General features: G+C 48.9%; 2 protein-coding genes across 2 annotated transcripts in view; both read left to right on the forward strand.

Annotated features, from left to right (window-relative positions):
• Positions 1–23235: 23235 nt before the first annotated feature.
• Positions 23236–63332, forward strand: DDRGK1 (DDRGK domain containing 1). Its single transcript, XM_075148386.1, has 9 exons — positions 23236–23402; positions 29702–29860; positions 39580–39686; positions 41666–41767; positions 51943–52065; positions 54235–54273; positions 58879–58935; positions 60355–60403; positions 61724–63332. Exons 1-9 carry the CDS (start codon positions 23315–23317, stop codon positions 61894–61896), a joined length of 897 nt encoding a protein of 298 aa, XP_075004487.1. The 5' UTR covers positions 23236–23314; the 3' UTR covers positions 61897–63332.
• Positions 63333–103017: 39685 nt separating this feature from the next.
• The window catches only part of LZTS3 (leucine zipper tumor suppressor family member 3), a 46848-nt gene continuing 7014 nt past the window's right edge, over positions 103018–142851 (forward strand). Inside the window, exons 1-2 of the mRNA XM_075148405.1 lie at positions 103018–103235; positions 142415–142851. The exon at positions 142415–142851 is cut by the window's right edge and continues 52 nt beyond it. Of these exons, the coding sequence (XP_075004506.1) occupies positions 142454–142851 (398 nt within the window). The 5' untranslated portion in view covers positions 103018–103235; positions 142415–142453. The remainder of the gene's footprint in view (positions 103236–142414) is intronic.

Below are 142851 nucleotides of genomic sequence, written 5' to 3' on the forward strand. Positions count from 1 at the left end.
GATCCCATTAAAGCAATGACAAGCAACCACTTTGTGCTTCACTTAAAATTTAGCCAGGAGGGAAAATATTACTTCAGATGGCAAGAAGAGATTGCTTTTAATTGAAACTCTTTCTGCAGTGAACTGCTGTTGACACTTAGTTTTCAATTAACAGTTCCACGGGTTTTAGTTCAGTTCTGCGAGTCAAGGCTGTAAAGTGAGAAAAAAAAATCGAATCAAATTAAATCAGAACTTCTGGCTCATCTCAGAGAAATTCAAAGGGATTTAAATGCAAGTCTGCCTGTTTGTTTCCCTTCATATCCTCAGTGGTCTCCTTGCCACGTCCCAGCCCCACAAGATTACCTTCACAAATCATTGAAGAATTGAGGTTAGGAGGGTTGGACATCTGAGATCCCTCGTCCAACTCCTTTGCTCAAAGCAGGGTCACCTTGAAGGTCAGAGCTTGTTGTTCAAAGCCTTGTCCAGGTCAGATGAATATCTCCAGTAGTGGTGGTTGCACAGCCTTGGTGGGATAAAAGAAAATAAAAATCAGGAAGAAAAGCTAATAGGAAAGGACAGTGTCTTAGAGAAGAATATTTGGAAGAGATGTGGCCAGCAGGTCGAGGGAGGGGATTCTGCCCCTCTGCTCTGTTCTGGTGAGACCCCCCTGCAGTGCTGTGCCCAGCTCGGGGGTCCTCAGCACAGGACAGACATGGACCTGTTGGAGCGGGTCCAGAGGAGGCCACCAAAATGATCAGGGGGGTGGAACAGCTCTGCTGTGAGGAAAGGCTGAGAGAGTTGGGGTTGTTCAGCCTGGAGAAGAGAAGGCTCTGGGGAGACCTCATTGCGGCCTTTCAGTGCTTAACGGGGCTTATAAGAAAGATGGGGACAGACTTTTTAGCAGGGTCTGAAGCAATAGGACAAGGGCATCAGTTTTAAACTAAAAGAAGGTAGATCCAGACTAGGTAGAAGGAAGAAATTTTTTACGCTGAGGGTGGTGAAACACTGGCCCAGGTTGCCCAGAGAGGTGGTAGATGCCCCATCCCTGGGAACATTCAAGGTCAGGTTGGACGGGGCTCTGAGCAACCTGATCTAGTTGGAGATGTCCCTGCCCATGGCAGGGGGGTTGGAACTAGGTGATCTTTAAGGTCCCTTCCAACCCAAACCATTCTGTGACTCTATGTTAGGGACATTGGGGTTTGCCTGCAGCTGGGGTGTGCCCACCCCAGGTGTGGGAGGCACGGCCACGCAGCAGCCCAGCACGACAGCCTGGGTCCCACTCAAAATACTGTTCTGTACATAGATAGATAGATATAGGGCAAAGAGGAACCACTCCTTATCTCTGTGTGTATATCTATAAAGCCAAGAATATATTGTTGCTATAACTGAAATCACAGCAGTCTCATCATTACTAGCCCATATCTACTACAGAAAACATACATGCACTTAGTTTCTACCCTTTTACCTGAGGTTTTGCTCACCCTTCCCTGCCCCTCTGGGTCCTGGGTGGTTTCACTCTGGTGTTGGGGGTGTTATAGTGGTTCAGTTGTATTTGGAGTCCTTTGCCAGGAGGAATATGATGTTCATGTTATTGGTTTCTTCTTCCGTGCTCCAGGATCCACCTGAGATCATTTTTGCATCTTTGCTAACATGCTTTTACACAAGCTTATGGGCTGTTTTGGGATGAGGACGCAGCTTCAGGAGAGTTTTGAAAGCCTTGGAGCCCTAACTGAGCTCAGCTGGTCAGGGACATTGGGTCTGTGCCTCGTGTCAAGGACCAATGGCATGATAGGAAGGTAAAAATACAAGATAATTTTTCTACTATGCACAGAGATTTTGCAAGGAGGATATGCACAGCTCAGGCATTCAAGGCAGTAATTTGTTGGCTTTTACCCAGTGCAGACTAAGGCATTTCAAACTCGCCGTCCCTGACAAGACACACCAGGCTCTGCTGGCTCTGCTGCACCAGTCGGGTGGTGGCCTGAGCTCCTGGAAATTCATCTTCGATGTTGCTGAGCTGTCGCCTTCCAATTCTCTGCTTTTTTCTTTAGTATTTTATGCCTTTTTGCACAATTTTCCCCCCTGACTCCTCAAGCTGCTATCATCAACTCGGTGATCATGCTTCTGTCTTTGACTTCTAAACCAATGGTTTGGCTGGAGAGAAATTCCCTTCCTTGAAAGGTTTTATTCACCCCCATCCATCACAACATGCCAATTTGAACTATAACGTGTTGATAGTGTCCTAAAAAGTATGTTTTAGGTTTTCAGTGAAGCAACAAAACCTTTGTGGAGCTGATATAGGATCAGATATAGAGATTGAGACTTAGAAATAGAGGTTTAATGAATTTCCTCCAAGATGTCCCTACGAAAATTCACCAATGTACAAATGCACTTATACCCACCACATTCCCATGGGTCACGTCCAGCCCTGGGTACCCCAGTATGGCAAAACCCATGGTTCCCAGTCCCTCATTCAAGGAGCCTGTGCTTTTCCAGCCACCTGTGTGACGAGCTTGGACATTATATGCCAGACCCAGGGCAATGCCAGGCAGATGGCTGGCTTTGCCCCCATGCAGGCAGTGTGCAGGACTGGTCTCACCTTGAAGCCACCAACCGCCCAGTAAACGAGTTGCTTAGCTTTGCTGTCATCTCCCCATCTTTGTTCTCAAAAAAGATCAAAAAAATTTTAAAAAAATTAAATCAAAGTCACCTTCTGGGATTTTCTTCCAGCATTCTTAAACATGAAAAAAATCCGTTCACCCACCAGCATGGCCAGGGAGGTCATTTCAAGCATAACCTGTTGGGATTGCTCCAGCCAAGAGCAGGAGGTTGGCTGGAGAATGTTTGCTCCCCGCAAGCCCCACCACGGAAAAGCCAGATGGAGAAGAGCAGCCCCTGCAAAGCCAAGCCCTTAAACCGGAGCTCATGGCAGAGGGTGGTCCAAACTGCAGTCGGCAAGTCTTCCCAAAGGCATTAATCTTCTCATTACGGCTTGATTTAAGCGCTACAGCTTTTATTGTCTTTGGTCCCTAGAGGTCAATAGAAGGAACGGCCTGATTGTTGGGCAATTTATTTGACTCGATGTAATAACATTTAAATGGGCCGTGAAGACAAAACAAGATGCTCCATGCTTAAGTCTATCTGAAGGCTGCTTTTGTCCCTTTTTTTTTATCCCTGGTGATAAAAGTGTAACTCTCCCAGGTCCTTCAAGCTATTTGCTCTAATATATTACCAGCCACACTAGAGATAAGTGCAGCTCCATCTCTTAAATTTTGTGTGGGTTGTTCTTTATTATTTTGGTGAGGCTTTTTGGGAGGGGTGAAAAAGGGAAAAGTTGATTTTATTAGTGCACTTTTCCTTCCCTTTAGAGAAAAAGGATGATTTAGAGATTGTGCTGGGGAGACTTATGTACTACAGGCAGCTATGCAGGTTTAAAACTGGCTGTGCTTGATCTTGATAAATTGCCTACCTTACTGCACATCTGGGTGGCATCTCAGCCCTCTGGAAATCAGGATGCCTGGGTCCTGTTACCAGCCCTGCCAGCGACTCATCCCATGTCCCTGAGAAGGTCACCCAGGCTTAGATTTGGGTGGGCAAACTCGCTGTTGAGCCATGTCTTACTTTCCGAGCAATTTGATGTGAATAATCTGGGAAGAGGACCGATCCACTTGAAAAGCCACTGTCGTGCTTATCTGCATAGCAGTGCCGTTACGAGTCATTAAAATTGACTTGATGAATTAATTCTTCTCATGATTTAATGGGGAGAAAGAAGCCTGTTATCGAAGTGCTCGGTGGGCTGCAGGGTTGTGGATGTGCCTGGATGAGTCGTCTGGCACCTCTCAGCTACACCTGCAGGCTGAGGGGATCTCCTTTCCTCGGAGGGTTTTGGGAGGAGAAAGGCACTGAAGAGCACGAGGAGATCAGGTCCTCTGACAGGAAGGATCTGGATGGACCCCAGGGAAACGTGCCTCCATCTGCTGCATGTATCAGAATTGCAGAATAATTAAGGTGGGAAGGGGGCTTTGGAGGTCTCCAGTTCAACTTTCTGATCAAAGATAGGCCATCTTCTAATTTAGTAGGTTGCCCTTGGCCATGTCCAGCAGAGTTTTGAATATCTCCAAGGATGGAGAATCCACAGCCTCTCTGATCCCCTTTTCCTATGTTTGACCACTCTCACAGTGAAAAATTTTTCCTTGCATCTCACTGGAATTGTTTGTCACCTGCTGTCCTTCCCTGTGCACCTCTGAGAAGAGTCCAGCTCCAACTTCTCTATAACCCTCCTTTAGTGGTTGTTGACACAACTTAGATCCACCTTAGACCCTTACCTTTCCTCTACCAATTTGGGATCTCTCCTTTTGAGCGGGCTTGCAGCCAGCAAGGGGATGTCGGCTGGGCTTTGAGGCACAGCTGTATTTCATACGTGCACTCCACCACTTAGAGGACCTCGCAGGTTCCAGAGGACAGGCTTGTCTGCATGAGACACAGGAACCTGGGGCATCTCCTTCTGGCTCTTCTGGGCTGAAGCTTTTTTGGCAACTGTCAAAACTGGCTCTGCAGCATATGGTGAGGTTATGAAAAGCTGGAATTGGGCATGCGTCTGGAAATTGGTGGCCTTCCAAGTAATGAAGTCCAGTCCACCTGATTTATTCTTTGGATCAGGATGTGAAGCAAGTAGGAAAAAAAGGAAGAGAAAAAAAAAGGAAAGTAAGGGAGATGTGAATACGAGCATGGAAAGCTATGATGTGTGGTGTCTGCTCAGCTCTTATTTGGACTTCTTTCTTTTGAATTTGAATGGAGAAGGATAGCTTTCACTGTGATATCCTAGTTTTGGTGTCCAGCATGGGTGGGAGAAGATATGCAAGATTAGAGAACTTGGAAGCTAACAGCAAATTTTTGAAAGAAATTGAAAACTGCAATTAGAAATGGAGGTGGACTTGCAAGCCCTGGAGACAGGCTGTGGGGACAGGTGAGTAACCGAGGTGAGACATGGCCACGTGGCATGGTCAGAAGTTCCTCCTGTGGGTCTTCCAGAGCTGTCCCTCCACACGTCCTCAGCAGGACCAGACCACTGCTGCTCCGCTGCTCTCCAAGAGCATCTGCAATTTCTCCTTTCCTGACTTTGCTACTATTTAAAAAAAAGACAAACTTTTGTTTTGCTGATTTTTTTTTTTAACATGGCCTAACAAAACTCCAGATAATGACAAACAAGTGAGCAAGACTTCTGGCACAAGCAAACGAGATTTAATCTGTCAGCCCGTGGGCGGATGGAGCAGGATGGTGCTGGCTGTATTCTCTTAAGGTGGCTCCTTCCATCCCCGGAGCTGCTTAAAATAAAGCAGATGGGAATACAGAATTATCCTCCGTGCAGAAATACGGTGCTGCATCCAGAAGGTGTTGCTTTTTGTGGAGTCTCTGATCTGACACCCTATATCCACACCAGTCACTCAAGCACAGACTGGAAAGCAATTGCCCAGACACTTGAAGTGCCAATGCTGGAGCCAGTGAACCAGCCCCCCAGCGATGTTTGAGCTTGGTTTAGAGGTTGAGAGGGTTGAAATGTATGAAGGAGGCCAGTTGGACTTGAGACTAAAGAACAGGTCCTGGTTAGTTGGCTCATAGATACAACCGCAGTGCACAGACAGACCCAGAAAACACAGAAATAGCTCCCTTGACGTGGTTTGCACAAGGCTGTTTGGTGTGAGAGCTTCTAGCCCATGCTGGGGTCTAGCCAATGGACCTGAACCAAAATCAAGGAGCTGTTTAAGTCACCCCATGAGCCAGGAGGTGACAGTGGCTGCTCTTCTCCAGGTCCTGTTGAATTTTTTTGCTTCCCTCTAATCCAGACTGTTGGTAGATGAAGATCCAGCTTGATTCACACCAAAGACCTGTTGCATTAAAGCAATAGGTCACACCAGGGCAGGAGGACGGATGTTTGTCCTCTTTCCACAGGCAAAGGAAAAGTTGGGAGAGGTTGAGTGGCTTGCCCAGTGCCACACAGAGAAGCAGTGGGAGAAACAGGGATGAACAGGGATCTCCCAACTTCATCAATGGCAGGACCCTGAGAGGGGCTGGCTCTATCCGTCTGTGAAGGTGCAGAAATAGCTGTGATGTCTTTTAACGTGCTCCAACACTCCCCCATGCTCTGCCCCGAGGCTTGGCTGTTGAAGGTCATGCCATGGTGAACATTGGGACGTGCAAAATAACAGTCTAAGCACCATGTGGTGACTGTCTGATCCCATGCAGAAGGATGCTCCATCCCCAAAGAATACGTAGGGGGAGGAAAACACATCCACGGAGCAGGGACAGTCAGGGATCTGCAAGTGAGCCTGAGGAGCAAGGGGGACCTTGGGCTTTCCCAGGGTCTAGAAGAAGGACAAGCTGCTGCAGGGATGCTGCATAGGACGGGACTGGCTTTGACACCAGGCTGAGGGTGAAACCTCTCTGAGAAGGCAGAAAACAGGGGTGACGGTCAGAAGTGTAGGACCACCAGCAGCCCCAAGGGAGCAGAAGAAAGGTGGAAGCCACGACCACAGAGCCCAAGGCTTTGGCTGGCCGCAGGCAGGCTCCTTGAAGGACTTTGGCAGGAAAATGGCCAGTTTGGCCAGCACAGACCAAGCCTTAAACAGGGACTGCCTGGGTGCTAACCAACCTGGAGCACATGGGCTCTCGCAGCATCTTTCCACCCTTTATCAACCCCATTTTGCACATGGGGAAACTGAGGCACAGAGAGTTGAGACTGACTTCAGGCAAGCAGCAGCTGTCAGAGTGAGAGGAGCCCCTTCTCGTGCCACCCAGCCTTCATGCTTGAGTCCTTTAAAAATCTGGGGGTACCTACAGATGAAAATAGGGTCCCATGGGCATTCTCGTGTCTAATGGCGATTAACCACCTTTTCAGCATCTGCCCCTATACGTCCTGTCCTTGTGTTTCAGAAGGAAACACAAGAAGGAGCAACCAAGGAGGAGCAACCACCTTCCCTTTCCCTTTCTCTTGCCTTTCACTGCTCCGCGCTTGGTCGGTGGGAGTTTGTACAGCTCCAAGCACCTGGCGGGAAGACACTGCAAGACCTGCTGCAGGATGGAGATCATCAAACTGCTGCCTTCAGACCAATTCAGTGACTTCAAAAGGCAATGACCACAGGATGGCAGCAAAATCCATCTCTGGTGAAGTCTCCAAAACCAGTTTTCCCAGTCCTTCTTGGCTGGGTACCGCTGATGGCACCAGGAGACGCCGGTGCAGCCGCTGGCAGTGCCACTGCAAGGTGAGTGCAGAACCCAACCCAAGGCTGCAAAGGGACAGGGCTGAGGGGAGGTAAAATGGCCTTTTGATATTCCTGCAGCTGGGAATATGAGTCTGCTCTCAGCTCCACTTCTCAGGGTTATTTTTGCTTTTTTGTTGAAATGCAAATCCTAAAAAAAACCCCCAATATAACTGCAAAAACACAGCAGGGTATTTCCATTTCTTTTTGGCTGAATCCCCCAGGGTTGGATGTTTCCTGTGGATGGGGAAGAAGATGGACGGGAGGGCTGAAAAATAAAAATGTTTGCAAAAGCCGGCCTTTTTTTTTTGCATACACAAATATATATAAATATGGCAGGGCATGAGATGAAGCTGTAAGATTTAGCAGCGTTGAGGCTGCGGCTTTCCGAGGGTGTCTCCCTCCAAGCGCTAACCTCTGCGGATGGTAGGAGAGCAGAAGACGACCACGCCACGCGCGGGGCAGGGAGAACAGGCTGTTCTGCTGAGATGCGGAGATCTCTGGCTAATGAGTTGGCCTCGTTTCCAGAAGAACTGCCAGGATGAAATGGGGTCTCTCCTCCACTTATTCATTTGAATTGGCTGGTTAAAACCTTCCTGTCTGTGTCATTTCTGTGATGAAAAAAGGTTAAACGGGAAGAAAAGGAATGCATTTCCATTTATCTCTCGGTAGGAATTTTGGCTGAACCCCATTAAAACCAAGGTAAATCAGGGCTTTTTATCAGGGCTTTCTAAACCAACATCTACCTGGTATCCTTTCCCTTGCTTCTCTCACTTCCAGAGCAGATACAAATTGTAGGAGGGAGGAAAAAAACTAAAGGTGTCTTTTTTTTTTTTTAAGTGGGACATTTGGGGAATTAAATATTTTTTTAAAAAGTAAGCTAAACCTCTCCTGTTTGACCTTTTTTTCCCCCTTTTTAACCCCCATAAACCTACTGACTCCAACTGTAATTGCTGAGTGTTTCATTTGATTCAGGACATCTTCCAGAACAAGGCGAGGCAGAGAGCCCTCCTTAAGAGCCCCCATCTGCTCTCAAACATGATGGAGACATGGGTGTCCAGAAAGACACAGGCATGAAAAGGAGGCATATGCACGCTCACTACCTGTAATGAATAAACCCTACAGAAAGAGAAGAAGTCTTTCCATGGGCCTCTCAGCAAGACCTGTCCAGCAGCCAAGAGACTTGGAGCAAGAGCAGAGCAAGCCCCAAGCTCCAAAGTAGATGTTCTCCACCCAACATCCACATGGTCACTCCAGAAGATGATCTGTGCCTGGCCACTCTGCTCAGCATCAGTTTAGGTTTAAACTTCCTTCCCGAGATAATGCGTGCTTCTTTTCAAGGACCACATGGTTCTTCCAAACCCTGATGCATCAACTCTGATGCATTTAAAGACACCTCCAGAGTTTCACTCTGGCAATACTGGTATGTTCTTCTCCAAGGTGCTGCACAGCCAAGAACGAGTTTTAAACCAATCTGATGAAAACCGAAATGGAACGGCAGCAAAACCGCGCTACGTTGTTGAAAGGAAACGAGGGAAGGTGAAAGCTGTATGAAATTTCCCTTGCATCAACACGTCCTTAGCTCCAGCAAAACCGCCCTTCCCAGGAGGAGCAGTTTGGTCTCCTCTGACGATAGTCTCCTCTGCATGCCATTTTCTGATGTTGGGCTCTGCAGAGAGCAGGGGACACTTCAGCCTATAGGGTTTTTTTCCTATATCATCACCACAGTGCAACAGGGAAGCTATCGTTACAGGCTGCAGGAGGGGTTAGTAGTTTGCTAACCAGCCGTGGGGATTTAAAGGCTGTTCTCAGCCCGTAGATCAACAGATCCGCGTTTCTGTGTTTCCCCCATCCTTCGCATCCAGCTCAGAACAGGAGCGAAGCTCCCTCCTCCTCCTTCCATCCGCAGCAATTATTTAGCACCCCAGATCCATGTATCTGAGAGCACTCACGGAGGGGACACTTTCTCCCCACTCATCACAATTTCCAGAAAGGGATGGTAATTTCAATGTAATCGTCTTTACCAGAAGATTCAGCTTGAAAGCCACCCCACCGAGAGAGGATGGCTTCGCTGTATCACTTCAAGGGGTCAGTGCGCATACAAATCAAATTCCCGTGTCTCCAATGTAAAAAGATCTCTTAGGACTGTAGGGTTAGGATTGAAGAGTCTAATAAGGGGAAAGAATTAAGCCTGCAATCACTTGGACTGATTTAAATTAGGTTTTTTTCCTCTCACTTTGATTAAAATAAGCCGATTTCCTTTCCACCTGTGTTTCTTATGCAGGCAGAATATCCATTAACTTCAGTCGATGCTTTTTTTAACTTCTTGAAGCTACAACTTCATGGCATCTCTTCATCTGGTTGCCAGGAGTTTCCTTAGCACATTGCCACTCTTGTGATATTAATTATAATATCTCCTTGCTTTATATACCAGTCACCTCTGATATTAAATGGACCTCCTGCATGCCTTTCTTCTGTCTTATTAAAGAACACTGACCTTCGTTATGCATTACAGAATTATAATGAATATTCATTACAGAATAGTGATGATATTGGGCTTACATTGTCCCCAGGAAGATTTAGGTCAGACATAAAGGAAATCTTTATTGTGACAGGGACAGTGATGAACTGGAAGGGTTTGGGAGTGGGACAGGGCACGTGTCCCATCACTGGAGGCGTTCAAGACAAATACCAGGGGTGCAGTGGGTAGAGCTGATGCTGATTTGGGGCAGATAGGTGGGATCCTAGACAGCCCTTGCACTTCTGCACACTTTCTATGGAAGTAGGAGTATTGGAAATCTTCCAGTAACTTCTACTGTAGCCATCCAATAAAAGGAACAGCACAATGTTTAACAGCATAATTTTCAAGCTGTGGACTAATCATACAGTGATTAAATCAAAGAGAAGACAACGTAACCTGGGCAGTCATCACTGGCCATCGATTCGTTCTTCCAGCCCTGCGTTAACGGCACAAAAGACGCTATCTGTCCCCACCACCATCGACTTGATGTATTCATTAATCTCCATGCGATCCTCCAGCAGCTACACCGAGCTCAGCTCCTCACTTTGCGCTCAGCTTATAGCTGGAATAATGCCCAGCAAAGGGTTGGGAAGCGCCTGAGGAGCAGGCTGTGCTCTCAGCCATGGGGAAGGCTATGGGAGCCCCTGGGGCTCTGGCTGGGATGGCCACGTTCCTGCCTCCCATGGGTATTCACACCCTCCTGACTGACAGCAGGCTTTCCTTTAAATGGCTTCAAAAGCAAAGATGCAAACCCGGGGAGGAAAGGCCCATTGAAGGCTCTAATGCAGAGACAACCCCAGTCAGGAGAGTTCTAAGCTGCTGATTCCTAAATGCGAAGGAAAGATCTGCTGTTTCTTTTTCTCAAGGCATCTAGTTTTGGCCACCATTAGAGGAAGGAGCTGTTAGCAAGAAAGACAACACAGGCCAAATATGAGCTCTTGCATGGGTCTGGCCTCAAGAGGGGATGCAGTAGGAGCCCCTCATTTGAGCAGCAGGGTTATTTGCTTCTCCCCATGCTGATATCTGCATGGTCAAAAGCAGACCACAGTCAGCAAAAGCAGTTAACCCTAGCAGGGTACACAACGGAGCCTCAAAAACATGATATGGTACTGACCTCCATCCTGGGGGCCTCCCTCTCTCCCTGCCTGATCCAGCCACCGTGAGTCAACATCATTTGGGAATAAAGCTGGGAGGGGATAAAATCAAATGTGTTTTTTCTTGTGTTTCCACTGGGAAAAAGAAAAAAATTATTTTAGCATGGTTCCTGCCCATGGCAGGAGGGTTGGACTGAATGACCTTTAAAGGTCCCTTCCAACCCAAACTGTTCTATGATTCTATGATTCTATGACTTGCATGGTGGCGGGGCAGGAGCCTGGCTGTCAGACAGCTTTTTCCTGGGAGCGATATGAACCCAGGCAGGTGCTCTCCCTTTAAATGCAAGGGGGGTGTCTGCACAAGATTTTTTCTTTTTTTACCAAAGCAGCTACAACTGTCTCTTGCCAAGGGTCTGACGATGCTGACACAAGCCACGCTGACGACCTCTGATGAGCTCTGATAACACCGATCAGAGCAGGATCTCTACACCCGAACTGCTTACCGAGCGGGGCATTTCTGTGCATGCCGAGGCAGATCTGACAGCCCTGAGGGTCTAGGAAATCAAGCCTGAGGGGTCTGATGAGGTTCAGTGCCTGGTGGGTGGGATGGGTGGGAGCAGAGGAAGGAGAGGGCTGGACTATAGTTAAGACATAGACCTTTGCATTTCAGTCATAGGCTCTTTTTGATACCTCTTTTTCCCCCAGTGTTTGCTCAGAACGACTCTCCTCTTTCACCTTCCCTTGTCCTTTTCTTTAGAGGCTCCAGGCTTTCATGATTCAACACACACCGCACATGTCAAATACACAGAGGCAGCAAAAGACTCCTGGTAGCCCCTGGCAAAGGCCATGCATCAGTCCTGACCTCTCCCCACCTACCGTGGGATGCAAGCTGCCTTCCCCTGGCTGTCCCTGCAGCCCAGGGCGCTGCGTCAACCCCAACCACTCACCCCTACGACCCACTGTGGGTCTACACCACCATCAGCAACTCACAACCTTCAAGAGACTCTCAGAAATCCTCCTGACCCTGCAAGGAAGGCGGACAGGGCAATATTTTGGGAAAAGAGGGAGAAAAGTATTGATTCTTCCTCTGAAGCCTTCTGTACAGCTTTTAAAATGACCCCTGGAAACCCACCGTGTTGGTCATCGAAGAAAGCAAGGTACTAGATTACATGTGCCTTGAGTAATCCAGCCCGACAGTCCTCACAATCCTAGGTTTTCCCATTTATCCACAGATTAGGTACAACGGAGACGACCGCTCTGTTCCTTTCCCCACTGCCCAATTAACTCTAGCGAGGAGCACCACTTGTTGGAGAGAGAAGGCAATTCAGTGGAGACACAGAACACAGGAGATGAATGCAGTACCAGCAAGGATTGGTAACTCACGATCCTGCAGGACCCCCTACTAAGTGCTTTGATTTTAAGGATTTTTTAAAATTTATTTTTAAATAAAGATACTCTGTTTTCTCCTGCTGTCCCCTAACTTCCTCCAGCAAGGTAATCTATTTGGATTAGCTCCAGGGAGATGAAAGTAGCCTTGCTGCTCTCAGAGTTATCTGTGAACTCCACGCAGTTCAAGTAGAAAAGCAAATATTCCACGTCGGTGATGCAGCTCGCTTAGCTCTTGGCCAGCTGTCAGCGAGGAGCTGCTGAGATGGAGTAGTGTTATTTCAAGGCCAGATATGGAGACTGCGCACGCTGCATTCAAACTGACCTCTTCTTGTACATGCAGCTCCTTCTGTTTTATTTCACAGTCATTTGCAGAATTGCATAAAAATTTAGGCTGGAAGGTACCTTTTCCAGATGAGTGTTGAACACCTAAAAGCAAAGCAATGCTCCCACCTCTCTGGGCTTTCACCATCCTCACAGAGAAAACATTTTTCCTTATATCTCATTGGAATTTCCCTTGCTGCAGATTACGCCTCTGGCCTCTTCTCATCCTTTTGTCACATACCTCTGAGAGGAGTCAGGCTCTCCCTTCTCTAGAATCTTAGTTACGTAGTTGAAAAGAGCAATCAGATCTTACTCAGCCTTCTCTTCTCCAGGCTACACCAAGCCAGCTCCCTCAGCCTCTCCTCTTATGCCATGTGCTCCAGCCTCCTGACCACGTTCATTGGGACATTCATATGGTGCTACGGGCAAGGCAAGACCTCATCTGGCCAAGTGTTTCATAGTCAAGACAGACAGACAGACACATGCGGAAGCGCGGAGAAGTCCAGCATCACTAGGGTACGGAGCAAGAGGCCCTGGGCTTGTCCAGCCTCACTGAAGAAGTCTGCAAGGGAGATGAACTCAGGCGTAAGACAGTCCACTCTTGGGTTACACCAGAATTTGCTAATGCTGTTGTTCCACAGACAAGTCTGTTGGTGATAAAAAGGTTATTAGAAGCCAGGATCGGTTCCCTGGTCCATTCCACCACGTGCTCATGCACACAGAGGGAAGGCACAGGTGAAAGGGTGCTGAGAAGGGCAGGAAGAAGCCTTTGGAGGAAGGGAGGCTTTGCACCAGAGACAACGCCTGGGAGAACCACGGTTTAGCCTCTAGCCAAGACAAAGTAAAAATGCTTTCTTCTGTGTGGCATCCAGAAGGAGAAATGCAGGCTATGACTCAACCTGCTCATGCCGAAACCCAGACGTTAAATGGTGAGCAACATTCCCATTGAGTGGAATTTGCAATCCAGCTAAGCACACTTGATTTAAATAACTTGGCTGGAAACATGGATTTTTGCAGCTAAAGCCTTACCTCAAGCAGCAATCGCATTACAGTTGCAAATCCCCATCAGTCCCTGGGGACAACCTAAGGGAGGTATGGCTGGGTTACACCACCTGCACCCCTGTTTTCTCTACCTGCCCACGTGCAACAAAGAAAACAAATTGCATTTCGACATCTCTGGTTTTCTTTTCCCTTCGTGCTGGTGGGTATGTGGAGAGAGAAGAACAGTTCTTCATTAATTTGTGCTGGAAAGCCTGATCATCCAGGTCTTGGTCGCTACTCGCGTGTTGTCAGCTGAGTCACGGACTTTGCAGGACATTTATTTCAAATGGAGATGACTGCCCTGAGAACAAGATAGCCTTTTTAATTAAATGGGTTTTAATGGAAACAAGGGAAGGGACAGGTGAAATTAAACTGGAGCTGCTGTGACAGACTTCTTAACTAATGATTTCTAAATCGGTTAAAATTTACATTTTGAAAAGATACAGGAAGCTCATTAAGGCTTTAGACAAACAGCTCGGCGGGCCAGAGCGGAGAGGAAAGAGCTCTGCAGGCAGAGCAGCAGTGTATGAAAAAGATATCCAGAACGGTAGCGACTACTGAGCATTAACAACACCGCGACTTATATAATGGTTGTCCTCCCCAGGACCGACTTTGTGTAGAAGGCCAATATTTTTATCTCTGATTTTCAGCTACAAAATGCCAGGCACAGAAAAATAACCTGCCCGGTGCTGGGACTAAGCTCGGATGAGCTACAGGGAGTTAGTCAAGGATGATTTCCAGCAGAAAACGCAGGTCTAGAAGAACAGGTCTCTTCTGGGAATGTGTCCACTCCCAAGAAACGTTGGTTAGGAGCCATCTGCTATAATTTATAGCCAAAAGAGATGAAGAAAACAATGCAGATGAATCGTTGGAAAGACATCCACACACAGAGATGCTGCCAGAGCCACATGGTCTAAACCAGGTGGTCAGGGCATTAACCGGGGACAGCCCCTGCTTGAAATCAGAGACATCCAAATCCAGCACCCCGCACGGCTTCACTGTTCACCAAAGAGCCTTTGAAAGGTTTTGGGTTTGCTTCAGTGCACACCAGGAAATTTTTGAGAATCACTTCTCGCCCACGCTTGCTCTCGCAGCTTAAGCCAGCGCGGGTCTGCTGGGCTGCGCCGCGCGGGCTGAGTCACGCCGAAAAGGTAAGTCCCCACCTCTGTGGCTACGCGGGAGGAAAGCGTCTGAATTTCAATTTTAGGGATTTCACTTCGCCACTGTTTTTTTCTTTAATCCCCCATTAGCACAGCAGTCCCCATCTCCAACTGTTTTTGAAGACCTGCTCAGCGAAATCCTTGGATTTCTTTTAGGTTTATATTTTTACTGGCATTATTTGTTTCAATTCTTCCCCCAGCTTTTAAGGAGAAAGAGCCGTTATCTGACCACCAAGTCTCACTCCCTGCGTCACTCAGCCAGTAATACCTGCCCAGAAGAAGCTGTGGCTGAACTAGACCAGACACTCGAATCTTCAGAGCAGAAACAAACTGCCACGAAACACAACAAAGTGGGACAAACCTCGCAACGGTTTCAAGCCTTCAAACCTAGAGCACCTTCTGATGGAGCACCTTCTCACCCAGGGAGAACCAAGTTTATGGTACCTCAGTTGCAAACTACAGTACAGCTGATGACTGAGCTCCATAGAGAAAAGGAAAATAAGGGTGAGATAACCATGGGATCCCACCTAGCAGGGTCTTTCTCATATAACTTCCAACTAAGCTCAGTTAGCATTCTCACAGCCTAACCGGGGCAGGACCACAAAGCTTCACCTGCATTCAGCAGCAACCTGGGAGCATACAGGAGACAGAAATCCAGGGCTGCAGTTCTGCTCTTGAGGCAGAGCCCTGACAAATTGTCCCCTTTGCATAAAAATTTCATACACCAATGCAAGCAGAACCTCATTTTCCTCTGCCTGGTTTTCATCTTGGTTTTGTGCATGTCTTAATTTTGCAGTTTTGTTTTCAAGAACTAAGACTATTTTGACGGTGTATGCCTGTTACTTTTATTTAAATTTCTCTGTTTAAGGTAAATTTAAAAGTTATCTCAAGCAACAATAAGCCATGTTATTTCTCTTAAAACAAGCAATCCAAGCAGAGCAGTGAGAACAAAGCATCAGGGTCTCAGCAGCCCAAGACAGCTCTCACAAGCTTCTGTAGAGGCTTTGGGGAGGTGCTGAGCTACCACATGGTGCACCCCGGTCCTGGGTGGAGTTCACCCCACGTGTAGGGTTACCAGTTCATTGCCTTGCAACTATAAAATACATCTGCAGCTCCTTAACTCTGATTCCGACACCTCCCAGAGTCCTGCAATCCACCGAGTGCTTCCTTGAAGGTGCTGAAGACCTTTTTGTGCCCACCGGCACAAAGGAGCAGATCCAGAAACGCACATTCATTAACGCATTTATAGACGAGTATTTGGAAGAATACCAGAGGTCCATATCCACGTGGGAGGGAACAGGCAGGCAGCGCTTGCGTTATTTCTCCCTGTAAATATATTGTATTACACGAAGGTTACATCCACGCTGTAAATACAAGCATGCCCTGGAAAATAATCATCCATGTGAGAAAATCGTTCGAAAGTTCCCCAGCATAAATTTGGGTGCCAATTTGCATTTTCCTAGAGAATTCACAGCCATGGTTCAACGCACAGAACAGTCCAAGAACAACTCCCAGCAGGCGGGTTGCGGCCAGCCACCCTCTTCTGGAAAGCAAGACAGTTTACAAGCACGGAAGAGGGCATTTTGTGCCAGTTGGCCACAGGGCCCAGGATACATTTAGTTCCTGGATGCACTTAGTTTATTAGCAGAGATGAAGCTGAATTGCCTCTACTTAGAGTCTCATTACCCGACATCAATACGTGACGCCACCGTACACTTACTGAATCAAACACTCCGGGACTGTACTGCCAGCTGGATTAATGCTCGTTGCTGTTACAAAGAAGTGACGATCACTCACGCAAGCGTATATAATTCCTCTATACAATGAGGCATTTGAGGGGGGGAATGGGGCTATTTGACCTTTCGTCAAAATAAAGACTAATTTGAAAAGCCACATATTTTCCCCCAAAACTGCCTGCATCAGGATCAGGCACTGACCTCAAGCGGGCTGAGGAAATCGCGTAGGTTTGCAAGTTCTGCATTACTGTGATCCCACCGTAGTGCGGTATTTGCAAGACTTGAGTGGGACGTCATGGTCCAACGGGTGGTCCTTGAACTCGATTAACACCCACTGCTCATCACAGCCTTCACATATATTTTCCTAGTGTCTTGGTAGGAAGTCAACCTCAAAATCCTCTGAAATCTACATGGTTATCAAAGAAACCAGAGGGGCTTTTCTAGATCTAAACTAGGAAAAATATAAGATACAGTTCAAGGGACGTAAAATGTTTCTGAAGACGACCCCGGTGTCGTAACCAAACCAAACTGCGCATCCCATGCACTGTCGTTCATCTGTAGATTTGAAGCTCTGTTTCTGCACGGCAAAATGGTGACACCTACAGGAGAAACCTCATCTGCTACCTCTGCAGCCCAGAGGGGAGCGGGTGACATCACATCATTAATATTATCTCTTTATTAAAGGTCGTAGGGACCATGCAAGCAAATAAAATACATATCACTCGCACAAGTAAGTGCTGGCTGCAGGGCAAGGTCGTTAGCTGGGTGATGAGGAAACAGCATCTGGGAGCCACCAGCACCCTCCACATCTGCGGTAGCCACTGCTACCAAGCAAAGCACGATTGACGGCAGAGTTAAGCAAACTAAACAAAAAAGTAAAATTTCTGTGATAACGCTTCTTTCTGGATGCATCTTTCGAGGTTTGCTGGGTGTATGCCCGTGCGTGGCTCCGGGACACGGCTGGAGTTGTACCGAGACTATCTCTAAACACGGAGAGGTTTGTGAGGACGCCCCACCGCCTCCCGCTCCTTCAGCCGTGAGCTCGGTGCGGGGCAGAGCGCACGCTGGCGTCTCACCCTGGGCCTGTGCCCGTTCACTGTTTTCTCAGCTGTGTTACAGGACTTGATACAGGACTACAGAAGAATATTCGAACGTTTGAGCACATAATATTTCTTAGGAAATATTTGTGGGGTTTTGCTGGACTTACTGTAACCTGTTCCAAACTGGCCCTAACGGACCAAAAAGATGTTCAGTTCGACTGCATTTAGAGACAGAACAGAGATATTCTGAGTGGGAAAAGGGACTTTTGTCTTTAGTCCGAGCAGTTAAACAAGTTGAGCCACTGAGGTGTAACCTATCCGGAAAAACCCCACCGAGATTTGTATTGCTTTCCCTTTCCAAGAACGATACCGGGAATGATACCAGCACACCTCCCCTGGAGATCGGGTCAACCATCGAAGGATTGCTTCTCCTTCTCGCAGGAGCAATCATTGTCAGCATGGACCAAATTTGGTTTATACGCCAACAAGCCCGACACCCGGGGTGGAGACCCTCACTGCCTTTGTTCGTGCTATTCAGCGTGGGAACTACCCCACGTTCTGCACCATACGTGTTTCTCAGTTGTGGGTGCAATCTACTGCAACAGCAATTATACGGGAAGGTGGTGAGGGCACCTGGCCCACTGAAATCCGAAAGGTAATTTGGGATAATGCAACTACATTTGAAAGGGAATGCCAATCCTGGTGGCGTCCAGTCAATTTTACTTATGATCCCACTGACAAAGTCACAGTTTTTGTTTTGACGATACGCAACGCTTCGGTACACACCACGTACCCCATCATTGCGCTGGGATTAAATCACAACGGAACTGTCCTCTATGCGTTAGAACATAGAGTGTGGGCCCAACAAATGGGAACAAACGGCAAACGATTGATGTTGGCGCAGGTGTTGTACGGGAAGAAGAGGGGTTTATTTGTGAAAGCAATACCATCAAAGCCCAGGACATTTGTCTTAACAAATGTTTGTCATTTTGAAATACTTCCTGATGAAATCGTACTTGTAGATGTTGGAAATGGATGAGTTTGTATGAGAACTCTTACAGACACCACCACTGTGGAGACATAATCACTCAAATATCTATTTGTAACTTTACCAAAATTATGGGATGCTACTTTAACTGTTCAGCTCCTAATACAACCCATCAGCTGTTACAATCAAACTGTACATCCTGTCAAGATCTAGCACCTACCCCCATCGGAATGAATCTCACATTGGTAAGAAAACTGTTACAACATGGTGACCTGAGTCAATTACTAAAATGAACTCGAAACAGCAGGCAAAGAACTCTGATTATCATCCATCACGATGCAGAGAAGATACACCATGTCCTAGAAAGCGTAAAAAAGGACATCACTGGTGGGACACCTTATTTGGATGGTCACCAACAGCTACAGGAACTTTGAATCGGATATTACATCCCATTGTAATTTTACTAGTTTCTGTTGTATTGTGCTTGCTGTTGAACATTGTTCTGTATGCTGGAGTGTGGAAAACAGCTAGACGGGTGGCACTATTACCAAAACCTCCTCGCATATATAACATTGCTTAACCACATTTAACAAAACCTTAATAATTAAGTAGACCAACCAAAAATTTCCCTCAAACTACAACTGGAATACGGCATTACCCTCAGCAAGTTTGCAGATGACACCAAGCTGAGCGGTGCAGTCGACACGCCTGAGGGGCGGGATGCCATCCAGAGGGACCTGGACAAGCTCCAGAAGCGGGCCCATGTGAACCTCATGAGGTTCAACAAGGCCAAGTGCAAGGTCCTGCACCTGGGTCGGGGCAACCCCTGGTATCAACACAGCCTGGGGGATGAAGGGATGGAGAGCAGCCCTGCCGAGAAGTGGGGGTGCTGGTGGACGAAAAGCTGGACATGACCCAGCAATGTGCGCTCGCAGCCCAGAAGGCCAACCGTGTCCTGGGCTGCATCCAAAGCAGTGTGGCCAGCAGGGCGAGGGAGGGGATTCTGCCCCTCTGCTCCGCTCTGGTGAGACCCCCCCTGCAGTGCTGCGTCCAGCTCGGGGGTCCTCAGCACAGGACAGACATGGACCTGTTGGAGCGGGTCCAGAGGAGGCCACCAAAATGATCAGGAGGGTGGAACAGCTCTGCTGTGAGGAAAGGCTGAGAGAGTTGGGGTTGTTCAGCCTGGAGAAGAGAAGGCTCCGGGGAGACCTCATTGCGGCCTTTCAGTGCTTAAAGGGGGCCTATGAGAAAGATGGCAGCAAACTTTTTAGCAGGGCCTGTAGTGACAGGACAAGGGGGAATGGTTTTAAACTAAAAGAGGGTAGATTCAGACTAGATATAAGGAAGAAATTTTTTACAATGAGCGTGGTGAAACACTGGCACAGGTTGCCCAGAGAGGTGGTAGATGCCCCATCCCTGGGAACATTCCAGGTCAGGTTGGACGGGGCTCTGAGCAACCTGATCTGGTTGAAGATGTCCCTGCCCATGGCAGGGAGGTTGGACTAGATGACCTTTAAAGGTCCCTTCCAACCCAAACTATTCTATTCTGGTTCTACAATTGATCTGTTTATAGGCACAGAGGCAAGAGCCGACCACACTGCCACGCTGTGATCAAGATGGATTGACTCTAGTCTCGGGGTGGATTGTGGTGGTGCATTGCCACCCCCGGGCCGCTCCACGATCTCAGAAACTCCCGCTAAACCTTGGCCTTGGTGTAACGAGTCAGCGGTGAAGCCTCCCTTGGCCGTATCAGGAACTCTTGCGTAGCTGAGGTTGGGGAACGTACTGACCGTACCAGAAACTTCCGCTGCCTGGCCCAAGCGGAGGACAAGAGCCGGGATAATTCGTCATCCACTGATACCCTTATCTGAGTCATAGCTCAAGTGGAACGATACCATGAAACCTTGAAAATTTTTACGGATGACTAAAGCCAATCACCTTGCGACCCTATAAACAGCGGTCCCAAGTGAGGCCCTTTGAGCTCTCCTGGACAGCAGCTCCCCATCTAAGTGGGACGCCCCTCAGGGCTCGCGAACTCTCGAGTTTGCGGCATTTGGAGGACCGTCGCCGACTGACACAGGACCTGGGCTGAAACACTCTTGAAGGCTCAACCCCTCACCCGTTGAGAAATGCCAAGACATTTGATGTGAATATTTCACTGGACTTGAAGGGAATTTTTAACAGGTATGCCTTTGTATATTTATCTACCTTTGTGTCTCTGTGTGTGTGAACTGATTTAAATAACCGATAGTACACATAATCTGTAATTAAGTCACTGTATCTTAAAACTGTGAATGAAGCTTAGATTGCTGCTAAACATATCTAATCCCTTAGACATAAACCGTAGACAAAGTCTGGGACTAGGAGTGGATCCAGACCCACCTAGACTCCACCAGCAGTTTAGAAAGCAAGGGGGCCTGCTCTGAAAATCATGACTTAAGGGGAAGATTTTCTTATTCCTTATATTTCTCCCATTAGACATAAACCGTTGACCTAGTCTGGGACTAGGAGTCCATCCAGCCACACCTAAGCTCCATGAGGAGTTTAGAAAGCCAGGGGGTCTGCTCTGCATCTCATGACTCAACGGAGGGTCTCCCTTACCCTTTTTCATCCTCAGTCTCTGTATAAATCATTCTAGCTTAATTCTAATTCGATTTTCCCTTATGTGCTTCATCCATGTAGTAAGTGATAGAGTGAACCTTGCCATCGAACTCTGTTAAGTCGCGCTTTTATAAATTTCTATTACAATCACTTTCTGCTAACGCCTTTGACAGTGATTCTTTAAGCGGCCTCTAAACCCCTCATTCGCGACAAGAGTCACCATTTTTCAAATTTGCAGGCAAAGACATGGAAGAAAAACCCAGACATTTGTCATTCAATTTTTATTTTTACAAGCGATCCAACCATTACACATGATATAAAATAACCATTGTCTGAAGCGTATCCTGAAGATAACCACCAGGAAAGCTTCAGTTCATATTTATCTATTTGGGTATAGGTGCAATTTCCCTTGTGCCTCAAAAGTTACCAGGGGACACGTCCTTTCTGACCACGCAGTGAGTATTAGACTAACCTGGTAAGACAGAAACAGACCACAGACAACACAGTTTGAGCAGAGCATGAACCAAGAGGCATTGCCATTGATTTTCAAAATGAGATTTGAACGATTATTATTAAAACTTTGTAATAAAACATCCAGTCTGTAGTTCAGTTCCTTTTTGAGAACTTCCCACTGTGTCACTGGTTCTACATTGCTAGAAGAATGTAGAATTTCTTAGTAGAAGCTGTTTTTTCTGTGGTAGACAGATCTGAATTTGTCTCCAGCTCATGACGGTACGTGCACAGGCAGCTGTGCAGTCCCCAGAAATGACTAATTAGCTAACACAGTTCTTTTGATTATGTCTATATGTCCAATAGTTTCTAATTTCCATTTTCAATTTATTGAAACATTTCCCCCACCAACAAACAGTGCTTTAAAAGGTCACACTAAAGAGATCTCCGAAGCAAGAAAGGGCTAGATCAGTCAGAACTTTACAACCACAAAGCAAGTCAAAACGAGTAAAAACTAAAATACTTTCCTCCTCGCTCACAGAAGGACTGGGGCAGAGCCCGACAAACGGTTTCAGATCTAACGGTGGGCGACCATCCAAAGCAGGAGGGAACTTTGTTCTCCACCCCCAGCTGCAAGTTCCTGCAGCACCTTTTTGTGCTGATACGTTTTCTGATCTGGCTAAAAACCAAATCCAGGGAAAAAAAAAAAAAGAAAAAGAAAAAAATTAGTTCCCTGCTCTGGCCGATTGCACAGTCACCGAGCATTGCTACCAGCAAAAGGGAGGTGACAGGAGGCAGATCCTCCATTTGGCTGCACACTGCATCAGATCAGCCTAAAGCAATTATCCATCTCCAGCCAAAGCCCACCCACCTCACATAGACCAACGCAAACCTGATTTTTTAAAAATCAGCTTCATCTGGGCAGCTTGGTTTCCTACATTTTTACCAAATTAAGCCAGCTTACTACGCGAGGCAGCTAGTTTTGGGCCAGTGCAGGGTCAGCCTCTCCGATTCTCTCAGGGGCAAACCTGACTCGGTTCAGGCCGTGTCAGGACATCATTTCTTCAGCTGCCTGACGTGCTGCTGAGCCGGGCAGCTTCAGCTTCATGCCATGGCTACGTACCGCTGACTTAAAGACAGAAGATATAGATTACTCATAGGTGTAACTTAAGCTTCATTGCCAGGGACGCCCTGACAGCCGGCATGCCCAGCGTGGCCTGCCTGGGGTGGACCCACGTACTTAGGTGCAGGGTCACGGGTGACGGTATCTCCACGCGTGGGCCGACCTGCTGCACGTACAGACGCCTCACCCCGCGGTGCTGCTGAGGGAAACGCCTCAGCGGCCGCCCCACCGCCCCCAGCAGCCGTGCCCGACGGCCAGGCCCACCGGCGCCGCGCTCACGGGCGGTTTCGCCTCACAATTTTTAATTCTTCCGTTTAACTTCCCTTCCAGGAGCACCAGCGGCCGGCCCGGGCCCCGCGGCCTCCCTCACCGACCGCCCGGCACCGGCGCTCCCTCACGGCCGCGCCTCGCCGCCAGGCCCCCCTCCTCGCGCGGGCTGCCCTCCTCCACGCCGGCCCGGCCGCACCGCGCCCGCCTCAGTGCCACCCTGCTGCAGGCAGGTGGCGGGCAACCCCGAGCTCGGGGGCCTTGCAGCGGGGATGGGTGGGACGTACCAAGTGCCGCCCTCCTCCCCCCCTCATCCCGAGGCCGGTGTGGGCGGGGCCGGGCCGGAGGATGGACGCGGCGCTGCTCGCCGCCGCCGCCGTGCTCCTCGCCGTCCTCCTCTTCTTCGCCACCCGCCTCCGCGGCCAGGCGAGGGCAGGTGGGTCGCGGCCCGGCCGGGCCTCCCTCCCCCCCCCCCCCCCGCCCCGTGGTCGCTTCCCGCCCCGTCCCGGCGGGGCGCGCTCAGGCGGGCCCGCCCCTGCTCTCAACGGGGTCCGGCGCGCGGGGGAAGGGGCCTCCCGGGGCGGGGGGGGCGTCTCCATGGAAACCGCGGAGGGGGCGCCTCGCCTCAGGCCTTCCCCTGAGGGGGAGCCGCCATGGGGGGGTGTCTCGGTGGTTCCTCCGGGTTCCCTGGCGTCCTGCCCTTCCCTCCGCCCGTCTCAGGCCCCGGGGTGGCAACCCTGGGCGGCGGCGAGGCCTGCTGCTGCTGGCCGGTGGCCTGGGCGCGGGCCCGGGTGAGGGACACCGGGTTTGCCGTGGGGTTTGAAATCTGGCTGGATTCCCGCTCTCGGGCTTGGGCGGGCGGAGGGAAGGTGTCCCTAAGGCTCCTCCTGCAAACGGGGAGAGAAATCCACTGCCTGAGGTGACAGCCCAGCCGGGCTGACAGGCGGGTCTTCACCCCCGGTCCTCCCTGGCAGGTCCCGGGCAACGGCCGGGTAATACTCGTGGAATCGTAGAACCGTTTAGGTTGGGAAAGACCTTTAAGATCATCAAGTCCAACCATTAATTCCTGTCAGACGTGAGACCTGAAAGGCAGGCCGGCCCCTTTCTGGCCTCTGACAGCCTGCTTTACCTGCATTTCACAGAAATTGCCCATTTCTGCTTCTTTTCCACCTCGCCTGATGCTGCGAGGGCTTTAGGGCCAGGTTTAGGTGCGGTGCTGCGCAGTCCCGTTCTGGGAGCGGGTAGATGATACAGCACTTCCAGTCGTCCCTCAAACGGCGAGTGTTTTATTGCTGACCAGCAGTTGCGGCAGCGTGAAACCATGGTGGAAGCGACCTTGTGCGGGTGCGAGTTGAATGTTCTGGGAAGAAGTCAGATGCGGCTGTGAACTTATCAGCCTTGTTGTATTTTCGAAGTGGAAGAAGGAGACTGCAAGGTCTCAAATTCAGATGTTTAGCGAGGACAAACACTGAAGTCCTTGTCAAAATAACAAGACCAGTTTCTAGGTTTTGGGATGTTTTGGGGTTGGGTTGTTTTTGTTTTGTTTTTCTTTGGGGTGGGGTTAGCCCTAATAATTTTTTTAAGAGAAAAACCCCAAACACCTCTGGTTTAAACACAGTCCTGCCAGTGCAAGAGTATATGCTGATAAGGACTTTGTGTTAAAAGCAGGTTTTGCTGATAATAATTAAATTTTCCAACACATTTCTTTCACACCTTTTCTTGTATAGACCTAGTCTAAATCTTTCTTTCTCAACAGCTTGGAAACTGATGAAATTTCATCAGATTTCTAGTTAGTTAGAGCTGAGGTTTTGGTAAAAGTGACTGATGCATGTCCTAGAGAAATGAGACCGCTGGAAATACATAATTTCCTGAACTTGACTTGTATCATGACTTAGGTGAATCAGGGACTGTGGGGCTCGGGAGGATTTCTTTTCTTTTTAAGCGTACAAAGTTCTAACTAACTTGAAGCCCAAACATTTGTTTTAAATGGTCTGAATTCTCAAAAAGTTTTAATACTGTTTTTGAGCAGTTTGGTTAAAGTTAGCTAACATTCAGGATAACTTAATCATTTTGAAGCCTCTTTTTTGCTGGCATCTTTTTGACACTTCCACATTGGTCTTGCTTTTTTTATTGTGGTTTTAAGATAATTTCTACCTTAATACACTGATTTCTGTCATTATAAAGTCCTTTACAGAATCTCGGATTGTGGGGATGATGCTGTTTTCCTTACACAACAGAAATTATTTTTCAAAACCCTTGGGGCTGTGGTGTATTTAATATCTGCAAAATTTGGTCTTAAACAGGAATTTGCTTCCCTGTTCCTTATGTGGAAAATGGAAGCTGCTACAATTCTGGTAGTAAATCTGTGTTGTCTCATGGAAAGGATCTGGAACCTGGGAGTCTTGACCTGGAGAACTGGATGGTAGCTCTCACCTTTTCCATTTAATGCCTGGGGGTAGGTGCAGCAGCTTCTCTTTCTGCTCTTTCTTGGGGAATTGCCCTTTTGAAAACGTTCAAGGTTTGACTGCTTGAGATGATGAAGGGAGCTAAGGGTAAATCCTGTAACTTTGTATTTCCTTTGAAAGGTCATTTGGAGCAGCACAGTGTTTCCAGCAAGATCACGCCTGGACTTGTTCTGCTGAGAATAGGAAAAAAAAACCCGTAGCATTGCTGGCTTTTATACACGGTTGCCGTATCTATTTGTGAACAAGCCCTGATGTGATAAGCCGTACTGGGCAAACGCACCTCCTCAGGGGAGCCAACCATGCTTCCACCTGTTGCATTTTGAATCGCTTTCTCATTGAGTTTCCCAGGTGAGGTTGGCGTGAAGGTAGAAGATGCTGGATGCTGCCAGTGTGGTGGGAAGTGCCACTAATGTGTGAGGGTGCAGTAGGTGGAGCTCTCGCCGCGTTGGCGCAGAACGGAGGGAGCTCACGAACTAGTAGCTGTGTCTTGCTGGATTGCCTCGAAACTTGCCAGCCCAGGTGTTACCCTGATGGACTTGCTTATCTGATATCACTGAAGATAATGTGCTGTGAGAGGCAAAGGATTGCTTCTCCAGAAAAAATGTCTTTGCTCTGAGCGAGTGGAAATTTGCAAAGCTTTGTAAAGGAGCAGATTTCTACCTGGGGGATGTAAAATTAGGTCCTAAAAAGTCCGAACTTTGAAAGATTTCATAGTATTCTTTGTAATGATATAACAGTGGTGCTTCACATCCAGTTTAGGAAAGAAACTCTGAAAAGAGCTCTGAAAGCAGAGCTCTGCTCTGTTTCCCTTTGGGAGGGAGCTCTGACAGCACAACCAGGGTCTCACAGTCGCTGCTGTGTGCCGACTGACAAGTCAGACGAAATAATCTCCGTCACTGCCTCTTCGCTGACGTTTCTGAAAACGCAGAGGCAGACCTGCTTTCTCAGCTTGGCAGTAAACCTGCTGTCCCCAGAAAAGACGTATTGTCTGGTTTTTGAAAGGCTGAGTTGGAAACCGGAGAACATACAGCTTAAAATACAAACTAAACCCGTGTCCATTTTCCAGACATCTGTGTAATTTTTTGTTTGTATTGCCTGTTAATTTGAGGGATTTATCTAATTAATTTCTTCTGGCCTGCCATTCTGCAAACCATCGAGCAACTTGTGGATCAACTTGTCTCACCCATATAACGTTGGTCATTAAGTTTCACTCAGATGGCTCTATATCGAGTCTAATTAGTCCTTGTGTGACTCATCTCTGCATGAACTGGCTAGCCTGGGGTGCCACTTATGTCTGAGACCTCTGCAGCTACAGGAAAATGAAGAGATGTATTCAGATAAGTGCAGTAGCCAAACCACGCCCTGTGCTGCAGGAGGAGGTGAAAAAAACCACAGGGCCAGAGAAAATTATTCTTGACCTCAAATCTGACAGTCAATCCAGTTCCAAGAATAAGAGCAAGAGGGTTTTTAAGTGTATCCTCTGTATTCTTTGAAACCACCAGTCACACCCCTCCGTGTGCAGCTCTAGTCAATCTATGATACTTCCAGTTCAGAGGGAGAGAGAGCACGTCTGACTTTCTAGATACTGGAGTAAGTGACGTGTCTGGAGCCACGTAGACAATTCGTTGACCCCTGCAGAAGCAGCCAGGTGTAATTGTGTTACAGGCACAGTAAATGAGTCTTTTCTCCTCCCCCTCATGAAGGATGGGAAGAAATGCAAGGACTAACATTCACGTTTTTCAAACGATTGTCCAGCTGAATGCCTTGCAAACAGAAGCTATCGGAGAGGGGGGAAGAAAAAAGCTGTATTAAGGCATATCTTTTCCTACTAAATGACAGTCCACAGTGTCTAGGTGTCTTCTGTTGTTTGTCTGAATGCTTTGGAGATCTGACCAAAGTATCGTCCAACAACTGCCTTGTGTGCTTGAGCACGATATGGGTCGGGTTTGGTGGGGTTTTCACTACTTTCTGAGCCCTGTTAACACTGCTCAACTTTGAGGAATTACTGTGTCTCCTGTAGAGAATTAAATTGGGAAAACAGGATAGTTTGGTTCACACGTTTGTCTCTGTGAGGGTTAAGCACCTTGGTTTGAAATGAATACGTGGCTTATAATAGATTCCTCTTTCACAAAATGCAAAACAGTCTCTGTTTCGCAGGACAACGGGAACCAAAAACAAGCCCGAGAATGAATGAGCGCTAGAACTGCACGGCTGATATGCTGTGCAGAACCACCTTTGGAAGGTGCTGAGATAGACACACTGAAGCTTTCAGGTGAAAGGGTGCTAAGGTTTGAATTGCAGCCTATCTCAAGAACTTACTAAGAGAAATACTGCTTTGCATAGAAAGTCGTTTTGCAGACTAAGTATTTCTGGCATTTAGTAGTGTCCCAGTAAGTGATCTGCTGCTCTGCCTTTGCAGTATAATGCTTTCCTATAGCATGTTCTATAGCATTCAGAATAAGCATTATCATGCTATAAATAAGACTGGGCAAGTCTTGAAGCAAAATGATGGGATCCCTGGAGCCTACACTCTGTAATTTATTACAGACCTGTTTTGGTCCACAGATAAAAGGAGGGGATGAGAACAAGAGGGTGACAGCAGTGTGATAGCGCAGTGACTCAATTCAAAATGCCATGGTGCGTGTTAATGCTGGAGTTTGCTGGGGGACTGCTAACGTCATTGTTGCAGCAATCCTGAATTTCTCATGGCTTTGCTGGCCAAACGCTTCCCCAGATTACTCTGCTTTGCAGCCTGTGCTGAGCTTGGTGCTGCTGCAGCTATTTTGTTATCAGTACCAAACTTAGCTGCTTTGAAGCTAGTCGAGATATACTGAGATGAGCTGCAAGCACACCTTTGATCGTCGTGTAGATGTAGTCATAACGAATCTTATCTTCTGATCATAGATATGCTAATAGTAATTTTTTTAGGAAGGCATTGTTTGGATCAGAGAATGCTGGAGACTTGGCAGAGTATGGAGAGCATTTTGTGCTCCTGCTGGGACAGCATGTAACCCAGCAGCGCACAAAAAATATGTCCCAAGTAAATGAGTAGTTCTACAGCTTTCTATGAGACCATTTGAATGTTTACCTGAATTAAGGCATAGTAGTCAATACTTTGCAGGATTGAACAAGTAACAACATATACAAGTATCAGTTGCGCTTATCAACAGAATATGCAAAGCAGGTATGAAGGATGATGATATTTTACCATTATCTGATTGTTTCAGCATGACTACCATAGCTGATAGCAACAGAATCATGGAGGTCTCAAAGAAAAACCTGGCAGAAAGTTTTCTGTGGAGAACTTCTGAAATGAGCCCACTGGTCAGTCGCTTGCTCCTGTGCTGTCTCCCAGCTACTCCTCTGTTACGATATTCCTCATTTGTCAGATCTTAATTAGTAACTGCAGCACATGCAGAGAGGATGGCAGCGAGAGCTGCAGTGACCTTTGGTGTTCTGGATTCCCCTACATGTGTTTGTTGGGGGACCTGCAGTTTAAACCAGCGTGGTAGAATGAAGTTACCCTGTATGTACTACAGCTGTAATTTGTAATCCTTATTTGCTATGCAAGTTTTGTTTCAGGTATAACGATTTACATGTTCCACTCTGAAACATGCATGCTCTGAGGTTTGAATTCAGATGAATCTACTTCTAAGTTACACAAGTACAAAATAAAAATAATAATAAAAATATCAGAATACTTTAGAAGGGAAAAAGAGTACTTCTGGGTCCTTGCCTTTTGGTAACTCAGAAACGATTAGACTGCTAGCCCTGCCAGATGAAGGGAGTTGTTTTCTGCTGGAAGGGAAAAACAGATTATCATTAGATTAAATTATTAGATTAAGTAAGAATATTTTTTGAGCACTTTTGGAGGGGTCTTTGTTTTGTGGTGTGGTGATTTTCGGGTGGTTTTTTTTGTGTGGGCTCTGTCAGATCAAATCACATTAGCAGCACATAGCTGTAGCTTTTTCTTTATGATGATCTATACGCTATTGCAAAAGAGACTGGTGTCAGAGTAAAATTTCCTTTGCACAGAGCACTGTGCACAAATAAGAAAGTTCCAGTGCATGATCCAGCTTAATCATGGGAAAGCAACTTGCACATATGTCCTGCCATGCAGGAAAAAAACCACATGAGAGTGGGGAGGCATTCTTTCATTTGGAAAACAACACTGGTATTGCACTTCTGATTGCAAAAGTTGACTGGCAAAAGGACAACTGCAGCAAGCAGAGATGGCAAATCTCTCATTAATTACATTTCCCTTTCACAGCTGATGAGGAACACCAGCAAAATGTGGCGGCAGCAGCAGTGGCCAGGCCTCGGCCCCATGCTGAAGAGCGGGGAGATGGGATGCCACGGCGCCGGAGGAACATGGGAAACCGGATGATGGCCCAGAGGAGAGCGCAACAGGCAGAAGACTGGGTGGAAGGTAACGTTTGGTTCAATTCATTTTGCAAACATCGAAACAGACCTTAACAGCAGATGTTAAAGTTGGTAAAGGGGTGCGGTTGGCTCCTGAAGAAAGTTTTTCAGTTTTGCTGACTATGAATTATTTACAGCTTGACTATAATCTATTTGACTGTCCAGCTTGTCTCCGTGCTTTATCACTTATCTCTGGATACCACTTACCTTTAACTGAAGTGTCTATCTCCTTCTGTGGTGAATTCTGGCAGTTTGTTGTGCCAACAGTGCATCACAACATATTCTTCACTTACTTCCTAGAAACTGCCTTTTGTATTTCCTGCTTAGCCGTGCAGGTTAAATTTGGGTAAACAGAATCTGCACCTTGCACTAGAATAACGAGCTGTAGTCAAGTATTGCTTTCTTGCAAATCGGTGGGAAGCATTAATTCCCCAATGTAATCTCTGCAAAATCTGGAGTTTTCTTTCCGAGAAGCCATCCAGGTGGAGATCAGAATCAAGCCAATTAGCTGGAGATCACCACAGACTGCAGCATTTTGTCTTACTGCCAGCAGGTTGTTGACAACAAGTCCTCTGTTCCTGTGCTGGATCTGCAGTTAATGGCTGTACTTCTGTGGTGAGGTTGTAGACAAGAATATCGTGATAAATAACATCTTTCTACACCCTGCAAGCCTCACTCCCTTTGCTGGTGAAACTTCGCACATTATTACTAATGAGATTATATCACCATGATTCACCTAGTTGGATTCCTTCTACTTTCAGATTGTGGGTTAAGTGTTCAGGGTTTTCTGCTGAAGTATTGATAAAAGTGGGCTTTGCTTCACTTGAGTTTGCAGTGGAGATCAGGGTGTCTTTTTGGTCTGCAGTAGGTGAGAAACAGTGGGCAAACATCTGTGTGATGCCTTGATTAGGGGCTAGTTGCGCTTTCTTCAGCTTTTCTTGTCTTGCAGTTTGTAGAAAGCGTCTTGCGCTCACGTTGGCAGGTAAATGTGCTATTCAGGCTAATTACCTTCAACAGTTTCACAAATGGAAAATTGACGGGTCTGAACTTTTCAACTTCGGTTATTTCTTTTCATGTGATAACATCGTGGAAAGAAAATGGAATCTAAAAATCCTTCTTCGCCTTAAACTCCAGACATTAAAAGTTTGAATGCCGAAGGCCGACAGTGAAGCTTTCAAAGCAAACGGCTTATCTTACTTTGTTACTTTAGCAATAGAAGAATCTGTGTCGTTGGGCTTTATAAATAATTCTTTTGCAGCTTGCTGTACATCAGATGCAAGTGCTGCGGCTTTTGCGTGAAGTTTTCTTTGAAATGACATCCCTGTTTTATTTGTTTAATTTCTTTTTCAAATTAAAACAATTTCTTGCTCTTTGCTTCTGTTTTGTGCTTCTGTGTGTGTTTTTATTGATATTCTGGGATGGTCTTTCCAAGTGCCTAAGCACTGCTGCACAACAGTAACACCAAAGCCTTTCGAGACTGAGCACAGACTTCAGCAGTATAGCTGTGGAGAGAAGCATCTGTCCCTGGTTCCCCAGCGCTGAGGTGTGGAATGAGCTTGTGGAATGGCCATATTACTTGGGATTAGCCCCGCTCTGTCATGGACTGGCTGTGTCTGTGCTGCAAAGCCCTTAGCCTGATCCTGAGCTACCTGTGGGGTTTGGGTTTTTTTTTTTCCCCTTAGAGAAGGATGTGTTACGTGTTTTGAAGCCCATTCTGTGGGCATGTGGCATAGGCCTGGAATCACCTCTTGGATTTGTCTCCATGTGCGTTTTCTCTGTGTCATCGCAATATAGAGTAGTTTTGTCTAATTACTGTCTCCATTTGAACCTGTTGAAATAGCAAGTTATCCCCACAGCGGAGTTTTGTGTTATAAAAATTAGTTGACTCACTTGGAAAGAGAGCCCAGAATGCATGCAGTGATGTACAGTCCCAGGCAATGCAGGACCAGTTGGGGCACCCGGGGCTGAAGAGCAAAGTTATTTGGCAATGTAGACAGAAATGCTGAAAACAAGCCAGTCTGGTTTCTTCAGTCTTGACTTGTAAATGTTCTTGTTGCTTTAGCAGGCTTCTGAACATCTGCAACTGAAGTGGATTTTTTTTTCGTTGTTAAAATATTGTTAAATTTGTTGAAAAGTTTTACCAGTAAGTTTCTGTTCTGTGTGTGGAATTTCCACTCTCGGCCTATGTTTAGCTTTGGACAAAGCTACCTGTTTCTGCTCTGTGTCACTGACTTCTGCCACAGGTCAGTGCAGGCATAACAACGCTGCAAGATTTCTGGCACTGAACTTGGGAAGGGCATGCGGGTGCCCTGACCATATCTATGTTACCGTTACAGACATAAAAGTGGAGTCAGGTAGGAACTGCTGTTATCACCGAAGTGTTCTGCCTGTCGGGAACCAGTTCTGCTGACTCTAGGAAATGGTCTCAAAGCAATGCTTGCAGTCTTTGGAGCTGCGGTTAGCATGAGGGTTTTCTGTTTTCCATCTAACAATCAGATTTCAATTCCAGAATGAGAAAGAAAGCTTCAAGGGTAAAATAGCAGCCCACAGTTTCTGCTGCCTGTGCTAAGTTGTTGTATTGTGCCAGTACTCAAATCTCTCACAGAGGACAAGGTGGGAGGGGACCAACAAATTGTGGCACTAGGATCGGAACCTAGCTTTTACTTGTCCCTTCTGTAGTTGAAATCTTAATCTTCCTTACTTGCAAGTCTGGGTAAGGAGGAGTCATTTAATACAGACAAGGATAGTAAATGATTGTTTTGAATACTCAGATCTCCACCCATTACCAGTGGAGCTAAACCAAGTTATAACTCTTCCTTTAGCTCGGTGAGGTAGGGTAAGACACCTAAATTACTTGCAGATTGGCACAGACACAAAATAAAGGGCGAAGCACTAAATGCCTTGACTTTCCTACCAGAATTGCAACCCACGCCGCGTACATCGGTTCCTTATTCACGGGTTCCATGTGGGCTGCGCTGTACTGTGGGGGCAGGCCCGCTAGCCAGGTGCCTACGCTGGCTCGGTTTGCCTGAGTAATGTTTTTCAGTGGTTAGTTGAGTACTCAAAGGAGGTCATCTGTTATGAGAATATCAACATCTATTAATATCCTCAGATGACCAAAGATTGCTGGGGAGATATTTTTCATTGGTGACAAAGTAATTCTCAAAATGACTGAGACCCCTGAGCTGTGTTCCACCAGTGTGACTTCAAGGCTGGCTTTAGAAAAATGGGTTTGGTTGGCTTATATTGCCCAGCTTAATTCTAGTCATAACACTACTGTCTTTCATGCAGCGCAATCTAGGCGACCGTTGTTAAAGTCTATGCCTCAGAGGACATCTGCTCTGCACATTGTAGCAGGGTGCCTACGCCTTTCCCTGTGGAAAATAAGTCTGGAAGGAGAGTTCTGTATTCATGTGGTTAGGTTGCTTCTGATATCCCAGCTAGCAGACTTAATTAGCTCTGTTGCATCTTAATTTAAATTGAACCCAGACAGAAGTGGCTTTGTGGGGCTAGCTACAGCCGAGACGAAAATAAACTCACTGCAAGGCATAAATGTGTGTGGATTTCAGGCATTAATCATTTAGCGCAGGAGAGGCCAAGCTAAGCAGTGAAAGGAAGCGGGGGGAAGGGGATAAATTGGAGTCTGGTTGAGGGTTGTTTGGGGCATGGGGTAGTGTGAACAAATAGCATCAGCCATTTTTCAATTTCAGATCCCATCTATTTATTAACTGAGGAGGGTGTCTTTGGCTTTTGTTTTTGCCTGACTGATGCTCTGAGTGCATCCACTTGGACTTTGATCACCTTTGGGTACCTTTTGTTGAAAGTTTTTATTTGGTTGCTGGTCATGTGCGGAAAAAGCAGTCGTCCAATTCTCGAGTTGAGCTTGCGCTTCCAAAGCTGCTCATTGTGCCTTGAACACTGCAAAGAGCTCTGCAGTGAAGTAGGTACTTCTCTTGACACTATATTTTTTGCTTCTTGGAGCAGAAAGTGACCCAGCCAATCTGATGTTTGCATAGAAGTTTTAGTGCTGTAATTTCCTATCAAGTGACAAGAAACTTGTGGGGATGAATTTACAACGGCAAGTATGGTTGGATCATCTTGATCCCGCTGTGGTAAAAATAATGAGGAGGATGATCTGAGGCAAACGTCTGTTTGCTTGAAGGACTGTTATACATTATTTCCAACAGTGACTTTGTACAAACATGTAGTGAGAAAACCTGCCTGCCTCAGCACACGATACAAAGAGTTTGCAGAGAGGCAGAGGCATGCACAGGCAAACCGCCTTTTCCAGGGTGGTTCAGTCCGTCGGCGAGTAGGACACAGGTTTTGCAGTCCAGGTTTTCTGTCACTTGGAGTGGTGTCTTGGACCAGAACTTGCTACTGTTGATTGGGGGGGGGCCAGCATTTTTGTTGGCGAAAACTGGTGGGTGTCACCACGCCGTGATTTAGGGTAGTTACAAAGAAACAGACTTCTCTAAGAAATGATAGCGATCTCCAAACCACCAAGCAAAACGAAGACCACTGGGCAACCCTCTGGGTCAAAGGCTTTGGTGGATGTTGTGGGTGAGGCTGAGCTAGATCGAGAAAGAAACGAGGCAAAAGAGAAGGACGTGCCAGGAGACCCTAAGCAGCCCAGTACATTTCCAGGGAATATTTTCAAGAGTTTAATTTGGAAAGGTGCTCGCTTCCACATCCTACAAACAAATGACATCTCTGATTTGTTGCAAAAAGTGTTGCCAAAAATGGGATTTTGTGTGGATTATTACGTTTTGATTCTTTTTCTTAACAAACTGAAAGTAAGGACTGTATCAAAGAAATAATCTGGTTTTGTTAACGGCCTTTATTCCTAAATGGAACAAGCTACAGACTCTCTACTTTTGGCAGCAGCATGTAACTCCAAAAGGTTAAATACCCCAACATCTGCATGCCTTTTCTCTGAGTTTTTAGCCCAGTACATCTGAGCACAGGTGTAGGAATGTCCAGTACAGTGAACATTGGGTTAAATTTACTTTACTTCCACAGAATTGATAACGATAAAGCCAACAGCTTTTGACAGTCTGAGTGCTCTAGCTTGTAAAATAAAAAATGATAACAAGAACTTAATGGTTCCATCATAAATTAAATCATAAGTTCCTCTCCTCTTTTGCCTGGCAAGACTTGGAGATCAGAATCTCATGTTTTCCTTTGTAAGTGTTAATCGCTATTGAGGAAGAAAGCACAAAACAAACAAAAAAAGGTTTTAGAAGTTTAAAAAAAATGTATTTGGGCATTATAAAATGCCCACTATTGCTTTGTGTAGCATCTAAGTCCAGCATTCAAATCCTGCATCTAAAAAAATCTTACATGAGTGTTTTCTGATAGTTTTGGGGAAAAATAATATTAAAAATAATTATACTTTTATGTCCCCATTCAGTGATGGATACTGTGCATAACTTAGAGAAGAATGTGTTTGTGCTGAAATTTGCCAAAATAAGAAGCACTTTTTCTGAGCATACCATCTACGTCTTGTGTAACGTTGCATCTCCCATACTCTGGTGTGCCAAAAGAGCTGGAAAATTTATAAACTTAGAAACATTGCTGTGGTCCTGTGCTGTTCCTGTGAAACAGCTCGTAATAGAGCTATATTAATTGATGTAGTAGTTGAAATAATTTTAATGCTTAATCAGTAGGAAAACCTTTCTAGTACAGTTAAACTTTGACTACTAATATCCTAACTAGTGAATCAAAAGTTAATTTTGCCTTGCTACTATTCATATAGAAAGTGACTTTAGTGTTATCAAAGTATCCACGATGTGTGTCTGCCCTTGAGACGTTTCAAGCGCAGATGGTGTGTGGAAGAGGTAGGTGTGTGGTTTCTCAGTTATGCCATATGGCTTTATTCGAGAAAAAACTTCAAGTCATTTGACTTCTGCTCAAAAAGGCTAATGTCCTTTGTTTACTGTCCTTTTTCTGTCCTAAGTGTAGGCTGATTTTGTGCTTCAGATTAATAAACCAATGTCTCATTTGATTCCTAAACTGGATAGCTACCAAATTTAAAAAAAAAAAAAAAAAATTAAAAATTGTTATGACTGTACCACCGCAGGGCTGTGTTACTCATGAATGCCCACACCTTTCCATATGGTGGACCGATTCCTTTGCAGTGGCTGGTGTCATACATCTATTCAATGTTAATAACACGCATATGTCTTCTGCCTTCGGGATGAACTGTTTGTTTTGCCTGGCATCTTCCCCCACTTTCTCTTACTCCTTTTGTTAGGCGCTGCATAAATAGTAAATAAAGCAGCTAGCTGTGCCCAAAGGACTTTTTGTGAGTAGCCACATGTGCAGCTCGCATCCTTTTTCGTGGATGGGAATCCATTTGCTCCACTTCCAAAACTTAATAGGAAGCAAGACAGACCCTTTGATGTAGATGACAAGGGCAACTAAAATATATGATGCGGGTTGTTTTGTTTGGAGTTTTTGCATATTCTGTACACAGTAGCTGGTAAATTGCTGTCCTGAGAGAGAACATCAGCATCCCAGCACACTTTCTAATGGTATTGGGAAGTATTTTTAAAAAGTAGTCTGTAAATTTCAAGACATTCAAACACCTGTGTGACTGTTAACTGTTTCCTGTTGTCCTGCCTCTCGATATGTTCAAAACATTAAGGAAAAGCTAAGATTCCCTGAAGCTACCTCTCAGCTGGCTAGCTGAGCAAAACCCACGTTTGTGTAAAGCAGAATATGTAAAGTGGTTTGAAAGCGTCATTGTAAGTCAGACTATTTCTGCTTTCTGTCTTTTAGAGCTGGAAGCTGGTGGGGATGCTTCGCAAGCTCTGGAAATGTTGTTATAGTTATGTTGGACTCTGTAAAGATGGACCAGAACATGTTGGTAGGGTTGCAACTCTGGCTGAAAGTGGTCCCATTATGTTACATCCAAGCAGCTCAGGTGAAGAGGGTCCTGTGTGCCTTGAGGTTTGGTGTTCTTTATCAGCACTGTATCGTGAAGTGGGAACAGGACTTTTGTGTCCTGTGGTACTGTGAGCAGTTAGGGAAGGTCACTACTGAAAAACTGCTTGTGTCAAGTTTGGAGCACTAAACTTCTCTCCCTTTCTTGCCACAACCCTACGTACGTCCCAGAACTGCCACATTTTAAGACATCAGATAAACCGTAGAGAGCGCCACAGAAGATCAGCCTTCAAACAAAAATACATTTTCAGCTTCAACTATACGATGATGTCTGATGTTGTTAGGTTTCCCAACCGAGTATGTGCGCAGGCTGGCCAACCCTAGTGCTTTGGGTGATGATAAACTGCTTTCACAACAAGCGAGCACAATTAGCTGAACGTCTTGCATCGCATCGGAAGCACAGGGGCAGATGGAGTGCACGTTCACATGGACTGACCCCCCGTCAGGTCTACTAGTGTTAGCAACTATGAGTATGTGAAAAGTGATTGTTAAAAGCTGCTGAAACGATAGCTTCTTTATGTAAAAAAAAAAAAAAAAAAAAATCTTGCTGGCTGTGTGCAGCATCCACTCTGCTTTTGGTGCAGCTATTCTGCTATAATAACTGATTGATTCAGCAAATCCTTTTACCATGTGCTTATATTCTTGTCAGCGTGTTCAGGTTTATTTAGCACATACTAATTGCACCCAGGTTTAGTGCACTGTTGACCTTTAATGCTCTGCTGAATCATGGGCTGCGTCTGCATCACTGTCTCTGTCTTTTGTTGGATGTAACTCCATGCACTAAAACAAGCTTGGAGGAAGTGGAACTTAAGGGATCACATCAGATGCTTCAAACAGGAGGAAAGCAAGTGCTACTGAACAAAGGCATGTTTGATCCAGGGCTGGAAAAAGGCTTTAAAAGCCTTTCTAGACTTCTGCCTGACCTCTGGCTCAGGTACTCAATATAGATGAAATCTGAGAAGCACTCAGAGCCTCAGGTTGAATAGTGTCATAGATAGTGTTTTATACTTCTGGTGTTTTCCAGAAGTAATTTTCTAAAGAATAATACCAGTATTGAACTGTTAATTTTGGAGTAATAACTGCTAATGCTGGGTTGCTCACCCACTGTGTTTGGAACTCCCCTTGGCCCGGTATTTAAAAAAAAAAAGTTATTTTAAGCTTCAGCAAATTTGTAGAAGCAACTGTGTCAAGTCTGAGTGTCCCCTGTTGCTGTCTTTGTTTGTGGTGTAGGAAGGGGGAACCCTTTTGATCATCTCAGTAATCAGATACCAGTAATTCTCTGAAGCCCAATTCAGCAAGCCTGCCTCATATTAACTTCCATATCCTAAAAACAGCAAAGCTATCTGAGAGCCACCTACACAGCTCTCAATTACATTTGTTTCTGATGATGTGTCTCGGTGGCTTAACCATAGTACCATACTGTGTATTGGAATTAGTAAAACAAGAGTGTTTCAAACCTAATCGTACATATGAAAGGAGGGTGAGTCCTGTTCATCCATATGCTCTTTTAATAGCAGCTTTTTGGGTTCCCAAAAAAGGGGACCGAGTGCTCTGGAGAGAGCTCCTGACAGAAAACATCCTGGCACCAGCCCTACCAAACCAATTCTGGTGATTGCCACCGCTCCAGGTACAACTGCTGCAGGCTCTCATGAAACTGGTTATCAAACGTGATGGGCTTTTTCTTCTTGTTAGCCTGGTTTAGAAACCCAGGGGCTCAGGGTATGTGTGAGTGGGGAATTGTTTTTTTCCTGCAATGATGAGGGCTAAAACTTAACTGAGGAAGAACTTCCCCTGCACACTCTTCCCTTTCTCCCTCCCCAAATAAACACTGCATTTCAGGAAAATCGCAGGAGCTGGCAGTGCCGTTCTTTAGATTACCCAGCGGAATTCAAGTGGATCTGAAGTCAGCATTGAACAGGACAGCACTGTGGATGCTCAAAGTATAAATTACTTTACCCAAAAAAGGGATCCATGTGATAAATATCTTTCATTTTGATTCTGCCTTCTGATTCAGATGCATGAATCTCTATATATTGTGTAGTGTTTCATGAAGTGAGCTAATGATTTCTCTTTGGTGTTGAGGTCAATCCCCACTACTTATGTCATAGGATCAAGGAGTAATATAGATTAGCAAATAAAGTGGCCAAATGTTCATGAGACATTGGTCTGGGGAGGGAGGGAGGAAATGGCAGTCTTTAAAAGCTCTTTAGTCTCACCCCTGGGTGAGCAGAAATATAGCGCATTTGCACACCATTTGAGCATGTCGCTTTCATATTTCACAGTTGCAGAAATCATCTTTATAAACAACTGATTGTCGTACAACAGGGAACTATTTGTGTGTAGTTTTGTTGCAGTCAAGCCCACAATTTGCATTGCAGGGATTTTTTTTTTTTTCCCCTCCTCCCTTAAAGGTTAGTTATATCAGGCTAGAACTAGTGGATGAGTGGCATGCCTCTGAATCCCACTTTTGAATGGATGTAAGAGAAAGTATATCTTTTAATTGTGGAAAGCCGGAAATGTTTATGAAAAGCCTTCCTTCAAAAGATCAAGTAAATTTTTACTTCTGACTTCACTTGAATGTGTGTTTGCCCTGTTACTTGTACTCTGTGGCTTTGGCAGTCTCGTGTGATTTTTTTGCCTTTTTCCATCTAATAGGTCTTGTCTGAAATGTATGTGTGTCTCCTTTTCATCTGCTGCTGCTTTCCTAGGAAGCAGTGAAGTTTCTCAAAGGGACTTTTTACAGACGATTTAAAATTTGTCATTTACGCAATGTTGCAGAGGAAGATGATGCTGAGGAGGTGCCAGAATTTCAGGTGTCTGGGAAAATCGGAGCAAAGAAGCAGAGGAAATTAGAAGAGAAACAAGCCAGAAAAGCACAGAGAGAGGTAAGCATTTCCTGCCACGTATAGAGCCCAGAGCAGAGCCTGAATAGCAGTACTCGGCAAAGAACTGGTGCTTACAGACACCCCAGAAAGGCAAAGGCAGTGTCATCACTACAACGGTTGTGTTTTTGTTTTAGTAATGTAAATTCAGCTTTTTATGTCATATCCCAAGAGGGCCATGGAAAATGGTGTCTCATTTTCTTTCCATTAGGTTCTCTGGCATTCTCATGGGGAGGAGAGAGGAGTTAAACTTTCGAATGCTCTTTACTGGATGTTTCCACTGGCTTGCAGCTTAATGTCAGTACTGTCTCCCCTTAAAAATACACTCAAGCCCACATAGCATTGTTGTACACTGGGTCTGTGACCAAAACTGTGGGCAGTTCTGAGTAGAGTTTCATGCGCTCTCAGAGTGCAAAAACTTTGTATGTGTTTATCTATGTTTAGCCACGTTTATTGTTTTTATGGATTGGGGGAGATGAAAAGCAGACCCTGTAATCCACTGAAATCTGTGATGCAGTCAGATTTTGGTTGAAGTTTCGCCCTTAAACAGAGACCAAGTATACAGAGCGAAGACACTCTAGCTTTTCAGTTGTTCTTTTTTAAATCTGTATGTAAAAGTACTTACTTAAATACTGTTGCATTTCTTCAGTTTTGCCCAGCATGTTGCTGTTAATTCCAGGGAAGCAACAGGCTTTTTGAAACTTACTTTCTGAAGTGGGCTTGTGGATGGCAGCAGGTTATGCATTAATTCCTTTTAGATGTTCTACATATTTTTTTGCAAACTGTATTGTTCTGTAACTTGGAACGTGGCGTTGCAAGAAGTAGATAAAACTTAAACAGCCTTTGCATAACAGAGGCTGGAGTGCACGGTGAACTTCACACATTTTACAAAAAGACAGAGTTTATGAAACTACTAATGTTTCTAATGTGTAGAGGTCCAAACAAAGCCAGTGAAATCCCATCTTGAGAATTTTAGTGTCACCTGAGGTTTAAATCCAGTTTCTGCTTTACACTGTACTGGTGTGCCCTGTAGATAGGGCGGTTGGTAATAAACTTGATTATTGTGTTATATATAAACTTCCATTACGATCCTTTTCTCACTGTATGCTTTAACCATTTTGTCATTACTTTCCATATTCATTCTGTTTAGTTAGCCTGTTTTTTGTGGAAAAATTGAGCAACGTTGAATGAAGTTAGCTAAGCATCGGTTGGTGGAGTGAGGAATCTTTTGTTTCATTTTAAAACATGCCGATTTTTATTCTCCCATGTAGACAGATAAATTCCTCGGTTAGGTCTTTTTCTCTGAAACGTTCAATGCCACAAATTCTCCATTTGAATGTCTTCTGCTTGTTCTCTTAATATATTTCCAAATTTAAGTATAAGGAAGAGACTAAAGAACAACTTAAAAATCTCTAAACAATACACTAAATGCCCTTTTTATTTTTCCCCATTTTGCAACAATCTCTTTGCTAGGTTTGGTTTAAAAACAAATAATAAAATAATTTGAACAGAGCAGTACATATTTTTTCTTTAAGAGATTCTGCCCAGGTTAATGATAAATTTGAATGTACTTGGTTTTACAGAGTTTATATTCCCCTCTCCTTTTTTTCCTCTCCTTAGAGTCCATTCTAACTAAATTTTAAGCAAGGAGAAATGGAATGCCATGACACAATATTACTTAATATCGCTATAGTAATAAGCTTATATGCTTATATTCGAAACTTAAACCCTTATTGAGATACAGACCAGGCAAGTGAGAAGGGTAATTTCTAAACTTACCACAATGTTAAGTATGCTGAAGAGCGGTGGGGGGGAGGGGGAAGTTAAATGGTAATGACTTTTTATTATTATTCTCTTTACTGTTCCTTTCTGAACACGCATCTAGGAAGATAGTAAGAAACTCCCCCATGGTATCACAATACGAAATTTAAAAATGTATATTCAGGAAGAGTAAGGCTTGGCTTGCATAATTTTTTTTTTAGGCTGAAGAAGCAGAGCGAGAAGAACGGAAAAAACTTGAGTCAAAAAGAGAGGAGGAAAGGCGGAAAGAAGAGGAGAGAATACGTCTTGAGGAAGAACGACAGGTGGGATTGGTTGTATTTATAGATGGAAATTTTGAACCAGGTTTGTCTTTGAGATTGCTTCTATGTAAATTCTGTGATCAGCAGAACTCCCTTTGGCTTTCATTACTGTTGGATACATCTTTTATTTGGATTTTTTTTTGCTCCATTTTATTTGAATTACAGTAATACTCAGTTATTCCAGCTGTAGATCCCAGCTTTGTTCCCCTAAGTGCTTGGCAGAAGTGAAAACTGCTCCAAACATCAATATACATATGTAGCAGCAAGCACCCACCCACGGTCGAGTCTAGGGCAAAATGAAACCCAGTCTCCTGGTAGTGGATCTGCTATCACTGTATGCCATAGTGACAGACTGTTTGGTCAATTTGTTATGTTGACAAACACAGCTGATAAAGTTGGCCATTAGTTCATCTGGGAGCTGTTTAAGTGCAGGTATATGAAGGAAGGAGTTGTACCTAGTTGCAAGAGAAATTTTGGGGGTTGCTTGCTTGGTTTCTGACAGGAGAAGTTTGGTTATGACAGAATCATAGAATAATGTAGGTTGGAAGGGACCTCTGGAGACCATCTGGTCTGTCCTCCTGCTCAAACCCGTGTTCAGTTAGAGCAGGTTGCTCAGGACCTTGTCTAGCCAAGCTTTGAGTGTTTCTTAATGAAGGAGATCTTGCAACCTCACCGGGCTCCTGTTCCATTATGCTTGTTAGTGCTGCCTGCCTGCCTGCTGTAACCAGCAGGCAGGACAGAAAGTGAAAGACATCAGCAACCGATTTTGCAACTGTTGTGTAAAATTATACAATTTTATTCTAATTATACAAATTTACATGTGCTTCACAATTAAAGATTCTAAACTCTTCATACAAATGTGTGTGTTAGCAGGAGTGACCCAGAAAAACAGGTACTGTGCAATTGAAATGCTTTTGTTGAATACTTTCATCAGTGAGGGAGGCAAACTTATTTCAAAGCGGCTTTGTGTATTCTGGGCATCAGTGCTACTGGCTAAGAATTAGGAACGAGTTTCATGCTCTCTGGTGCTTGAGCAAGTTGTGTGGTAGCTTTGCAACGTGCTTCTGGAGGCAAGGACCAAAGTGTTCTGCACAATCCTATGCTGAGTAATTGCCGTCCCAGGGGAGCATAGCCCCCAGCTTTCAGTGTGAATTTTTTGGGATACTTAAATGTGCATGGAAGTTTGTGTCTCTGGTTTGCAGTGAGCAGATTTATTTTAACTTGTTCTAAGCGCTGGTTGTGTAAGTGGACTGCGTTGCTGATAACGTTTTAAAAGGGGAGAAGACAATTTTTCCTTTCCTCTGTGCAGGGCATGAAGGCAGGATAAAGCAGTTTTAAAAATTTTTTTCTGTACATTACACATGCAGATTGTATCTATGAGATCTTTTGTAGAATGTACATTTACCTCTGGGGTTATCCCCACCAAAAATCCTTTATCTTCTGAACTCTCTGTTGTTTCCTTCTCATCAACAGAAGGCTCCTGAATTTCAGAAATTGAAATGGATGAGGAGAATGTCAGTAGTACAGGATATGTAGCATGGTCTGAGACTTTGACTTGTAAAGCAACTTGAACAAACTTCCAAGGGACCAATTATTCCACAGCTGTCCTTCTGAGAAAGATGTACAAATTTAGAAGTACCTGGTAGTGATCAAAGCGTGAACCCTGAGGCTGGATAACTGATCTCAGCTAGTCCGAGCCACTCCTGTGCTTAGCCAAGCTGTTTCCTAACAGCAGAACTATCAGCCGTGGCTTCCTGTGGATCCGTATCTACGGCTTTTCCCCTGTCCACACACTTCAGTAGCACCATCTTCTGCCTTCTGGTCCCTGCAACCACTCTGCTTTTCTCCGAAGTATTGCTGATTCCTCCCTCTCATGCTTCCAGTTCAGAAAGAGGTAAGACAAGCTCTGCTGCCTCTAAAGCACACGTCTGTTGCCCATCCTGCTTGCCATGGGCCTTGGCGTAACAGATAACTCAGATGGCAGTTTCCCTCCAGTGGCATATTCTTCTAAGTGTTTTGTCTCCACCCAGTTCTCTAATATTTTTTCCCTAAGATTCTGGGAATTCAATATCCTTGAAACCCTGAAGAGTTGGTTGAAATGAACCAAATGACTCCAGTACTCTGGGGGAAATTAGGAGGGCACACTGGCTGGACGCTAGCATCGTTTAAAAAGCATCGTCACTTCCTTTAGAGGAGACTAACGAATAGAATTTCAATTCCTTCCAGAGTGGTAGCCAGCACGGCAGGTGAATTGCTAAGCAAATTGCAGTTGAGCTTGGCCAACCTGCTCTAAAGAAGCTGCAGCCCAGGACAAAGATATTGTCCTGTTGTCTGCCTATGGGTTTGACCTGGTGTTTAGCAGTGCAGCTGGCTAATCAGGACCAGTCAGGCATGGTTGAAAAGTTGAGTAGAAAATAAGGGTGAAATTCTAACTATAGATCTCTTCACACAGAAAGTGCTTATTAACATGTTTAACTTCTTTTTAATCCTCTTCTGTTCAGTTTAGGGCTGAGTAATTTATTTTGGTTGAATGAGGAATATCTTATTTGTTTTTATTTTCAGTATTCCTAGTAAAGATTGCACTAAAACACTTCCACCTCTCTTTCGCAAGGCTCAGTGAAAAAGAGGAATATAAACTAAGGCTTTGGGGTTTTTATTCTATTTTTTAAATTTTGTGCTCAACAGTCCAAAGGAGTACTTATTAGAATTTTGAAAATTGCTCAGATGCCTGAATATAGCTTGCTATTCACTTTAGGCAGTAACTTCCTTGGCTACTTAAATTCTGTAATTTTAGCCTTTTTTTGTTTGGTTCGTTTGTTTCTTTTCTCCAGTAGTCTTTATCAGGGCAGCAAGCCAACCCACCGGGCTACATCATACATCACAAACATTATTCTGCTACTCGGGGGAAGTGTTTCCAATATTTTATTTTTTGCTTGGGTCTAAGACAGGTTGATAGTCCATTAACCACTGAACGTTTTGAGCGTGGATCAAAGTAAACGTGTCTGACAATATTTAATGTCCATCCTCAACTGTTTTCTGGTAATTTTAAGTCTCTGACTTCATCAGAGTCTTTAACAGGAAACAGAACAATTCAAGACTTGTCCATGTTTCGGTGGTGTTGCTCGAGTTCCTGCTTCAGTCAGCAGAGGAAGCAGTATTACAGGGAGGATGGTAATAACAAGACTTCAGTGTTTTAGTCTTGACTGGGTGATAGGAGGGGAAACAAATTGAATGAATAGATTCTTGATTACTGTGCATGTAAGCATAGCCTGTCTTTACGATCATAACATCTATCTTTCAAATCTTGTTACAGGCTGATAGTATGACATAAAAGATGCTGCCTCTCTCTTCTAGGCCCCTGTAAGCGATAAAGAGATCATTGAATTTATTGTGTTTTTATAGAATACATAGGATAAAATGTCTTTTATACGTTCCTCCAGAGACAGGATTCTTCATTTCCACAAGTAACATTTTGTCACGAATGGACTTACACATGTGATGATACTATTCCCCCATATCAGTGAGGAAATGGAGGGGCAAAATTATGAAAGGTAGCTCAAGTAGTGATTGATAGTGATGAGTTAAAAACCAGAGGGTAACTGGTTGTATGATTTTTGGAGGCAGTTTGATTACTGACATTTCTGTAGTTTATATAATCCCATAAGGCAGAAGAAATTTAGAGTTTATCACTAAAGTTTGTCTGAGAAATGTTACAGTTGTCAGCTTCATTTTTTCCCTTCCTTTTCCAGTACATAAGAGTATTTCTTCAGGCATAGTGACAGTGGCAAGTCTGTTAGTTTTTATTTCTTTCTTATGCAGTACAGGAAAGGTATTAAGACATTGATGAAGCCTCACTGCCTCCAGGAAAAGTAGTGACATAACTGCATGAATTGTTTATTGTTTCACTTGTTGCACATTCAAAGATTTGAACTCATAAATTTGGTGGCTATGCTTTATTTAATTTAATTTCAAATAAATTTAATTAGTATATTTACAAGAGAATTTAAGTGATGAGCAGCTGTCTCCAAAAAAGTGCGATCAGCTTTGTTAGCTAACTTTCAGTTGAACCTTTTTTTTTTTCCGATCTCTCTCCCAAGAATTGCTACCAAAATTGTGCTAACTTCTGTGAACATTGAGATTTGCTTTGTGTAAAGGAGAGTTTTGTTTCAGTGTTTCAGCTACAGCCTTAAACTAATAGCTGAATCCTAGTCAACAGCAGTAGGTGATTCCTGCCATTAAATACCATCTAAAACTTTGTCAGATGATGAGGGGAAGCCAAATAGATTCAGGAGGGTAGAAAATCATGTTGCAGCCTGCAGATCATCTAGAAATTCCCCAGGGTTGATCTTTGATAAAGTCATGGGGGCTGTTAAGCCTTTCACACACCCCCCCACTCAAGTCGTTTGAGATACGGAGTCTAGTGGAAATAATGAATTCTTGAGTCAGATGAAAACCCACTTTGTTTTGTAGGCAAACTGGTATCTCTCTCCAATTATTTTTGGGCAACTCTACACAGTGCTGTACCACAAGTGGGAACTGTGCCTTCAGAGGAGTTATGGCGGCTAAAATCTTGCATATTCTTGAGAAAAATAAGCCCCTGGTTCTATTTAAATATATTTGTATGCGCATATAAATAAAATGCGGTTGCCCCTCGGCTCCAGTGTTGCAAACCAGATAATATATTTTAAAATTCAAGTTTCCTTTCCAGTGTTCTGATGACCTGATTGGCTATGCATGTGAGGAAGGTCCTTTATAATTGGCATTTGCTTCAGCTCTGCTTTACCCTGGGGATTTCCCTTTCACTCTTGGAGTTTTTTAGTGGTAAGATGGTTTACCAACTGCCACCTTATCAATGAGAGCGAACTTCCTCTGATGTTGCAAAACAGTGTCTTCATACAAAGCCTTGCAGATTGCTCGCACAAGAGCTTTTTTTTTTTCCTGTGCACAGGGATTTTTGTAGATTTTACTCCCTCAGCCTAGCGTTGCCGTGCTAAGGAAACTGCTTGTACAGATGCAGGGCTCACAGTCATCACTCCTCTATACCGAAATGTAGTGTTGAACAGGGCGTGTTGCCTGCAAATCCATTATAGAGTGGACTGCTCTCGAAACATAGCTTGATACAGGAGAGAAACTAGTCTTCCAGCGAGCAGGCTTTTAACCGTTGTGAAATAAAAGGCCACCGCAGGAGTGAGGACTGGTGTTTGTTCACTGTTACATTAAAACAAGATCTGTATTGCTCAAGCACAGCTGTGCCCGAAATTTCCAAACTGGGGCAATTTCATTTAGGCTTTCACTTTTGCATTTAAGTGCCTAAATAATAATGGTCTGGATCTTCAGAGCTACAGGAATAGAGAATCGGCTAGTGATCCCAAGGGTCCTGTTGAAGCTTTTGTGAACTAAGACCCTAAAGTTTTGGCTCTTTGATTTGATAGTTGATCATGTAAGAATAGGCACCAAGTTTTAAAATGTTGATTGTTGAGTTATTTTATTATGTGTAGCATTATGTGAACTCTGAGATTTGTGTGCCCCTCAGCAGAGATTTTCATTATCTGTTTGGCATTTATATCCAGTGCATTTCTGGAGGCTGATGGAGACTACTGCATAGTTTCAGTTTAAGCATCAGTTTTCAAGTGTGTATGTTTTCCTGAAAATTAATTTGTCCTAAGGAAGTACAAGTTGAAAAGCTTGCAGAAAACTCATTCTACTGTGATTTTGAGGAGATGAGGACTGGTAAGAACACTTATTCTGTCTTTCTAAAGGTATTTTTTTATTTTGAGTCTAAACAGTGAGGGGGGGAGGAATCCTAGAGATCCACCTGCTCTATGCCAAATTATTTACTGTGAAATCCCTTTTCACTTCCTGTAGAACCTGCACTAACAGCACGAAAACTGGATGTTATACAAGGAGGGTTTGTTTGGTCCATGAACCTCAAAGCGTTTGGCGTAGGAACCAATATGCTTTTCCTTATTCTGCATGTTAAGGAAACAGCCACAAACAAGGAACGACTGGTAGCAGGTGGTGGTTGAAGAGACTCCAGTGTTTGCTCTACCTTCCTCACTAGCAATGAGATCTCTTCCACTTATTAGTTGAATAAGCTGCCTGCAAATGATTTGTTTATCAGCAAGTTGGTCCTTTATATGATTTGGAGGAGAGATGGCACAGTGCGCAACTAGCAGTTTCCTCTCCGGGAAAGCTGCTTAGGCAAAGCTCTCAGAAAAGCTACTTACTCTATAGGCCAATATCGCTTAGTCGCAGTGTCACCTTAAAGGGGTTACTGCAATGAAAGCTAGAAACGGTGGTTCAGTATCTTCTTGCTGGACAGTACTGTAAGGGTCCTCACCCTTTGCTAAAAATAGTAACGCATGGTAAACCTTCACAGGCTGTAATCTGTCAACCAGCCAGAACAGTGCAGTTATTCAAGCAGCATCCCAGGACTCCAGAGGGATTTGTGATCCCAAGGTCTGCTTCCAGCTGTAAGTCTAAAAGAGTTTTCAAGATGCTGTGGGTTTCACCTGGTAAAAGATTGGGCTCTTGTGCAGTTGGCATAATTAATGTTTTTGATGTCAGGAAAATAATCCTTGTGATCAAGATAAGAGGTGAACAGAAGATAATGATCTGAAAGGAGCCTCAAAGCAAATCCAGGTCCTTGGTGGGCAGGTGGGATGGAGGGAGCCTGGAAAGCAATGGAAGGACTGGGACTGGGTGCAGTGGGAAGTCGGTGCTGACCAGATCCGGTATAGGAAGGGGTAAGAGTGTTGAAAAGTGTCTCCCAGAGTGCTAGACATCCCCAGGATCTCTGGAAGCTGTGGGATCTCTGCCACGCAAAGTGGCACATGAGAGTCATAGCAAGCATGCAGAGGTAGAATCGATCCAACAGTGATAATGTGGACATTTTTTTCAGAAAAAGGAGAGAAGGAAGAAGGGTTTGAGTGATTAATTTTTTTCTTTTCTTTTTTTTTTCAATAAAGACATGATCAAAGTGGGAGAGTTTGTTCTTCACATACAGTATAGTAAACTGATCAAAAAGAAATCTTTACACTGTAGCAAGCCCCCAGTTTGGGTAACATTTAGGTGGGTGAAGAGAGAAGTGAACCTGCTTTTTTTTTTTAAAAAAAAAAAGGCAGCTGAAGGTGAGCATCTGCAGTTACCAAATTTCCATGATGTTGGGATTTCCCCACCACCCCACCCATCGTTGAAGGGAGGTGGCCCAGCTATTATCTCTCCTCTGAGCCACATGCTTTACCACTTAACTCCACAGCAGTTAATGAGATCAGAATGGGGAGGGGCAAAGAAACCTGACTAACAAAGATGTGGGTTTTTGAAATTTATATTTGAGCTGAGTGCCCTCTGTATGACTTGCATGAAGCAAGAGCTGGTCTCTGTTTCATTAGTAGACCCTGGGGTGCTGAGAGCTTCCGTGTGTGGGTTATGCATACAGACTGGTTTTTGTGGGAATGCAACCTGCCTAAATTTGACCCTGCACCTACCATGCAACTGCTGCATGACTTCAGCATGTGAAAGAAGAGTGCTAGCATGATAGTGAAAAAAATAGCTGAGAATAAGTGTTAACAGACAGCCTGACTTCACTAGGGTTCCTCCTGCTCAGCTTCCACTGCTGTTGCTGGTTGCTTCTCCCAGTGCAGTTATGCAAAGTCATCTCTCCTCTTGGCTTTGAACCAGTTTACAGTTTGGCTAAATCCTGCTTTTTCTACAGATTGAATCATAGGTGAATTTAGGTAGTAAAGCATGTGAGACTGTGCAGGAAGTGGCTGGGATTTTTAGTTATTAGATGAAAAAGCTTCTGGAAATACTTAGTGTTATGGAGGAGGCTACAACCACCAGAAACATGAGGCTTTGAGGGCTGACACGCTTTAGCTACCAAAGCAGTGGCTCAGACCACCTGGAAACGCTCTGCTGATCATAGCATCAAAATTTAGGATCTGGAAAACAAACCCATGTTGGCTTTTAGGGAGACAGCAAAAGAGGGACTGGTAGGTGAGTGCTTTGCTAGTCTCACAGCAGAGATGCTTTTCTGATATGTTGGAAATGGAAGTACTGATATTAATGTGCTGGTATGCTTTAATAAAATGGAAGGTACTGTTCTTCAAGTAGGTAAGGAAGACAGGAACAAGTCTTGCTCATTTGTTGTTAGATATTCCAGAAAGAGGAGAACATTTCTCAGTTATTGTTGCTCTCAGTTGTAAATGGGACACTGTCTTCTGATTTATTTTTTTAAGAACAATCTAGAAATTATTTGCCAAAGCAAATTTTAGTTTTCATTATTTTTATTTTTTTTCCTCATTTCAAATCCTGTTGAATTACAACCTCTGTAATAGACCAGGGGCAGAACCTTATTCTTGTATTTCCAGGATCAAGATTAAGTTTAATGCACTTACAAGAAAAGAACAATTGCTCTTACTTCCAAATGAAATATGGTTATGTCGTTCTTGGCACCTATAGCGCTTATAAAGAAAAAATCTACTGTTGGGTTTTTGCTAATAATTGTTACGGTGATGAATGACCCAGAAAGTGGTCTTGTTTTGTCTCAAGAACTTCCTCAGATCTGTAGTTTTTTCATGAGATAGCAGTTAAAAAAATGGTTTTGACTTTGCACACACAGTAAGATCCTTTCAGTCCTGTTTTTCTCATACCTGTACGTTGGTAGCATTCCTTCTTGTGACTTTCTGGTAGTTTGATTAAATACAATTGGGACCAAATACACTTTCTCTTCAGTTTTTATTGAAGGGCAACTCTCCCATGACCATTTCTGGTATCTTGCTGGTTTTGGCCTTACATGGCATCTTTTTTAATATGGATGTTTTTCAATATACTTAATTACCTGTTCCTGTCTCTTTCTGTTTTAATGGAACAAGTGTTTGCTTTCCAGCCATTTAAGGAAGCAATTACAGTATTAGTGTCAAAGATGTAGCATGGCAAGCATTTAGAAATCAATATAATTGTTCTTTAAGAGATCAATTCCTGTGCTAATAGTAAAAGAATGCCCAGAGATTGTCACTGAAATTTGAAGAACTCATCTTTCTAAGTTTTAATCAAGCCTTTGCAATGTGATAACAAGCAGAGGCCAGTCAAATTGGAATCTCATTGTACCAGGTGCCGTACAAACATAAATTTCTCTGCGGAAGAAACTGTTGTGTAAGGAAACATTTTTCTTCTGCCTGAAGTTACATGTGTAAAGTGTTTTGGAGAAGAGCAAAACAAATTTTAAAAGAAAATCATGGAAAGCTGCAAACTGATGCATTCCCAGTAAAAACCTGTTCTTATTTGAAACATTTTTTAAGTAATCCATCACATTTCAAAAATTTTAATCACAATTTTGCTGTGTGAATGTGTGACTATTCTGCATTACCTAGTATGTATCACCATTTCACTGATGTCAGGCTTGGAGTTTTCTGGGATGGCATTATTTTTTTTTTTTTTTAAAGACTTCAACATTTCTTTCAGGGTAGGTAACTGAAAGTATTTTTATTGCAAATAACTACAGGCAGAGCCTGTAGGTTTTGGTTAACAATCAAACATGTAAAAAAACCATTCTTTAATGCACTCATACCTTGCCTCCTATGCCTAAAATACTTTATCACATTCTTTACATTCCATGTAGATATAGTTTGCTTGTATGTTATAAGAAAGAGGTTTTACTTGAAACTCTTTTACAGGACAGCTTCTTCTCACACACAGATGGACACCAGTGTAACTCCACTATTCTTTGTGATCACTCCCAATGTACATTAGTGTATGTCAGAGCAGAATTGGGGCCAGTTACTGAAAATGTGGATGTTGCATCAAAGTACAGTTAGGGGCAGGGACTTCCTGTCACGGGATCTGCAGAAGAAATATATTCACGCAAATTAAGAAAGCAGGTTGCTATAAAAGAGTGGTTTTCTCCACTGTGTCAGATCTGTTAAGAACCAGCCTAGGTGGTTCTTAGGTTCTCTAGCCTATTATATGGAAGCTTGCACTACCATGAGATGGTTACTACCTTAAGGCTGTCTTGTGGAATTAATGATGCCATCAAGGGAGAACTTGGACTCATTTTAGAAATTTTGTTTGCTGTCTGTCCTAGTAAAACCAGACTGCAGATAAAGAAGATGCTACTTTACTTAAAACTAAACCTGATTTGGGGAGGAGCAAACTGATTACTTGTCATCTTTTCTGTTCAGGAAGAGGAAAAAAGGAAGGCAAAGGAAGAAGAGGAGAAGAGAGAGTATGAAGAGTACCTGAAGCTGAAAGAGAGTTTTGTAGTTGAAGAGGAAGGGGTTGAAGAATCAATGACAGAGGAAGAGGTATGTATGTTACTGCAGTTTCCTTTATCTTTGCTAGACTCAGGTTGCCCTTACTGTATTCTGTCTCATATAAAATGAACTTGAAAGTAGGAGTCGTCCAAATGTTTTTGCTTGTAAAAGCTAAATTTTGTATATGGCACATGTTAACCCAGAGTATTTCCTGGGGAATGCCACAGTCCCTCATTCCAGACTCCTACAAGTTAGTTTAGAGTACTAAGGCAAATCCATATCGCTGGAAACGAGTTCTCTCCTTCCTTAATGTAAGGACTGAAATAAAACTCATCCTGGAAGTCAGATACTCTTTTATTGTCGTCAGCTTTGCTCTACCCATATACAGTGAGCCAGACGAAAGCAAGGCTAAATATGGAGTTCGGTAGTGCCCACATATCTTGGGAGGAATTGCTGGGGTTTGGTTTTTTTCCTAGACCAATGGAGCTGCTGTGAAATCAAATGGAAAACAAAGCTGTTGTCTTAAAAGGCTTCATTTAAGAGAATTCACAGGACGCAACCTAGGTGCTTGTGGGTTGTATGCTGGAAAACTGTACATTCAGTGTTGCAAATGATTGCTATGGTTGATAGTATCTCAAACTCTGCATAACATTCTAGCATGCTCCTCCTGTGGCTGCCTGCAGACGTGCTGCTGGGGATGGTGGTTGAAATGTGATACTTGACATAATATCACAGCAAACTTGAAAAAGTTCCACTGTTGTGGGAGGCGGTGTTCTTATTCTGTCTGCTGAAAACCTGTTAGACTAATTTTAATTGCTATCAAATGCTGAAGTTGCTCTTGGGTTGTAGCTGCCAAATTTGAGCTGTCCAATGCATTTCATGATAAGTGTTTTTTTCAGGGCCATATGTGCATTTGCTCCTCTGCTAAAGCGATCCTGTTGAATTGAATGGATTTGCCCTTAGCGTGACTGAGAGTGGCTTTGGGCTGAGGAGCTTGTAGTGAATAAATACTGCTTGACATTAGTCATAAGTTCTCGCTATGGACTGCATCCCATTGAGATAAATTCCTCCATCATGTTGGGATTAACACCAAAAGAAGTTGTATCTGGTGATGGGGAATTTCCTAAGACGCAGAGAACAGCAAAATGCATACTTTCTATTGAAATTTCCTTCAAAAATGTGTGCCTATGCTGTTAGAAGATCAGATTATACCTAAATACTAAATTGTTCCACTTTAGATACCCTTTAAAGCTAGAATGTGTTTATTGTCTGTGTTCCTAGAGCTGCCTGTCAAGGAGAAATTAATCTTTCTATATGTGGGAACAGAGAAGGTTGTTCCTCACTCAAAAGAGCTTGGCAGGCAGTTGGTGATGCCTGGATCTCAACATAAGATGTTTTTGGTAGGAGTGAGGAGATAGAACTTTAATAGTAGGCGATTTGAAAGTCTTCTTCAGAAACAATCACAGGTACATAGTTATTTGGAGACAGCCAGCCTTCTGCCTTGTGGTGGATAATGTACTGAAGCATTTTAGTATCCTGTTACAATAGATGACTCTGCCATGTGTTGTTGAGGCTAGCGTGCTGAAACTCATGCTGAAAATTAAGGTCCTGAATCCAGAGCTAAGCAGTTAATTAAGGCTGATTGATTTCCAGGGTTGCAGAGTAACTTGATCTCCTGTTAACTTAAATGCACATTGTTTGTGTTGACTTTAAAAATCGAGCCGCTTATATTAAAATGCCGGATTTCAGGTGCATGGCTTTGAAAACGGCTTGAGCTTCCACATGTGTTGCACAGCTGTGTGCTACACTTGACCATCTGCATGAGCTGTCTCCTGAATCACTCTGTTCTTTACCTCTGTACAAAATGTCCTCAGTGTATATATGTAACTTAATACACGACGCACAGACTCACCCAGATGTGGTTCTTTCAGGGTATGTATGATGTGAGAATAAAAGGTTCAAAGATGTCCTTTCAGAAAACACTTAAACACAAATTGTGCTTGAGCCATATTCTGTCTTAGAAAATACCTATTATAAATTCCTAGTTAAGATTAAATCTAGATTTTTTTTTTCCCAGTTCAAAATCTCCCTCAGAGTGTATATTTAAAACTTCAGAAGTATGCAAGCTAAACACTTTTATAATATTTCTACTCAGCAAGTTTGCTATGCATTTAATGTTCATGAGTTTCAAATAACAATTGTTTTCCTTGCTGTATCCAGTCTCGCAGCTTTCTAATGGAATTTCTCGAATACGTTAAGGTAAGCTACCATTGGTCTTTCTCCTGCTTCCATACTTGTTAGATTGCGTAAAATATCTTTGCCAAAGAGCTGAGTTGCAGAAAGAAGGGAAATCTTTACTTGCTCTTTGATTTGCTTAAATATTCAACAAGTAACAAAAGTGATACCTTAGATAAAGTCTGCATTATTTACTTAACCATGCACGAGCATGTCCATCGTTGTTAAAATGCTTTGTAATTACAGCTGTGTCTTGGCTTTTGGGGGCAGGATTGTAGCTCTTATCCTCTTTCATAAGGTTAGGTGTTATAAACTCTGTGCCTGGTGGATAACCCTCAGAGTTTATGAACAGCAATGTTTGCTGTTGAGTGGGATTTGGGACATTCAGGCTTTTTGTGTGGGAACATCAGCTATTGATTTAGAAAACGGTCCCTACATCTCAGCTCAGCATGAATGAGAATTGCTGTACCAGCATGTGGCCTGCCGTGCAGGATGTGTTTGTGTCTGAAACACTGGCATTGTAAAGGTCAATCCAACTTTTCATGCGATTTCTTTTCTTGTTTTCATCTGTGCAATTTGCAATGTTGTCTTAGTGTTTGGAAGGGATATTTAAGGAGAAGATCACTTGTTTTTAACAGGGTGTGTTTAGTCTCCTTTTCATCGTATTGTGTGGTCAGTTATTTAAAACCTGTGGTGTGTTCATGAGGATTTCCACTTTTAATCTATAAGGACAAATGCTTCTTTCTCCACCATTGGTATATCAAAGGTCAAATGCATTTTTCTACTTTTACTCTAACAATGTTATGCAAATCTTTTGTCCTAATTAATCTTCCTCCCTTACTGGAAACTGGACTCTTATCTGACAATATATGGCATCTATGTGAAAGGCTTCATTAGTAAGCACATCACTCGTATACTTAGTGGCGTCCTAATCATTTTGTTAATCCAGAATCTCTGGACTCTGGGCCAGGTTTGCATGTCCATTACCCCAGCAAAAACCTGGACTTACACACAGATTTGTCTCATGGGTAATTCTCCGCAAGGAGTCAATCTGAGTGATTGCCATGCAAGTCTGAACAATGGCTCGATTGTTCTAGAGTCTGCAAAGCTACGGTGCATCGTTTGCTGTGCTGCTCTCTGCCTCCTGTGTCACTGGGACTTGTGGTGGTGCGTCCCATTGCCATCAGGCCACAGTGAGAGAGGCTGCTAGGTTTGCATCTGTCAAGTGCTTTCTGATCAACGTGATCTCTGGAGGTAGTCTGGAAATGTGTAAGCTAGCAGCACTCAGACTTAGGACGTATCTTCTTTACTGCAGCCCAAATGAAAATAGCCCCTGTTCACTAACCACGTCCCCAGCCTAAGCCAGTCAACTCAGAGCAGAAGCACCGCGAAAAGCAGATGAGACAGCTGAGAATAGATTGGAAAAGCTATAGGTAACATGTTTAAAGAGCCAAAGTAAAACCATGGAACGACCACGAACCATCAGATGGCACATCTCATTTTGCAGCCATGCAGGGATTTCAATATTTGTTTTCCACAGAAGCCAGAGAGTTTTCTTTGAAAGGGAGGGGAACTTTGAAATGGCCATCTCTGTTAAGACCACCCTCTGTTTCAATTACTGTCATCTATGGAAATGGACTACGTGGTACGGTGTGATCCCGGTTCACCTGTTCCCATCTAAGGCTTTCAAGATACTGCCAAGCTGTGGATTAAGGAAGATGTGCTGTTCTTTATTGATAAACAAGCTGCCCTAGGATAACAGTAGGTAGAACAATAGGATATTCCAATGTCCCTTGGGATCTTCCCACAAAAATTGGGAGGGTTTCCAAGGGATAATGCAGTAGGGTCTGATTCTGCACGTTGCCCTGGTGGTTGTGGTGGATGGAACAGATTAGTCACAAACTCTCAGTTCAGTGTTTAAGCACATATGTATAGTTTTATATTAGTCATTCTACTTGACGTCAGAGAAATTAAGCACGGGCTGAAAACCTAATTCAGAAGCACTTCGACACCTGATTTCCTATGTAGAGATGAGTTGCAGAACTGGGGCATTGCTTTCTTTTACAAGTTTTAGGGTTTTTTTTAAATCTTGAAAGTATGCTTAACATACAGATTATGTATTGCCCTCATCTTTCTGTTCAACAGAAACCATTGACTTATATCAAGAAGCAGTGCTAAGCTGCTAGTAACTGTCTGAAAAACGTATTAATTAAAAGATCAATTGGCATTTTTAAAAAATAAAATTTAATTTAGCTCTTCTGTTGAATAACTTATTTTACTGGTGTAACTGACTGGAGATAGCTCACCCCATGCTCCATTCCTAAGGGTCTTCGAAGTAAAATGCAGCCTCTTTTCTCCGGCTCTGCCTCGTGGGATTGTTTTAAATGGGATTTTTCTTAAAGACACAAAAAGGATTGATGCCCCCCAATTCTGCTTTTCTGAAAGCTGAGCATCTCCCTTTGCATCTCCCTTTCTTTGGGGCTTTCATAGTAGCCCCGCAACCAGTTTAACCCATCTGCTGCAATGTCACCACGTTACACCTCAGGCTGTGGCATTGTCTCTGCTTCAGTCGCCGTCCTGTGTGTTTGCTGCTTACAGCGGCCGCTCCTCAAGTTACAGACTTGACTGCTCTGCTCTCAGAGGAGCAGAATAACCAATTTGTAAGGGGAGCCTTATGGTTTTACTTAGCAGTGCTGTAGATGCACAGCACACCTTACAAACCAGCTCTGAGGCTCTCTGAGCTCTTCAGAAGAAAAATTAGTAATGAAGCGGGCAGAGGTTAAAGAGTGGCTGAGCCGTTCCCTTGCTGTGGAGCACTAGCTCTGTTGGCCCAGGGAAATACGAGCCTGCGCTTTGTCCGGCAAACTGTTCTCACCCGGCTTGATGGTGTATCATTGAATGCAACTGAACTGTGAATTGAAACAGCAAACTCCATTTGAAAGGGATAGCGAAGGACTCGGAGGCTTTGCCCCTTCCTGTTTTTTCTTTAAGAAAAATGACGCTTACAAGATATGGAAAAAAAGTCCTACTCATCTTAATCCTGAGAGCTCTTGTTCCGTTTCATCCCTTGCTGAGGACAGCAGCAGAATCATACCTAAAATTAAATGAATTCAGTAAAATGCGGATATGTATACGTTGCTCTATAAAGTTAAGCCTGTCTCTAAAACGTGAAGCATGTGGTGAAGTGTTTTGTTCGCTTGGGACCTCACAATGTCATTATATTTAGAGTGTGTGTGGGGAATGCATCCTAATTCCACCCCACCCTCTGGGCTCTCATTCACAGCAGGATCTATCTTGGAAAGCTTCCACTAAACTTGGTCATTGAGGGTGAATATCTTTAAGTGAAGGTTTAAATCCTGTTTTTCTTGTTTATGTGGCTTTGCATCCCCCCTCAATCCTTTTAAAAGAAGATGTGACGAATCTTGGCAGTTCCCAGCTCTGAGAACTGAATTCCATGGACTGGTTCCAATTCCATGCGTTCAGTCCATGGTATTCAGTTCTCTAGCTTGGCTGCATCGAACTTCACAACTACTAAGTCTGTGTGTGGCTTTTTGTCTGATTTTATTAATGAAAAAGATTCATCTATTTCAGCCTCTCTTGATTTCTTCAGTGTCCTTCCAGTGTACTCTCAAGATCAGAACCAAATGCATTTATTGTTTGAAGTATTGCATCTGATAATGTAAATGTAGCTCTTGTGGCCGTATGTATATGGCTCTTAGGAATGTAGTCCAGAATGTTAACTGAACTGTTTTCAAAAGTTTTATATTTTCCAAATTCCGTATAAACAGTGCGTCCTTTTACTGCATCTGAACAGATGAGTTTCTAAAACTTTTGCAGATAGGAACCAAGCAGCTCCAGATGAGTGCACCAGGTGTTTTCTCTGTAATTCTCTGGAGCTAGAGAAGCATAAAACCAGATGTAAGCAGTGGTGACTGAGTCCTGACTGAGAAAGGCTGCAGTAAGAATCTCTTTCAAAAGCAAAACGAAAATTTGCAGTTCCTGCTTCTGCCTTTGCTCTCAGAGATCATCGCACTGCCTGCGCAGGAGTGCGCCAGCAGTACGCTTCCAGCACTGACAATTTTAATAAGGTGTTCACTTGCTTAGGAAGATTATTATGGCATTAATACACATGACATGAGTAAAACAGTCTAAAGCACTTAATGCTGCCAGTCTTGTCTGGATTTTTATGTATGCGTTGATATGTACCAGTGATCATTTTAAAATGTACTTTGAAACATCTTTCAAACAAAAAGGGATCTTGCTAAAGCATACTGGAAATTAAAGGTAGCAGTTGAGCAACTCAGGTGGCAGGGAGAACAGAGCCATGGCTGTTTACTGTGCTTGTGCTCATCCTGTCCTCCTAACGTAAGGAAAGGTTAAGGATGAATGCTGGCAAATGTATTTGAGTCTTCGCCTAAGTGGGTCAGAGCAACCAGTCTTTCCACAGAGCAGAGTGGTTTAAGTAACTTAAGTTAGAGTTTTCCGTCAGAGAAGAGTGCTTACTAGGAAAAGTTAGTTAGAATGGCAGGTTCTACTTTGTCTATTAAATGCATTTTTTATTTGAAAGGAAAAGAAATATGCTAACCCTCTAATTCATCAGCTGCATTTAACTCTTGTTTGTTTCTATAGAAAACAAAGGTAATCCAGCTGGAGGACTTGGCTTCACATTTGGGTTTAAGAACACAGGTAAGTACTACCTTTTGGGGTGTAAGTACAAGCAATGAGTTTAAAAGGATAGGAGAGAAAGTGGGTAAATAAGGGTAACATCTATGCAAGTGTCTCAGCGTTACTGAAAATGCTTGGATTTTGGTGAAGTTCAGCAAAATCAGCCCTAAAAATGTGGCCATTCATCAAAGCACCAGCCAGCCAGTGAAGGATTGTTGGCTTACAAGATTGTTTCAGTGAAAAGTGCTCAGCCTGCCTCTTGCACAGCTTCCTGTTGGCTAATGGATCCTATAGTGTTTGCAAGTCTAGTCATAGAGCAATTCAGGGTACTGGGGAATCAAAAGCAGAGCTAGAAGCAAATTCAGACACTGCCTGCATAATTGGACAATGTTGTTATGTTTGCAGACAACCAATAGATGAGGTGTTTTGCTCCAGTTGCTTGTGTATTCTTAGAACATGTAAGAATTTTTATCTTCTGGTGCATTACTTAAGAAAATTGTCCCTCTCAGCACCGTATAAGCCTGTCAAAGTGAGCTCATGATGTGATATCTGTACTTCCCCCCCTGCCCCCCCCTGTCCTTTTTCTGTTCTCTAAACATTTTGTTTTGACTCTGAAGAATAGTTGTGGCTTGGTTTATTTTAATTTGAGCACATTTGACATATATTTCTAAGTGACCAATGTTTTCTGTTGTTCTGTACCTAATCTGATCTTGGGGTGCCCCTTCACAGCAGCTTACACTGCTGTAAGTCCATGCTGCTGTGCCCCTGCCTCTCTCGTAAACCAGAACTTCAGTTAAGCATGCAGTGAGTCAGTTAAGGGAATTCATTTGGTTGAAATCTAAACTATAATTTGCTTCTGCAGTCACATAAATACAAGAAAGGGAGAGAGGCAGAACTCTGGAAACCAAAGCTTAGATACTAGCTTAAGGTGTGCTGGAACTGCGTGCTTGGAGTAACTATAGAGTTAACCCAGCAATAAATTCAACAAGTTGTTCTTTGGATTGGTAAAAGAGGTTTCCTCTTAAATGGAGCAGGGAAAAATATAAAAAGCTCTGAAATGTATTGCGTGTAGCCAGGTTCTTGGAGAAGTACCTCAGTGTACTTCATGGCACTTGCGTGTTGCATTGGCACTACACAGCCTTTGCCTGGGAAGATGTGTATAATCACCCCCCTTCCATAAAACTGACGGCTAACTTAGCAATTAACTCTTTTGGGGATGGGGAAGTTACTTGAACACCCCAAAATGCAGAAGCTCACTTCATCCTTCTAAGACCAAAGGGCTTACTGCATCTGTCTGGAAATACTGATGTATATCCTTCACTGAAGTCTTTAACACTGAGGAATTAAATGTAAGCCTCCATCTGGAGTTTATCTGAACATGTGAAATGTTTTTTGCCTTCCTCTTGACCAGTTTGTTATTCCTTTTTCCCTTCTGAACAGGATGCAATTAACAGAATCCAGGACCTGATGGCAGATGGCACTCTAACAGGTGACAGCCAAAACACAAAGGGGACTTTATTTTAGCTGGTGAATAGGTGGTGCAGAAAATGCCTTAACTATGGTAGAGAGAGACGTCCAGTGTAATTTCTGTTTTAAACTGTAGAAGATCCTAGTAGGACTTGATAAATAGATACTTTTATTATCTCTGCTTCAGCTGCCGTGCAACTGCTGTTTAAAGCACTATGGGATGCGATTGCTCCTACGATACATTAGACAGAGGTGGGGGTGAATGTCCCCAACAGTTCAGGAACGAGCACAAGGCTTCTGCATGTTGATGGAGCCCTGCTGAAGGCCTTTAGGGGTTGCTGAGCAGCCAGCTGCAAATGATGTCTTCTGAAATCTGAATTTGAAAGAATTACTTGGATGTTTTGGGGTAGTTTGCAAGCCTGTTCTAAAGGTGCCGTGGCTAAAGCCAGGACTGGGGTACGGCATGCTGTGGGACAAGCAAACATCCCAGAGCACTCCAGGATGCTGCAGTAAGTGAAGTGCTTGTTCCTAGCCACGTACCCACGCAATCAAAGCTGGAATGTAAGCAGAGACTGAGCGTGTGGGTAGCTCCCTGTCTGAACAAGTCTGTTTTATTGCTGGGCAGTCTTTTTCCTTCCGAGGATGAAGTAGGGGACGGTGCCAATGCAAACATTTACTGACCTGATATTGTGGTCGTGGCAGGGAAACAACTATCTTGGTGGGTGCATGTGGATACCCATTCGAGTGACCTAAAAGTGCTCTGAATCAAAGCGTAAGGATGTGTAGTGTCCTGGCTGTGTCTGTGGCCTAAAAGGCACGCCAGTGAGGCTCTCTGCCTTGCATTTGATCCTGTAATGCATTAAGAACAGAGGGGTCTACTCTTGCTCTTGATGGAGCAACTGAAATATGGAAATGGAGCTTCATTCCCTTTTAGAGGGTAAATTGGAATGGCTGAGCTGGGCGCCACAGGGGCTCTGAATCACCTCCTGGGCCCTCCTGCTGCTCTGCCTTTCTCCACCAGCTGCCTGGGCCCAGAACACGGGCACCAAAAACTGAAGTAGCTGCTGTGAAACTCCCAGCTAGCTGCGCACAATGAAAAGAATGTGTTACTTTGAACAAAATTAGTCTTACCAAGGCATTCGGGTATTGCCAGAGCCCTGCTCAAAGACCCAACAGTAGAGAGGAGATAAAAGCCTGACTGCTAGCACGTTGTTCTGCCTGCCCTAGATATGAAATGCAGCCTCAGCAGTTTGGATGTCCCTTCCAAAAGAAGTGACTGATGTCTGTCGGGAGGTGAGAGGAGCCAAAGTGCTGACTTCAAGGTCCTTTCTTTCCCCTGTAGGTGTGATTGATGACAGAGGAAAGTTCATCTACATCACTCCAGAGGAGATGGCTGCCGTGGCTCAGTATATCAAACAGAGAGGGCGAGTTTCCATCGCAGAGCTGGCCCAAGCAAGCAATTCCCTGATCAACCTCCAGCCTGACAGCCGAGCTGTTGCTCCAACTGTGGCATGAAATTGTGGCGGGAGAAAAATACAGCAGGAGTTTAACCTTTTAATGAATAAGCCACGTAATTGAAAACAAATGAGAACCCCTCTAGTCCGTTCATGGTGCTTGAAGATAGGATGCTCTTTTTCAGCATCCGCTGCAAGACTTGATCAGAAGTTTTGCTTTTCATTCTGTTAGAGCTGGTAGAAAATAGGACAGTTAGTTGGACAACAGAGGCTAGCCAAGAACCTGGGGCTAAAACATTCTGATGCACCTGTATCCCAGGAATATCAGTAATTTTTACATGGTTACTTTATCTTGGCAGCCAGTCTCATGTGACTATACCCAAACTTTTTATTGTTTCCAGATTCTGATGTCTGTATCAAATATACTTGGTTTTGATTGCATTCAGAATTCTCCATGCTTGCTCTGCACTTATGGAGCTGTATAACTTTGTGGCAATGATGTATGCAGCCCAGAATAATAGGTGTGTAGGGGTGAGGCTTGCAGATTGTCTTCTGTATCAACACTGGAAGGACAGAGTAAAAAGAAAATACTGCAAGTGTGTCTCTGTTCTTACTGAAATATATACGGAAACTCTAGAAAGAGTGCTTGCTGTGTTGCGAGAACTTCGAGAGGTTATTTCAGAAAACCTTTGCTATATAAATATGTTTTGCTTGGTTTATAGAATATAAAAAGTTTGCTCGCAGCCAAGCTGCGTTATTTTTCTGTAGCCAAGAGACAGAAACACCTCCAGGGAAAGGCTAAGTCACCTCGTTTATTGTGCAGGCCAATTCTACTGATACCAGCCAGATTCTGATGATTCATCCTTTGAAGTAAGAGCCAGCTCAGTGTGTCTGAAGGCCTCAGACACCCCTGCCCCATGGCCTTTGTGTTCTGGATGTTTGGGTTTTTTTTTTTTAAATAAAAAATTCAGGCACTATGAGTCATGCAATTAAACAAGTAAATTATTATTAATATTAATTGTAGGGGTCAGTATATTTCCTGCATAAGAATATTTATTTTTTTAATAGCCTAATTGATGCTTTGTTAATTCTGCTTTCTGAAACCAACAGAATCTGTGTGGATATACAGTAATGGGGGAGGGCAAGAGGGCCTGTTTTGTCTCTGCCAAACTTAGAGATAACTTGAGTAGACTAAAAGCTGCGTTATCGGTGAGATGAGATAGCAATAAAGCAATGGACGGGAGCATATTTCCTTCTTAATCGCTGCACTACTGCTGAATGTGATACTCTGCAGGAGTGCTGAGTTACAGTGCAGCACCGCAGGTTGACGTGAAAGATCGGTACGTCGTTACTGTGTTGCACAACGATAACCAGCAAAAAGATTGCTTGAGATTTGAGGCTTGTAAAGTCTCTTAATTATTCAAAATTTGATTTTGCCATGGTTTTTTGTTCTGTCTTAACCTATTCTTCTAATAAAATAATAGTGAAAGAATTGCAGAGATTTGTATTAGGGATATTTTTTCAATGTGCTAAAGGATTTTAAGAGATAAAGGAGCCAGCTAGCAATGCCATAGCCTCCAGTGTGCCAGTCAAAGACCAGAGGTATTCCATTAAATCCACAGAAACCACTCCGAAGTACACTCAATTTCTGTGAACGTAACAAATAACACCACGTCCACTGTGCGGTGCAAGCTTGCTTCTGCTCTGCTAGTACAACTGCACCAGCAAAACTGCCCCGCCACTTCAGCACGGGCCGGCTGTCTGCCGAGAAGGGTGTGTGCAACCTCCCGTTGTACACCGCTGTATCTTAGCTCGGACAAGAGTTGTGTCTTGTAATACAGAAATAATTCAAACCATTTCATTGTTGGAGTTTCACAGGGCTGTGCCAACGCCAAAAGGGTTGTTTGTGATTCATTGACAGGTCGCAGAAAGACTGATTACAAGCTGCAGTTCAGAGGAGGTGCTAGGCAGAAGAAGATGATGGCAAAGTATTTATTATGAGCCAAATTCATGCTCTCTAACAATAACAGGCGCCTCGGAAGTGCCACTTGCCTAAGCTCCTGATTTGAGCTCTGGAGGAGTGTTTCAACCTCAGGCCGTTTGTTTGGATGGTTTATAAATGAAGCAATTCAAACCTACGCTGCTTCTCAAACCTGTGTTCGTGTCTTCCGTGACAGTGGAGGGGGAAGAAATTAAGGGCTATGCCGCAGAAGTTATTTCACTGTCAGAATTCATCAATCGTGATAACTCACATTTCATATATCCCATGAGAAGAGATGCCTAACGGGAAGGCAGGCACTAGATTAGGGGACACCCCTGGGTGTCGTGGCCATGGCCGAGATGGGGGTGTCCCCAATGTCCTGGGTGAGGATGGAGGCTGAGGATGCTGGCAGAGAGGTGGAACGGTCCATCTGGTGCTCTCCTCTCCTCCTTCCTTGGTGTTTACAACTGGCCCTGACCCTCTGTTGCAGGGAACCGCGGTCCTGCAGGACGGTACCAGACTTGCACGACTCGTCCGGAGCACCGATCCTCCCCGCGTGCTTATGGAAAATTTTACGGGGTCGAGCACAAAACCCAGCCACTGCATCCACCTGTGTCAGCGTGGTGCCTTCCCTCTGGCACAGTGAGTGGTAAAATACTTCTGGAGAAGCTGGGGGCTCACGGCTCAGACAGGTGCACTCTTCGCTGGGTAAAAAACTGGCTGGACGGCCGAGCCCAGAGAGTTGTGGTCAACGGAGTTAAATCCAGTTGGCGGCTGGTCACGAGCGGTGTTCCCCAGGGCTCAGTACTGGGGCCGGTCCTGTTCAATATCTTTATCAACGATCTGGACGAGGGGATCGAGTGCTCCCTCAGTCAGTTTGCAGATGACACCAAGCTGGGCGGGAGTGTTGATCTGCTGGAGGGTGGGAAGGCTCTGCAGAGGGACCTGGACAGGCTGGATCGATGGGCCGAGGCCAACTGTATGAGGTTCAACAACGCCTCTACAACTACCTGGAAGGAGGTTGTAGCGAGGTGGGGGTTGGTCTCCTCTCCCAAGTAACCAGCGATAGGACGAGAGGAAATGGCCTCAAGTTGTGCCAAGGGAGGTTTAGATTGGACATTAGGAGAAATGTCTTTACTGAAAGAGTGGTCAGGCCTTGGAACAGGCTGCCCAGGGAAGTGGTGGAGTCACCATCCCTGGAGGTATTTAAAAGACGTGTAGATGAGGCGCTTAGGGACATGGTTTAGTGGGCATGGTGGTGTTGGGTTGACGGTTGGACACGATGATCTTAGGGGTCTTTTCCAACCTTAATGATTCTATGATTCTATAAATACAGTAAAATGGCAAAATACTGGGATGCACTGTAAATTTGGGGTGTTTTTGAATTCATAAAAACTTAAAAGTCTTCAGTGACTGTTTTCTTGGATCTACTGTTTTAAAAATGTAAACACATACCGAAGTTTCTTATAGATATTTTGGCAAGCGAGCGTTAGCTGTTTGCAGCTCACAAGTAAGAACCAGTACGGTGCTCAGCTAAGCTCTACCCGGGCTCTTGGCTCAGGGAAGATCTGTATGCAAATCCCTCATCAAAATTAGCTTTGGGAAAGGACACCTACTCCCAGGCAGGATGGTTTCGATGTTTTGCTTCCTGCTGCTTTGTCCAATCTACTTTTATCCTTTTTAAAAAGCTGGAACATCCCCCTATTATTTGGCTTTTTTTAAAAAAAAAAAAAAAGAAAATCCCTATTTTCTGTTAAACTTTGCCTATGCATTATGCAGCATCTATCACCGTGTTCTTCCTTTCTGAAGCAGTACAAGAGCTCCCAGGTACTCTGCTTGTACATGGAAGGAATAATAATAATAATTACTTGCTCATCTGAGCGAGCTTGTCCTAATTTTGCCATTCCACCTGAAGGCAAAGGCCCAAAAACTTAGATTGAAAACCTTGTCTTCATATCACACAAGGTGAGATCTAATCAAGGAAAACTCCAGCTTCTTCTTCAATGAAAGAATAGATAGTCTATGTGAAGAATTTTCGGAATATAAAAATGTAAAAGCAACAAATATCCCAACTTTTCATTTTATTTGTTTGTGATACGAGTTTTAGAGCCCATCAGCCTCATGGTTTCCAGCTTTTCTCTGTAACTATGGATGCTAGGAACAGATTTGGTGGGTGGTTTTTTTTTTGTTTGGGTTTTTTTGTTGTTGTTTGGGGGTTTTTTTTAATTGATATTGTGTGTTGATCCTTTTAGGAAAAGGCTAAATATCACAAGATGGCAGTGAATCACAAAGCTGCAATCTTGTCCTCTGCACTGGAACGGCCACTTTCTGCATTCACAGATTTACTTTTTTTAACCCCAAAATTGAATTCAGAGCATTAATACCAATCTGTGGCTTGAATGCAGGGATCCCCACAAAAGAGCTGATATCCAGGGAAGTTTTGTGCCCGAAGCACTGTAGGGATGGGACCTTAATTCTTTTCATCTTCTCTGATACTAAAAAAAAAGTGGAAGTCAAGTAAAGCAATGGAGGAAAAAAAAAATCCCCCTTCCTTTCCTAAAAATAAAGGAGTATTTTATGATCTCTGTGGATACATGTGCATTCATCAAATGTGACATTTTCTGTCCCTGGGGACGAGCCATTCCTGTCTGTTTATATGGTGAAACAAAGGGTGGCAGCAGCTAAACTGCTTTTTGAGAACCATTTTCTGGAGGGTCCTCAGCTGGCCTGGGACATGGCCCCGCAGCAGTGGTAGCCCAGCCGGTCCAGGTTTATCTTTGCCTTCTTCACCCTTCAGGCTGGTTTGGTGGTGAGATAGAAGAACAACTCCAGATTTATTTGTGGACCAGTAACCCAATTCATTTCCCTTTTGAGTCAAAGATCTGCACCGCGATGTAGCTTATCTCCTTCTGAAAGTGCCTGCACAGCTGTTTGATGTTCACAAAAGTGCTGAGCTTGCACGTAACATCAGGACAAACAAGCTTCTGCTGACTGCATCCAAAATTGTTGAACGGCTGGCCTGACCTGCCCTGTCAACAGCCCCTGAGAAGAGAAGCTCCAGGGAAGAGTCTGGTTTGGAGACGGATCGTTACTTGGAAGCCAGCTAGGCTGTGTTCAGGGCGGCTCAGCCAAGGATCTGGCCCAGAAACCTAATCAGATGCCGTGTTAATTGGGTCCAGCAGGAACGTGTCTTCTTCAAGACAATGGACTTTGCTGTGCAGCTGTACAGATGAACTAAAATTGTGAGATTTAAGAGTGAAGTGATGATGTACTCATTGGTCCTATGAACGACTGGCACTGTCCTCGCTGCAGGTGGGATCTCGTGCAGGTCTTGGATGGCAGCATTCACACTGCAGTAGAAACATCTCTTCAGCATTCATCCTGCATTTGGCTTTCCCTCCAGGACCTTCACTGGCAGCTCACCGTGGTTTGAGGAATCACCTAATACCTCCGATATCCTCAGCCAAAGTCCTGCTCGGCCATTTCCAGCTGATGAAACCCAGTTTACCCCAACTTCTGATTACCCTGAAGTCTACAGAGAAGAACAGAATCAGGTGGAGGCTTTGGGAGCCCATCCACAGAGGATGAGGGGGAGCTGGTACGGGGGGGCGATTCCAGGCATGTTTGATTCGCCTTTAGGTGAGAACTTCTAATACTGCACCGCAGGGACAGAGAAGGGTCAAGAAAATAACAGGAGCTGGATCTAGGCACTATTTCTGTGCATTAGCTCTAACGGAAGGATCAGAGGCACCAAATGCAGGGAATCCTGTGCATCTCTCCAGGAAAACCAGGCATTGAGCTTGATGCATGTGCTGCACAGGGCATCTGTACAGCTGGCCACGTATGCACAAGAAGTCTGAAATGTTGTTTGCATATGCAAGTCATCCCTGCCAAGCACTTCTGCAGTCTGCAGCCTCGCAGCTCCTATATATGAGTGCCCTGGAAATATCCCGTATGTTAAATGCATGTATATGTCTATGTATGTGCAATTGTCTTATTGATTCTTCCAGAGGTCCAACAAGTTTTCAGGGGCTGCTGGATATCCCTGAATCTCTGGTAAATGAAGAGTTTTCATCATTTTCTAGCCAGACAAAAGGTATGATGCAGGGTTGTATGTTAATGCTGAACGTACGTGCTAGAGTTTATAAAAGAGAAGATCCATGGAATGGGAGCTGCAGGCTGCAAATTGAAGTGAAGACGATGTTAATGAGGTTTTGAGGAAACAGGACACTGAAGAACTCTGCAAGAGAGGTTTTGAGGGCGTGGTGGAGGATACTAGAAGCTGCAGGTATCTGCTGAGCAGGAGGTCTGAAGAAGAACAGTGAACCCAGAAGAACATATTTGTGGGGAAAAAAGAGAAGAAAAGGCCAGATGGGGGAGGAGAAACAAGGCTGAGAAGATGAAGTAAGATGAAGCGAGCAGCAGGTCCCACTGGAAGAGAAGATAGCATGAGACCAGAGGCCAGAAAGGAACCAGAGGATGCACAGAAAATGGTGAGAAACCACAGCCCAGTTAATGCAGAGATGAGAGAAAGGAGCAGACATCTACACCAGTGCCAGGTGGAGGATCTGTGTGACAGTAGACTTATTTGAGAAGACGCCATTGGTCTGTCAATGGGAGAGATCCAAACAGAGACTGAAGTGCTGCCTGCTAGGAGCAAACGCAGAGGTCATGGCCATGAGGCTTGGAGGGAACTAGGAGAGCCTGGGCAGAAAATGGCACAACGAGAGCTGCCAGAGCCTTGCATGAAAGACGGAGTGAAGGAACTGCAGAAACCACGGTGGGGTGGGGTGTGAACAAGCTGAGATGGGATGGATGCAGGCTAGAGAAATCAATAAATTCAGAATAAAGTGTTGAGTGCAGGCTCTGGAGGCAGGATACCTCCCCAGCCCTGTGCAAAGCACGGACCACCCAGATCAGATGTTCTACAAAGTGCTGGACAACAGCACCATGGTATTTTGGAAAGGAGGGACCCAAGAAGCAAGGAGAAGATCTCTCTGGGACCTGTTCTCCTTCATTCAGGCACTTGAAGCAATCCTGGTTTGCATTGCCTGTTGTATTTTTTCCACCTTATGTTCTCTTCTCTTTCTTTTCTCCTTTGATAGCACAAGGCGTTGCCTTGCACCCAAAGGATTTCAGCTTAGTGCACTTGCTGCGGTTTCCTTGGCACCCTCGCTGGCTCCACTGCTGTCCTCCTTGCCTTCATAAAAATCAAGCGACTGGCACGAATACGTGCGATAGTCACCACTGTCCTGCGTATTTTGGCAGGTAACTTTGGACATAGGAAAGGTTTTTTTTTCCTCTTTTTCTTTTATCACCTACACAAAAGGGACATTTTCTCTCCTAAGGAGGGTTTTGCCCTTGTTGTGTGTTTTAATTCCCATCCGCCCTGATGAAACCCCAGCGCTGGTTTTCTTCGGGGAGGGGTGGAAATCGCAGCTGCAGCTGGCGAACCACAGGGTGAAAGTGAGCGCGGTTCAAAAGCCAAAGGTGCCGGATGGGTTCGTGCTGTGCAGCCGGGTGTGAATCCTTGCCCTCTCCCAAGGCACTGCACGGTTTCTCAGCGGTGGAGACAAACCCAAAACTCATCAATCCAGAGAGGAAAATTAATTAAACGATGTAACTCAGGATGCAGTGGGCTGTGGAGCATCTTGGCTAGGTGCCATCATCCCCAAGCACTTTCAGGGCATTGAAATTGTCTCATCGGTGGCAATGGAAGAGCCTGAACTGCTCCCCAGCCACTGTCTCTGCTTTAGGGCAGCCTTCTTGTGACCCGCGGAGTCATGTCCACCCATCACGGGGGCCCTGGACCTCACTGAGCCCCAGTGCCTCCAGTGGCTGCTGCACCTGGAGATAGCTCAGACCCTGAAGCACATCTCAGCCTGTACTCTGAGGTTTTTTTTTTGGCCTTGGGCAGCCATGGAAGGGTCCCCAGCGCAGTGGGATGCTGTGGGAAGAGGGTCTCCAGCTCAAATGATCCATTAGAGAAACTGGTGGTGGGAATCCCCCTGTTTCCCAGGTGGCATCTGATCTTGACAGCTGGTAGATGATCCCATGCAGATCCAGGGCTCAGACCCTCTTTCTGCTGCATGGCTCCATGTGGATAAGAGTCGTGCTCCCAACCTTTCAAAGGTTGGACCCAGCTGGGCCCATGCCCTGGTCTCCTGATGCATCCCACGGAGAGAAATGGACAATTGAAGTGCACAGAGGATGGGGTCCAAACCCTCCTCCCCGGGCCAGGGACACCCAGCTCAGCTGCACATTGTGCTCCCAGCCAGCTGATGTTGAGGTGGACAATCTCTCCTTGACACTTGTATCAATGTAAACGGGGGACCAGGTGAATTCAGGGGCTTCTTCAGGCAAAGGGTGGATGCAGAGATGGCAGCCAAGATGCATGACTGCCTGCTCTGGAGGACAGAGAACGGGCACAGCAGGACTTTTATGGCTATAACCCCATCTTTGGGACTTTTACAGCTATAATGCGATTTTTGGGCATCTTCAGCAGAGCAATTTACCCAGCTGATATGGTTGTCTCTAAAACCTATAGGTCCTAATCAGACCTGCATGGTAGGATGCAGTCTGATGCAGCAGAGAGGCACAATTCCCTTTGGTCTTTCTTTCAGACCATTTTAGTGGCCTGATATTTAGTTAAGATGATCTAAAAGCAGGACCAAAATGGTTACAAAGAGGATCACACTGTATGCTCAGAGACGAATCGGACATGAACTGTAGGAGGGACTGGCATCTCCTCCTAAAACACCTCCTGGTCAGGTGAATCCAGGGTCACCGCAGATGACAGAGATTTCTGGTTTGTCTCAAAGGAAAATTTCCGCCAGCATCAAATTAAGGTCAGGGGACGGAGCAGAACGATGGCCTCGTTTCAGCCTGGCAAGGGAATCTGTAATCAGGAGCGTGGGTACCGCAGTCACGTTTGCACTGCACGGTGCAGGACACGGGTGTCCTGGTTGTGCTGGTACCTTTGGACAGTCTCCCACACCAGAAGAGCTGAGGAACCTTTGTGTGACTTGTTTTATTCCTCCGTCCTCCTGCTAGGAAGATGCTCCTCAGGGCTGTCATGTGTGAGCTTCTCACACTTTGCATGAGCAGGGCGGGATTCAGGTGGTGGAGGGGCAGCAGCGGGACTCATGGAGGGAAGGTTCCGAGCAAGGAGAGAGGCTGCGATGGGGCAACCATTGCAGAAAGGACTTCAGGAGGTGCTGCTGAAGCTGAGCTGGCAGTAGGGATGATCCAAGCGTTTCTCATCCATTCCAGTGCAAAGGCAACCCAGCTAGGGGTGGGGTGAGGACATCCCAAGGGGGCATAGCAGCTCCTGAGAACACCTTTCCCTGGGTGATGATGACCCAGCACAGAGTCAGGTTTCCCCCATTTAAAATCATTTAATACTGCAGTGATTTTGGCCATTTTGGCTACAGGAATCCAGGCTGGGTGTTCCATCAGCCGCCCCACAGTGGGACCCACATTGGGTCCCTGCCATCTAACAGCCCATGGCTCAGCTCACCTTCACTACAAGGGAACCACCCGCAGCCCGAGGTTTCCATCCGGATGGAAGCAACCGCTCTGCCCTACGGACTGGGGCCTCTGATCTCTGTGGGCTGCCTGCCTACAAGAAAGGTGAGAATAAATAGCAATCTGCAGAAAAGCTACAGCTCTTGGTCGTAACACTGAGAAACAACGATCAGCTGCAGCTTCTAACACGTCCCACGTTCATTGTCTGTGTTGCCTCCACGCACGCAGCTAAACCTCACGCCCATCCCCTCCCATCTGCCCGATCTATACATCACCCTGTACTGCTGCATGTATTTCCTTGCTGCCACTTCCATTAGTGCATTAAGGACAGGACTAACTTGTTCAGGGCTTTCTCTTCCAAGAGCAGTTACCTCCAAGCCCTTCTCCATCCTTGAGTTGACCTCACCAACCCTTCATGATCCTTCCAGAAAGCCCGCAGGAGACATGCCCAAAGCTCCCTAGGGTGAAGATAATCAAGGACAAACCCAGGGCCAAAATACTACTTGGCCATGATTCATGGCCATTTGAATCGTTACTGGTTTGTTTGGCAGAGAGTCCACTGGTTTTGGGTGATGCTCTGCAAGCTTCTGGCCATAAGAGGTGGCAACAGGTGAGTGCTGCTGGGGTTCCAAAGGGCATGATACCAACGTACCTGAGCCTGGCATGCCTGGATTTGGGCTGAGCCCTGCCTGAAACATCTCCCCAGCTGCCTGTGCTCTTCCTAAGCCACCCCACGCGATCCACGCCTCTTCCAGGAGATGGCAGCAGCAGATCTCGCATCCCCCCCCACCCCGGGCAGCATTTCTATGGCAACGGGAGGGAAGCATCCCGCAGAGCTTGGAGGGCGACCACAAGGTTAGGGAAAGCCATTGCTTCCCAGCAAACAGCCCACCTCTCCCAGCTTCCCAAAGGTTGAAAGAGGCCGCCTGCTGCTTTGCTCCTTGCCCAGCATCGCAGCGAAATAATTGAGGTGACAACCAGGGTGTTGCAGTTGAATTTGCCAAGGTTACTGAGGTTTTTTTTTTTTACTTCTTTTAGCAGGAGGGAAAAGCTACCGCAAAACTTGCACAGCTCCTGGATGTACCGAGGAGGGAAAATGGCAGCGTCGACAGCAAAATGTTTATAGCAGCGTCAACTGAGTCTAACGGCCGTCGGCGGGGAGCAGCCAGAGCAGGGGAACATTTGTGAGCTTAGATCCCTTCCTGCTGCTCAGAAACAGTTGATCTTCAGTGTTTGGAAAGCCGGCTGCTCCCTCTCGGCTCCCTGCTTTCCAGTGTGCTACCACCCAAAATAAGCTGCTTAGCACATGTGGTATAATCCATCTTCAGGCTTGTGGCAGGAGCAGCAGTGGGAGCTAATTAGCATGCACTAATATGCATGTTAACAAAATCTAGCTCCTACAGCAGGAAAATCATTACGGTTGTTGCCGTTTATTTGCACGCTGAATTTTTTCAATTAGGCACCACATAACGTTGAGTCGCCGCTGGGGACCTGTCCCTCCATCTGTGGCTAATGCCACTCACATGTGGGGTGAATTCTGGGCAGGTCAGGCAGCAGAGCTCTTGGGACCCAGCTCAAAAAACCCAAAAAAGGGTTTTTTTGGCACGAACACACCGTCGTTCCCTGGAGTCAGGGCATAGCTCAAAGAGTTGTTCAAGGAGGGTGAGGGAGGTGTTTGGAAAGGGATTTGTAGGAAGGTTCCAAGGCTGCTTTGCTGTCTTAATACTTTACATTTGGCCACTCAATCTGACACTTTCAAAACTCCTTCTCAAACGTTAGTCCCCGCAGCGCTGGTGAGGATAAGCCAGCAACCGTAACTTGTTCTCCACACAGTTTGTAGACTCGTAAGCTGAGCCCTGGAGCTGGTTCGTTCTCCTTCCAGCAGAGAGCAGGAGTGAAGCTGCTCCTGTCCCAGGGCTGCTCTCTGGTTGCTAGATCTTTCCCTTTGGGACTGTGGCTCCAGCAAGAGGTGCTGACCGTGCTGGTGTCACCCTGCTAGGACCTGACACAGCATAACCAGACATTTCTCTTGTGTTGGTCCAGCCCTGACTCTGGCTGATGAACTGCTGTGGTTTCAAGCCCCAGCTATGGACTGACACAGCAGATATGGCTCTGTAGAAAAAAAACCCACGTTGTTGGGCCATGGGGATCCTTAGGTCTCTGCCAGATGGCTCCTACTCTTCCATAGTTTCAGTTTCCTTCACTGTAAGGATTACATCCACTTTTTCTCCTCTTCAAGCATCAGGCAGATCCCACCTGATTTAATTTTATAATTTTAACAGCTTGATGGGCTACAGCTTTTATCAGCTCAAAAGTGTGTGATGTGCACTGTCCCAGGCTGCATCCCCAAGGGATGCAGAGCCAGGAGCTGAGTGGGATGGCACGGCAGCAGGGCAGGGACTCTGCAGGGCAGGGACCTCGCCACTTGGTGCCCAGCACCACAGGACCCAGGCAAGGCGAGCAGGAAAGGCCCATGGATGTCAGCCATGCTCAACCAAGAGCCAGATCATCAGGCAAGTTGGTGGTGATGAGGCAGGTCCGAAGCCTAAGGGTCCATGGCCAGGTATGGGCATGGCTATGGCTGAGCTGGAGACCAGCACTCCTCCAATGAAGCTTGGGCAGGCAGTGAGAGCCTGGGGCTGAGCTGAAATGGGAGGGTGCCTGTCAAACACAGCCCTTTGGAAAACTAGTCCTCATCACCCACGGGACCCACCGTCCCACCAGAAAACATTGTGTCATCCTCTGTCTTGGGGAATGGATGAGCTAAGAACTCAAACCAGTTCCCACATCTCTGTCTGACCTCAGGAGCACGTCTCATCTCAGAGACCTCATGAAATGGCAAGCACTTGGCATAGGTCAGGTCTCCTGGCCTCTCTGGTCATTCCCTAGAGATGCTGCATGTCTTTGTTCTTTTTTCCTTTCCTAATTTTCCCCGCCGTAATTATTTGCCTGACTGGCAGAAGGGATTCACACTGAGTTAGCAGAAGTTTATTCACGTACAGAGTCATCCTAGAGAACTGCCACTCACCAGCATACCAAGATATTTTGGGTACATATAAATAAAACAGAATAGAAGAAAGCTAGAATACAAAGTAAACTGCTTATGCAGACAGCAGAAAGCACCAGCGATCTTTGCAAAGTACCTTGATATCCTCTGCTAGAAGGTTGCTTATGCGAGGAAAAGTAATAGTCCACACTGCTGTCCAAAGCAGCATAAGTGGCTGAGCTTCATTTCTAAGCTGTGATGAGCAGCAAACAACCTCCAAGCCAGCTTCCAAGGAACAAGATCCTGTTCTTGAAACCCAGGCATTGCTCCACCCAGAGATAACCCCAGCCATTCAGAACAAAGAAGCCTTGGACATTGTTTGTGAAGTGTTCCCTCAGCCTGTCAGGTCTCCTCTTTCTGTGGAAGAGTAGAAAAGGAAACATCTCAACACAGAAACACACACCTAAAAAATCTTATAAAGTTCTCTAATGAGAATGTGGTGGGTCACTCCACATGTCACGTACCAAGGGATCAGCTACAGCAAGGACCAAGGGCTCCCTCCATTGTAGACCATAGGAACTAGGGTTCACCACCAACCTGCACTTTTCAAACCTTCCTTTCAAGCCCAGACCCCAGCCTAGTCCAGACACTGATCTTGGACATGGCAGAAACATGCAACCAAGGCAGACAGACCTTTTCTGGGGGACTTTACCCATGCAAGGAGTCCTTTCACTCTCCCAACCAGTAGGCAGCGTTACCTGCAGCTCAGCAGGGAACATTAGATCTTGAGTTTGATGACATCTGTGCTGAGCCCAGACCAGAAGAAGGGAGCACAAGTAGTTTTTCTTCCTCTGCAGGACTTAACAATGGCTGCTGGAAAATGGATCCCTCCGCTCCAGTTCTGGGTGTTGAGGCTTGCATATACAACTTATATGAGAAAAAAAACCTACACTGCGTGGAATAGTTGCAGTTGGGCTCCCATGGCTCTTTCCTCTGCCCACAGCTCATAGCTTTATATAGAAACTTTATTCTTTAACATATAGAGGAGAGAAACCCTGAAAAATGATGTCCTGTCAGGATGGGAATGACCTGTGCCACCACAGAGTCTAAGAGATCATTCAGAGGAGGGATCCTTCAATGTCTCTGGCAGCAGGTCAAGACGGGACGCCGGCAGGGCAGATCCAAGGGAGGCCAAAGGGGAAGGAGGAAGACCTCAGAAGAAACCAGGCGCATTCAAAACGAAGGCTGTGCTGGAACCTGAAATTGTCTCTGCTTCACTCTTCCTCCCTCTCCACCTTCCCGGGAGAGCGTCTGGGTTCGTTAGCAGCTAGGAAAACATTTTGGCCCAGATTCAGGCAGCCTATTAAAAGCCGCAGTCCCAGTGGGAGCTGGAGGCTCCTCGAGGCTGTGTGAATCTATGAGCCGGAGCCGACGCTGGGGAAAGGCCGTATGGTCCCACCAGGTCCCGGGAAGCAACGGGGTCTTCCCAGTGTGAAGGACACTGTTAGCGCATCTCCCCGTGCCCGTCCGGCTCCGTCCGCCCAGCCCTGCCGGCTGCTGTCACACCATCTCCTTAGGTTTCAGGAGACGTGAGCTCACTTGCTCGGATCGGCCAAACAAAACAAGCTGTGTAAGAGTATTCCCAGCTTCGCTTTGACATTTGCCAGAGGAGATTGCAAGCGCGAGATCTGCCGTCTCCCCCCCTGCACCGCAAAACGCAAATCCGCGGCAAGGCAGCGTCCCCATCCCCCGGTCCCCTGCCCCAGGAGGCATCCCCACTCGCATCCCCTCCACCAGCGACACCTGAACTGGTTGTCATAGAAACCGGTGGTCTGCCTGTCTCCCCCGTGTCCTGCCTGCCAGGGTACGACGCTCTGCTCCCTCCGGCAGCGGCTATTTGCAGTCCGAGGGACTCGGGGCGGCTGCGGTTTCCCCGTGCATCCGGGAAGGGAGCAGCCCACGTGGCCGGGAGCGTGCTCCCAGCTGGTGATGCCGCTACACTTAATGGGAAGCGAGGGCAGACTGGGGTCACGGTGAACCCCCCCTGAGTATTTCGCCGGTCACAAGATGCTGTCTTCCGAGTGGGCTGCAGCGGTTCCCGTCTCTGCCGAATCGAGACGGGTTTGTTCGCATCTGCGTATTTTGGAAGCCAGTGGGGATGTGAATGAACAGAGCCAGCTGCAACGCCTGCTGAACATTGCAGGGAAGGCTTTCATTCAAAAAAAAAAAAAAAAAAAAGAAAGAATCCACACCCTGCCCCCCCAAAATATCAAAATATTTAGGTTTTTTTAAAAAAGGCTGCAGAGGGTATTAACTACAATTAATTTTAGGATGGGGTGATGCTGTTGGACAAAGCCCCATAGCCTCACATTTATTTCATGACCACAATTTTAGTTTTCAACCTAAATTGTTTTTCTGGAAAACCTTGTTCTGCAATGATCGTAACTGTGAAGACGAGGCCAAGGCGCCTGTTGGAAGACAGCGATCACCCATCACTCAGCACCTCAGCTTTTCTCCCTCATCCCCAGCCAAGACCCCAGGGAAAGGGCACCCAACCCCAGCCGTGGCCAGGCAGCAATGCCATGGAGAGCAAAACCTGGTTTCCTGAGGGAACCGGGCTAAAAATAACCGAAAGCAAAACACTGTCTTCAGCCAGCTGAACAACCCCTGAACAACTTCACTCTTTGGTTTCTGGCAGGGAACCAGGGTCCAGCAACACCCAGGGCATGAATAAATGAGCTCCCTGAGCCCCTCCTGGCTGCAGCCAAACCCCCCGGGTGGGGTGGGATGGGATGGGAAGAAAAGGAGATGAATGAGGTTGCACATGAAAGGCATGGAAATGAGGCCAGGAGAAGTGTCAGACGTCCCAGTGGATTTGATGGTCCATGCCTGCTGCTACCCAGGTCCACGCCTGGTGCTACCCAGGTTCAGCCACACCATCCAGGGTGGTTTTGGCCCCGCTGGCAAGGAGGGCTGGGGACTTTCCTCTGCCTCCATCCGTCGTTCCTCCGTGGGCCGCTAACCAGCTGAGTGTTTTCTCCCAAACACGAGTGCTAATCAGACAGCATGTTGTGTCTAATTAGGACTCGTGACAAAGTGAATCAGCCTTCCCCCCGCCCCCCGCGGCAGGACGATGATTTCATCCGAGGCCAGGTGTTAGCAGACGGGTGCCAGCTCCACACGCAGGCAGCCAAGCTGCTCTTAGCGTTAATAAAAACCCTCCTCAATAGGTTCTGGGAAGGATGAAACTGGCCACGGGAGCGTCCGCTCCTCAACCTGCCTGCCTGGACCCTCTCCCCCATCTCCTCTCATCACCCAAGACTACCTGACTCGCTCCTCTGAGGTCCTTTTTTTGGAGGATAAGTCTGTGTTCCACCAAGCAGGACCCGATTCCCACTCCTGATCCTTCCTCCATCCAGGAAACAAAAGGCAGGAGCCATTTGACTCATCCCCACCAGGCACTGAGGCCAAGAACATGCATGGGAGCATCCAGCAGGTCATGAGAAACCTCCACGTGAAAATGGGATCCGGTAACAAAGCAGCAAAAGGGGATGAGGAATGAGACCAGATTTCACGGGACGCTCCAAAGCAGCTGGTGGCTTGGAAATGGAACAAATCTGGATGTCTTAAAGAGGCCTGGGACACTGCAGAGGAGGCAGAGATCCACCCTTTTCAAATGAGCTGAAGCTGATACTTAACCAAAAGTGGTTCAACAATAGTTTTTTGATAGTATCATCCCATTTTTTTCTAGGGGATGGTGCAGCCTGGGAGTGGATGGGAAAGGGTAGCTGGATCAGGAGTTTTATGGCTTTGGATGAGGACTCTATTTCCAGCTTTTCAGGGAAAAACTGATGCTGAAGAATGCCCTGTGTCCATTCCCCCCACCCAGCAATCAGGCAGGTGACAATTTATCAGCTTGCTTCCAAAAAGGCACTCCCAAGCAGAGAGCGGACGTGACGGCAGCACGGATACGACTCATCTTCTCCACGGGAAGAAAACAGCAGTGTGAGGACATGAACATGAGCAAAGGGTAGAAGCTGGGCAGCATTATACGACAAGACAGGAGCAGCCTCTGAAGGCAAAGTGGCCGCCTGGAGAACATAATTAGCCTAGCAGGTCTTTTAGCATCATTAAGGGATTATTGTCCCATTATTCATAGAATCATAGAATCATAGAATAGTTTGGGTTGGAAGGGACCTTAAAGATCACCTAGTTCCAACCCCCCTGCTGTGGGCAGGGACATCTCCAACTAGATCAGGTTGCTCAGAGCCCCGTCCAACGCGACCTTGAATGTTCCCAGGGATGGGGCATCTACCACCTCTCTGGGCAACCTGGGCCAGTGTTTCACCACCCTCAGCGTAAAAAATTTCTTCCTTATATCTAGTCTGGATCTACCTTCTTTTAGTTTAAAACCACTCCCCCTTGTCCTGTCGCTACAGGCCCTGCTAAAAAGTCTGTCCCCATCTTTCTTATAAGCCCCTTTAAGCACTGAAAGGCCGCAATAAGGTCTCCCCGGAGCCTTCTCTTCTCCAGGCTGAACAACCCCAACCCTCTCAACCTTTCCTCACAGCAGAGCTGTTCCACCCCCCTGATCATTTTGGTGGCCTCCTCTGGACCCGCTCCAACAGGTCCATGTCTGTCCTGTGCTGAGGACCCAGAGCTGGACGCAGCACTGCAGGGGGGTCTCACCAGAGCAGAGCAGAGGGGCAGAATCCCCTCCCTCGACCTGCTGGCCACATCTCTTCCACATCTGTCCCATTGTTAAGGGACAATTTGTTTTGCTCGTTCTGGTCAGACAAGGCTCTCAGTGACCTCCTGGGCACGGCTGGATCGCCTCTGGAAGCAGACGTTGTTGGGGAGGTGGTGAGGTGGTCAAAGACGTCCTCTCCTCCATAGAGACCATAAGCAGTAATGGGACGTCTTCGAAAGCTTTAGGACACAAACCTTCCTGTTTAGCTGGAGAAGTGGAAATCTTTCTTTGTGGCCTTGTCTGAAAGAGGCTTTTTTGGCTCTGCTTTGATGAAAAGCTGAAATTCCACGCAGAAAGCAAACGTCTCCTCCCAAGGATTTATTTTTCTTCTTGTGGAGCAAACTCCATCACTTTCCATCAAAACTGTTTTTGCAGTTTTTTCAGCACACACTGAGTATGTCTCTGCCCTACTCCGGAGCAGGGGAAACTGAGGCACAGAGCAGAGCACGTCAGGATCTGACAAATGCTTACACTGACGCGGTGGAGAGACCTTCCTGGGACAACCTGCCCTGTGCTGAGATGGCCCCAAAGGGGAAATTAAGGTAATCTCTTACATCTAAAATATGGCAATTGTTTTTCTATCCTTGTGGCCCTACAGGCTCTCTACTGACCACGCATGGTCAAGTCTTTGCTCTCCATCCCCTATAAAAGGTGCTGGCCGCTTGATTTCTTGATTCTAGACCTCCTGGGGTTGTGTTTCCCTTTTAGGAAGGAAGATTTCTGAGCCAGAGGGCAAAAAAAACCCCAGCTCTTATTTATCACCTCCCTTTATAATTAACCACTCTCTGAATGAGAAGCAGCACTCGCAGCCCAAGGGTGGACCCGGCACAAGGAAGCCAGAGGTGTTTTCTGGTCCAGCTGTGCTGGATTTCCACGCAGATCTCCCCACCCCTCTCCAATCCACTTCTATTTATGGGTGTCACTGCGAGGCAAGCGATCCAGATGAAGTCAGGATGCTTATTGCTCTTCTGCTTTGCTGGCCAAATCAAACAGCGGTGTGATGCAACGGCCGTGGCTGAGGGTTGCACAAACTTTCCAGCCGGAGGAATTAATCTTTTAAATAGAACTACGGAAAAAAAGCAGTAAGCACAGAGGGCAGGCACAGGGCGTCTTTCTTGGAGCAGGTCTCTGCGAGACAGGCTGCAGCACATGTTGTTCTGGCTCCCTTCGGTGAACTTTGCTAACATCTCATCCATATTTGCTGTGGGTGTGCTTGGGTTGACCTGCTGCTTGTCTCCAGGCTCCAGCCTTGGAGGACCTGGGGCCTCGTGGGTGCATTGCTAAGGAGGGACAGCGCTGCCCCAAGCCCTGCAACCAGTCTCTGGGATGACCTTGAGCCAGTCCTCTCCCAGGACTGTCTCCCTATTCCTCCGCCAGATCCAGCAGATCCATGGTTCATGCTCTTGGCTGGGAGGAGCAGGTGAGGATCACCCAGGTGGGCAGCTCTCCTGCACACTGGAATGGGGAAGATCCTGGGGGAACTTTAGCCAAAAAAGGACTCAAATCTCAATACAGCAGCTAGATATGTGACCACGTGCCCTCTGTGTCCTACAACACAAGAGTGGACAAACTGGGGCAGACCGATGGCCTGTTCATCCTGTAGACCATCGATCCTATGGACCATCCAGCTAATGGTCCGTCTAGCACAGTATCCTACCTCTGAGAGCAGGGAAGAGGGAAAAAAGAAGAGATCAAGCCAACGTGGAATGATTCTCTCCCAGCCTCCAACAACTTCAAACAATTCCTAAGGCAGAGGTGGGACCTTTGGCTGGAAGAGGTTTTTGGGATGATCAGGTACTGAAGTTTGGGGATCCGTGTGAACTTTTTGTATTTGCAACATCCTGCAGCAATAATCCCCCCGTTTAACTGTACATGTGATGGGGAGCAGCTCCCTTTTCTGTCTGAACCTGCCCTACGTTAGTGTCACTTGGTAGCTCATTTGATCCCTAGCTCTGGTGTCCTGATAGAGGGGCCAGTGAGGAGCTGTCCCTTGTCCAGCCACTCTTAATTTTGCAGCTCCATTCAAATCCTCCTCTGTCGTCCCTCCAACAGGAGCTATCCCGTGTCTTTGAGCCTTCTTTCACTCCTCTCCAAATCCTCCCCCAAAATTTTTAATAAGATGTGATAAGGATGAACCAAAAGACCATCTGTGCGTTATCGGGGCACTGGAAGACCCCGGGGAGGACGCGGCAGCCGGCTGGCACTTCGGCGACTCTCTGATCCCCTATATAACCACTGACACTGTTTGGTTTTCATTCCTGACTTTTTTGTGTGTACGATTCCTGTGTTCGCTGCTCCTAAAGCCGCTTATAATTGTGCTAAACCCCCAGCTTAGCCAAACACCGCTCTGGGTCCTGGAGGACTCATTGAGCCATTTCCTTCACTCCCCTTGCAAGAAAAAGCCTCCTCCCTCCCCCCGTCTGCTGGTTTTGGCTGGGATAGAGTTAATTTTCTTCACAGTAGCTACTGTGGGGCTATGGTTTGGATTTGTGCTGGAAACAGGGTTGATAACACAGGGATGTGTTAGTTCCTGCTGAGCAGGGCTTACACGCAGTCAAGGGCTTTTCTGCTCCTCACCCCACCAGCGAGGAGGCTGGGGGTGCACAAGGAGTTGGGAGGGGACACGGCTGGGACAGCTGACCCCAACTGACCAAAGGGATATTCCATACCATATGACGTCATGCTCAGCATATAAAGCTGGGGGAAGAAGAAGGAAGGCGGGGAATGTTCGGCGTTTGTCTTCCCAAGTCACCGTTACGTGTGACGGAGCCCTGCTTTCCTGGAGATGGCTGAACACCTGCCTGCCGATGGGAAGCAGTGAATGAATTCCTTGTTTTGCTTTGCTTGCGTGCGCGGCTTTTGCTTTCGCTATGAAACTGTCTTTATCTCAGCCCACGAGTTTTCTCACTTTTACCCTTCTGATTCTCTCACTTACCCCACTGAGGGGGAGTGAGCGAGCGGCTGGGTGGGGCTTAGTTGCCAGCTGGGGTTAAACCACGACACCCCAGCAGCCCAGAAGGATGCGGCTGGCTTCGGCACCCCCTTCTCCATGTGTGCACCCAACCAGCTCCAACACTGAAGGGCTTTTTTTCCCTCTTGCTAGGTCCAGATTTAACGTTTGCATGGCTTCTCTGCACAGTGACTCTGATTTGGGACCTGCTGCCCAGGAGGTGGCCTCCTCAGAGGGTTGGCCAAGGTCTTCCTCATCCTTATAAACACCAGCCTGCAAAATCCAAAAGCCCAAACTTGCAGACAGAGGCACGTGGCAGCTCAGGCTGAGTGTGAAAATGGGTGCACAGGAGACAGTGATGAAGTCCTTTACAAGGTAATGGTTGTTTTCTAATGTATAGCACCCAAATATTCTCATCTTGCTAGTGTTACTTTGATGAAGAATAACGTATGCTGTTCTTGCTTTGTGCAATGTTGTCCTCTAAAACCTCTGTTGCCTTATACACGTGCAAACACACTCAACAGAGGCACACACACGTCTACTATCAAATTTTCTCTTGAAATCCCCATCTGCTAAAATCCCAGCTATCGCTCATGATTTGCTCTTTTTAAGCCAGATCAGGAGTTTTGGGGTCTTGCTGAAACCTCTTCATTTGATGAATTTGTAGCCCTGGCAGAAGATTCTCCTGGTCTTTTTTGTTGATGCCTGTGTCTTTGCTGGAAAGTAAATGATTTTCCATGTGCCCTGGGGCAAAAGCAGTATCTGGGCTTTGCGTCTACTCCAGAAAGGCCCAACCTATTTGCTGCTGGGATAATATTTCACATCCAGGCAATGCCAATTAAACTAATGGAGTGCCCCACACTCCTCCTCACGGGCTTGTGGGAACAGAGGGAGCCTTTGCACACCCGCACGGTGGTTCAGGTTGATCCTCAGATCTGGAAACACTGTGCCAGGAGGTGCCCAAGTCTTTGCATGTACAGTGTCTCCCTGTTTGAGAAGGCATGGGGTGAACCAAGGGGACCTCCAGGATCTCAGCCCAAGGCAAGTGAGTCCTTCAAAGGAAATTTTAAAAAGGTTTTGCGATCTTTGTGACGCCTGGACCGTGGCAAGGAAACACAGGACCTCTCACGTGCACTTGGCAGTCTGATTTACTCCTGACACAGGCACAGCCAGGAGCTGGAGAGCCAGCAATGGTCTGAGACAGGATATTTTTAATGCCACCAACCATGCTGCAGCCTCCCCAGCCCAGTTTCTGACCCTTCTTCCCCCAGACCACTCTCATAGCGATGGCTCCAAGGGCTCAGCTTGGAGGCGGCTTTTCCCTTTGTGATGCTAAACATCTAGGAAGGAATAATCAAATTATATCCACACAATTACATGAACAAGTGCATGAAGCATCCCATAGAGATTTGTCCCTTGGTGAGGGCCACTGGATCAAATCAGGCTGGCAAAACGCCCCTCTGGGTTTTGAACAGGGAGATGAGAGGACTGGTTTGGCCAACTTTGGTTGCCTTTCTTGGGTGCTTCTGGATCTGCTTACCTCGTTCCCACCACCCATAGCATGACGGTGCTGTCTTTTCCAGGTCCTTCACCTCTTGCTGCTGTGGTTTCTAGGTGCTGCACCCCCACCCCGAGCCCTCTGCCCTGGTCCACGTTGTAGCCTGAGCATCGGGTGGTCCTTCTCCCCCCCCTATGGAGGGTGGTCCCTCCATGCAGCCCCCGTGCCCGTGCACAACAAGTAGGAAACAGATGCTTCCCCGCGCAGCTTCTGCTGGAGCGAGCGGCTGAGAGCGCATCCCGCTCCCGGGGCTTACGCAATTAACGGATGAATCAGCAGCACATCTGGGCGCCTGACGAGGCTGCACAGTCACATTTTCCCCTCCATCCCATGCCGATGAGCTCTTAAGCCCCGGGAAGGCAGCGGGCCAGCCCAGTCTGGCTGCTTGGCCGAGAAGCGGGAGGGAGAGGAAGCTGGGTTGGCTTGCCTTGCAGGGGAAATATTAAATGCTGCCATCAAAAACTAGGTCACGTCCCTTGCCCTGTGCCTTCTTGATCCAGGGGTGAGAAATCAGGTCTGGTTTCTGCAGACAGCGTTTTCAGGTTCCCCCCACCCTGAGCTTGGGTGTGAAGGGGAGACATGGAGACTTCCCTCTTTTTCCTCCTGGCTCCAGGCTTCGAAGTAGAAGGTTGCTCCTGAGCTAAGCCCCATAGCGCAGAGCTCGGTGTCCTGTAGGGCTGGGTTGGGTTTTATGGAGCCAAGTCAAACCCATGGCAGCACAGCGTGTAACAGCCAACAGCAAGCTCTTCCCGAGCACAGGGCGAGCAGAAGGAGCCAGGAGTCTGGGGATGGAGAAGGGGAGGCTGGGGATCATAGAAACATAGAATCATAGAATAGTTTGGGTTGGAAGGGACCTTTAAAGGCCATCTAGTCCAACCCCCTGCCATGGGCAGGGACACCTCCAACTAGATCAGGTTGCCCAGAGCCCCGTCCAACACGACCTTGAATGTTCCCAGGGATGGGGCATCTACCACCTCTCTGGGCAACCTGGGCCAGTGTCTCACCACCCTCAGCGTAAAACATTTCTTCCTTAAATCTAGTCTGAATCTCCCCTCTTTTAGTTTAAAACCATTCCCCCTTGTCCTGTCGCTACAGGCCCTGCTAAAAAGTCTGTCCCCATCTTTCTTACAAGCCCCTTTAAGCACTGAAAGGCCGCAATAAGGTCTCCCCGGAGCCTTCTCTTCTCCAGGCTGAACAACCCCAACTCTCTCAGCCTTTCCTCATGGCAGAGCTGTTCCATCCCCCTGATCATTTTGGTGGCCTCCTCTGGACCCGCTCCAACAGGTCCATGTCTGTCCTGTGCTGAGGACCCCCGAGCTGGACGCAGCACTGCAGGGGGGGTCTCACCAGAGCAGAGCAGAGGGGCAGAATCCCCTCCCTCGACCTGCTGGCCACGCTGCTGGTGATGCAGCCCAGGACACGGTTGGCCTTCTGGGCTGCAAGCGCACATTGCCGGCTCATGCCCAGCTTTTCATCCACCAGTACCCCAATTCCTTCTCGGCAGGGCTGCTCTCCATCCCTTCATCCCCCAGCCTGTTCTGATACCAGGGGTTGCCCCGACCCAGGTGCAGGACCTTGCACTTGGCCTTGTTGAACCTCATGAGGTCCACAGGGGCCCACTTCTGGAGCTTGTCCAGGTCCCTCTGGATGGCATCCTGTCCCTCAGGTGGGTCAACCGCACCGCTCAGCTTGGTGTCATCTGCAAACTTGCACTCGATCCCACTGTCTATGACATTGATGAAGGTATTAAATAGTACCGGTCCCGATATCGATCCCTGTGGGACACCACTTGTCACCGATCTCCATCTGGACGTTGAGCTGTTAATGGGGATGGAGAAAGGGAGGCTGGAGATGGAGAAGGGGAGGCTGGGGATGGAGAAGGGGAGACTGGGGATAAAGAAAGAGAGGCTGGGGATGGAGAAGGAGAGGCTGGTGATGGAGAAGGAACAGCCTTGCTTGCATTTTAGCCATGAGGAGGTGAAGCCAGGCTTTCACCCTCAGCTATTGGATATATTTCCCCCAGATCATCACCCAAATCTCCAAGCCATTCGAGTCCCTGTCCCAGAAATGCTCCTGCCCTCCAACACCGCACAGCCCCATCCAAGGGATGATTCTTCACCAGCAAGAAGCTGGAGGCTTTTTTCTAGCCCTGCCGCACCAGGTCCCATGTACCACCTCCTCCATCACACCCCAGATCTCCGGGACCCCTCAAACAGCCTCATCCCAAGCTGGAGGGCTGGCCATGGGGAGCAGGGTGCTGATGGGCACCATGGGAGCAGCTCCCCGGGTGATGTCGGCTCGGCCCCAGCGCTGCGGGAGGGGGAGCGGCTGGCGGGGGGCTGCCGTCTCCCCGCTCCGCACAGTCAAGTGTCGCTCCACATCACCATCACCCTGCGCGGCGAAGGGATCGGCCACAAGCAGACAGGACTGGAGGCAGGAGAGGCGGTGCGGGGAGAGCATCCCTTCCCCCACCGCCCCGCTCCTTCCCCCAGCGCTTTCCCTCGGCCAAAATTCAGAGCTTTCCCAGGATGCAAAAAGAAAGGCTAACAGGGCAGGGGGGAGGAAGGCGTTTGCCAGCTGAAACAAAGCCTGGGGGGGCTCCTCGGTTAGCAATTCCCCTCCTGGGGTATGTCATTTCCTCTCCTACCCCCTCGTTTCCCCTCCAAAAGAATGGGGAGATCAGCCTGTAAAATCAGGAGAAGGAAGAAGGAGCGCATGGATCCCACGCTACGACAGCACAACCAGCCCCTTCCGCAGCAAAAACTGCTTTTCTGCAAAAAAAATGGGAAGCTGGGGCAGGCTGGGAAGATGTGTCTGCAAATGGAGAGCTGGTTCCTTCGGGCTGTGCATCCCGGAGGTGAATATCTGGTCCTTTCCTCTGCCGAGAGGAATCAGCAAGCCCAAATTGGGCCCTCGGACCTCCCCCAGCAGGATGTGACCCCCGTGAAGCATTGCACATGGGCTGCCATGTGCATCCTTCACCTTCAGTCATGTCCCGGGGCCACCGTGCCCATGGGTGATGGAGGGAAGGGGACATCAGTGGGACATCTCCATGATCCCATTTGATTTCATCATGAATAAATAATAAATGGTTGATCCAACATGACTCAGCCACCACCATCCTCCTCGCCCTCAGACTAGGTCCTGGGAGGGGGAAGGAGGCAGAGAAGGAGGGAGAATTTCTCCAGCCAACCTAGGTCCTGGGCTGTCCTCATTTTTCCATGCACAGCAGCCGATGCCATTTCCAGATTATTATCTTTGAAGTGTTACACACCAAATGTAGCAGCAGGCAAAAAGGGAGCAGACCTTACGCACAGAGCAGGGAGTTTAGCGTTAGTCTCATTAACGATCGAATCACAATAAAGCAAGTCATTTTTGTTAGCCTTGTTGCAATGAGACCAACACGTAGCGTCCAAATTATCCAATTACTGCTAATTCCCATTAATAATGCAATCACGATCGTTATACATAGACTTCCGACCATCTCTGGTGCTGTCCTCACCCCTCCTCAGGGTCATCACGGCAAGTCACCAGCACCCCAGATTTTTGGCTGGAGGTGCTGAGGGTGGGAGTGTGGCCCTGGTTGGTGTTGGGGGTCACTGGTGCTATTTTCATACCTCATCAAGCCGCCTGCTGCTGGCACTTCTGTCTTACCAGTCGGCAGATCGGGTTATAGAATGATCCCTTATATTTTTTTAGACCTTTACTGACTGGTAGAATGTTTTTAGGGTGAAACCATGCAATTGCAAAAAACTCAGCTAAAGCTTGATGCTCATCGCCTGACCGCTGGGCAGATTGGCTGTCACAGCCGGCAACGCTCATCTGACCGTTGGGCAATACGCTGTTACGTCTAAAACCGGCTAAAAAAAGCTCCAGCCAAGACAAGTCCACCAAGGCCTCACAAGACCTCAGCCCCTGTCTTGCTAAGCTAAATAAGGCTCCTGACCTAAAGGCAACGGCCAGACCTTATTTTCTGCGCTACCAGGCCATAAAAGCAGCGTTGAAAAGTTTTATCCCTGGGTCCTCCCGGGAGTGATGCTTGCACCCACATGCGGCATCGGCAGAGCCAGCTACACCCAGCCTCGGTGGAGCTGAGACCGGTCACAGGTTGTCCTCTCCTGCGTGGAGCAGCCCTAGCAGGCGTCAGAGCCGATGCAGAGACAGCCTGTGTGATGCCCAGGGAAGAGCAGCATCTCCGCAGGTCCTGCGTTGCGTCTGCAATGCCCGTGGGTCCATCCCACCCTCCATGTTCTCCAACCGAGAAGAAGCTGCACTTGGAGGCCACTAGACCTCCTCCTTCTTTTTGGCCCCAGAAGGATACAGGCAACAAAACATTAATATTTATTTACCGTGTTGCTGCAGGATTTTTGCTAGTCTGAGCCAAGCATGAATGATCAACAACAAAGCTCTGGATTTCTTCCTTTTTCAACAACTCCCTTTGATTTTTATTATAGTATTTCTTTAATTACTATCACCAAATCTTTTGCACAGTGGGGTAAGTGCCCACCCATTTTCCAGGTAACAGAGCTCAGATGTGATGTGCGCCTTCAGACACCCCTGCCTAAGAAGAGCCTCGGGCTCCTGGTTCAAAGGATGGCCAGAGCAGGGACGGCTGGGGAGGAGGAGCAGGACGGTTTGCTCTCAGAGCTGGGTTGGAGGAGGATAAAACACCACTTGCAGTGTGAGCTCATGGCAAGGAGAGACTTTTTTGAGCTTGTCAGTAGGAAGCATATGGCTGCTACTGAGCTCTCAGGCTTATTTAGGATTTAGTGCCTATTTGATCTATTTTAATCCAGATGTTCAGCTCATCAGATAATAAGATCCCACCAGAGGAAGTGTATTGTGATGCCTCCCAGACAGCCAAGGCCCCCAAAATGTACTGAGGAGGAGGAGCAGCTTCATCAGGGCCATGCGTGGCTGAACACCCTGGGAGGGTGAAGGTGAGGACCGCTGAGCTGGGGGAGCTCACGGCCCTCCGCCTGGGCAAGATCAACACACTGGTGTTGGGAGTCCAGTCAACTTCCCAGGTCCTTCTGGCATCCTACCCAAGCAGCTTCTAAAATCTGAAATTTTTATCTCAAACCCTTCAAAATTTTGAAGGGTTTCACCAAAGCTTGGACATGCTTCTCTCCAGTCTCCTTTTCCCTGTGTCATGTCCAGATAGAGGCACCGTTCTCCTTATTTCAGTGCAGGGACTGACCACTCCACCGTTCTCCTGCCTTCTGCATCACTCCATTACAGGCACCAAAACCCCGGAGCTGTGATGCAATATGGAGAATGAGCCCATTGCTATACACAACAGATAGTCCAGGATCTCCCATCCTCGGGTTCACGCTGGGATCGTTGGGCCATGCTTGGAGTTCTGGGGTGGATGGGGTGGGATCTGGTGGTCTGAGATCATCTCACCTGAACTCACATGGAGTGCGTCACTCCCACTGTAGCCTAGGGAGATGGAGGAGAGTCTAGGGCTGGAGTCAGTTGCCTGTTCATATTGCCACCTGAGAAGCCCTGCTAAAGTGCTTTCCAGGAGAAACTATGGTTATTTTGGAACACTACATTTCTCTGTCTTCCAAGTTGGCTTGTGTTGTGGGGTCCCCAGAAGCTGACAAAAATCCAACGCATCACATCCTACCAGGCCAACTCCAAAATCCCACTGTCATCACTGCAAGATTTATGTTGAGATTTGAAAGTTTATCAAGATTAAAAAAGGCTTTTCCCAGGTGCAACCCTGACTCTGACCAGGTCTAAGGCTGAAGCAACGAGCCAGAGAGCAGGTGAAGCTGACCCAAGGCGGTGGCCTGGGGCAGGAGCTGCGTGCATTTAGGGTTGGCACTGGACCATGGGAAGACGGAGGCGATGAACGTGTCCTGCCTCCAGCCCTCCATCTTGCCTGCTGCTTCCCGCTGTGCTGCCCCGTCTCCTGCTTCACCTCCAAGTCTCCTTGGGAGGACAAATTGTACTGAAACATCCGAACGCCTCCTTTGGGAGCACCAGCACTCGGCATCCAGCCCTCCATCAGCTGCAAGAAAACACATCTCTCCACGTCGGTCACCGCGTCTTTTACAGGGTATCTTTAATGGGGAGGCACCCAGGAAAGGAGGTGGCTTCAGAGGACTCAGTTCGGAGAAGCAACAAAGGATGGTAGCATCTACCCAAACCTTTGAAGGGTTGTGCCAGGCAGACCTCTGCTGCATGAAAACAGTTTTGGTCCTTCAGGACAGCCCATGCTGACGCAGGACGGGTCTGGCATCTCCTTGGGTGATGCCCCAGGACTGACCATCGTTTTGGAGATGAAGGAGCTGCACCTTAAGCATGGAGGTGGCCAGTTTTAGTAGATCTTTGCAAATAAACAACCCAAAGTATTTCCACCAGACACAGGCTGGCCGTCAGCGTTTATCAATTTATTATTTCGTCAGCATTTATCAGTTTTAATTGCACTGCTTTCCGAGCTCATCTAGGGGGCTTAACGGTTTCATTGCATGAAAAATCTTGCAGATAGGTTTTCTTCTGCATTCAGGAGACATCAGGGCATTCATCGGCTTTCACAGTCGGTGAGGTGGGAAGCACAGCACAAGTCTGGACACAGCCAAGGCAAATTTAAGGCAGTGCCCTGATCCCTTGTGTCTGGAATCCCCATTTTCACAGCAATTTTCCTACCCGAAGCTTTCCCTCCTCCCCACCTTCTCACCACACGGTAATTGAGCTCTCCATTAATCTTTCCGAGCACAGGGCTCTTAAAAAAAAACCCTGCATATCTTGACATTTAATTAAAGGGATGTGTGCAGTTCATCGGGGATGCAGAGTGCACAGCACCGGGCCAGGAGAGCCGTTAGCCGGGCGCCCTTGACGGAGCCTGAACGAGTTGGTGGTCACGGGGGAGGGGGGAGGACGGGAAACCCATTTCAATTAAGATGCTGAGGCATGAAAGCCCTCTTGGCCTCATTGCTCTTTGCACTAATGACCTCGGTCTCCCCGCCTCCATCCCAGGTGGTCCCTGGGAGGTTTACCCAGGGCACGTCACGGCGCGTCCTTGCAGAGAGAGGGAGGAAAAGCATCTCTACTCTCATATGAGAAGAGGCTGTAGCAAACTAGCCCTTGAAGTGAATATATTTTCAAGGCTTTCTTGCTGGGTTCAAGAGAGCCTGGTGGGGTGAGGCTGGCAGGTCCTTCAGCGTCCTTCCTCCAGCTCCTAGTGCTGCAAGGCTGAGAGGAGAAAGGAGGAGCACCTCCCAGAGCCATCGAGCCATGGCACTGGACCTGCCCCATCCCTCTGACATCAGGGCTCCCGGTTTCTGCACGAGCTGGGATGGGTTTTGTGGGTGCCGGGAGTGTGCATGGTCATTGTCTTCTGAGCTGTGTCTTCCAGGGGAGGTTCACGTGCTCAGATGGGCTCCTGGTCCCACATCCCACAGTCCTGCTGCAGCACATCCTTTGGCCCTGCTGGGCACGTGTTAATTCCTGATGGCCGCTCAGCCCTCACATCTCAGCCCTTCCTGCTCCAGCCCAGCTAGCAAGCACCCGCGGGATGCTGAGAGGAGCTGCAGCTAGCTGGGATGGTAAAGTACGTTTGAGTTCCAACAGGATGGACCAAACTAACCCACAGGGGAAGGTCTCAGTCCCTGCAATAACGAGGACAAAGAGGTCCATTCCCTGTGCAAGCACAGGCTTGTACCAAAACTTCCCCACTGCAAACAGATGTGGTTGACCCCAGAGCACAGCTGAGCCTGGAACCCCAAAGGTTGTGAGCGTTGGCCACACGTCTCCATCCATGCATTTGAATGCCTGGCAGCCCACAGCAGCAGGACCCATGGGACACCCAGCACTGTTTTGTCTCCATCCTCCCCCAGGGCAAGGAAGAGATGCCCTTGCTGAGTCCTCCCCTGTGTTAACAAGCCGGGAAGTGCCCTTTGCTACAGGAGATCTATCCACCTTAATTACTGCAGATAGAGCCTTCCCCAGAGCAGGGGATGTTTAACGGAGGCAGAAATGGAGAAGGAAGGAGATGGATTACCCCGTGCTGATTCACATCGCTGTCAGGTGCTGGCCACGTCTGGAGGGATGAGAAGCATAAAGGGAATGGATTCAGGGCCCAGATTGCCGTTAATCCCAATGTTCCTTGGTGTTTCAGACTGCACCCTGCGCAGGAGTGGGTGAATCTGCACATCTCTACCCTCTCCAGACCCTCCCTCCCTTTAGCACAGCCATTTCCCACCTTTTCCCTGCCTGTCCTGGCAGAAGATGCTCAGGGCAGGATCTCTGGGCACGTTTGAAATCCTGGGTAATCCTTCAAAGGACCCAGTTTCTCAGGAATCGCTGGTGTTTCCCATCAGTGCTGGGTGCTCGCAGGCTGCACCCCTGGAAGAAAAGAAGACGACCTGTCATGGAGTTGTCTCTGATCTGGCCAAGGTCAGAAAAGGTGACACCAGGGGTGGGATCCTGCTGGATCAGGCCTTCCGCAGCCTTCAGCAGGATTCGGTAAAGATGCTGTAAGGCTTCTAATAGTGGACTCCTTCCCCCAACCGCCCCCAAATATGGCACGTGCAGATCATCAGCTAAAAGCCTGATGTGGGCAGACAGCCCACGGTTGTTTCTCTAAATAAACCTTCCCCTCCCTGGCTGACTCTCCATCTCTCTGCAGCGGGATGGATTTATTTCTTGGGTTCATATCAGGGCCTGGGTGTCTCCTGGAGCTTTCTCAGCACCAGCCCCGCTCCCTGGAAGGAACCTACAACTCCTCGCTCCCTTTGGACCTCTCTTGCTCTAGCAAAGACATTTTCTGCCTTCTCCCTCCTGCCATGGAAATGCGGGTCCCGGTGTGCCCCGTACTACGTTGCAAAGCCTTTGGCAGCAGAAATAACTCATATATCAAGCAAGCATGTTGCCATGGCCCCTTGTAAAGTGGGAAATGCCCCCAGGCCAGGAGTTACAAGCATGGTGCTGCTCTCAAAGCCTCTTTTGCTTGTGGCCGGGCCCCCCAGTTCCCCGACAACCCGAGGCATTGCTCCTGCAGAAAGGGTAGGTCTGAGCAGCCGGGCGATGCCGGGGGAACCTCATTTGCCAGAGCCTCTCAGCACAGCGATCTCCGTGCCAGCAGCATTAAGGCAATTTACCGCCTGACCCCAGCTCGAAAATGAAATCTATCATGCTTGACTTGACCTGTTGGCCGAATCATCATTATGTGGGGAACATTTTTTTTTTTCCACCGTGTAAAAACAAGAAAGAGGGGGAGGGAGAGAGGAAGAAAGAGGCAGGGGGGAGGAAAGGCACGGTGCCTGGCCGTCTCCTCTTCTCACGTGTCCCTCGTCGCGGTCAGTCCACAGAGAGGACGTGGGATCCGGTGGAGCATCAGTAAGTGCTTTATGGAGGAGATTGCCTGCTGCCCCTCGTGCCCTGGCCCTGGTCAGCAGCAAGCTGGGCTGGGTGGGAGGCTGACCCACCTGCTCGTGCTCTATGTCTGCCCCTTTCCCGTTGTTTGCCCCCCCCCCAGCATCGCACGCACCCCCGCTCCCCACGGCGTCTCTTACAGCCTCTTGACCCTTCCCATCGCTGCAGCCTGGCAGAAGCTCTGGATGGGTCCCTGTGCTCTGCAGGGACCATGCTTTGCTTCTCTACCCCGGCACCATCTGGGGCTGAGTTTCCTTAAGAAAGCACAATCCAAAAATGATCCCCTCTTAGCCTCCCTGGCATGCATTTATTACAGTTCTTTTTGCCAAAATCATGCAGTTTCATGAATTCAAAGGCCAGATTCAGCACACAAAATGACTAGCTTCAGTGAAGGAACAGGAGAGTCATCTTTGCCTTCTTGTCTTAACCATCTGCCCATGTACCAGTTTCGGCGTTAGCGAGAGCAGACATGGGAACAGCACAGGGCTGAACGCCACTAGCAACGCCCCATCCCAGTGTGGCTCTTCCAGGAAGGGTTGGATTAAGGAATGAGATAACTCAGCCCTGCTAAGAAAACACCTGCAAAAACATTTAGTGAGCCCCAGTCATCTGGCTTAAACCAAACCTCTCCCAAGCATCCTCCAGAGGAGAGGGACAGAGAAACACCACCAGCCGCTTTCCCAGGAGTCCTTTGTTCAGGATTTCTGGCACAGCTGGGAATGTCAGGAGTTATTTATGGGTTGTTTCTTTTTTAGCCTGCTGTGATCAATAGGTGTGACACATCGCACAATCCAATACCATATCAGCAATCATAGCAGGAGAGCAAAGATTTTCCTCTCTGCAGTTATAATGCCACGCGCCAAGTCGTCCTTTGAGGAGGGGAAGAAAGAGTCATTCCCTTCACACTGCAGAGAAGTGCTGGCACCCTCCTCCTTTTATTCCTATGGGTTTCCAACAGGCCACTGCTACGTGCTTCAATGTGTCATGAGGCTTACAGACCCCATCCTGGTCACCTGCTAAAAATAACCCCAGGGACAAATAATAAATGAACCCAGCAAGCCTGTATTGCAATGAGAGAAGCAAGACCCAGCTGGGAGCACATCTAGCCCTACCTGTGCTGCTGAAGCTCCTGATTACCCAGCCGTGGCTGTGGCATCCCTCACCTCCAGGTCTTCCTTAGGATGCCACCTGGATCAGCAAGTTCCTTCAAGACGGCAGTAGCAGGTAATAGTTATTTGGGGAGTTATCCACACTTTCCTGCTCAAACTGGTGCAGGCAACCTGTATCTTGTAAAAGGGATGTGTTAGGGGGCAGGGTGCTGCTCCTGGTCCGTACTCATGGTGCGGACAGACCTCCCAAGGGTGGGATCATGGAGAAGGAGGAGGAGGCAGCATTGAGCAGCTGTCAGAGGACCTGCTCCTAAGCGAGGGTCAGGTCTCCAAAGAAAGGGTCCTCACCAAGCACACACAGCTCTCTGGTCCCTAACCCAGTCCTGGGTCTCACTGGGGTTCACCCCATCATGGGACAGGATGTGACACTGTTCCCTTCATCGGTGAAGCAGATACCCCCATTAGATGAACTGGGACCTCGCACAGACACAGCTGAGAGACTCTTTGGCTCTCATCCAGCAATGACGTCTGAAGATTTACAGCCTGTGTCCCTCTCAAATTGCTTTCCTTAAGTAAATACCATGAGTACCATGAGTTATCATCTTCAACGCCAAGCGATAAATGTGAAGGTCTCATCTTCTCTCCACAGCTACCTCGACCCTTTGCTTCAGGAGCAGCAGCAATTGCAGTGCACTGCACCACCAAAGACCTCCACCGGCCGTTCAGCCAGGTTCCTCTGATCAAGCTCCTGCATCTCAGTGTTTCATCCCCTCTGGTTTTGCTAAACGATTTTGACGTTTCCTCCCCCATGGCTCCCCGTGCTCCCCTTCTTTCAGGACATCCATAGGTTGTTGCTGGAGTGATCATTACCCGTTGTTGCAGGCAACCTCCCGAAGCTGTTGTTCTGGCATGGACCAAGGGTGCAGCATCCACTGCTCCAGACCTTGAAGACTTTATCACCTAAATACACAGGGGAGGCAAATGCCTGGGTGCAGGGAGCTGATGGATGGCACAGAGAAATTGCATGCAGCAGGGTTTGGCCATCTCCAGAAAAAAAGTCTTTGATAGCACATTGTCAGACCCTGGTATAAAGTCCTACCAGCACATGCTAAAGGACATCAGAGAGCCCCAGTCACCCCTACTAACGGAGACACTGAGGTACCCAAATTAGAAGCACGGTCATTATAAACCACACTCCAGCAGATAGAAAACGCTCTTCATGGGTGAAAACCTTCCCTCTCTCTGCTGGGGTATGTGATTTAATCCCCACAACAGACCAGTTTGCATTCCAAAGGTCACCATCACACGGCTGATTTTTCTCAAGAATTGGTAAAATTAGGAGCAAAGTTACAACCTCATCGCTGCCCTCCCTCCCACGGTATCGTCTTACGCTCCTTGCAAGGACAAGGATCTCTTTTTTCTTTATTATAGTGGGAACGCACAGGCTCCTGCTCCCGTCCCAGATGGCATACCCAAGAGCACGGCTCCGGATGGACACGTCACAATAAAATCTCCTTTCTATTTATACAGTGCCTATGACCTTCAGCTGTTGCTACATCACGCTAGGCGTAGCACAAACATATTTTAAAACGTCCTGGAGTTTGTTCCTGAAAGGTGCATAGGTTCGTTATGTTTTCCAAGGGGTCGTTCTGTGCATCTACTCTGAACCTTTTCAGAATGTGGCTAACAACTTAATTTTTTCTGCCCGGATCATAATTTCTGGGGTTAAACTTAGTGCTTAAAACCACAGATGGGCTCAGTTTAAAGACTGGGAGAGGATCCAATTGTAAGTTGTCCAGCTGGTAAAACTGTTGAAAAATGGGTGAACTTGGGAATTCAGGCAGCTACATCTTCCCATCATTGCCTTTCACTGTGCCTTTTCCCAGCTATGCTGATGAGCTATGAACCCCCCAAAAGGTCTTCACAGTGCAAATGGTGTCGGTCCATGACCCGCTCACCTCTTAGCCTCCTCTTGCACAAACCCGACCGACCTCTTTATATCTCTGGCCACGAATCAGGTTTCTCAGGCCATTATAAATGCAGTGTTTTCCTGAACTTCCTTCAATTTTTCTTTGTTCCCTTTGAACCGTAGGCACACGAACAGGATGCAGGATTGACCCTTGGTGGGACGTGGAGCTCTTTGGCTGATGCATCTTTCAGCCTCTCAGCTACCTTCCCTCATAAAGCATATTACATAAAATTATGTATGAATTTATCACATGAATGGACATTAGGCATCTTCTCTGTTAAGCTGGGCTCAAAACCCAGCTCCTAACCATGGGGAGGAGCACAGAGCAGCCTTAGCTTTGACTACGTGGTGCTCCAGCATCAGAAGGGACCCTTGGTGGGCTTTACATGGCTCGACAGTGAGCTGTGCTGGGAGGAGGCATTACAGCAGGGTGTCCTCAGCCCACCTCCCCTAAGAGCCAGGAGAGTTGCTGGTTTATGGCATCTTCCTTCAGGAGAGATGCAGGATGAGGATGAGGCAGGAGGGATTGTAAGGGGAACAAGGCCTTCCTGGAGGGTTCAAAGTCCATTAATCTAAGCTTGGGGGACTTGTAGTCCAGATACATAGAGAGAGCAACGTCTGCTGGGAGAGGAATTAGTATAAAAACAAGCTGTGTTTGCTATTTTGGATGTTTTGGGGAGGAAGAAGATAGATGAGGGAAGGGGCTGGGGGCTGGGGTGTTTATTGGGATGCGTGTGAAATAAGGATCCTTTCGGGTGATGTTGTCAGGAAAGAAATCCTGGCTTTAAAGGGAATGAGGGAGAATATCTGAAGATGAAATGAGTTTGGGGGCTGACCTCTATGCGAGAGAAGAAGGGATTGACTCTCCCTGTTTCAGCGGAGCCTCAGGGTGGCATTTCCACTTAAAAAACCAGAGGTATTTTCAGTCAAAACCTGCTTTGGCTCCCTTTGCCTGGCTTTGTGTAGGAGAGAGCTGGCCAGTCCGGTGGCCAGAAGGACGGGAACACAGGCGTGTCCAGCGAGCATCAAGCCATCCCCTTGCGATGGGACAGAGGGTCAGGGCTGATCCTCTTCAAGCTGCCCGAGTCCAGGGCTCTCATTTAGGGCCCCTTGTTTGCTTTCAGCAGAGTGAAATCACTGAAGAAGAGTGGTTTAGATCAAGCCAAAGTCCTGCTGACTTTCAAAAGAACCAAGTTATTGATTTCTGGGGACTGTGCTTCTCCCTGGAGGACTGGAAAAAGCCCAAGGCGGTTGCCTAGGATGCCTGTAAACTCTGGCTCTGAGAACAGCCTTGTTTAACGAGGACCTTTCTTAGTGCAATTTGAGTCCAAGGTCATTCCCCCAGGCTGCTCTCCGGCAAGCAGACAGCGAGGGGCTGGAGGATCTGCTAGCCAAGGCTACCCTCCCCGAAAGGGGATCTGAAAAGCGAGTTAGAAAGCGAGTTCATGATAATTTCTCCCAAAAGCCTTTCTGTGGCAAAGAGCCAGAGATTTCCACCTTGCTGAAGTGGCTGATCTGGTGAGCCCAGGGTGAAGCAAATGCAACGCGGAGATGGAAGACGTTTGTTTACGTCTGGTGGAGTGGGAGAAGGGACAGCTGCTAAAATCACCCCAGAAATCAGTCCTCTGTGTAGTGGGTTTGATATGAAAGCCGGCTGCAGACATCTGAAACAAGTGTGGATATGGCCATGAACAGTACAGATGTCTCCAGCACAGGCAGCTGAGATGGCCAAAACTCCTCATTTTCCCACCTCGAATAGCTGGACGTAAACACTTGTCAACACAGATGTCGGCTCATATGGCCTGATATCTTAGTTGCAAGAGAAAACAGCATTTGGTCTCCGCCAAGGACCACCACTATAGGTGATGCTAACAGAGACCCTATGCCACATCTACCTGCTCTGTGTAGGTGCCTCAAATACTCCGGGACACCTACAGTGCTATTACACATGGGCATGGGCAGCTGAACCGAGCTCCAACCAATACCGCCAATGCAGCTTGGAGAGCTGCTCACCTGGCGTTGATGTAGACACCAAGGTACGGTCAGCTGAATGACACCCAGACACCATTGACAAAGAGCAAGTGCATTCACCCATCTGAAGCTGGGTGCCTTAACGCAGCTCAAGCCCAGGCCAGCAAAGTCCTTGCAACATCAGCTGTTATTCTCTTTGATGTTGTATCAAGGTCTACAGGCTATTTTTACTGCAGAAACCCAGTGACCCCTCCTTGGGGAATGACACAGCTTTGGGGAGCAGGTAGTCTCCATCCATCCTTGCCCCCTTGAATACTGAACACTGTAGCAGGCGGTCTGAAAATAGCCCTCGATACACAGGTCTTCACTCTCTTTAATGACTCCAAGCCTCCCACTGATTTCAGCATGATTTCAAGGATGGCCCCGTAGCCTCCTCGACTGCACGTTCCTTGCAACACATTCACAAAAAAAAGGTCCCCACTCTTTCCCTGCTAAACGTGAAAGGTGTAGAAAGGTGTAGAAAGCTGCCAAAACTGAGCTCTGCCTGCCGGTTGGCATGACGGATGGCAGAGCTCAGCTGAGAGCTGCTTAATTTGGGTGAAAGACACTGCGTGGGAAGCAACCCTGCCTGAGCTCCCAAGGTGTGTAGGAGCCAGCTCGGTTTCATCTCAGCTGATTCTCGCGGTTGCGTGTTGCTTCGGAGAAAAAGAAATGGCAGGAGCCGTGGAGGAGGATGGAGGTTAGGACAAATCTCTCCATTCATTTCTGCAAGGATGAGAGGCAGCAGTGAAGCTTTCAATGGGAGCCTGGGTGTTTCTCCATCGAAGGACTGCGGCAGATCTTGTGTGGCACTCAAAGAGGAGATCATCTGGATCATGCCTGTCTTGGCCAGCTCTCCGGGCTTGCACCCTTGGATTCTCACTTGGAGAAAGCCCTGAGACTTTTTCCTAGCAAAACCAGCATGGCTTCTCTCAGTGTCCCTTCAGCATCAGTGCTTCAAATTTCCTGGGACTTGGGGAGGGAAGATTTGACATAGAATCCCATACTTCGCATGATACCCCAAAGATCTCCACTTCTACTCCTTCTCTTCAAAATCCAAGCAAAAGCTGAAACCACCAATATCTCCAAGAGTTGCTCACAGCCTCCTGCGTCCCCCCTTCCTTGGAGAGACCTCTTTGGTCTTGAGCATGTTCAGCATGCCATGAAGCTCTAGCTGGTGATGAGACAGCCCTTGGCATTGGTATTTCTGAGCACCCCCAAACCATCTGCTCTAGTTTCATCCCTCTTCTAGGTCCCTGTGAGGAGGAGGAGACTCCAGCTGAGAGAAAGGGACAGGCCGCCCACTTGTGCTGAGTAACCATTGCCAAATTGGATGCCAGCACATACACACACACACACATACACACACAAAAATATTTCCACTGAGGTTGCTATGAACAATGGTCTCTTGATTATTTGCTGTCTTAAACACATATGCCTTTGGCAGTCCGCCACCAAGAACAGGCAGTTCAAGTGCTGACCCTCCCGCTCTTGGATCGACTCGTCGACGTTTCCACATCCAACGCTACCAGCTGACGGGGTGTTTCATCAGCGAAGAACAAGATGTGATCCTGCCCTGGGAGTTTGCAAGCTGAAGGCAGACACGTGGGCAAGGGCAGAGCCGCATCCTAATGGATGATGGTGAGAAAACACCTCTTGCCCATCTCCTTAGACACCACCCTAAACCCACCTTGTTACCATCTTCCAACCCTTCCTTAAAACGTTGCTATGGTGTCTGCAAATCCATGGGAAGAAGTTAGGGAGAGTCCAGCTACCAGCCGAGGTGTTTCAGTCCTGTCTTCAAGGACGTGCTGGAGCTGAGGCACCCCGTCTGGCTCTGTGCCAGGCAGCCTTAGGTCCAGGCGCACTAGAGTCACGTCCCAATGATGTCCTACCTGAACGATGAGCGCCGCTGATGGGGGAAGCAGTGGAGGATGTTTGAAGCAGGAGATGTGAGTAGCTGAGCAAAGTTCTGCTTCCGCAAGGTGAGAATGCGTTCGTGGTTCATGTGGTAGAGGAAGAAAGTGACTGGCCAGTGCTGGTCACTTCCTAAAGCAAAGAGAAAAAGGACTGAGGTTCTTGGAGGCAAAGTGTTTCATCTGAACATGATTTGTGATACTCATGGAGGTCTTCACTCAGCCCTAGGTTGTCTTCCCTGCTAGTTCCTCCAAGCCTGGAGAGAGACTTCCAGAGCGTCCATCAGTCCCCAGCTATCCAAGATTTTGCACTGTCTACAAATAGTTGGTACTTGCTGAAAAGAGCAGATCTGAAACCACAGTTGGCAAATTGCATCAACAAGCATATTCTCAGCGAGGCATTGTTCCAGTTTGTATATGTCTGAAAAGAACTGTTCAGGCATATGTTAAAGTTGGCACCTTCTCCCTGGGACTCGCTACAATCTGACGGCTGGAGCATGATAACCACATCAAGACGCACAAAACACTCAGCAAATAGGGGAAAACAAAGTCCACTCGAGGTGTTAGCAGGGCCGTGATGAGGACAAGGAGCAGAGGTAGAGGAATGTCCCCTGGAGAGAGCATTCATCCTGGCCTGACGTAGAAAACGACGACATCTGCGAGCACTTCTTGGAAAGGGATCAACAGCAGCGTAGAAGGGGAGAGCAGAAAACCTGTTGCCCCAGTGCTAGTCCCAGGATAATCCTTGTAAAAAGACTCCGCAATTGAAAGGGGAGAGGAGGATAGTGCTGCATGAACCCAAACCATGTGAAGTGTCCTACAGGCTCTGGGCTTCAACCCCTGCTGAAGCATGGACTCAGTGGGGACGTGCAGACCCTCACGGAGGTCTGGACCCTGCAAAAACCTGTCCTTTGCATCAGTGGGGAAGAGGAGCTGGGACACGCAGCTGCTCCAGCCATCAAGGGTACATCCATCGGGCCCTCGGTCTGCCTGGGTGTCTTTGTAGACAGCTCATCTTCTGGAAACCCCCTGAACTGAAAATGGTTGGAGAGAGTTAGGGGGAAATATTGTCCTGTTTTTGCTTTTCCTTGGGTGTCCACGTACAGCTGCTGCTGGGGGTAGGATGCTGGGCTGACCTGGTGGAGCTGCAACATCATGGGAGCATCCTCTCAGCTACAAAACTGGCCTTGCCCCAGCCTAGGCATGTCCCATCGTTGTGGGGGGGGATACATGCAGATTCCCTCTTCATCTCCTCAGGGTGTCCAGGAGCACCCCAGTGTCCCTTGGGGGGTTGGAGAGGGGAGATGGAGCCCATCTCCCCTTGGGTGCATCTGTCTCAGCGTTGGTGCTCAACCCTGGAGACGTGTGGCCAGGTGACGATCAGAGAGGGGTTCATCTGAGGTTGGCAGCAGTGTGGGAAGCTTGTATGTGAGACACCCCATACCCTCGGACGTCCCCCAAAAGAGGCTGCACTGCCCTGCTCAGAGGAGACCAGGCTGCCTGTGAGCAAGGGGCTGGGTTGCACGGACAGGGGTAATCCTGCTGGGTCCTGGGCACATCTTCGTTTCTGGTGGGGCAGTCCCAGTAGACACATCTGACTTGACCTTCTCCATCCCCCATCGGCAGCCCTGCCCTCTCCCTTCACCCCACCAGATTTAACAGCCAGAAGGACCACCCAGTTCTCCATGCAGGACCTGCACTGCTCTATTGCTTGGCGGTGCTGGTGGGATGCAGCAGAATCCCACCCACAGGAGAGACGGCTTTGTCCCAGGCTCCAATCCTGGTTCCCAAAGGAGACTATAAGTAAGTCAGAGGGTCTGAGTTGCCCTTTCCATCCAAGGAGGATCACACACAGCCCCTGGAGCTCTGCCAGCAACAACCTATGCAGAGAGATACTCACAGCCTGTGATTCTGTGGGAGCGGGCGAGCGCCCGTCCGGCGTTATTAGCAGGAATAATTAATTACCTGACCTGTCATTTCACTGGAAAGCAGCAGAAATATGTGGCAGCAACTCCTGCCTCTTCTCCCCCCCTCGACAGGCGAGCAGGAGTGGTGTAACCACCGTACATCCATGGAAGGGGCCAAGGGGAGAACCGGAGCCTGGTGGTGTTGCAGGACCTGACCCTCCTGCAGCAACCCCAGGGCTGGGGGCAGGCTGGGAGCAGGGGCATGTGCCACCCACCTCTCCATGTGTTGGAGCTCCTCTCCATGGACTGCATCGTGAGCTTTTTCTTTTCCTTCTCCTTCTGGCACCTCTCATTTCTCCTTGGAGAAGGCAACTCCATGCTGCGTCACCGTCAGGAGCTGCCCTGCCTTCAGTTGGAGTCCTTGGCCAAATCTGCATGCCATTTGCATGTCCCTTTTCTAGCCAATCTGTGTAAGAGGGAGTTTACCCCCTCTGCTAGCTCAGGTCCGTGGCCTCTCCGTGGGGTGGGAGAAGAAGCTTTCACCTCCCACATTGACTTTATGTCCCCACCCCAACCCCCTGGAGGACCCCAGGGGTTCAGGCTGGGCTCTGCTCCTGGAAATGGTGGAGGGGGGAACCGAGGGCCAAATGGGTTTTACATGGTCTCCAGGTGGACACGGGCAGGCAGACACAGCTCCCACCCCCAGCCACACACCGTGGGGCTGCCCGTGCCCCCCAAACACCAGCCGTGGCCCCCGAGCCGCCCCACACCTCCCCTCACCCACTGCGTGGGGCTCAGCCGTATTGGAGGGGGCTCTTGTTTTTGGAGCACGGAGGGCGATGAGACACGGCGAGGTTGCGAGGGACGGAACCAAAGCACCACCAGACCCCAAATGTCCCCTGTCCCAGAGCCCGGTGGGGGAAGGTGCCAGGGGTGGGGGGGGTCCATGCAGCATCCCATCATCCCCAGCCAGGGACATGGCCTGACCCGCTGGAGCCCTGTCCTGGGCGGGGCGAGGGGGGGGTGGCAAGGGAAGAGTTAAAGGGAAGGCGAGCAGATCCTCCCTCCATCCTTCCCTTCCTCGCTGTTAGGCTGCTGCTTTGACAGGGGGTGGGGTCGGGGGTGGCCGCCGTTTGCCGCAAGAAGGGGGGGGGAAACGTGGCTGCGAGTGTGTGTGTGTGTGTGTGTGTGTGTGTGTGTTGGTGACATATGACAAAAATGAGATGAGACCCCTCGGACGGGAGCAGCCACCCGGCTGCGCAACCAACGCCGTTTGATTCCCAACCTGGTCCCTAACCAGCGCTGCCCACCGCCCCGGGGAGCTGCGAGACCCCCCGAGCATCCCTGCCAAGAGTAAGGTTGAGGGTGGGGAGGAACTGGGAAGCGGTACTGGGAGGTGGGATGGGGGTTGACAAGGGTCCCTGGAGGGTGGGAGAGATGTGGGGTGCACAGAGAGCAAAGTGGGGGGGGGGACCTGATGTTGGAGCTTTGCTCGCCTGAACCACCCACCCAGATATAATTTGGGGGGGGGGAGAAGAAGATTTGGGGGGGGGGATATGGAGGATGGGCTGCCAGCGCCGATTCCTGGTGTGATGGAAGGGAGGGAGGCTTGTTTGTGCGTAAAGTCGCAGCTGCCTGGATTTGGCCCCGCGGGGCTGTTTGGATATGACAGCACCCAAAAATAGAGTGCAAGGCGGGGTGCGGGGGAGGGGGGGGCGAGCAGACCTGTTTGCCAGTGCCCAGCAGGATGAGGTTATTCCCCCCACCCCTTCCTTAGCTTCTTTATTTCTTTATTTCTTTCGCAGCGATGTCAGGGAGGGGAGCGATGGCTGGGGATGGGGGGTTGGATTCAAGGAAAGGAGGTTGCTGGCGGCCGAGTGATTAACGTGCAGTTGCTGGGAATTATGTCATCTGCCTCGGTGCTGGGTGGCCCTCGCCCAGCAGCGGCGGGGAGGGAGGGAGGGAGGACGCTGGGGGAGACGTCATGACACGGGGCTCCCCATTTGGGACTTCACCCAAGGAGGCACCGATGCCTCCCCGGCTTTGCGACGATGTGGGTGTCGAGTGTTTCCCCCCCTCCCCGTCCCGACCCGTTGCAACCCCCAAGCCACGGGTGCACGCTGGCAGGGTTGGGGGTGCAAACCCACCCCACTGCCCTCTGCTCCCCGGGGTGCTCAGGCCCACGGGCTCCATCCCCACGCAGGAGAGGAGCAGGTTGCCGCTCTTCCCGATGGCTCACCCTGCTTGCGGGTCCGGCAGCCAGGTTTGGAGCAGCCGGAGATGAAGGAAGGATGAAGGCAGGCACCCCCTCTGCCAGCACCCCGGGGGGGGAGCAGGGCTGAAGCTGCTGCACTGCAGCAGAGAGCCCCATCCGGGGATGCGGGTGTGCCCGGAGGGGAGGGCAGGGACCCCCTCTGCCACCCCCATCCACTCCTCAGAGCCAAGGCGAGAGCCTGGGGACCTGTGGCTGCGAGCGGCCCCCCAGCCCGGCCGGTCCCTCTGCTCCGGAGGAGAGCGTTGGGCTGCTGGATGCTCCACAACCTCCTGAGCATCCCCCTGAGCATCCCCTGCCCGGCGTGGGGAGCTGGGGAAGGAGGGCAAGGCCCACCAGCTGAGCCAGGAGTGGGTCCCCCCTGCACATCCACACCTTCTTCCCTCTGCTCCAGACCCTGTGCAGCCCCGTGCAGTCCCATGCAGCCCCGTGCAGCCCCATGCAGCTCCGTGCAGCCCCATACAGCCCCGTGCAGCTCCGTGCAGCTCCATGCAGCCCCATACAGCCCCGTGCAGCTCCGTGCAGCCCCGTGCAGCCCTGTGCAGCCTCATGCAGCTCCATGCAGCCCCGTGCAGCCCCGTGCACCGTGGCAGAGGGTCGGGCAGGGAGAGGAGCGGGCAGATACAAGCAGGAGGGCTGCAGGGAGATGAGGAGCAGAGGCAGGAGGGGTGGGCAGATGCTGTAGCAGGGCCATGCTGGCATTTTTCTGCCCCGCATCATGGTATGCAAGAGGGGTGATGGCAACATCTTCTTTAATTCAAGCTGGGAGTCAGCAGGTGTAATTCAAGCCAAGGGATGCCACTCGCCCTGCGGGATAACCTTTGGCAACTCCCTTAGCTCTTCTGTGTTCTGCTTTCAACACCCTCCAGCACATCCTTCATCCGCAAACCCACTCGGGCAGCGGATTATGCCAGCAGCCGAGCCCTCGAGGGAGATGTTGGCATTAAAAGAAGGTGCAGGATCTCAAAGCATCCCCAGTCTCGAGCAGCCAGGGGTGGGAGGCTCCTCCATCATGTGTTGGTTCGTTCGCCCGTCCCCTCTCCAGGCAGGGAACCGTGCGCCGTGCGGTTTGTTTATGTGTGACCCTGGTTCGAGCGGCGATCTGCCGTGGCTATATATAGCATGCGATGCTGTCATCCGAGTTCAGCCTGGCTGGGGAATTTATTTTCTGCAAAGGCTGGGAGGCGAATGGTCTGAAAACAGGCGTGGAAATGCCAGAGCGGTGGGATTCCCTGTCTGTGGTGTCCGGGCTCCTGCATGGGAACCGGGCATGTTGTCCTGAGCGTTGGCCTTGCGATGACAATGGGGCAGAGGAGGAATTTGTGGAAGGGCTGAAATTTCCCCCGTTGGCTCCCAGCTGCAGGGGTGGGCATTTAAAAAGAGGTGCAGCGGCATGCGGGGCCGCATGGGGTCCATACAGGGATGAGACTCTCTCCTCCTTGAGCTCTTCTTTGCTGGGTCACCCCGCTGATGTCCTAAGGGAGAAACTCCCAACCCCCAGATCCAAAAGGAGGAGGTAGAAAAGCATCCAAAAGTCCAACATCTGGTTGCAGGAGCCTAGATATTTGGGAGACAGCAGGGGCTTGTCCTACCAGAGATGGGACTGGGAGAGCCCCAGCCTCCACGGGGGCTGCAGCACCAGTCCCCGGCACCTGCTGCAGCTCCCATTGCAGGGGCATCACCATGTCATGGTGCACGATGAGGGCATCTCTCACTCACCCATCCCTCCCCGAGGAGGAAAGACAGTCTCCTGCCTTGCAAAAAAAGGCAGATGGGGAGGGTGGTTTCCAAATGCACAGTGAAAACCACGTTGCATCAGCAGTCAGAGGCACTCACTGGATGATAACTTAGTCTGGAGCAGGAATCTGGATTAACCGGGCTGCAAAAAGTTTTTGCAGGGAGTCATGTCCCGACGGGGAAGTTTAAGAGTTAAGAGGGTGTTGCTGGAGTTGTTGTAGGGCTTAAAATCTGCTTTCTCCTGAAGGAGAACTGAGCACACCAAGGAAAGCCCAGCCGTGCCCGGGGCTGTCAGAGAAATCCAGCAAACAAAGGGTGAAACGAGGAGATTTCTTGTTTCCCTTCACGGAGGATCTTTCCCCATTAGTCATTCTTGTCACAGGAGCTGGCAAACACGGTTATTATTTGAGGGATCTGAAAATGAAATGGAGGCATGCGTCCAGGAGCCCAGACGTCCCTGCCCCGCGGGCTGGGGGGAGCGGGCAGGGACCCCCCCAGCCCCTCCGGCTCGCCCACGCTTCTCCTCCGTGGTAAAACCTTTATACCCCGTGTTGGGTCTCTGCATTCCTCCTTTGGATGGGCTTTCCCCGGCCTGAGAGTCCCTTCCCGGCAGGACACGGTGGCACCAGGAGCCATAGGTAGGCTGTGATGCTCCATCCTGGAGGTGGTGGTGGTCCCAGAGCTTTCAGACCCTGCAACAAGCCGGGTGGTTCCTGGCAGGAGCAACGTGCACCCAAAACTCAGCTCTCCCATCACCCCAGAGCCTCAGGCACCATTGTGGGGGGAAAAGGCCAGGGGCACTGGCCCCCAAAACGACACCCCCCCCATTCTTTGGAAGCCAGGGGCAGGATTTTTGCCTTTTCCTACTATTCCCCTAGGAACATGTCTTGGTGGGGTGGTGGGTAAGGAGGACATCTCTTCTGAGACCCTCACAGTGGTGATCCCAGAGCAGGAGGGGACCAGGCAGCAAGAGCGCAGCCAGGAGGAGATTCACCTTCCTGGGGGGCAAGAAGGCCCATGTAGCTCCTTAAACAGCAAGTGAAGCAAACACAAGCGTTAAAGCAGCCATCAGAAGAGAGGGAGATGGCTTATGCCTTATAATCCAGGGTCAGCTGGAGCCAAGAGTTCTGGCAGAGGGAGCCGAAAGTCCCCTTGACCCGGTGGAGGAGCTGCAGAAGCTCCTGCTTCATCTCAGTGGAGCTGCTGCAGAGCTTGAAATCAGGCTCCCAGCTCTCCTACCTGAGTTTCCCCCTTGCAAAATTGTTTTTGCAATGAATATGTGGATCCTACTGGTTTTATCTGGCTCCTGAGCCAGAAGGACGGGTTTTGTCTGAGCCTTGCTGGAGTTTGACCCAAGATGAGACCCGGTGGTCAGGTCTCTGCCTTCCCCCTCCTCCCCGCTGACCACTGCCATGGCTGGCACCTTCCTTCTTACGTGCGTGCATCGAGTTTTGGGGTGGTCAGAAGGGCTGGAAACATTTCGGGTTTTCCTTTGGATGAAAGCAGAGGGGTTGTGGGATAACGTGACTCCAGCAGCTGGAGCCTCACTGGAGCACGGAGACCACGTGTGCGATGGCCACATCTACAGCAGCCTGGGCTAGCTGAGACGTCAGAGAAACTCTCCTGGTCTCCAGCAGTCAGTAGGTCAGGGATTTATTCAATGATCTGAGCTTTCCTTTTTGCTCCGTGAATTTTTCCGTTGCTTTCTGAGCCCTTTAGTATTTTTTGGTATCCTCCCCGCTCCCGCCGCCCGTACAACAACCACCTCCAGCCTTTCGGTCCTCAACTGGTCCCAGTGGGTGCTGCCGGAGTCTGAACTGCAGCATTGATTGATGCAAAATGAACTCACGTGCCTCATCCTCCCACCAGTATGGAGACAAGCAACCCTCCCCTTCTTTCGGGGCCGGATCCTGATCGCGGGCCAGTCAGACGCTTCAGGTTTAGACAGATGTAATGGAGCCCGTTCTCTTTGTAGGAAGCTCAGAAGAAAGACGACCGTATTATTAACACATGCCGCTCTTCACACAACCAACCTCGCAAATATTTATCAGCTGGAGAAATACACGGGCTCGGAAGTTGCCAAGTAACATAACAAGAGGCGCTTTTAAATAAATATATGTGTGTCTGCGGGTGACGAATTAACCAAATCCCTTGGTATGTGGCCCAAAGACATGTTTTTCTCTGGAAGCCCAGCACCAGTAATAATAATAATGATCTGAGCCAGGAAAAAACCTGGGATAAGCAATTTCTGACCGTGTGTCCAGCACCTAATGAATCCCAGGGGAAAGAGGTTCCCCGCCAGGAAGCTCCGCAAGTGGAGCAATGCCCGCCGGATCCGCGTCTGCCAGGGACAAATCGAGAAGGAGGATGGGACAGGAGTGTCTATTTTGCAGGGGAGGTGGGAGCAAGCCCAGTGCACTTGGCTGGGTTTCATCCTGCACTGATGAGCCTCTCCTATGTACCTATCGGACCGCTCTTCTCTACAGGCTCAGGTTTTCAAGATACCTTGTTGTAGACCCTATGTCGCTCAGTGGTTCTCCACGTTTCCTCCCTCCGGCCCCGAGGCCAAGCAGCAGGGCACATTGGACCTCTTCCTCTCCAAACCAGGTGGCTATGTCTGATAAATCCGGCAGAAATATTGCCCACCCCAGCCTGCCCGGGCATGGTCTGCAATCTCCAGATGGCCAGGGTTTTCCTGTTGCTAATTCCTGCTAAATCCTTGCTGTGAGGCCAGCTTGCAAGTTTTGGAGGGTTATTAGGGGAGCAAGTGTACTTCTGTACAGCGCCAAGCATGGCATGGCCCTGATGGGCTCTGCAAGGGCTGCCAGAAGAGACAAGGTGGATTTGCAGATGAATGGAGATCTCATCCCATTCCTCTTTCCATGGGGAAGCCTTGGCTTGTGGGGTTGGGATTTGGTGGAGATGTTCCCATAGAAGTCCACCATCTCCTCCCCACCATCACCAGAGAGCATGGCCTGAGGGTTTTGCAAGAGGGTTGTCATTTTGGGACCACTTTGGGGTTCTTGCCTGAACCAAAGCATGAAGAGAGGCTCCCTGGGTATGAAACTGGTAGGCAAAGTCAACTGGGTGAGCATGTGTGGTTTTGGGGAGGACGGACACTGCCCACCCTCTGCGTGCCCAGGGCAAGGGGACAAGAGGAGGCAGAGTGGCCGAAGCGACGGCAGCGGATGTTGCCCAGAGAGGTTGTAGATGCCCCATCCCTGGAAACATTCAAGGATGGGAGCTCCTCCCCGAGCTCACGGCCATCGCAGCGCCCTGCAGACACATGCCAGAGATGATGCGCAAGGGGAGGTCAGAGCTTTTATTAGTCCAGCTGCTGGAGCTGGGAAAAACAGAGCAGCTTTCAGGCACAGGAGCTCATCTCCTTGTCCCTGCTTTCTAATTATATCAGTTGATCTAGTACAAGCTCATTCCACTCCCCGTGGACCATGCTTTCATTACATCCCCAGCTCTGCCCTTCGTAAGCACTTGGAGTAACAGCCAAGCCATCCCGCCTGAGATGTTGGGGATGGGAGGACCGGCCGTCCCACCTCAGACATTTCCCTGCAGCGGGGGTCTTCTGCCTCCAGCGATGCAAGGAATTGCACGGGGAGAGGGGAGAGGGACATGTTGGTGTTGCCTTCAGCCAGACCACGCATCTTGCCCTGCTGTTGTCCACCCAGGGTCATTGCTCCCAGCAGTGGGGTGGAAAGCCAGGGAGGGCTGTCCCTGTAATGGCTTCTCAGGGCAGCTCAGAGAGGCCAGGACAGAAAGGAGAGGAGGAAAACATCCCAAAAACCATCAGGGATGCTGGGCTGAGATGGGCAGAGCTGCACCCCCATATCCCCCGCACTGCACAGAGCAGCTCCCCGGCTCCCACAGCTCTCCTTCCCCAGGCACCGTGGTCTCACTCTCCCTGCCCAGGGCAGGGGGGCTCTGGGAAAGACCAGGACCTGACCCTGGCTCAAATTTCTCCCTCCTCAAACAAATACATTTCTCAAAATACCTCTAGGAGAAGCCACAGCTCCACCAGTTTCAGCTCAGCACGGGTATAAATACCCGTCTCTAGGAGCAAGTGCAATACAGCCCATAACGCATGGCTCTCGTGCCAGTCTCAGGGAGACCCTGATGTTCTCCACGGCTTCCAGCTCCTCCTGTAATGCAAATAATAAATCACTGCTGCCGAGCTGGCCCCCAGCCAGCCATTGCGCAGCAGGAGTTTGCTCTCCTCCTTCCGCCGATCTGCGGGCTGCTGCGCTCTTCCTCCCGGCTGCTGCGCTCTTCCTCCCTCCCGGTGGTTTTCCAAGCTGGGAGGCAGTTGCAGTTGCATTTGCAGACCCCAGGGGTTGATCTCTTTGGGGATCAGGATGTCCCCAACAGCCAGGAGTGGTTTTAGCGCTGTGGAGTCCTGAGTGGAAAGTTTTTGTTCTCTGTTTTGTGCTCTGCTACTGGCATTTCGTGTGGCCCCTGGCATGTTCCTTAACCCTGCAGATCTCCGTTTCCCTCTGCGGGGCTGCACTGCAGCCCCCCAAGCCCAGGGCAGCAATGGTAAGGGATTGTACTGAGTGGGAACTAAACTGGGGACTATGGTGAGATATTTTAAAACCCGAACTTGTGACTAAAGCAGTGAATGTGTGACCTGCACATGTTTAGGACAGGTAATCCCCCGCAGGCAATGAACAGTGTGTTTTCCAGCAGAGCCCAAACAAACTCACCTCACCTGTGATCTGCGGCTCAGGAGGGCTGGGTGACACTGCCGGGACCGGCCAAACCAACCCACTGCCTGTTGACATTCCTCAGTGTCAGCCAAGGGTTTTGTCTTTCCCTCCATGCTCTCAGGGGCCCAAATTAGCTTTTAATAATAATATTAAAAAAAAAATCCCTGGGCAAACAATCCAGCCCAGGCGCCCGCCGGGACTGCAAACACTCCCCGAGGGTCACCAGGTGTGGCGCATTCCTGATAGCCGGAAAAGAAAGGAGGGATTCTTTCCCTCTCGCTGCAATCCACTGGGTGACTAGTACTGGCCAGCCTGGCCGGCAGCAGAGGACCCACCCCAGCTCAAAGCAGGGCTGGGTTGTGCCCAGCATCGTGGGAGGTGGGTACGTGGCTTTGGGAAGAGGTCCTTCAGCCACGGCGTGAGCAAAGCGTCAAGCTCCAGAGGTGATTAATGGTGGCGTTTCTTGGTTAAATAAGTTTCCTCCTGTCAGGGGTGCTGGATTTCAGGCAATAAAAGGGATCTGTTTATTTTAAAAACAAGTCCTACAGGTCACCCGAGCTACCCCTGAGCAGCCTCCCCGTGCTGTGAATGCCCGCCTAGCCTGCAGAGCTATCTCAGCATCGGGTTGTGTGGATGCATCCATCACCCGGAGGTTATTCCTCGAAGCTGGAAAACTTAATTGTTCCTTCTTTAATGAACTTTCCTGTCAATTTGTTGATGTCTTTTCCCCTCCTCCTTAGCCCTCAAAGAAGCAGAAGTGTGTTAATGGCTTTACCTGGTTCCAATCATGTGAATGAGCAGAGAAGTCGAGGATGAGTAGGACCTGGTGGTTATAGCCCCAGCCCCAGCTTTGGCCAGGACAGGACCTGGGTGAAATCCTTTTGTTTCAATTCTCCACCCATGACATGGGGACGAAAAGCAATTTTTCACCCCTCCAGGGCTTTAGAAATAGGCAGAGATTTGGGCTGCCGGATAACGTTTCGCTGGGCCAGCTGCTGTGATAAAACCAGAGCATCTGCCAGCTCCAGAGCCAGGCAGCAAAACTCCCCGCCTGAAAGTCCAGCAGAAGATTACAGCAGGCATCCCTTTCCTCCGAGGGGGAGCGGGAGGTAACACCAGCCCCCGCCCCGGCACATCCCAGCGGGGGCCGTGTCTCCGTTTCATGCCCCGCTGCGGGAAGGAGAATCCCTTCATTTCCTTCGGACGCTTATCCCCTAAGGATCTTGATCCCGGGAGCGAGCGACACAAACACCCTTTAAATCCATCACAGCAGGCTTAGGGGAGGATTAGCCAATGCCTCTACAGGCTTTACGCCGGCCTCCGGCTCCGGGTTGGAGCTGGTCCCAGAGCCCCGCGTCCCACCCTGGTAGCCCCATCCAGCGTCAGGTCTGCATTTCCCAAAGCAGATGTTTGCAGGCAGAAACGGAGCAAGCCTGGCTCTAACTCCCGTCAGGAGATCGTTGCATCCCAAGCAAGCCCGGGCTGGCAATTCGCTTCCGAAAGCGGCAATCATTTTTAATTGTAGAGCTGGTTCTGGTGCGGGTCAAGGATGCGGCTGAACGTTACCTCCTGCCCTCTGCCTGCACCGTGCCGGTGGCCAGGGAGGAGAGAGCTCTTCCCAGGCATTGCCAGGGAGGGCAGAAACCCCCCTTCTTGGGGGGGGTTCCCGGATATTTCCCCGATGAAGTGCTGACTTCTCCCCAGTCATCCCGACCTGGTTGGCTGGTGGGCATCATCCTTCTCTGTCATCCCCTTGCTATTTGCAAGCAATTGCCTGGATTGCTTTAGTTTTCAACACCTTTCCTCCTTAATTTTTTCCCCTTAGCTTCACTGCTACCCGCTGCATCCCCTCGAACTCTTCCCAATCCCATCCCCGAGGGCTTTTCGGCTCCAACAGCTCTCGCAGACCCTCCTGGTATGGCTTTACTCCAGCACAGGCAAGCTTGCGTAATAGCCGTTGACACCGTAACTTCATCTGAATCGATCTCGTTTGCTAATTAGCTGATTGCAGTAATTGGCATGAATTACCTTGAGGGATTCTGCCTCCCCGGGGTCGGCAGTGGCCAGCATGTCTCACGTAAGAGGTGGGAATCACAGCGGTGAGATGGCTTCTGCTCCAGGGCCACCTCTTACAGGTATCCCTGTGACTTGTAGAGATGCAGAGGAGTTACAAGAGGAGAACCATAGCCTGGTACAGTGATTTTTAATTCCCAGAGTGCCTGAGAGGCACCAAAACTTCAAGCCTATTCAAGACGAGCTACTATAGAGCCTAAAATGGATTCAAGTGCCTGTTTACTGCATGAAGCGATGAGTGGATGCCACTCTTCGCTCTTCCTCAAAATGCAACTGGAGATCACTCAAATATTGGGTTAAAGATAAACCAAACGAAGTAGCTTTTCTCAGAGGGCATAATTCCCTTGCAAAAATTCACTGCCAAAAATCCATGGAGGACAAAACACCATTAGGCTGGGTGAAGAGGGACCAGGCAGCGTCATGGAGAATGAGTGCCCTCTGATGGCATCAAACCATTTGGGGGGTCCAAAGGCAACCTCGGGCGTGAGGTATCCCTAAAAAGCTTTGTGGCAGGGGAGATATGGGGAATGATCAGTAATTTTTTTCCTCTTCCTAGTCCTTTTTTCTCTCAGCACCAGCTGCCCAGGGAGGATGGAGGCTGGGAGGACCTCCGTGGAGCCTGGCTAGGAACACCCCTCTCCCAGCCCCTTGGCATCCAGTCAAGATCCATCACTTCACCACTCCCCATCATACACTTTAATGATAAATCATACTCATTTTTTAACCGGAATAACCACGTCACTCCAAACCAAAGCACCTCACAGGAGCATATTTCCATCTGTGAAGCTGCCTGGGTCATCTAATACAACCTGCCCCAAATAAAGTTGAACAAATCTGCAAAGTCCTATTTTGCATGAGCCACCTATTTGTATTGACAGCTTCCCACGCTCCGTCCCTCCAGTCCTGCATCACTTTCTGCCAGGCGAAGCTGCATCACTGCAGCTCTTCTTCTTTCTCCTTTTCTTGAATATTGCCCTGCAATTATCATCTTTCCAGTCTTCTGGGATCAGAGAGAAATCCCAGGACTTCTTAGAGAGGATGAGCAGCAGGCCACACCACTCCTCACCCTGCTTCTATGGGACTCTTGGGAGCAAATTAATCTGAGCCCACTGTTTAAAAATGTTTATCCCTAGGCTATGCCATTTAGGGTCTTCCTAGGTTACTAATGGACTAGAAAGCACTTCGCTGCCCCTCTGCAATACAAGAACATCAGCGTGCTTTTGCCAAAGAGAAATTATTCAGCCTTTCTGCCTTTTCTCCATTGTTATCAGCAATTTTCTGATCTCCAGCTTGGGGACAGGGAACGCTGCTGCAGCTCAGCTATTTCGCTGCTCTTCATTTTGCAAAATCAAATCAAAAGTCGCTTCCTCCCTGTGAACCTCCAGGAGAGATCTAATATAGCCAGTGCTTGGGAAGGGGATTCATTCATTGCAAACGGAATTGCAGAGTAAATGCCATAACTTTCTTGAGCCAGAATACCAACAAGCTCTTGTCCTGATAGCCAGTGTTGGTTCTTCTCTATTTGGGGTGGAGAAAAGACAGCCCAAATGAAACTGGGGTCTCCAAGACCCTTTGACTCTCTGCCAGTGCTGCCAAAAGGCCAGATTGTTAGCCAGACCTTTTATTCTTTATTTTAAGAGGGTGAAATTATTAGCTGGGCACCCACTGCCTGAATAAACATCATAAACAGGTCTCAACCACATGTAACGCCATCAGTCACTGCCAGCGACCCCGGCTGCAGAACACCTTGCCATCCGTGTGGGTCACTTGTCCTCCTCTGAAATCACATAGGGGGTCCATAGGGAGTCCCAGGGCCAAGTGTCACGGTCGCAGCAGATGCAACCCATCTCTGCAGCCAGGTTTGCAGGTTGGCATCACCTGAGGCTCCCGCTACCCTCTGTAACCATCTCTGATGCATTCTGAGCACTTGGCAGAGGTAGAAAGCAGACAGTGGTGGATATTAAGGGAGATCCTGGGTTTGCACTGTTTACCTGGTGGTTGAGTCTCCAAAGATGCAAGAAGCTGCTGGACCCATCCATGAGGTCTCAGCAGCACAAGGGGCATGCTGGGACTTTGTAAGGACTCGTATTTGCTGGAGCAGAGGGGTGAAGACCCCTGGCACCTCATAAAGAGACTGTGTCAGACCCGACCAGGTACGAGCTGGCCAAGAGATGGATACCCCATTTTTACCGCTGCGGAGGAGTTTTGCTGGTGGAGCTGTCGTTGAACAGTGGAAGGATGAGTGGCATGCGTGGGGGTGGCTGGCTCGTTTGATCTAAGGGAGGAGTTGGGTGCTCAGCCTACCCTCCCTTCAAGCCCACCTCTGCTGGGATGTTGACGCATCTCTCCGAGTCCCTCTTAGCGCCATCTCCCACCCCACCACCCCTGCATGCTTGTGAGGACAGGGCTGTCCCTCTGAGGATGACCAAGGGTCACTCTGCAGACAAATACAGGGTCTGTTTGGAGCAGCACAGAGAAAGGCGATTTCCCCACAGCCCGTGACGTGTCTCAGGAATTTGCGGTCTGTGACGGGTGAGTCAATGTGAGCGGGAAAAGTCTGGCTATTTTTATGACCGCTGACATTTGGGGGTGTTTAACCCCTCTCCCTCCTCCCACAGCTGGCATCTCAGCAGTGACTTCGCTTGTGGTGCAGCCACCTCAGACCAGGAGTGAAGTCAAAGGCACAGCTCAACAGCCATCATCAATGGAAGGCTGACGTTAGCAATAACGCTTCTTCACAGACAGTGCCAGACTGGAAGCAGGCAAAAAAGACCCTTGCCAAGGCAAATAGGTGCCAGCCTCGCAGGGTGGTGCTTCCTAGGATGAGGAGATGAAGGATGCAGGGGAGGAAGGGAAGAGAGGATGAAGGAGGCAGGATCAAGGTGATCAGGAAGAGACTATTAGGAGCCATGGAGAGGAGGCAAGAAGACGTGCATGGATGTTTTGTCCAAGCTCTGCCTATCTGCTTCGTCAAGTGCTCAAAGGTCTGCCTGCAGCAGGGTGATTCTGCTCTGGTGAGACCCCCCCTGCAGTGCTGCGTCCAGCTCGGGGGTCCTCAGCACAGGACAGACATGGACCTGTTGGAGCGGGTCCAGAGGAGGCCACCAAAATGATCAGGGGGGTGGAACAGCTCTGCTGTGAGGAAAGGCTGAGAGAGTTGGGGTTGTTCAGCCTGGAGAAGAGAAGGCTCCGGGGAGACCTTATTGTGGCCTTTCAGTGCTTAAAGGGACTTATAAGAAAGATGGGGAGAGACTTTTTAGCAGGGCCTGTTGTGACAGGACAAGGGGAATGGTTTTAAACTATCAGAGGGGAGATTCAGACTAGATATAAGGAAGAAATTTTTCACAATGAGGGTGGTGAAACACTGGCCCAGGTTGCCCAGAGAGGTGGTAGATGCCCCATCCCTGGGAACATTCAAGGTCAGGTTGGACGGGACCCTGAGCAATCTGATCTAGTTGGAGATGTCCCTGCCCACAGGAGGGCAGTTGGACTAGATGGCCTTTAAACCCCTCCCAATCCAAACTATTCTATGATTCTATGTTTCTCCAACTAGGAATCCACTTATATTGAGTTAAAAAACTCCTCACCAAGTCATGGAGAGCTTCTCCAGAGCTTGCACTCCTCCTGGGACTAGGGTCTATTTGGTATCATGGCATAACGTAGCCATGTTCACATGGCTGTGTCCTCCTCTGAAGCTCAGTGTACCTGTGTCACCCGCACTATCCTGCCTGGTGTCACTCCTGGGTTTGTGTGAGCCACCAGGTCCTGCATTTCTTGGCATCCCCTCTCTAGGAGTCAACACAGCCTGCTGAGTCCTCCAGCTTATCTACCTGCTAGCGTGGCATCACGGGACTTGTCCAGCTTCCAGCTGGGCCCCGAGACAGCGTTGCTTCTGAGCCAAGCCACTCCTTGTGCTTGCCCCAGGGCAATCACAGTTTGGGTGGCCCACGATCCACCACGCTGTGTTGCATCTGTCCTTACCAGGGGATTTGGGTCCTTAGCTCCTCCTCAGGGGCCAAACTGCCTCTTCCCCGGGATGCTCTTCCTTCCCACAACATGCCCGAAAGGGCAGCCACCATCTCCCCTTCCCCACCATCCCACCTTCCTGCTGGAAGACGAGTTTCTTGTCCTATCTTCCTCCCACATCTGCTCAGCCTGCTGATCTCCTCTCCAGAGCTATGTCCTCTCCTTGCTGTTCTGCTCATACCCAGCCCTGGCTACCCTGGACTGAAACAAGAAAGAGAAGGTTTCCCCAACAGTGAAATGTGTTTTCATGGAGACTGCGTGCGGGATGGTCCTATGGAAAAATTCACTCTGCATTTTCAGCGTGTAAGCAGTTAAGCCAGGCAAGTGACCCAAATTTAGCCACCTTCATGCCAATCTATCCTCAGTTTAGAAAATTTCCCAGTTTACTTTTCCTTAGCAAAATATTAACGGGGTTGGTGTATTATTTTTTTTTAATATCACACACAGGAGACCCTCTGGATCATGATCATTTGGGTTTTACCAGATCTTTCTTCAGATCTTCTTCCAGATCTTTTGCCTTCCTGGGACATGGTGGCGACACTTACTTAGTGTTTCAGGGATGAACAGCAGGGACAATCAATACAAACAATGGAGAAGGATGATAGGGAAGGGTCTGTTAGACAGCCTGCTTTATACGCCCTCAATACGCTCCCAAATGTGACTTCTGTGCATTCTGCACTGGCTCATGATGGATTTCTGGTCCATGAACTTGTCAAGTGTCCCCTTGAACCCAGGCACCCATGGAGCATCAACTGCATCCCGCAGCAGGGAGCTCCCCAGGCCAGCTACCGCTGCATGAGGAAGGGGTTTCTTCCTTTTCTTCCTAATTTCTTCCTTTACTTGCCTCCTGATGGTTTTTGGCTAAGTGTTGCTCCTTTCCACACTGAAAAGGAGACAGAGATGGACATCTGTCTGTTATTTAGCCGTGGCTGCGGTCCTGCTCCCAACTGCAATCTGTCTGAAGCACTGCCCCAAAGCCACCGACGCTCTTGTAAAGCCTCCCGGGGATGTCTGAGCAATTTGTCAGCACGGATTCATTTTAAAAACCTACAGAGGGAAAACGCTGAAAATACTTCTGGTATTTGTACAGGCAGATCCCACGGCAGTCCCTGTCAGCAGCACAGGTGAGACAAACGGCGTGGGATTGCTCGCAGCCCAGACAAATTAATAAGGATGCTGTGCCGGGATGAATTCTGCCCCAAATATATGAAGTGCAAGCTTGTAAGATGTGCCAAGCTCCTCTGGAGCTTGTTTCACAGGTGCTTCCCATTTTACATGCAGGTCTGAGGCATCCTGCTGCCCTGAGCTCAAGGCAGGGCTGAGAAAAAAATACAGGAATGGTGAGACCATGTGGTGGTTCAACCTTCTCCCTTTGCACGTCTTTGCCCCGTGCCAGCACAAAGCACCAGGCCTGGCTTTAGGACATAGATTCTGAGCTGATTCAGGTTGGATGGACAGCACAAAGCACGGCGGTGGGAGCTGGGGTGGAGGTGTGAGGCTTGGTGACCAAGGTCTTCTCCTCATTCAGTGGGGGCTGGACAGATCCCGGGTAGATCCTTGGCCTGATCCAGGGTGTATTGGCTATTTGCTCAGTGCAAGGTGGCCGTGCTGAGCTGAGCAATGTACACAAACCTGCTGGAACTAGGGAAAAGGGATGCTCTGAAGGGCTGGCATGTGGTCCACGATCAGTGAGGAGCGGGGAGGAGAGGACGAGTTCTCAGCTACGTGGACATGGGCCAGGAACGAAAGGTCACCTCATCCAGTTCTCCACATCTCCCTCCCAACCCCACAACACAAAAGTCAAGCAAGCTCTTGCTCAAGTCATTTGTCATCTGTAAGGCTTGGACTAGGACAGAAAAAAACCCTAAATGCGCCAAATACAGCCCGGGAAGAAATGCAACGCAGGGTTATGGTCAGGACCTCTCTAAGTGAGGATGAAGAGGCCAGAGGGATGGATGGCTTTTGTGCACAGAGGAACGCGGCAGGGTCTGGCATGGCTTCTGCAAGAGGAGCAGGCTGGGATTCTTCAGCCTTGAAAAAATGGTGGCTAATGGGAGATACGAAAACAGTGGAGGCTGGAGCAGAAATAGATGTGCTTGCCCTGCTCTTTCTGCTTTGCCTTAGGCTTTTGGCCACCACTGGGAGACAGGATGTGGGCTTGGTAGGTGTTAACCTGACCTGGTAGATCTGCTCCCCTTTCCTGGTTGATGGTGAGCAAGGGACCAAACGGGTATGGTCAGCTTAGACCAGATTAGCTGGGTCCAAGTCCCTCCTTGGCCTCTCTAAAGGCTGAACTGAGAATTGCTGCATCCCTTTGAAAACATCCAGGAGCTTGTTTTCTTCTCTGCAAATCATTTACAAAATTGCTTTCCCTTTCTCCCCGCTCCCACACCATCCTTCTCCACTTTTCTCTCCTTTCCACTGGGAAAGACGTGCCCATTGCTTTGCGACCGGGGTATCATTCTCCACCTTCTCCCCGCGACACTGATGCTGGGGGGGGAAAAATAATTTCTGAAGAAGAGGGGTTTTTTTAATGGTCCCCCAGGAGCACTGGGGTGGAAGTAGCGCCCTGGGAGCCCGATGCCACTTTCGGTAGCAGAAGCGGTGTTGGCAGTCCCGAGGCAGAGCCTCTCAAGGACTGTTTGCTTAGCAGGTTATCTACACACTTAATTTACCCTTGCCCTCATAAACCCATTTGAAGCCGTTTTTCACAGTTGTAACCGAAGGCTGCTTTGGCAGCAAGCAAAGTGAAAACCAGACGTAAGCCGGGTTAGGAGAGCAACACGAGTAGGTTTTTTTCCCTGGAGGTGCAGGCACAAAACACAATACAACGCCACGTCACGGGGTACCCCAAACACCACCAGTCCATAAGCTGGTTTACAAAGCTCAGGTGAATGAAAGGCACGAAAGCCTGTAATGGGAAGGAGGAAAAGTTTCCAGTAAGGACAGGGTCATTGCCCATCAGATTTTGACAGGTGATGGTCATCTTCTGGCTGATAGGGGCAGTGGAGAAAGGTTTTGCATCAGTTATGGGGTGCTATGGGAAAAGCACAAGAGGACATCAGACCTGCAGAAGCAGGGACAGGGCATTGCAAGAAGGTTTGGGATGGAGACAGGTCAGCAGAGATAGGGACATCACGGATTTTTCTGGTGCTGTCTGACTTGGGTCCCTATGGGTTTTCCTTTCCTGGAAAGACCATTTCTGATCACTGACACCAGAGGTCCTGCAGCCCCTGAGAGTGATTGTAAAGAGGAGCAAAATGTGGGCAGGTCTCCCCTCACGTCCACTGGGTGGTTTATTTAGCCACCACAGGACAGCTCGCAGGGTTTCATTAGGTCTGGCCCTAATTGCAGCTCTGTTGAGCTTTGTAGTCCCCCTCTTCCTCTATCCTCCAGTTCTCTGTACCTTCGAGGTGAAAAGCAAAACAGAGAAACAGGGAGGATTTGTCACCCCTCTCTATGAGTCCAGGATAGAGAGGACGTTTCTCCACCTGAGGACGGTTAATCCAAGCTGCACACATGCACTCTCACACCCACAACACAACCAGAAACATTTTCTCATCAAGTCCTTGGGATGTCGGTGCTCGCTCCCACGCTCCTGGCCACGCACAGCCCCGCTTCCCAGCAATGCACTGGCTTGATGGGGTGTCCAAGGCTTTTCCGAGGTTAGGAAGCCTTCCAGATGAGATGTCCCCAGGCAAAACAGACACCTGATACACGTGGTATTAGCGGTGCATGGGATGGGGTGAGGGGGAGGTAAGGACCCATGCTTGGCCGAGCGATGCTGGTCCATCAAAGCCCTGAAAGACGATGTCGGGTTAGAGATACACACCATGTTGCTGGAGGAGCTTCTTTGGGGGAGATCTGGATATATCTCCTCATCGTTGCATTTGCAGCAGACCCGCTGGCACTTTCCAGTGTTCTCAGGCCATTGAACAAATGGAAAATGAGGAAGAAACCAAAACTGTGCCTCATTCGTCCTTCATCCCTGTCCCAAAGCTTGCTGCCAGACCCTGTGAAAGGGCAGCTGCCCTCGGAGAGCGGAGCCTTGTCCCATGGCCGTCTCCAGTTCCACGAGCAAGCCAGAGCACATGAAAAGGCCACCGTCAAACCAAGTCATTTGCAACCTCTGCATCCATTTCAAAGCATTATTTTTCTTTTGTGGAGGATCTGGAGGGAAGGGGGAAGTTTTCAAAGCCCAAAGCTGGTTCTGAAGTCCAAAGCTGGGTGAGCAAAAGGGTTTGTTTAATACGGCTGAGCAGACAGCCCAGAAACCCGTGACAGCAACACCTCCCTGCAAATCAGGTCATTTATTTAGCAAGTGAAAAATGGCTTCCCAAGGTTCACAGCACCGGAGTAGAAATCAAAGAGCATTTGAAGGAGGAGGGAAAGCCAAGCCCCGGCTTTGCCGCTCCTGCCCTCCCGCCAGTTCCCCGCCAGCCCGGCAGGCACCAAGGGAGACCGCGAAAGTATTTCACTCTTTACACACCACTTCAAAACCTCAAAGCCACCCTTTCCACGGGGACTCGAGTCAGCTACCACACTAAACTCCAAATATTTTCCTAGCTGGCAAATAAAAAAAAAATCCATATATCTGTGTCTAGCTCTATAGCCAATGTATACAAAATGATAAAGCCCCTGGCACATATCTTGCGAGAGCTAATTATAGGATTTGGAAGCTAACGTGATAATATTTTCTTTAGATGTGTGGTGCAGATGTAATTACTTCTCCGGAGATGCCAGCCGCAGATGACGCAAGATGCCCTTATGTAATCGCCTGTTATTATGCAGTTATGGAAATTTTCCCTCTCTGGCCCATCCCCTATTTTCCCCTCAACTCCTTCTTTTGTTTTTCACCCTAAACTCCCCACGGCTTATTCAGAAGGCGATGGGGTGAGGTCAGTAGGCCAACTGGACAGGAAGGAGAAGGGCAGTTTTGTAGCAAGCCCGTTCCTGGGTTTCCCCATCCACCTCGTCGATGAAGGAGCAAAAGGAGTTAATGGCTTTGCATCTGCTGCGTTGGCTTCAACGGAGCTGGGAAAAGGCCCCCGTCCACCTTTCCACCTGATGGGCTGGAAGGGGGTCACGTCAGAGCCAGGTCTCCCCCCACCCCTGGCATCTACTGTGGCTTGGACGTCAGCGGATGCCAGGCAGCCATCTGCTCCATCCAGCACACCATGGAGGAGCACCTGCACGGAGAGCTCGCTGCCCCGTCCGCGGGCTGGCACCAGCCCCCGGAACCCCGAGGAGAGGCTGGGGGATGCCAAGGCTGTGATCAAACCGCAGAAGAAAGCCGGTTTGTCATTGCAGGGACGAAGGCTTGGTGGAACACAAACACTTCAGTTGCTCCAAAGGTTGCTGCAGGGTGCACAAAAATCTCCCAGAGGACCCACAAAGTCACTTCTGCCAGGGCAAAATCACAGCGTGATCGCAGGTCTTCAGCCAAAAATGCTTCCAAACCAGAGTGATTTTTGCCTGTGGATCCTTTCCGAGCTTTTGGGTTTTATTGCTTCAAATTCTCTCTGTCCCACTGCCTTTCTTCTGTGGCTGGACAGGCAACAGAGGTCAGAGACGTGGGTGCCTCAGGACCTAGGCTTCCTCCGCCACCAGTGCTGGTCAGAGGGGGGCACAGTCCCCTGACGTGACCAGTAAACCCCACCTTGACTGCAAATATTCAGGAGAAAAGGTTGATAAACATCCTGGAAGCATCACCCCGTACCTGCCGCACGTGCTATGGCTGTGCACCCTTCTGCTCCTACCCTCTTCCATCCCACTTGCCTGGTCAAACCTGGGTCCTTTCTTGCTGTGTTTTAGAACTAATACATGATAGGGAGAGGTGACTTCTAGCTCTGGGCCACCCTGCCACCAGTTGAGGTTGCAAAACAGGGTCATGAAGACCTTTCCTCCTCGTTTTCTCTGCACAGCATCCGAGCCAGTGCATGGCTTGAGGAGGATGAGTTGAAGATGAAGCAAGCCTGAATCCTCTGGTGGCCGGGAAGCAGACCTCAGGCAGAGTTTAGAGAGCTGAGGAAGGGGGAATTGGCCATGTACAGTCTAAAGAAAAGGAAGCAAGAGAGCTGGAAGCGGAGACAAAACCACTGGTTCACCCACTGGGGAAAGTTGTTTCCAGACATGGTCCAGCGCCAGCGACTGCAAAGGAATTTGTCTTCAGGGCAGGGAATACCCACATTTCTCTGAGGACAAGGAAGCCATGGGGAAGGCAATAGCTGGGGGATGTGTTTGTTGTACTCATGGCATTTATTAACTGCAAACTGTAAGCTCCCAACGGAGCCCAGGGCCATTAGCTGGTCATGGATTTAAATGGCATTTCAGCCCACACCCACCTTCAATCAGCCAAATCCCTCCCTGTGGCCTGTGGACTGTGTCAGCTGGATCCCTGTGGACTGGAAAGGGAGTGTAGACCTTGGGTCCTACACAGAGAGGCTTGGTAGGCACCACAGAGGTGCTCCAGGCTTCCTGCTTGGTCCTCCACCACCCCTCCAGAAGCTCCTTCTTCCCAGGGTTAGAGAACCCTCTCACTTCTGCTTTTGCTGAAGCCATTCAGCCACCTCGTCTCGCCCAGAGAGGTTGGCCAGGATGGAGATGGAGCAGGTGGACAGGGACAGAACGTGTGGACTGGGCATCACGCATACACAAAACTGGGGAGCTAGCCCCAACATTCCTCTCTTGTAATGCAGAAAAAACCTTCCATCCCGAGCCAAGGGGGCTGTGCCAAATCCCTGAATCCTGATGTGGACAGAAATGGCACTTCCAAACAGGGTATGTGCTGATCTGGTGATTTCAGTGGAAATTTAGCCCTCCTGGTGGCAATTTATTGTGCTCCAAATTATTTTTACCGGACCTGGCGTGCTGCTTTGGGACTGTGAATGGGGCCTTCGCTTCCTTCATTCTGCATAACCACCCAACGATGTTAAAGCAAGCTTCTCCGGTCTAGAAATACTTTTTTTTTTTCAGCTCATAAGTTTTAGATGAAGGTCTTGGCCAGCATTAATGCATTTCGAGCTCCTGTGAGAGGAACAGGCTCCTTCCTCCCCCGCAGAAGCTGTGTGGTTTGAAGGGTTGGTGAACAAAACCCCACTCCACTTGTTCCTCTCGTTAGCTGCAGGAAGGAAGGTGGTCATTTAATGTGCATTTCTTCAGTAAGGAGGAGCAGGCACAGGACAGGAGTGCCGTATGGTTAGGACTAGCTTTTACGAAGCATCACACGTTCCCCCCATGCAGCTCAGACCTGACCTACATAGCATGGCCAAGCCACCACGCCGGAGCATCCCAGCACACACGCCGGGCTTTCAGCACCCACAGCTGGAGATGCAGGAGCCTCCCCTGATTTATGGGAAGACCTGGGCGATGGACCAGGTTGGGGCTTGCCAGCGCTGCAGAGGCTTTGTCTGCCCTGTGTCGATACAGGAGGAGACAGCTTATACCAGCAGGGATGTTTTTGCCAGAATAGGAAACCATCTCTCTGGATGACATAAACCAGAGTCTTTTGGCTTGTTCGCGTTGCCTCAAGCTGAGCGGGCAGATGTTGTCGTGGATTGGAGATAGAAAGTGTCCCCCGTCATAGCAGATGGCATCAACCCAGCTTTGCAGTGCCAGCCCAGCCTCGGGAACCCCCGCCAGTCCCCCGCAGCAGCTTGGAGAAGGTCCTCTCCCATCCACACCTCTGTGCGGGTATGAAGGAGCCTCACATGGGCTCAAATTATTCCACTCACCGAGCAGCCACAACCTCTCTCAGCATTTTAACTTCCAGACCAGTGCAAAGGTGGGCTCTCATTGTGCAAATACTGGTGCAGGTGAACCTCCCCATGGAGGTACAGCGAAGGCTTTTACATCACGTAAGCAGCCAACAGTTTCTTCTGGTGTAAATAAATACCAGGTGTCCACACGACATTTTTTCCCTAGGAGCTCAGCCACAGAGCTTGCTCAGGTTGGGCAGACTGGTGGTGATTTTGTCAGCTTTCCTACCAGTAAGGCTGAATTTTCTGGCATGGCATAGCCATACCACCCTACCAGTAGCACACTGCCCATTTGGCTATGGTCCCTATGATCCCTGCAAGACACCCACAACCACCAGATGAAGCAGCATCTCTCCAGAAACATAGGGAAGCCCTTGGATGTTCGACACCCATTTACCGTCACAGAAAGCCCACTCAGGTCCTTCCTCTGAAGACCGGGCTGGAAATCTCTGCTCTAATAACAGATACTGGGGAAAAGCTTCAAACAAAGGCTGATTTGGAGGTACCACACGAGATCTGCTTTCAGCGTGCAACCTGCTGGATGTCAAGCACTTATTACAAGTGCAATCAGTTCACACCTGAGGGCTGAAGTTGTTGTGATGCTGGTTGGAAAGCTCTAGAAGTCTCCAGCCCAACTCCACAGTCTGTGTGGGACTATCATCATCACTAGACCAGGTTGGCCTTAGCATTGCCCAGCCAAGGCATGAAGACATCCCAGGATGGAGACGCCTCCACCTCACTCACGACCTGAAAGTATGTGCAATAGCCAGGGAACCCACATTTAGGAGTTTTTTCTGCTTCTCAAGGCTTTGAAAATGATCTTCCCTGTACATAAAGAAGTCTAGGTGGGGAGAGGAGGAAGACTCTTGCTCACATCAGGACGTTTTGGACTGAGAAGTTGCTCCCCAGAGCTTTTAAGGAAGAAATCCCGATGCAGGGAGCCAGGCATCTCTGCTCCCATTTCCATCCCTACCTCCAAGCACATCGATGCTTTCTGCCCGCCACTCCCCAGGGAAAGTCCCGGTGCAGTGACGCTCCTTCAGACCTCGCGGCAGCTGACATTTTGCTCCTTCTCTGATCAATGCAGAAAACACTTAACCACTTCTGCAGCTGCAGTCCAGGGACCTCGAAGAGCTTTGGGGTCTTGAAATGAAATGGTTCCAAGGGGAGTGAAATCACCCTGCCGGGGGAGATGCTCAGAGCGTGCCAATTGCGCACGAAAAAGGAAAAAGATCTGGGGAACGAAGAGTTTGGGTTTTGGTAGGGTTAATTTTTCCTTTCCTCAAGAGGAAGAAGGCTTTGGGGAAAAAACAGAGAAAAACCCAGTATTTTTATTTCTGAAAACTGAATTTTATTTTATTTAAGGGAAGGAGAGGGCATTGAAAAAAACCAATTTCACTGAAAAAAAAAAAAACATCTCAAAAAAAAACCCCAAACCCCAAAACATTTCCACAGAAATAATTCTCAAACAGGAAAATTTTCCTGCAGAAAAGAAAAACTCCACAGGAGTCCCCAGGGTCCCATTTGACAGCAGCCAGCCCAAGGGATCCACTGAGTAGAGAAAAAGGATCCGCTTCTTTCCTTTTTTCCTTTTTTTTTTTTTTTTTTGTTTGGAAGCTCCAGGTGCTTATTTTGTCGTGGCTCCACCCGAAGCTGCAGACCCCCAGAACTTTAACCTGCTCCACGCTGCTAAACACTGTGCAGCCTCAGGACTCGTGCTGGAGATCCATCACCTTCTTGGCACGGGCATCATGGTGTTACGAACAGCTTCAGCCTGGTGGGGAAAGGGAGGTTTGGAGAGGGGCTGCTGCCCCGGCATCAGCTGCTGGAGCTGGGAAAGTCAGGGCAGACCTTCCTCCCACCGAGGGAAGGGATGTGCATGAAATGGGGGAGCCGGTGGTGTCCTCCCCGAGATGGGGGGGCCTCTGTGTTTCTCTTGGCTTTTTGGGGACAAAGACTGGCATTGATGCCACAGCCCCCACGGGTGAAACCGGAGTGGGAAGTGCTGCATTTTGCCGGATAGAGGGCTGCTCCCGAGCCATCCACCATGGCTCATAAGCCATGGCCATAATTTCTCACCCGAAAGGATTAAACTGGGAGCTGGGAGCGATGGATGCTGTGCATGCCCTCAACGTGAGCCACGTGCAACAACAGCCTTCCCCGCTGTTGAGCTGAGGAAGAAATGGGCAAGGATGTAAGCGGCTTCAAGAGGCCTTTGAGGGACGTAGTTTTGGGTCCGGGTGGATGTTCAAAGCCTCTTCCCCCAGGCAGAAGGAGGCCAATCCAGCGTGGTTGGATACGGAAGGCTTTTTAGGTGCGTAACCCCTCACCGTTTAATACCAGGCTGGAGGTCTTCTTGTTTGCTGAGCTCTGTAGAGCACTCACCGTATTTGAGTCTGAGCTCAGTCTCCAGCTCCCAATTGGTTTCTGCTTCCCACCCGTGGCTCCACACAGCTCGAGGTTCCAGACTTCCCCCAAATGGGTGAGCTGGACCTCATGCTCTCAGCTCAACTCTCCAGGTCCCCTTCGCCCAGACAGCCCTTTCATGAGGCTCCTGTTGATTCTGGCTGGCTGATGAGGGAGTAGAAAACATCTCCTGGAGTTTCGTCACCTCTGCTCCTAGCTGGCCCCAGCAGAGGAGCAGCTTAACAGCGACCAAGCTGAGGATTACGGCAACTTTTGACCCATCTCAGGGGGCTACGTGGGAGAGAGCAGTCCAGGCAGGGGTTGAGATAGGAGCTGCCTGTCCCACCAAACAAGCATCAAAGACCTGCTGTCAGAGATGCTCTGATGGATACCCCATTCCTCATTAGCTACCCAGGGTCCCTGTGAGACGAGCCATGCAGCCAATCGTGTCTTGGAAAGAAAATGTCTTGCAAGTTGTGTTGATAACGATGATGTTGTCTAATTTAAATGGCAATTAGGAACCCATCATTAGACCAGCGATTCTCCAGCCAGAGTCTGCCATGGTGGGGAACAGGGACCACTACCTGGAGGCACCACAGGTGATTGGGTCTGGGTGCACAGTCTGACCACGGCTGCCCAAAAAGGGCAGCGCGGAGATGGATAAAACCCCTCAAAAAGATGAGACCAAGTCTTGGTTGTTCTGTCCCATGGGGACAGGGAAACATGATGGCCTGGATGCAGCTGGCTGCGCAGGAGCCCCTGCATAACGGGGTGCTGGCTGCGAACTGGGGGGTCTCTGTTGGCCCTCAGAGGTGGTGGAGGGGCTTTGGTGGAGATGAGCTTAGTGGGTAGAGAGGTTTATGTCTCAGCAACCAGAGACCTGGCTTAGAAATGGGAGTTCAGGGTTCAAAAGTTTATGACTCGCCTGAGAGCGCCAGGAGCACGGGTTATCCTGGAGTTCCCAGCATTCTCCAAAGCCTCTTCCATCATGATTTATTCATCTGTGGGAAGCGCTAAGACATAACACAACTCCCAAAGAGAGAACGAGCGCAGCCTTAACCAGCTGTAATGTCAGGAAACTGCCTGTCTCCTGCAAGATCTGCTGAGCCTGGCTATGCTGCAGCTCCACGCCCTGCAGCCAAGGGCTCCTTTGCTTCGGCAGCTTCACCCCCACGGGAAGGGTCCATGTCCTGATGAAGCTCCTGGGTCAGCTCTGATTATTGCAAGAGTGGTCCCTGGGATAGAAAAGGCTTGGATATGTGTGGCTATTTCCATCGGGCGTGCCACGCATCCTGCTGCTGGGAATCTCTTCTAGCAATGTATAAACCAGCTTGTTTCTTGGAATTCTTTGCTTCTGAAGTCAAAGGGCAAAATTAAGAGCTTGAGTCTCTGCAGGAATCCATTTTGGTATAATTTACACCTTCCCCAGGCACTCCAGCAGTGCGTTTTGCCGTGATTTAAATGCATGCGTAACCCATATTTGATTATTGTTCGCATTATTGCTATTTTACTGCTCTTGCTGCTATTAGCCCACCGTTGACGATGCTATGTTCGCGAGGCTGCGACCGGTGACTCCTTTGACACGCAGACATCCTGCCAATAGAAAATTCACTTAAGCAAATAAGTCTAAATTAGCAGCAGCTCTGTGTGGCTTTATTTCCCTCATTGCACTCCCTTCACAACTGCAAATAATCCAATATAAGTGCTGAGACTGGCTGGCCCCCGATGGGAAGCCTGATTGCTCTCCCACCACAGCTCTGGCAGCCAGGGATGGAGAAGGAGCTCTGGACCATCCTGTATCACCAAAGCTCTGCTCTGAAAGATGGGAAGGTTCGGATGGCAAACAACGATGGCAAAGGAGGGAGGGCAGGATCCCCGTCCAGCTTCTGGGGTGATGCGCATCATCCCATTTGTCTAAGCGGGCTGAAACCAGCCAGAAAATGCCAGTTAGGGGAGGAGAGATGGACAGATGGACCGTTTAACACTCGTTTCCTTCTTCGTCTGCAATAATCAGGGGAGAAAATGACTGCCCCTTTCCATTTGGTCTGTGCAGAAACATGTTGATGGATCAAATCCCCCCGTAACTTTTTTTTTGGTTGTTTCATTGGTGCATGGCTTTATCAGGGAATTCGGGGTTGAGATGAGTCAGTATTGGCACATAAAGAAAACGTGGCCTTTCCAGGTGTCAGACTGCCTCTCTTGTGTGCTTTGGTGAGATTTAGGGTATCAATTAACCCAAACCACCTCAAAAAGAAAAGCTGAGGTTGTTTCAAAGTTACCAGGCTGGACTTGTGCTCTCTGCCCCTCTCTCCGTGGTGAATGGGCTCTCGGTTCAGCCACGCAGCTGGGAAGCATCCCCATCGGGATGGGAAAGTTGAGGAGAGGGGTCCCGAGCTGGGAAGACCCCAAAATAACTATTTGAGTGAAAACAAGCTGTTGGATCCCAAAATCCTCATCTGAAAAAAGCCAAGCTGTCAGACCCCAAACTCCCCATTTGAGCAAAAACAAGCCATCAGACCCCAAAATTCCCATTTGAAAAAAAACCCCAGCTGTCGGACCCCCAAATCCCCATTTGAGCAAAACCAAGCCATCAGACCCCAAAATCCCTGTTTGAGCAAAAACAAGCCATTGAACCCCCAAATCCCTATTTGAGCAAAAAGAAGTCATCGGACCCCAAATTCCTCATTTGAGCAAAACCAAGCTTTCAGACCCCAAAACCCCCATTTGAGCCAAAACAAACCATCAGACACCAAAATTCCCTATTTGAAAAAAACCCAGCTGTCAGACCCCCAAAATCCCCATTTATGCCAAAAAACAAGCTGTCGGACTCCCAAATCCCTATTTGTGCAAAAACAAGCCATCAGACCCAAAATTCCCGTTTGAAAAAAACAGGCACTCAGACCCCAAATCCCTATTTGAGCAAAACCCAGCTGCTGGATCCCCAAATCCCCATTTGAGCAAAAACAAGTCATCAGACTCCAAAACCCTTTATTTGAGCAAAACCAAGCTCTCAGACCCCAAAATCCCCGTTTAAGCAAAAATAAGCCATCAGACCCCCAAATCCCTATTTGTGCAAAAACAAGCTATCTGACCCCAAAATCCCCACTCGAGCCAATCGAGCCGTCGGACGCCGAAATCCCCATTTGAGGACGCGGGGCTCATCTCCGCCCCGATGGGAAGAAAGAGTTAAGATCCCGCGGGCGCGGGCCGGCGGTGGCCAATCAGGCCGAGCACAGTGCGGCCCTTGGCCCCAGCCCAGCAGCAGGTTGCTCTCCGCAGGTATTATTTTTGGGTTTTTCCCGGGGTACCAAGCAGGGAAACGATGAACGTCGAGACCGGCCGAGGACGGGGAGCTGGAGGATGCCCCCCTGGGCTGCCCAGGTAAATCTCGGTGGGTGCTGGCTTTTGAGGGGGGATCTTTCCTTTCCTCTCCTTCCCCCCCCTCGCTGGGTGTCTTTGTTCGAGCTCAGAAAGGGGCCAGGCAGGGGAACGAAGGGTTTTCGGTGGATTAGCGCGGTGTTGAGCTGGTGGGACGCGCTGCAGGTGCTTTTTCAGGGTGGGACGTACCCACTGGGCTGCGTTTGCACTGGGGGTCGTAGCAGAGGTGGGGTGCACGGAGGTGGGTTGCTCGGGGTGAGGAGAGCTGCTATTTCCCCCTGGCTATCAACTCACCCTGGATCCAGCTGGCACCCACCAGCACCAGGACCTTGCACCTCAGTGGGTTTTGGGGCACTACTCTGGTTACCGGCACTAACCCCGGCAGTGGGGACAAGCAACCATGGGGACAAGCCACCATGGGGGCTTGCTCTGAGCGTGGTGTCCGGGGAGGAGCGAGCACGTCCCGGGCTGGCTCTGCGTCCTTGAAATTCCTCAGGGAGAGTTAATGATAAATCGTGGCCGGGTCGGCGGTGTGGGCGGTGGGTGGGAGCTGGTGGCGGGTCCCCTCGTTGTCCTTCCTGCTGGGACGGAGGTTTGGGCAAGGTCTGGGGATGGCAGAGCCGGGCAGGGGCCGTGGGGATGGCTGCTTGGCACCTCTCCGGGGGTGATGGCTCACCCCAAAGGGCAGGATCAGGCCTCCCCCTGGCAACACACAGGCTGGGGCAGGGGTCTAAATCATGCGGGGGGGGGGGTGTCTGGTGACAAGGGGGGGTCCTCTTGCTCCCACCGTGAGGTATTCGGGGCAAAGGAGCATGTCTACAGCAGGGGCTCGCACTGGGATGCCCCAAGATATGGGATATGGGGCCAGATGAGGATGCTCAGGCAGATGCTGGGGTGCCACGCAAGGTACGTAGCTCCTCACTGGGGGACTGCCAGGGGACAGCAGGCACCTTGCCAGCACTGGGATGGGCCAGCAGCTCCCCCATACCCCCCGCTGCAATAATCCGTGTCAGGCAGCACCACAGGCTCAACCAGCAGCAGCTCATCTCCAGCCACCTTGCCAAGGAGGTGGCCCCTTAGTAAGGGGAAACTGAGGCACAGAGGGCTGGGATGACTTCAAGTGGTCCAGCCTGCGGCATGGAGCATCCCAGACCCCCAGCCCCACAGCCAGCGCTGCGGCTGCTCCGTCAAACCGTCCTTTCCCCATGCTGACTGAATTCAGGGAGTTTTCCTTGTGCCGTCAAAGCTGGCATCTTCCCGGCAGCGGTTGCCACCGTGACTGCACTGGGGACAATGACCAGCCCACAGCTGGTGCTCAGCTTCTTCTGGGGGCAGCCACAAGGGCAAGTGGGCACGGATGTGACCGTGCCCAAAACCTTCCTGATGGACACATAGGATTTGGGTTGGCGGTTTGGGTTGAGCTTGAAACCATCCTGTCCTGCTGGCACTCTCCACTTTTTGGGACGATGGGGACAGACTTGCCATGTAATGGAAAATCCTTCCTATCTGCCCTCGGGTGGACAGCCCTGGGGTGGCTTACCAAAACCTCCATCCTCCATGGCAGGATAATTCATGGTGGAAGGGACCTTGGGGGTCTCCAGGCCACCTTGCCGCTCAAGATAGGCTCAGCTACGAGGCCAGACCCCACTCGGTCCATTCAGGGCTTGAAAACCTCCAAGGATGGAGATTGGAAAACCTCCCTGGGACCCCGTACAAACTGCAGAGCCACACATTACATCTCCACGTCACCCACTGAGGTTCTGAGGTTTCTCTAGGACTTTGCCAATCTTGCCACAGCCTCCAGAGCAATTTTGATTTCTTTTCTTATTGGAGTAGCTCCAAGACCGGTGCAGCCTGCCAGGTGCTTGGTCTTTTATTCCACACCTTTGTCTGCTCTTTTGGATCCAGAAAATCCTGTGGATTAAAATTGGGAACACCCTGAGATGAGCTGTGGTGGGATTGGGCTTGGGACAGGTGGAGCAGCTCGTTCTGGATGAGCAATAGTAATGCCCAGATTGATTTATGGATTTTTTGCTGTCATAAGGGGTTTCCAGGTAGCTGCCGGGCTCTCCGAGCCTTGTGCTTGCAGAGGGATGCTCTGGGGCAGTGGCGTGGTCCACAGCGTGGACCCAGCACGTCTCATCATCCTCCTCATCATCACTCCTGGGGAGGAACGTGGCTGCTGCAGCAAAACGCAGTGAACGCAGACGGGGACTCTTGTCACTGCATGTGACAGAGACACAGTCCAAGTATAGCACATACCCGGGGGGGGGGTCCATTCCAGGAGCACCCCCGAGGGAGCAGAGATGGAAGGAGGACAGGCAGGAGGACACAGAGCCAAGGCCACGTGCTCCGTGGCCGAGATTTCGGCCGTGCTTTGTCGTGATTCTCCTTCCTGCCACTTCCTGGGGGATGGGGACAGGGTGGCGGTGGAGCGTGTCCCTTAAACACAAGGACCAACCGAGGAGGAAAACTGATAGCAAACCGGGAGGATTAGCCGGAGGAAGGTGGAGCAGGCTGCACTATTCAGGCTTTGTTGGGGGAGAACAATGGGGCCTTTATTGAGGAAGGGAGGTGGCGGGTTGGCAGGCTGGCGGGGACAATTTGGTACACAGAGTGTCCCTTGGCCAGCTGGGAGACAGGGCAGTGGGATGTGGGATGGGACAGTTTGGTACCCGGTGTCCCCCAGCCCGCTGTGGGGGCAGGGATCTAGGAACTGGGACGTGGGATGGGACAGGTTGGTACCCAATGTGTCCCTTGGCCAGCTGGGAGAAAAGGGAACTGGGATGTGGGACATGGGATGGGACAGTCTGGTATCCAAAGTGTCCCTTGGCCAGCTGGAGGGACAGGGACCTGGGATAGGACAGGTTGGTACCCAGCATGTCCCTTGGCCAGCTGGGGGGACGGGGAAAATGGGACATGAGAGATGGGACAGCGGATGGGCCAGTTTGGTACCCAACATATCCTCAGGTGGTGGGACTCGTCCCAAGGTGTCACTGCGAGCCCCACGTATGCTGACCACATCAGGGCAGAGCTGACACGGTTCTCCCCGCTTCCCGATCCACGGCCACCCCTCCCAAATCCTTTGGCAATGGGAATCACGGCCGATGGTTTATGAGAGCGCGTTGGGCTGGTTCTGGGGACCCCGGGGACCCTCGCAGCTGAGAGCGAGGAGCATCCCATGCTGGGGACATCCTGCACTAAGTGCTGCCACCCACTCCAGACCTCGGCAGAGGGACCTTGGGGATGGAGAAAGCCATCATCCCACGGACTCTCCCTCGGCGACGCAGCGCAGGCTCTCCCAAAGAGCCGCCTGGGTCTCTTCATCTCATCTCTTTTGTTTCAGGCTTATTATGTAAATAGCTGATGCGGCCCCCGTAATGAGAAAGTAGTTTCCCAGAATACAAAAGGCTGTAATTATCTCATTAGCAGGCGGAAAGGAAAAGGAAATGTTTCTAAGCCGCTTGCTTTTATTTCCCACAGCAGCCCAAGAAAGCGCAGCCCCTGAAACGGGGACCTCCCTGCCCCAAATCCTGCCACCCCCACCCGATGCCGCCACATTTGCAGGAGAGAAAAGCAAAGCATGGTCCTCATGTCTCAGAAATAGCCATGTACTGGGGGGGCTGACAGCTTTTAACTGGGCCCAGTTATCCAGAGGATGCTACTGTACAGACCCGTCAGTGCTCTCAGATGCTGGGACAGGAGGTGTCATTGGAAAAAGGGGGGTCATAGAGGGATAGGATGGTCCCCATCTTCCCAAACTGGATGTTCCTCGGCAGGACTCCCAAGCCGGGATTGTAGCACAAAGCTTCAGGACGGATTTCCGCGGTTGCATGCCTGCAACAGAATGCGATAGGAAATAGCCTTAGGACACAGGGAGGTTGCTCCCAGGAGAAGGCATCTAGGATGGCTTTGGTGTTGCTTTGCTTTCTGAATTCATGCCTTCCTTGCTTCTAGCTAAACACCCAGTCCTCGGGGGGCAGAGCTACACAGGTCTCTGCAAAGCACCCTGGGCTGCAGTCAGGAGCTGGTGCTTGCTGAGGTCTCCAAAACCCCTTTCTGGTGGGGTTTGCTCCTGCTCTTTGGTCCTGGCTGAGTCCTCAGTGAACTGGCTGGAAGCTGCCAAAGCGTCAGCAAACTGCTGGCGGGTTTGGGTTGACTTTCGGCCAGATTTGTGAGCTGGATCAGGCCACGGAGAGAGCTGACATATCCGGATGGGATCTCTCCTACAGCAGGGACTCCATGCAAAGCTGGTTACGGGCCACAATTCCCGCAGTTCCCCAGGGGATTTGCCTGGCTCCGAGGGAAAAACTGCAGGGGTCTCTCGCACCACAGTGTCTTGGGGAGAGGAAACAACTTCCCACTCATTTTTTGCATGCAAAGCCAGCCCCAGAGCTTAAGCTCCTCACCAACACCTCCCTGCAAGCCCTAGGCAGAGACGCAGGACAGCTGAGCGGCTGGAGAACAGCTCAAAGTCAGCCCTTCTTAACATTAACATTAACAAAAGCAAATATCTAATGCCCCGAGCAGGACTGGTGCATTCACTACATGCCATCATCGCCCTGCTCGTCGCAGCCAGGAGCCTCTTTCAAAATTTCCTTAAAACGTAACGATGGGACTTCTCCAGCCTGGATGTGTCTTACAGCGATGATTTGCAGCCACTCGGTCCAACAGCCCTACAGCCCTCATGCTGCAAAAGAGGCAGAGGCTTAGCTGAGCCCTAGGAGATGCTGGGCAATGTCCTGCTGGAGTTTGGAGTCTGCCCTTGCACCAAGGGCTCGGGTGCTGCTGGAGAGCTTGCCCATCTCTTTGTGGCCCAGAGGCCATCGTAAAGCCTTTGCAGAGAGGGATGCAAGATGTGCAGCCACGCAGTAACTCCATGGTCAAAGAGGTATCTGAAGGTGCCTACAAGAACTTGGTGCTCCTTGACGCTCCAACCTGCCTTCCTGAGTTTGCTTTTTGGCCCTGAATGGGGGGCTTCATCTCCTTTGGCAGGGATAAACGGGAAGAGAGAAGTCTGTGTCCCAGGGAAGCAGCAGGAGTTGTTCATCTGACATTGTCTGGCTTTTGGTTGTGGAAAAAGCTTGTGGTTGAAAAGCCCGAGATTTGCATGTTTTCGCAGACAGGTTCAAGCGCTTTCGTGCCATATTTCAGTGTTGGAGGAAAACCTGGCAGCCACCAAGCCAGGATGTCGGATTGGGGGCAGAGGAGTTGGAGGAGGTGCAGAAAAGAGCCACAAGAATTACTTGAGGGCTGGAAAAAATGCCTGTGAGAGATGGGAAAAGCTCATTCTTTTCCCCTCCTCAAACCGAGGCAACTTGAGAAGGGTGTAGAAGAAAAGGAGGTGCCGACGCACTGGAGCCGGGTGGGAGGGGAGCGGTGGTGTCCCTGCCTCTTGAATCGACCCTTGTGTAGGTGCTCTCAGCCAGGTTGGGGTCCAGCACGGCCGTAAGGAGGTGACACGTGATGGCCCACGACACACAGGAGGCCGAGCAGTAGCTGAGTGGTCTTTTTGGAGGACGTGATGTATAAGGAGAGGCTGAAGGCTGTTTGCTCAGCCTGGAGAAGAAGAGGGATGTGACTGCGAGTTGCGTCTGAAACTAATTGGTGGGAAGACAAAAACCTTCTCGGAGGTGCACGGTGGTACAACTAAGGCAAGCAGCACATTTTGCAGGGCAAGAAGGGAGTGTTAAGAAGTGAAGCAGGTCCACCCGACCCTCTCCAGCACTGCAGCGGTCCTTCCCTGTACCCATGCCACCCAGGCAGGGAACAGGAGGTGGGCTCCCATCTCACCATCACTGCTGGAGCTGTCTCATGGGAACACAGGGTGTCCACACTAACCCAAGCAACAACCCTTGAGGTGCCGGTAGCGTTGCTGAGACCCAGACTCAAACACCTCCAAGGACTTATTGGCTCAGCCTGATTGCAGGTCTTGGGTTTCAGTGGTGGCTTTTCTCCAGGGCTTGTTAATGCTTCTCCAGACACAGGTGGGTTTACTCCCTACGGGGTCTGCTGTCTCCTCACTGCTAACCCATTACTGGCCTTCCCTTCCCTCTCCATATATCCTTCTGGAGGAAGCTGAAAGGCCCACAACAAATTTGTTTTCACCCCTTTTACACCGTTTCTAACCTGCTCCACCACCCCAGGACGTGATGACTTTTTTCCTCCAGCCGTACCAGCTCCCTGGCACCGCTGGAGAACCACCAGAGCCCTAAACACAGCGCAGGTGCAGGTCCTTCCCCCCCCCCAAAAAAAAAAAAAAAAAGCATGTTTTCATTGTGTCGGTAATTGCATGCTCATTAAAACAGACGTAAACAAACCCGATGATTGAAGGTCACGGGCACACCTGTCACCACAATTGGCAGGGTGTGGGGGGGAATTTTTGACCTTCAGATGCCTTTGCTGCCCGTCTTGCCAGGACCACATACCTGGGACGGTGAGCGTGCCAAGGCACAGCCGTGCTTTCGGCCGAGCTCTCCCTGCCCGAGACCAGTGATTGATTTCCTTCTCGCATGGCACGGTGCCCAGGTATGTCTCCCAAAGGCCTTTGTTACCAGCGTGTTAACAATTAACCTACTCAGGCAGAAACGGAGCCAGGCCTTCATAATCTAGGCTTAGTTAACCATTCAGCTGCTTATCTGAAAGCAATTTTTCTTCCGTCTACCTTGGGTAAAGCAAGTGTGAAGTTATTTTATGGATTATTATATTTACAATAGCACCTAGGGGTCCCCGGGAGCTGCAGGCATGGTAGGAAACCATGGTAAGAGGTGGCTGTGAAGACTTTACCCACCACCGCTGGGGAAAAGGAAATTTCACCCCAGATTTTCTGCATCAGGCATAAAAATATTGCTGTCTCCAAGGCAGGGCTGCCGGGGGAAAGGCCAAGAGGCCACCGCAGTTGGATGGGACAGGGAGGTTGTGCAACACGGAGATGGTGGGGAGCTGCACCATTGCGTGAAGTCCCGGTGTCCCCGGCCAGAGAGGAGGCTGGCTGTACCGATGAGACACGACACCCTTCCTAGGTAAGATGCTGGAGTGGAGATGCCTACCAGGAAGGGTGCTTTGAATTGGTCCAGGCAGACGAAGAAACCCTTTACAGCTTTTATTAACACAGTAATGCTGGGAAATGGGAAATTAGTTCAGCGTTTGTTCTGGAAAGGTTCTCTTCTCCTTGGTGTCTGCAGAAAGTCCCTTCACTTGGGTTCCTGCTGTAACCATGGGGCTCTGGGGAACCGGGGTGAGGGCAGAGCTCGGCAAGGGCTGAGTGTCAGCCCTCGGAGGTGGTGGCTGCTGTGATGGATGGACGGACGGATGTCACTCAGGAGTGATTCGGGTAGAGCTGGTCTTTCTTGGGAGGTGGAATGGACCTGGTGTCTTCTTGAGAGCCTGGTGAGGATGAAGAGCGAGGTGGTCCTGGTGCCTCCTCACCACTGCAGATGGGATGTAACATCCGGAAGAATAAAACATCTGGAAAGGGCAGTGACTGGCAGGTTGCTTGAAACTCCTGCTTTGGTTTTCCGCCTGTCTGCAGCCTCTCCACACCACCACGGGGCAGGGGAAGCCACTTTCACCCCTCTGCTGTGGCTCGGGGGTCTCTTCCAAGCCCAGCCATGTTCAGAGATGGCTTCTCTTTCCTTCTAAAGGACAGACTGGGGAGTGAAATGCTGGTAAAGGCGAGCCAGTTTGGCTTCCCTGTGTTCATGGACCACGAGGCTCAGCATCCTTGTTTCTCTCATTGGGAATCACCCGTAAACCCAATTTTTGTTCGTGCTCCCATGGGAGGGAGGCAGTTATGAGATTTAAGGAGGAGAAATGTCCTGAGGAAGTTTTTAATCACGCATTCCTCCAAACCTGGAAGGAGAAAAAAAGACCTTCCAGCTCTGTGCCGGAGTCTGGCAGCATTATTTCTTGCCTCGCTGTGCTCAAAGCTTGATTTCACAGATCACCTAAGGAACGTCCCGGGTAAAACCTGACTGGGAACCGGAGCTGGCCAGATGGTACAAAAGCGAGAGCTGTTGTTCTTGAAAAAATGGCCCTTTTTGGCAAATAAAGCTGTACCGTCAGGGACCTGTTGGCACTTCTGGAATCTCCTTAATAACATAACTGTAATGCTTGTCCGTATGCTCTGTTTATCAGATCCCGCATTTACAGTAAACATAAGCTAATAACCATTTTTTTAAAGAATATTTTCTTGGATGATTCCCAATTAAAAGAAAAAGAAAAATGTGGAAAAAGATCCATTTTCAGAGTCTGGCTCTCTGATGCAGCTTTGACCCCACATCTCGACAAGGCAGCTGAAGCCTCCCCTGCTTTTGGGTTGCTGGCACTGAGTGGGAATGCCCACTCAACATCTCAGAGGGCTTGGGTCCCCAAGGGCAGAGAAAGGCTGCGATACTCTGCCAGTGGAAACCATCGATGGAGATGCCATGGGGCTGAGCAGACACCTTCTTCCGAGGTGTCCTGGAGGGCATTGCCACGACTCTGCCCAGGCTGTGGGTCTCACCAGGCTAAGGATGTTTGTCTTCCCTGCTTGTTGTTGTTTTGGCTTTTTTTTCTTTGGAAGGATCAAACTTTCCGGTGACCTCATCCTGCCCTTAGAAAGTCAATGTAAATGTGCAAATGTCACTGTGGAATTTACCCAGTGAGGAAAAGGTAACCTGGATTTCTCCTCCTGCGTGCACTGATGTAGATGCACTTGAGCTGGGCTATCGATTTCGCCCCCAACATTGGCATGCCACCCCTCGGCTCATCTCTAGTGAGCCTGGTTTTATCCCCTTCCTCTTCAAACCTAGTTTAAAGCTCTCTTGATGAGCCCCGCCAACCCATGAGCGAGAATCCTTCTCCCCCTGTGAGACAGCTGAACTCCATCTGTTGGAGTGGAGTAAAGCCTTTGACACTGTCTCCCACAGCATTCTCCTGGAGAAGCTGGGGGCTCACGGCTCAGACAGGAGCACTCTTCGCTGGGTAAAAAAACTGGCTGGACGGCCGAGCCCAGAGAGCTGTGGTGAACGGAGTTAAACCCAGTTGGCGGCCGGTCACGAGCGGTGTTCCCCAGGGCTCAGTACTGGGGCCGGTCCTGTTCAATATCTTTATCAATGATCTGGACGAGGGGATCGAGTGCTCCCTCAGTCAGTTTGCAGATGACACCAAGCTGGGCGGGAGTGTTGATCTGCTGGAGGGTGGGAAGGCTCTGCAGAGGGACCTGGACAGGCTGGATCGATGGGCTGAGGCCAATGTATGAGGTTCAACAAGGCCAAGTGCCGGGTCCTGCACTTGGGTCACAACAACCCCATGCAACGCTACAGGCTTGGGGAAGAGTGGCTGGAAAGCTGCCCAGAGGAAAAGGACCTGGGGGTGCTGGTTGACAGCGGCTGAACATGAGCCGGCAGTGTGCCCAGGTGGCCAAGAAGGCCAACGGCATCCTGGCCTGTATCAGAACTGGTGTGGCCAGCAGGAGCAGGGAGGTGATCGTGCCCCTGTACTGGGCACTGGTGAGGCCACACCTCGAATCCTGTGTTCAGTTCTGGGCCCCTCACTCCAAGAAGGACATGGAGGTGCTGGAGCGTGTCCAGAGGAGGGCAACGAAGCTGGTGAAGGGCCTGGAGCACAAGTCTGATGAGAAGCGGCTGAGGGAACTGGGGGTGTTCAGCCTGGAGAAGAGGAGGCTGAGGGGAGACCTCATCGCGCTCTACAACTACCTGAAAGGAGGTTGTAGCGAGGTGGGGGTTGGTCTCTTCTGCCAAGTAACAGCGACAGGACGAGAGGAAATGGCCTCAAGTTGTGCCAAGGGAGGTTTAGATTGAACATTAGGAAAAATGTCTTCACCGAAAGGGTTGTCAAGCCTTGGAACAGGCTGCCCAGGGAAGCGGTGGAGTCACCATCCCTGGAGGTATTTAAAAGACGTAGATGTGGCGCTTAGGGACATGGTGTAGTGGGCATGGTGGTGTTGGGTTGATGGTTGGACTTGATGATCCTAGAGGTCTTTTCCAACCTTAATGATTTTATGTTTCTATGATTAGTGCAAATAACAAGACCCCGTGAGACACCACATCGGAGCCGAGCTCTAGATCTTAAGCTAGCTCTCCAGGGAAATACACCCAGCTCTCCTGCTTTACTTGGGGAGGGCTGATTTAACATCCCTACCCCAAGAAGAGGGAAACCACCACTGAAATGGGGATTTTCTCCATCTTCCCTACCTGCTGGCCCAGCCTGAGCCCCCCCATCACTAAACCTGTCTCCACAGGGCATCACTTTTGTTATCCCTCTTTTATCCAGGGGGAACCTGCACCTCCCACTGCCCCTAAATCCTGCTTTAGTCCCCACGCTGCCAGGATGGTTTATCCTGGGAAACCTGGAACTGAGGGCTCCTGGGACAAAAAAATAAAAGCAGCCTTTCTGGCCCATGGGGACCAAGCCAATGAACCCAGTAGGGTTGGGTGGCCACTGGTCAGCTAAGTGTCTACAGCTGTCCACGTGCCACTGACCCTGCTCCTCCAGGCTTGGTTCAGCTGTGCCTAGTCTGAAGGTACACCAGAGACATCTGCACAGATATGAGGCAGGACTCCAAGCAGCCCTGAGCCTTTCTGGAGTGGCACTGGGAGGACAGTGGACTCATGCACCAGTGACTGAATTGAGCTGAAAGAGTCTTTCCCCAAATACACAGACCCCAGGATTCACTGCAATCACCCAAACTTTGCAATGCATCTTCTCCCTTCCCTCAGGTAACAAGATCCGTAGCTGGTACAAGTTCAAATTCTCCATTATTCAAGCAAAATAATGAGGCAACCAAAAAAAATCGTTGTGGGTCTTTTTATTTCCTTAAATAAGATTTTACACCTTTGTGGAGCTGATGGCATTACAGACAATCGAGTTAACACCTCAGCAGAGGGAATGGGAATCATGGGGAATGCAGTCACTGCAAGATCTCCATCTTCTGCTCTAGCTCAGTTCAACACGGAGCAGCTTCCCCAATGCTCATATTTTATGGGTACACCCTTCAGGGAAAACCCATGGGTTTCTGTAACTAAAGAAATTCTGTTGAGAGAAATAAACCCATGTTGTTTTCTTTTTCCTAGACCCGGTCCATGCTGGGGCATGACTGCAGAGGCTTTGTCACCCTCAGGGGGGTAGTGGGACACTGCAGACCAGATCCATTACCAGATCCATCCAGAAACACCTTGATTTTCAGCTGGGACTTTCAGAAGGGACTTTCAAAAGGCCTTTTAGGAAGTTATAAATTGTCCCCGTGTGAAACCTGTCTTAGCACCAGTAGCTCTGGGCCTTGACTGCCTCAGCTGATAATAAATTCAGCACCAATGCAGCAACCAGTATTTGGAAAACTTCCCCAAAACACAGATGTAAGTTGGCTTGGGCGCCTATGAAGTCAGAGCTGGAATCACAGGACTGGGGTTTGTGATGGTGATGGAGCTGAGGAAGAGCATCCAGACACATGAGCACTGGTCCCAATGTCTTTGACCAGGTCAAAGACAACTTTTAAAACCATTATCTGCACATTATCCACTTCCCATGGCTTAGTTTTGGCCAATCCAAGGCACAGCCTAGGTAAGAATAAAATGGAGTAGGGGAATAAAGGTTTAAAACAAAATCGAGGATGACACTTGGACAAAAGCATCTTTTTAAAAGCTCAAGTCCATGGGACAACACTCCCAAGGAAGAGATGGAAAGTGTGTGGCTTAAGCCCTGTTGAATCCTAAGGGATGGGCTGGAGGGAGCAATAGTGTATGAGCCTACAGATAGACCAGGGCTGGAAACCGTCCATCCCCATGGCCACACAAACTTGTTCAAATCTGGGAAAAGTAACAGAAATAAATAAATCAAGTTTGGGAACTGCAAATGGTTGTGTCCAACCGATGCTGTAGAGCTGTGCCCACTAAAACCCACGCAACCCCCTCCCCTGGGAGCACCCAACCCTTGGACTAAGAGGCTTAAGAGCAGCACGCTTGCTCCTCCAAGTGGGGCTGGGTGTCACGGAGAGGAGGACAGCCCCATCGTCTGCTCCATACCATATACTGAAACATGACAGCTTCTGTCTTTGCATCACCCAGCCCAGAGATTTGCTGATCCCTGCATGACGCCGATCTGCAAGGAGTATGGTAGATAAAAGGCATCTCTTTAACAGTCCTTTCCTTTTCCTCCTTCTCCCAGTGCCACTGACCTGTGCCTCCACCTCACCTCTGCGCTGCCATGGCCACGCTAGAGACGCTGCCCATTCTTAGTGACCCAACCTACCCCAGCCCGGAGAACTTCCACGATTTTGCTCCCCAGCCATCCCAACCCGCCTCCCAGAGCACCATGGGGAGCGTGGGCAGCGGAGTCGCCAACGACCAAGAGTTCGCCATGAAGAGCGTGGGGACCCGGACACAGAGCAGCGGCCGGCAGACAGAGGGGTCTCGCAACGGGTACTCCACGCGGGAGATCTCCAACCGCTACTCTGGCGAGGAGAAGACATACAGGTCAGAGAAAGTCTCCAACTCCCTCTACATCAATGGCGATCTGCGCAAGAGTGAGAAGGTGAAGATGGACATCTGTGGGAACGTGACCACCAACAACGAGAAGAACATGCCGCCTCCTCCCCAATACCG

This window comes from Calonectris borealis, chromosome 4 (genome assembly GCF_964195595.1).
Source record: "Calonectris borealis chromosome 4, bCalBor7.hap1.2, whole genome shotgun sequence".
In the NCBI taxonomy this organism is placed as follows: domain Eukaryota; kingdom Metazoa; phylum Chordata; class Aves; order Procellariiformes; family Procellariidae; genus Calonectris; species Calonectris borealis.

Excerpts from the sequence above, each read along its gene's own strand:
- DDRGK1 (XM_075148386.1), top strand. The coding sequence starts at position 23,315 with ATGGACGCGGCGCTGCTCGCCGCCGCCGCCGTGCTCCTCGCCGTCCTC. Across the intron at positions 23,403-29,701 it reads CCGCGGCCAGGCGAGGGCAG|CTGATGAGGAACACCAGCAA; the intron begins GTGGGTCGCGGC and ends TCCCTTTCACAG. Across the intron at positions 41,768-51,942 it reads GTCTTGAGGAAGAACGACAG|GAAGAGGAAAAAAGGAAGGC; the intron begins GTGGGATTGGTT and ends TTTTCTGTTCAG.